General features: G+C 41.3%; 4 protein-coding genes across 9 annotated transcripts in view; 2 read left to right on the top strand and 2 right to left on the bottom strand.

The window, feature by feature from the left end:
* The window catches only part of si:dkeyp-97a10.2, a 6,560-nt gene extending 5,491 nt beyond the window's left edge, over positions 1-1,069 (bottom strand). The window contains exons 1-2 of one of the 3 annotated variants that reach the window (XM_046045278.1): positions 771-1,069; positions 226-279 (exon numbers count right to left, since the gene is read on the bottom strand). In XM_046045278.1, the coding sequence (XP_045901234.1) occupies positions 226-274 (49 nt within the window). In that variant the 5' untranslated portion in view covers positions 275-279; positions 771-1,069. Of the gene's footprint in view, positions 1-225; positions 283-770 lie in introns of all 3 variants that reach the window. The other 2 variants (XM_046045277.1, XM_046045279.1) reach the window with 2 other exon arrangements.
* A 1,859-nt stretch (positions 1,070-2,928) lies between these two features.
* Positions 2,929-14,950, top strand: si:dkeyp-97a10.3. Of its 3 annotated transcripts, none has more exons than XM_046045346.1 (9): positions 2,929-3,007; positions 3,232-3,289; positions 6,515-6,862; positions 8,036-8,302; positions 9,859-10,146; positions 10,496-10,609; positions 10,778-10,839; positions 11,000-12,733; positions 13,143-14,950. In XM_046045346.1, the coding sequence occupies exons 2-9, from the start codon at positions 3,250-3,252 to the stop codon at positions 13,164-13,166; spliced, it is 2,877 nt and encodes a 958-aa protein (XP_045901302.1). In that variant the 5' UTR covers positions 2,929-3,007; positions 3,232-3,249; the 3' UTR covers positions 13,167-14,950. The 3 variants fall into 3 exon arrangements, with proteins under 3 accessions (XP_045901302.1, XP_045901301.1, XP_045901300.1); XM_046045345.1 differs by having other exon boundaries at positions 13,137-14,950; XM_046045344.1 differs by lacking the exon at positions 10,496-10,609 and having other exon boundaries at positions 13,137-14,950.
* Positions 14,951-28,103: 13,153 nt separating this feature from the next.
* On the top strand, positions 28,104-29,218 carry LOC123968724 (free fatty acid receptor 2-like). Its single transcript, XM_046045645.1, has one exon. The coding sequence runs from the start codon at positions 28,104-28,106 to the stop codon at positions 29,124-29,126; it is 1,023 nt and encodes a 340-aa protein (XP_045901601.1). The 3' UTR covers positions 29,127-29,218.
* A 12,757-nt stretch (positions 29,219-41,975) lies between these two features.
* iglon5 (IgLON family member 5) lies at positions 41,976-142,192 on the bottom strand. 2 transcript variants are annotated; one of them, XM_046046005.1, is made up of 8 exons: positions 142,068-142,192; positions 58,126-58,204; positions 55,104-55,336; positions 53,292-53,411; positions 47,485-47,616; positions 47,105-47,225; positions 45,816-45,967; positions 41,976-44,581 (listed from the first exon to the last, which is right to left on the bottom strand). In XM_046046005.1, exons 1-8 carry the CDS (start codon positions 142,126-142,128, stop codon positions 44,478-44,480), a joined length of 1,002 nt encoding a protein of 333 aa, XP_045901961.1. In that variant the 5' UTR covers positions 142,129-142,192; the 3' UTR covers positions 41,976-44,477. The 2 variants fall into 2 exon arrangements, with proteins under 2 accessions (XP_045901961.1, XP_045901962.1); XM_046046006.1 differs by lacking the exon at positions 142,068-142,192 and adding an exon at positions 67,038-67,165.
* Between the last annotated feature and the right edge of the window lie 1,987 nt (positions 142,193-144,179).

Below are 144,179 nucleotides of genomic sequence, written 5' to 3'. Positions count from 1 at the left end.
CAAATGTAGGTATTAATGCAAAAGGCAGTTTACAAGAGTTCTTTTGCATTTGAGTCAACACTGCTGTGATCTTTCTTTGTGTTCTCAGAGAATGCTGCTGTCTTGTCTTGCACACAGGAAAACATTAAAAATGAGGGAGCATAGTAGAAAATGCTTTGTTTTTCCTCCTGCAGTTTCAACCAAGTTTTTAAACAGAAAGATGGCGATGACAACAAAAAGTCTTACTCAAGAGAAGGAGGGCAACTCTCCAGCACAGGCAACACTGCAGATCCATAATGCCTGCTGATGTGGAGAGAGAACAGAGAGAGGAATTTGTCTGTGACCTCAGCAACAGCACACCATTTCCTCTGTACCTATGCAGCAGGGGTGCCACTACAGCAAGAATAATAACAAGGCCTCCAGAGAAAATGTGAAATTAAAATGAGAGCAAAAAACAATTAAAGAAGCATGTTCCTCTACTCAAAAATGTAGTCCAACTGTTTAGGGTATTCTTTTTTCTTAATTTGTTTGTGAAGTATCCAAAGAACAACAGTATTGGCACTGCAGACTAAATCAGAACTTGGAACAAAATAGGGACGGCTCCACTGCCAAAACTAAAATGAACCCCCTCAAGCACAGCTGCTACAACAAAAACATACACAGAGAGGAAACACTGATAGCAGCGCAGGAACACAGCCCAACCTGCATGAATTAAATATAACCTGGAATTCCCTTTGCTTTTTACCTTGAAGTTATCCATATCAAAAAGCCCTAGAGTGGGATTCACCTACCTCTCCAAAGTTGAGACAAACAAAACACTCGAGCCGGAGCTCTTCCACTCTTCTGTTCACGTTCTCAGAGGTGAAGGTGCAGCGCAATTCACTGGAGTAGATTTAAATCCCCAAATAAGACAATATCTTCAAAGCACTTGCCATTGCATTGCGAGAAATAATCTGGATAAAGATGACAATTCCTAGAGCTACAGCTGTTACTGCGAACAGTATTAAACGGGAGTAAAGCTAAATGTTTCAGGACTTTTTTCTCGTCTGCCTGGCCCTTTTCTCTGCTTGTCAGGTCCACTCAGTGAGTCACGTAGGCGTCAAGCAGTCTCACCACCCGGACCCCCGCCTCTTTCCTGTACAGTAAACGCATCTTTCTGCTTTGTGTTTTGAATAAAATAACTTTCCATTGTAACCCCCTCCCTACGCCCATATTTCCCACCTTCCCCCTCCTTTGACCCGGGTCCAAGCACATGCTCGGACAACAATACAACATGTTCGATTTGGATTTTCACACCACTGTTGTTGCACTGTTTTGTAAACAGAAATTCTATGCAATGGTATTATATTGAAACCAGTTACAATGTCGAGTCTTATGAAATAGTCTTTGTACTCCAGGCTTCTTATGCAGCACGAACACGATTTGCCCCGCAGACATAATACATTGTCTTGGCTTTACTCTGTTCTTATTCCCCCTTGTCTGTCACATGCAACTGAGAACCACCTTCAAGCACGTAAAGGGGAATGAAGACGATTTTTTGTCATTCCCAGTGGGAAAGTTCAGTAGTCTCTGTGAAATTGGAATAAAAGCCCTTAATTAAATCTAAATCTGCTTCACAGACAATAATGGACTGCTGGTTTAGTGGAATCACATTCAAAGTAAAGTTCATATTCTGGCCTTTTTCTAACACATAGTGTACCTATATAAGTCAGAATATAATCGAAAGCTCCAGGACAGCTACTAAATAGACCTTGAGATGATTGTTTTGTCTGCTACACACGTGTTTTACACCACAAGAGCAGCGAAACATGACATCACTTATTCAGGCGTCAGCGCTGCAGCTTCTCACTTCATGAAACGCATCCTAGGGCACCGATGTAACAAGTGATTTTAAACTGATTATAAATCCATTTGTATTTGCAGAGGGTTTAAAAATAATCATGGGAATCACAGCTGTGGCTCCCACTGAGTTCTTTGTCTACAGAGGAATGCTGTTAGCTGGAATTAACCAGTGGGTGGCACTAATACATCAGCTGAAAACATTTTTTCCCTGCTTTTTTCTTCAGTAGACGTCCTCGTATGCTTCTGGTCCTGTGTGCAGAATGATTTATGTCTGGTGTTTTTTTTTCACATGCATCCGTATCATTCCACAAGTCAGCAATTAAGCCAAGTATTGAATGCAAATATATGTGATTACCTCATATAAAACATCAAACGCTTAATCAGATCATAGCTGCCATGTATTACTGTAACCAGGACAATAAAAATGACCCTCAATCACAGAAAAACAACAACATGTGATATGGTCTCTGCACAACTGCTCCATTTATTGATGAAAATACCAACACTAGCCTATGTAAAAGTATTCAGTTAAGTATTCATAGCCTCTATTTATGAAAAAAAAAGAAACTCCATTACAAGTAAAGGTCCTGCATTCAAAACCCTTATCAAGTCCAGAAGTAGGCTATTATCAGCAAAATGTGCTTAAAGTATCAAAATACAATAAAATACTCGTGCAAAAAGAATACCCCCGTAACATATTAATAATATAATATATAGGTTATTACATTAATATTATCATATGTTACATTCAGATGACTGGTAGGCTATATCAATGCATTAACAGCATTTGACTGTTGCATGCAATTAGGTAGTTTAATCTTCATCAATGCACTGTATTTTGTAAAGTTAATAGCTTATGTTTTTTTTTTTATGTTTTATGAAGTAGCTTAGTAGCTAACTAACAGCTGTCAAATAAATGTGGTGGAATAAAACGTAAAATAGTTCCCCCTGAAATGTTACTCAAAATTGTAGTTTGGTACAACACGCTACGTGAGCAAAACCAGATCCTTTCCACCACTGACTAGGCCTGGTCGGTTGCAGGTGGCTGCGGGCTCTTTAACAGAACAGGTGTGTCCTTGACAGGTAATCGTGGAGAGAAACAGGAAGTGGATATTAGTCATTAGTTAGAAAACACAAACCAATACGGAGCCTTATTTCAGCATGAGGGCAGGAGACAAATACTTTGGTAAGTTCACAGCTAATTCCTCTTATCACTACTCTGCAGAGAATGTTTGTTTTTGTCAGGTATAATCTGAAATGAATCCCATCTAATTTAGCACTATAATAATAGCTAGGCTTCTGTACCTACAGCCTTATTAGAGAAAGTCTATTTTAAAAAACTGCTAAAAACGGTTCACAATTATGATACAAATGTAATTTTGTATATTAAAGAGTTTAATCTCCCTGCAGACTGGCCTGACTGACGACATGAGACAACCTTTGCTCCTTATCAGTGTGCCACTGGCAGGTAAAACAATTTGCACTGACAGTTTTCTCTCCTCCAGTTCCAACACTAACGTTTAAATGGTTCAAACCGCTCCCAAAATACTCTAAAGAAAAGTATCGGTAGAGTCTGTACTGTGGGAGAAAAAAAACAGGTCAGGGAAGAGAAGCTGGGATTCTAAGCACGTTTATAAAACAATTGCATTTCAAGCGAAAATCTCGTCTTAACCGCTCTTAAACCTGTACTGCTGCATTCCCGTCTGTGTACTGACTACTGAGTGATGTGATGCCTTTACGGCCTCCTCCCTGAATCCTACGTCTGACCTCTCATGCTGGTCAGAATGGCTGGAATGTTATTGTTTCTATACTTGCACGCCATTTGTTATTTTCTTGATCAGGAAGGGCAGTAGGAGTTGTTTTTATTTTTTAAAATAAAAATATGAAGATCAGATTATAATTTATAGTCCAGGTCAGCCTGCTTCTAAGGACAAATGTCAGTGCATAACAATTGCATAACAACTTGTATATAAAATACATAAATATACAGAGAAGATAATAACAAGAACTTTTAAACTTTCAAAAGATTGTTTAATCTGCATAACAGGTGACACGAAAATGAAAATGGCTGGCTCATTTGCACAACATACACAAAGATATTGAAGCTGGTTATATTCTATATTTTTATTATTATCAACAAATCCCATGAAAAGACCAGAACCAACAATGATTTAATCTTATTAACAAGTATTGTCTGTTTATCTATATCCTGATATAGCTTGTTCCTCTGTGCCACAGACATCCATTGTTGTCCAACAACAATTAAAAACAAGAGTGAGTCACACCTTGTAGTTTCTGAACTCCTACATTTACTGCCCTCCTGCAGTAAATACCCACAAAGGCACCTAATGTGTATTACTGCGCAGATGAAAATAGTCCCAAACAAATGCACTATTTATTCCTGTTTGAGTAACGTTTGCTAAAAACTACAGTGCCCAGCTGTTGAAAAGACTGTTTATGAGCAGCATAGATTTACAACTTACAAGTTAAAAAGTATTGCGAGATAAACTATCTCATTGCTTGCTTTTGGTCTTTTCATGGGATTTGTTGACAATAAAAAACTTATTGAACAATGCCAGCCTTACCCTTTAAGTGCACTGCATTGTATATGTTTTCAATTTCTAGCAAAATGTTTACCAAATGAGTAGTGCATCTATTACTGTGGTATCAATTTCCCCAACCAGAATTATAGATTGTTACTCCCTACAGTGTTGGATGCTGCAGCAAGATGAGCACAGAAAATTAGCACCAGGAATGTAAATGATATTTTAATTTGTTCTTTAACTAAGGGTAGTTGTTCATGCATGAAAGATAATAATTAAAGTAATAATCAGCAATATTTTCATACAATTAAATATTCATTTTGCTTCTATCTATCGGCAGTTTATATTACAAAACTGATTCAAACGACACAGGTTTTTGCTTTTTCAATTCGAAATGCCTCCGGTTTGGTGAATCTGTCTCCGACAAATGTCATTTGGTACACAAGAAGTGATTTATTTTACATTTCAAGACACAGCGGTTAGTTCGGAATAAATGGAAGACAATGATTGTTAGAATGAATTATTATACCCATTAGACTTACCTACAGAAACCTAAAATTCAGCAACTGACACCATGACATCTGGTCCCTCTGACATTGTTTATTCAAGGTGCATACCAGCAACTAAATCTCATTTTATAATTACACAGTTAATAGTTACATGTATTAATGAATATGACTTACTATACAATCATATGTACAACTAAAGCACATTAAGTCACAGGAACTGTGCTGTGAGTCACGTATGGGTGTTTCTCACTTCTAACCCATGACTCTATCTTTCTGTCTCTATTGAAAAAGCAACAAGACCACTGATATTTTTAATCGAGCGCTGAAACACTTGTGTTTAACTCAGTGTGGGAACCTGAATGCAATCCATCTCAGTGTTGGCTCTTGTCATTTTATTTTCTGCTCCCCAGTGAAAATCGTGTAAAGGCAGTCCAGCGAGACTGATCAGTACCATATTGATTTGATTCACTATAATTCATTGGCCAGAGCGTTCTTGTGTGGTAGCTTTATATGCCAGTAAAAGGGCATTGGAAATTCAGCATGCATTTCCTTGCCTGAATCTGTAATACCAACACAAACAAGAGGGAGGAGTGGCAGCCAAATACAAAACACATTTTTTCCCCCATCTTCACCCACAAACAGACTACAAATGGGACAAACAGCACAACAGTTAAATGCATGAAAGTGTAAATTCAATGGTTCTTTACAAGATTACACTTCACAATGGTTTTGGAAAAATTGCCTATGCGCCACTGATTCTTGAGAATAGAGAAAGCAGGTATGATTTCGATATGGCTTACGTTAAGTCAGGCTAACAAAAACACAAAATAGATGTTTAGCTTAGGATCACTTCCAAGCCAACAAACATGGTATGAAATATACGAGGGAGGCATGAATGTGTACCTTTTCTAATGGGTTTTACCCCCAGAGCCCAGTCTGTGTATCTATAGATCTTGTTCTCTGCATTGTTGAAAGGAGTATTCAGGTTGTTTGCTTAAGTAAAAGTACCAATCCATTAATTTAAAGATAGTCTATTACAAGTAAACATCCCGCTTTGAAAATCCCACACAAGGTCAAGTACAGCATTATCAGCAAAATGTACTTTTATTTACCCATTCGGCAGAACATTTTGAACCATTTCGCTGATGTGGCTGACCAGGGTGGAGCTTGTTTTAGCTACTTATATCCATTCAGGTAATTTAGTCCAGTGAATTCCCAACCTAGGTGTGGGACCCTCATATCTTTGCCTTTTGTAAAATAATTGGATATATTTACAGTTGTTTAAATGAAACCATGTGATAAGTTTAAAGGGGTCACAAGCCAAAAAGGTTGGGAACAACTGGTTTTATCATAAGTAATTCATTCTATTTCATAAGCTTATCACATGTTTAAGACATGCTAGCTATATGGCTTTAGGGATAGCAATGTCGATCTGTCGGTCAGTTGGTCCGTCCATCAGATTGGTCCAGACTTCAGATTTCTCTCTGAAAGGTGGTGGAGTGGAAGTATAAAGGAAGATAAAATGTAAACACTCAATAAAGTACAAGTAGCTCAAAATTGTACTGTATAAGATTGTAAGTATAGGACTTGAGTAAATATAATTTCCACCTCTGGTTCTCTTTCCCTTTTTATTCTCTTTAGTTCTTCTCTCTGCCAATGTGCTGGCTCAGCAGCAGGTACCGATCCAGTTCCAAACAGACCCAGTGCTGGTTCAAACTGGTACTAATATAGTGTTCACAGTGCTGACAACACCCCAGGTCTTATCCATGACATGGCAGTACAAAGGAGTTACTCTGGGTCTGTGGGCAGGAGGACAGTCAACACTTAACAGTGTGCTCCAGTTCCAGGGCAGGGTCACCATCACTGCCAACCAGCTGCAAATCGGAAACGCCCAGCTCGGAGATGCGGGGAACTACACGGTGCAGGTGATCCCTCTTGCTGCAACAGGCCTGGCCCTTAACTCTGGATCGGTACAGCTGAGTGTGTTTGGTAAGACATAAAGAAGTGCGCCTGTGAGTTCACTGAAGAGAGAAGGAGGAGGGAAGGGAAGGTGGGGGGGGGGGGGGGGTAAATTGTGCGGGAGAGGGAGGTTTTGAGGGAAGTAATAATGTTAAGGAGGAACAGAAGGGAGTAAAGAGAGAAGAGGGAGGATTTGGGGAGTAAGAGAATTAGTCTGGGAGGTATAATGAAATTAGTGACCCATCGTAGGCGAGGTAAAATTAATGAAAAGGAGGAGGGTATGAAGCTTACTTGTGGCTCTGGGCTTTATGCAAATTAAAACTCATTGGTTATGCAGCGCTCATGCTCCTAGATGTTTGATATTGTAGCTGTCTTAATGTAGCGTTTCATTTACATATCGTACATACAGTTTTTGCATTCATTTATATTCAGTACTGTAATGGATCTTGAACAGCTGAGTGTCTCTCTTTATTTTCAGTCATCAGCCCACGCTGGAGGGATGACGTACAGTCTTTCTCATCCCTCTCACCACCATCACTAATGGGGTGGCAGGGTGACCAAACTGTTAGAAGCACTAGTCTATTATTGCTGAAAGGTCACATCCTCCAAACTCACGAGAGCTAGTTCATGTCATGGACCATCCGCATTGTTGAGCACGACTCTCAACCTCCTACTTACTCACTCATAACTTACTCAGGAAATGAAAGCCAGCTAAAATCCTAAAATACAAAATGCTCTTGCTGAATCCCAGGCAAGCAGAAAGTGTGCAAAAAACGCGGGTGATTAGAGCTATTGGATAGTTGCTCGAATGTTTTTGTTTGTTTGCTGTCACTGCTATGGTTCTTTCTTAGTCACAGCCTCCTCTGTCCACACGCCCCCCTCTTCTCCCAATCCAATTATTTAACTTAGGCTGCCCGCCAAGAGGCATCTCGGCTACCACTCATACCGTCTGCCCCCTTATTCACCATCTGTGCCTCTATCTGAATCCTGTCCCTCCTCAGCTCTCACTTGCTTTGATTACAGCAAATTATCCTCAACAGATACATAAAACTGCCCTCTATTGTTCTGTCACTCCAGCCTTTGAAGTGAGCTCCGTCATACTCTCATGCTCTATACCTACAGTAATAGCGACTTTAGAAACCTTTTTCTGGGTAATTCTGCTTTTGCAGCTCTTTGGTAAAAAATGTTTTATTCTCTCTGTAGATGCAGTGGCCGGGGTGAGACTGTTAGTTCCCTCAGTGCCGGTGGAGGGAAGAAATGTGTCTCTGCAGTGTGCCTGGACTGCTGGGACAGCGATTACAGTCCAGTGGGGCAAAGGAGGCGTAGCTGTTACTGCCAGCTCCAGAATCACCTTCTCAGGCGGCTTTCTGATCCTCAATCCTGCCATCCGGGGTGATTCTGGACAGTACACATGTACCGCCAGCAACCCTGTCAGCGCCCAAACTGCCACACAGACCCTCACCGTCTACTGTGAGTTTGCACTTATCAAGACAAGTGTCAGCTAATCTGCTGTTGCCACTGTAAATAGCTTATCTGTAATCCACATTGCACTGCATGCAGTGTTCTACATTGCACTAAGATTGCACGTGACATCGTTCCTTAAGCTTATTCTACTGCTTCTAGCTTTGTCTTGATCACATCCTTATTTCTGATGTGACAGTCTCACAGTAATATCCCAATACACCCAGTCACCGCAACAGCATGCTAAAATGGCTCCACATCATTGTCCTCTAACATTAAACAGAGGTTTCTTTACCCAGATGAAAAACACATTAGATTGAAGTGTGTTGTTGCTAGGGCTATGCATGCCAAAGGTGTATGTATTTATAGAAATGTAAGTCACTTTAATTTTGAGTCACCATTTATGGTCACAGAAGCGTTCATTCTAGACAATAGACTTACAGTGTGATATCACAATCACAGGGGCTGTTGCAGTCTTGCTTTCTAAATATTTCCACTATTGATTCATCTCTTGATATGTTTTTTATTAATTGCTCAGTCTGTAAATTATCAGAAAATTGTGAAAAATGCCCATCACACTTTCCCAGAAGATAATGTGACATCTTGAAATGGCATGTTTTGTCTGACCAACAGTCTAAAACCCAAAGACATTTGATTTACAATAATATGAAACATAAAAAAACATAAAATCCTCACATCTGAGAAGCTATAATTGGCAGAGAAATAGATGGATAAATAGAGAAGATAGATTCCATTTATATTTGCCCTTTAAATATGAAGCTGGAACCGCACTTGCCTTAGTTTAGCATAAAGACTGGAAGTAGGAGGAAACTGTCTTTGTCCAAAGGTAACTAGGTACTTCTAGCCAGCAACTCTAAACCTTTCTGTTTACTACATAATTTCTTGTTTGTTTAATCCATACAAAAACCAAAGTGTAAAACGTTTTGGTGTTACAGGTGATTATGTGAGGGACTATTTATTTGCTGATGTAGAAACCGTTAGGTTGCCACGCAACCAGCGGAGACTCCAGGTCCCAAGTCAACGAATAGCTATAGTTCCCAAAATGGCAAACTATTCCCTTTTAATTAAACAGTTTTATTGCTTCATATCCCTTTAAATATAAGTCATGGTACAAAAAGGACTCACTAACACCAAACTGTGTTGAACTGCTGGCTGCAGTAACTTATCTGGGAAGTGTTTCTTTATTATGCAGAAGTTGCACAATGCCCCTTGCCTGCCAATCAAATTCTACTGTGTTGAGACAAATGTTGATTCAAGTGGTGGCAGCCATTGTGGTTTTAGATTTAACATCCAACCAGAAAGTGCACATCTCCTTCATTAGCTGAGTAATATGCCGACGAGGTCGAAGAGGGCTCATCAAGATGCTTTAGCCAGACGAGGTGACTTTAAACCAAAATTGACAAAATGATAAGCCTTTTAGCAGAATATATGATCAGTACTTTAGTCTGCTTTTTCAGACATTACATATTTTCCTTGTTGTTCTTGTGAACCAAATATTTTGATGCTGATATATATGACATGTCCTCTGATCATCACCAAACCAGATGGCCCTGACACCCCAGTGCTGACCAAGGACACCTCGAGCCAGTGTGTCGGAGGAGGGGATGCGGTGGTGGGACAGACGGTGCGTCTCACCTGCATGTCTGACTCGCTGCCCCCTGCCCTTTTCTCATGGCAACATAATGGACAGTCGGTCACCGCCACCCAGGCGGGCAGCGGGGTAATAACCATTCAGACTTTCTCAACCAATGATAGCGGCAGTTACGTCTGCACGGCCAGTAACATGATCACAGGCGGCACGTCACAGCTGGGGACAGTTTTGACCATCATAGGTGAGTTATGGTAGAATATGACCTCTCTGTGACTGATAATGATGATGGTTGGTTTTGGACCCCGTCCCTGTATCTGTCTTCACGACAGTAGAGGGACAGAAAGTATCCAGGGAGATTGATCTGGTGAGAATGTGGTCAAAGTCATTCAGTGACTTTCACACATACTTCCTCCTCTCTTTATTTTCATTTCTTTCTCTCGCTGTCTCTCTCTCTCTGCTATTACTTTATCATCCTTTTTTAGAATCTTCCCCTCCTCTACCTTTTATCTTTTCCTCCTCTTGTCTGTCTGAGCTCCAGACCCATTATCTTTATTAATTCTCCCCCTTTGACATCATTCTTTCTATTTCAGACATATGTCTTAATGTGGGGCAAGTGGTGGGGATTGTGATAGGCTGTTTGCTGCTGATTCTAATCATCGTGCTTCTCATCGTGCTCATTGTCTTGCTCATGCGACGGAGGAGGGGTAAGTCTATGGTGTGGATGGACATATTGTTTGTCCACTTTTAATTTTATTCTATACTATGTTGAGTCACATTTTGTAAAATACTTGATATGATGATCTCTGAGTCCTTTTACAATTTTTTAGGCATGTTTTCTTGCACTAAAGTGATATATTTTCCTATTATTACAGCACAACAGAGACAAGAAGATACTGTGCCCGTGCAGAAGACCAACCCAAATCCCAGGCCTACAGTAAGCCACAGTAAAGTTTACATATGATTCACTCCTGAGTTTGTGTTTATCTTGTCCATGTGATGGTGCTACAGGGCTGCTCACAAATTAACCCCCTTATGCGTCTTTCTTTTTCTGTCTCTTCTCTCCCTCCCCTCATTTTTCATCTGCTCCCATTAAGCCTCCAGATCCACATCCTAATCGTGCAAGGGATTTGGGCCAAGGTCCCCACCCCCCCCTCTATTACACACGCGACCGTGACCACATATACACAGACCCGCGAGAAAACCACACGACACAACACAATGATCGTACCCACACAAATAGACTCCTACACACTTCTATACAGAACACTAATTCACACCCACACAATGGCAATGACAACTCTGCTTTCACACACAGTGACGCTCAGAATGCAAACACATTCCCAAACACACAGCAGCAAAATCCTAACATTCTCATACAGACTGGCAATGCCCAGGGCGGTGCCCAGCTGCCCGCGGTCCACGTCAGTCTTAACCCGCTGCCACAAACTGCCCAGCAAAACAACAATGCACAAATGCCTACCATTCATGTCAATCTTAACTCATTCCCAACCAATGGCCAACAGACTCAACAAGACAGCTCATATCCTGTAACCAACACAGCTGATAATAATGCTTCACAAACCCAGCAAAACTTGATACGTACAGGGCAATCAAATCCCACAATGCAAATTAGGCAGTCCAATCAAAGTGACCCCCAACTGAATGGTCACACAGAAACAGGTCACCAAGACCAGCCTGGGCTTATCCCAACTGGATACACACACTATAACAGTAATAACACTTCTCAGCGAAACGCCAACACACAGACGTACCAGCAGGAGCTAGAGGCTAATAGCCGAAACTCAAGAAGCCATGATACCACTGCCAGCTCCTCCCGTCAACAGATGCCATGGGATCGCCTCAGAGGGACACCAGCTTATCCCAGTGGCACCCTTCAAAGAGGACAGACATCACCTGAGTACAACTCTGACACTACAGACTACACTACCCATCCTCCCATGCGAGAGGCAAGAATGCCAAACAGATCTCAGCCTCAATCTCAGAGCCAAAACACTTCCCGGAGTAGAGCTCAACCCAGACAAGATGCACCATCAGTAGACAGACAGACACAGAGCCGTTCAGCTGATCTTCGAGGCCCAAACACTCACAGTGTAACACAGCTTGAGGCTGCACACCACACACAGAGAAGGCCCCACACACAAAGGGACAGTGCTCAGCGAGACATCAGAGCTTCGCCTGGTAGCCAGACCGCCCCCAGGCAGGAAGCCACACACAGCAATAACCCCCGGGCACTGCCTCTCATGAGCCAGCAGGCCTCTGGAGGCCACTCTGCTTTGTCACAAGGACCCAGGACACAACAGGGACTGACTGCACCACAGGGTGCAGATACAAGAGCTTTGGCTGATCCTAATCACCTTCCACAGGCACACATGGCCCAACAACACATAGCAGCACCAATCCAAACACCACCACAAGGCCTGGGCACACAGACACAGCCTGTCATACGTGGTGCCAGTCAACCTCGCCAAGGAGGCACTGCTCCAGTCCCATTCTCTTCTGCCCAGCCTAATCTCAGTAACCTAACCCAGGCTGCACTTAGAGCCCACACTGAGAGGGCTGAAATATTTCAGAATCGGAAACAACAGACCCAGGCTTCCCTCCTTCACCCTGGACCACAGGCTGCTGGGGCTCAGGATCCACCAATTCCTCCTCCTGCTATCCCTCTCACAGTGTTTCAGGCCCTCCCCAAGAAGCGTGCCCCTGACAAATCCCCAACTAGGACTGGAAACGGCCACATGCATGTCAGTGCACACAGGCACGGACACCCGGCCCACAGGCACCCGTCTCACTTCACCCAGCCATGGCAGGTGAGTGAGACACAACATGAAATTTTGAAACTGGAGCCAACAGATTCCACATGTTTATTGATATTACAGATTTCCAGCACGTCAGATGTGCACTTACGGCTGTCATATCAAGTCATACATCCTCTGTACTTGCATGTGTGCAACGTTATAGGCATGCTTTTACCTGCACTGTGTCCTCAATAGTTTGTGCTTTTGTCTGTAGTGTGCATTTCTTGAATGTGGGTGCTTGACAGCACTTAGATGTTGCATTTTCACGATTGACAGTCTTCTCTGCCATAAAAATGTATTTAGTCTAGAGTGTTTGTGACACTATGGCAGTTTTTAAAAGTAGCATTGTGTGAGATGTTCTGCCTCTTCCTCTGCATGACATGTTAGCCATGAAGGGCTTGTTGTGTCTTTCCAGCAACAGGCTCACAGACGGAGACCAAGATGATGACAGATGTCAGCAGACTACACATTGTCCCGCATCCACTGACACAAACAGCTGACAGACGTAAGCCAATATACCACCAAGCAAGACTGACTGCACAAGGTTCTGCACTCAAAAAAGCTGTCATACCCTGGGATCTCAGTCCTGAAGTCAGTTTTTTATACAATCAAAATGAACATGGGGATGATAAAATGCTGAAAGAAACTCTGGAAAACAGCCCTGCTTCCTAGAAATAAATGAAAAACTAACTCAAAGAAAGAGGCTTGATCTGCCCACACACGCATGCGCTCATGCACGCACGCACGCGTACAATGCACACATACATTGTACTATTTTGATTTCTGAGGTGCTGGTCATGCATCAAACTTAGCCAAGAGCGTGTGCAGAAAAGACAAGCTCAGTGATCCATAGCTCTTGACCAAGCTCACTTTACCTCATCCATTCATCATCAAAACTAAACAACACTACCTTGACAAAATGCTTTGAGTTGCTTGCATGACTGTGTGTATCTCACACTTAAGAAGACAGGCTGTAAATGAGAGGGGACTCTAAGGGACCGACTTGGCCCCTGGGAACGGTGACAATTATGAAAGGAGAAATTAGCTGTTGGGATGGTCTTAATGTAAATAGAACTATTTATTGTGTGCCTTCTGTTTCCAGATGCCTCTTATGACACTTATCAATTAAGGGGATTTGTCTCAGCGGTGCTCAGACGTAATGCTCAGCTAACTATGAAGGGGATCCCACCAATTGATGGGTGTTTATTAATTAAATGCTTTTATGTGACTTACATTACTTGGAAAATAATCACACCGTGCATGAATGAGGTCAGCACAAAGACCTAAACTGGTATGCTTTCTGCTGAAAAAGCACAGTGTAACAATTTACTGTCTGCACTGTGTCATTGACAGCACATTAAAAATGGTGGGATGTCATTATTACTTTTACAGATTATGTATTTATTATAATGTTTGTGGGGTTTTTTAAACTCGGAGTACAATAATACAGTAAAATGTAATATTTAGGTTATACTAATTAATATCAATGTTGTTATTTATGAAAAAGTGTGACCAAATTCATGTGAAATTTCAATGATAAGGCTGGTGATATTCTATTTCCCTTATTGTCAACAACTCCAATAACAAACCAACAATGAACTGATCCCACTAACAAGTGTTGTCTGTGTAACCAAAATGTGATTTATCTCATTCTTCTGTGCCATAGAGCTCTATTGTTCAAAAACTAATGAATATACATCAGTGAGCCACACAGTTGCTCTGGGTGACCATAAACATGGGCACTGTAGTTTATTAGAGTTGGTTTCATATACGCTATCCTGCTGCTGTAAATTCTCACTAGAGCAACAGATGCTCCCAACAAATGCACTGTCCAGCTGTTGCAGGAAATTACTTAAACTTATTTAAAACAAAATCATATATTTGCTACCTGTTTTTAAGTAGAAACAGATGTGCTTGGGCCTGTAATCAACAAATCAACAAAATACATAAACTCAACATCTAAATTTGAAAACCAACATGAACAAATACACAGCATGTCTTCCAGATCCAACCAAACATTTGGAGCATGAGATTTACTTTAATGCCATGAAAAATTAATACTTGTAAATAGTTTACTGTATACAGATGTTCACTATGTGAGATGCTACAAACAAAGAATGTATCTTCCTCAGGAAGGATTTGAACATTGTTGCTTTATGAATTATTCCAAGATCTAATTTTGCCAATAATAATGATGATAATAATAAAGAAATTTTATGTTTATGTTAATTTTATGTGTGTTTGCATATGGGTGAAGTCTACTGTTAAACAAAACCAAAATAACTTTCAAAATAGAAAAAATTGTCTTATTTCCATCACAGTGGAAGTCACTTGTCTAGACTATTCACAACAGAATCTACAATCATGACTTTTATTTTTACTTTCAAAATGAAGACATTCTTCAAAACACGAGGAATATTTTGGTTTTCAGTACAAACTAGCTCCTCATACCTGTTGACAGTAAGTCAGACCACAAAAGCACCTATTTATTTTGGTGTTCCTTGCAGAGCTGTTTGTAGTCTGAGCATATTTCTGCTCACTGTGTCTATAGTGCTAATTATGCATGGCGCCTGTGTACACCAAGCGCTGTTGTTGATTCTCCTCAGATGAATCTGTTCCTTTGGCTTGTTGTGGAGGTGCAGAGCGTGTGTTTGGATCACAGCTTCATCAGTCTCCCAATCCCCTGCTCCCACTTGTACGTCACCTCTGATGAACAGTCCTGCTGCTCACTATTGGAGACACTTCACGGTAGTCTAGCGCTGTAATGAGTGGAGATGGAGTGTATTTGAGTACCTGGTACTAGAAAAGGTTACCGCATTGCCTATCAGTTCCAGATGAAAGCTGTGATTTATGAAAAGTTTGAAGCAGTTTTACAAATGCAGTACTTTGGTATACCATACTGTTCCTGCTGTCTTTGGAGTGAAATGTGTTGTTTATGGCCTAAACAGTTAAAATTACGAGACACTCTGTAGTCTTGAAACACACAACACAGTAAACCTGAAACGCCGATGCGGCCACCTTCCCTGGGCCAATTTGCATACAAATCTGCTTGTGTTGTTTTAGTATACTGATTTAGGTTGATTTACTGTGACTGCTGCAAGTAATTGTAATTGTTTACGCATCCCTTTGGAGGCATAAATTAAAGGCAAACATAACTCAAATGTAGGGTGTGCAAATAGGGCATTTTTTGTATTGATGAATGTTCGTTTTGGTAAGTGTCAAACTGCAGCACAGAGCTTTCCTGACTTAAGTGTGTAGAGAGCCAGTGTTGATTTTACTCAAGAGACTGCAGTAGATTTGCACAGGAAAATCTAATACCACAAGATGGCTAATATAATCCAAATCCAATTTAAATTCAGTCTAGCTCATCAGGTACAAATATTTTTACAGATTTGATGGCATTTTATAGTTTGAAATAACATAGAAGGTGCCATAAGGCCCAGACAGAACTAAGTCCAATTATCTAACATCTCCAAGTGAAAAAAACCCCCATGAGGCTGCCTTTCTTTTGTTCACTGCAGTGGTGGTGATTTTTCTCCACCACCAGGGAAAGAAAATCGGGCAGGCATGATTGTCGTCATTGGTCCATATCATCATTGAAATGAACTGGTATGTCCTTTGAGATCCATGTGTCCATCCCTGTCAAAGTGCCCTTGACCCCCTTTAGCAAAATGTCACATGAATATGAGTGAGGAATATGAAATGAAACAAAGTTATGATTAAACTTTGCACACCAGGGCATCTGCAAAAAAACTCAACATTTTAGAGTGTGACAGCATGACTCTGAATTTATAGCTTATGTCTGTGCCACAGCCATCTATCCAGTCAAAATGTCCTTGAGCAGGACAGCGAATCCCCAACAGTTCACTAACTGTAAATCGCTTTACATGGGAGTGTCCAAAATGTAAATGAAACTGCACTGTGGCAGCCAGGGACTCCATGCCTCGTCATCCCACAAGGGGGAGCCATGTAAGAGGATTTTTGAGGTTATCTACTGATCACTTTCCACCATTTTTTTCTCCTCAAGGCCTCCACCATCTGTGCAACTTTGATGGTGAGTGCTGAAATTAAAAAACAAGCCATAGGCAAAGTTATTCTTGTCAGTAGTCCAGCAAACAAAAAGCAAAGGGAAAAAATATAGTCGTGTGCAGCAACAGGGAAATCCTTAGTTATCACAAGCCTGTTTATAGATGCTTAAAGGTGAACTGCTGCCTTCAGGGATACATATCAAACACAATGACTTCAAAGAGTTTTGTGTTTTATCATAATCTTTTGTTGATTCATTTGAGCGTATCATGTTGTTTCATATCATCACCATGCTTTCTCTTTCAAATAAAGACAAGTTCCTTTAATGATATTTCTTAGTAGAACAAATCATTAACAAACCTGAGGAATTGTTAGGGAAAATCTGCATTTTAAATCATTTTCAATAGATTTAAAAAAAACTCAAATTTGTCATAGATACTGTAGTGTAGGCACACAGTGGACTGCAGTGAAATAAGGACTGAAAATGGAACGGCACAATACAATAGACATCATCATCATCTTTAACGGAACCAAACTTCAAACCCGCCAAGTAGTTTAAAGGAAACAGAAGTTCATAGTTTGCAGACGGAAACCACATGCGAGAAGCACCTAGAAGAAGTTGATAAAAAGAGCAGTTTTCTCGAACTGCAGCGCAGATAGTTCTCATAATTACGCCATGTGTTGCAGCAAAACTCCAAAGTCAGCAGAAAAAAAGAAAGATGATTGTACAAAACCGAGCAGATGCATGAGTCATTAAAAATACATGTGAGCCAAGAACAGAAATAAAAAGTATCACAATTAGAAGAGGGATACTTAACAAAATGGAGTTCATGGCTTTTGTTGTACATGCGCTCTGTTTATATTGAAATTAATTTTCCATTCTATCTACTTACGTTCTTGATGACATAAGCAAATGAGTTTTATGACTCTTACAAAGGCTTAACATAGATATTATTATTTGCAGAAATTAGGGTTGTCACATGTTCCTGTTCACAGCAAGTTGATGGATGTTACACATCTGTTAGAGCTTCATTTAAAGTGAGACTATGGAACTTACGCTGAATAGCAGCAAGTGTGACCATAAGTGACATTTACAGTGTAAAGGTAAATGCTGAAATGTAGTGTAACATTAGTACATACAATAGGTCTGTGTGCAGTTCATGCACAACACACTTTTAGAGAAGAGATTCAAATATCCCAACAGACCACCCAGAGGTGACCAAGATTATCAGTGGATGTATGCAGATGAGTTTTGAACTGAGTGCTGTGCGCTATAAGTTGTGCAGATAATTATCGGTAGGGGATGAGCCAAAATAGTTTTCTTTATCTATCTGTTCAGCCCCACTTCTTTGAGAGTGTCAGGGTGAGGCATGGTGCTATACAGTGTGTGGCAGTAGGTGGCTGATTAAACTGCTTTCTGTCCTACAGGCCGCGCCTGAAGCGAAGACCCACGTACCTTTTATCATAAGGCTGTCAGTGGTACTAAATACACTGCTGGCTATACTCTGCTATTAGCTTGACTTACATTTGCATGGCCGCTGGAAAGGTTTCATTAACTTTCACATTCACTACTTTCTTGTGACTGTAAAACAGAGCACACACAAACAAATATTCTTCTTAACTGTAATCCAGATGCCAGATTAACTATACATTTTGACCAGTACAGAAACAGCAGGGCTCCCTCAGATTTGCTTATCAAAGAGTCATGACACAGATACAGTGCATGTACTGAAGGCTGGGTGTTTTACAGCTGGGACTACTGTATAACTGCAGCAATATCTGCACAGCTGCAGTGGCTCCCAGCTCTCATTCTGCATAGTAATATAAACTATGGTGTCTGCTAAACAGTAATGATGCCACTGTTTCTAAATTAACTCTTGCTCTTCCTGCACAGTGTAATGTTTGGTTTTTAAGCTGCCATCCATGCCAATACATGTATCAGTAACCTGTTATCAGCTGATAGTAGTGGGTCAGGCTCTTGTGTACATCCCTGCATCTTCTCATTAAATACAGTATGTGGCCCTGTGTGTGAATGTCTGCTATTTGATATGGAAGTGTTGCCCTACTTATTGGGGCTCAGCAGCACAGCTTGAGTACTTTTAAATTCTAAATATATCTCTTATACCCACAGGAGAATGGATTTGATTGACAGATTTGTCAACTGTAATGAATTTATCTCTGGTTTAGCAACTCATTTATAAACAGTTTTAAACCCACCAGTGAATGATTTTATGATGATGTTAATAAATTGTACATTGTAATGATTTGTTCATGTATACCCCTACATTACAGTGTATTATAAATAATTTATAAATATTAAATATAATTTAAATTATTAGTTAATTGACTGAAAGCTGAAAAGCTTTGAAGAGAATTCATTGTTTTAGTTATACACGTTTTTTATTCATTTATTGTTATTATTTGTTTGGCATGACACAAACAAATCTAAACTAAACTAAACTAAAGTATATGTTAAAACAACCAAGCCTTTGTGGGTTTTCATTTTCATTTGTATAATCATCAATTAGTTTATATCCACAAAGTCAACATTTGTAAGCTCTGCTAACCAGTTTAATTATTTCTGGCATTTTAATACCAAATGATTAATCAGAAAAAAAAGAACTGATAATGTAACAAACATTGGTTGCAGAGCTTTTTGGGTACCAACATGTTCCTGCTTATTTTTGACTTAATGTTGCAACGTGTGGCCCAGTGAGCCTTGGAATATATCTGCCCTTCAAAATACCACTGCTGTGCCATGTGACCTCATATTAAGCATACCTTTGGGGAGTTAACGTGACATTTACACAATTTTTTGGCAGGATTTTACTTATTTAAAATTGCTCACTATCATATATTTTAACAGATTTTGATAAGGACAATGTTTTCTAAGGGATGTTGAAGGTCTTTAGGAAATGACATATTTGCTGACCTAAAAATGTGCTCTTTGTCCTATCAGCAGGGATGTAGGACTTGGGGGTGGGGTGGGGTGGGGGACTGAGTATACAGGGCCGTAGCCTGGGGAGGGGCCCATAGCGAATACCAAGGGTCCAGAATTTTGTGCTATGCCCTTGCCTGTTAGACTTCACAGAATAAGCTGAGTAAGCAAAGCACTCCAACGCTTGTAAACACTGTAATATAAATTATTTTTTAATCATCTTTATATTATGCAGTGGCAAACATGTAAAAGCTTATTTAAACATAGCCCTAAAGCCCTGACTCTGCACTATAAACATACCATTTCAATAAGATGAAATTATTCATGTATTTGGCATTGTCATTGCCATGTGACTACTTAGATTTGGGAGTGATCAGTACTATTACATATAGCTGCTTTATATTTAAGGCCCTGAAAACATATTGGGGTCCTATAAGAACACACAATTTTCACTTTTGGTTATTTCACATTAGAGATTTCTGTATTGTGCTCTATTTTGGGGTGTGTGGACCTCAGTTCAGAAGAGGTGCTTTTAGAAACATTAGAATGAAAATGTAATTGCGTGGTTGCCAGCTTTGTCAATCAAATCTGATCAAACCACACCCACAGTCCTAATGAAGCAGTGATGTTCAGTTATAAACCCTCAATAAATATTAACCGAAGGTGTGTTATCTCAAACTTGAGATTTGAAAGTAGGCTTTAATAATCCTTTTTCATAAAACCCATGTTTTTTTCTAAAATCAATGGTCTGCATTTTTCAGCAATAGCCAGAGTATTTGAATTCTGTGATTATAGCTGTTTTCATTGTTAGTGGCAGAGGCCACCATTCTTATGCCTGATTCAAATGGTTCTTCACACACACGAGATTCATAGGACACAACGTATGCTTGTAATTTCTTTTTATTGATATCAGCCTAGATGTTTATTGCAGGTTTATAGAGGAATAAACAACTTACAGTGGAGGTAACTCCTAAAATCCTGAACAAAGTTTCGTAAGAGAAAGAATGCTTGTACAGCTTAACTAGAACAACAAACTTAATATACTTCCTTCACTAGCAAGGACCACACAATCAACTGATCAAATGATTTATTGATGATCGAAACAGAAGATGTACGAGGCTTGCAGTTGCTGAATAGACATTGGAAGCGACATTGCGGAAGGCATTCCTCGATTATATACTTCTTTACTTCGATCATAAAATTAATTTCTATTATTTGTCTTTTGTCCAGTACATTCACCTTTTTCTATTTCTGGTAAGAAATTATTATTATTACAATTATTGGTATTAGAGGCACTTATTTTACAGCCGAGTATTGGTTTGAGGTCATCAGCGGCTGACTTCTCATCTAAATGCTTCCAAATGTTAGCAAATGTTCCCCATGGCGATCATTAAAATTTCATCTCACCTGAACATGGAAGCACAGTTGCTTCCCCGCTCTCTTTCCACTGCTAAGATATTAAAGAGAGAATTCTGTACATCTATTGAGCAATTTAACACTCTAATCAGAGGAGTAGTGACTTTCAACTTTTCCTCGACCTCCAAGAATGAGTGTGATGATTTCGTCTCTGGCTCCAGTCCAATCTGAGACTCCTTTTATCTCACCAGTCACCCACTGTTTGACAAAACCATTGATTCAACTCTGTTTTGGCTCGATAATGAGATGCATTTAAAGAGCTATGCTTTTTGATCTTTCAAGACATTTTTATCTCCATGATCCAAACTCCTGGTCTGAGGATCAGCATCTTTTCAACATCTAGGCCTTCCATCAGTTCAGTTCAGTATATTTATCTCTCTGTTGTACAATTTAAACTAAACTCTCTTTATTGGCTCTGAGCTGACTAAAAGCGTATTGTGTATTCAAGACCTTGAATCATAGCTGATTAACTGAGACAGGTTTTGTGTGAAAGACAGAACTAAAAATATTGGTAATCAAGGATCTCATTGTACTGTAAATAAAAAGCAGACAAATAATGGGGGCCAGTTTTCAAATAAAAGCAACATAATAGATGGGCAGAGCACAGTTCAACAAGCCCTGTAAACAATCAACAAGCTGTTTCCTGTTATGCATATCCATCATTTTCAAGCTCATAATCAAGGGCAAATGACGCAAGAGCATTATTGTTTAGGAACGTCAAACAATAACGCTGTATGCGACTGTGATCTCTAAACACATCCATACATCCAGCAGCCTCGATATCAGCTTTGCTTTTACAACCACTTTCTGAGTTCCCAGCAACACCCGATAACCGAATAAACACCTATGACCGGACTTCATTGTACAGGTGTGTGACTTGGCCTCGTTCCCAGTAGCAGAAGAAGTTTGAAAACTCTGCACATTGAGCATGAGCTTTAGCAAAGTTACGCTGTTACAATTAATCTTGGTTTGAGTGTTTACAAGACTTATACAAAGCAGGGATCACCACATGTTGTTGGCTGAAATGTTAATTGCGCATGTTGGCAATGAGAGTAAAACTGTGCAGCATTTGGAATGGGACGACAGGAGGGTTTCCTTTTGGTATTTCTCTATAAAAGGAATTGATGTGGTCATTATAAAACTGATTAGTTGGTATGGGAAGGGATCCAGGGGAGGAAAATCTATTTTGCGTTCAAGGCTTTCATACAGTTGTCTATTTTTCTCACTGATTTTGCGTTCTCCAACACTTGTTCTTTGGACTCAGGTCACACTTGATAAGGCTGCCAACCAAATGTACAAGATTATCTTTTCTACATAGCGAGCTTTATTTTATGAATATCTCAATGGCAATAAAATGAGTGCAGCTATGTTGGAAGCAAAGCCACTCTTCAAATAGCAATATGGTGGCTTAGCAGCCACTGAACTCTTCTGTCGGGATGGAAGAATTATGTTGTTATTTTTTTACTCCGTCACAAATGTAAGGAAGCTTATAGGTTCATGCTCTGGGTATTAACAGAGGGATTAGCGAGGAGGCCTCTGGGACGCTGAAGTCCATGAAGCACAGAGCCACAATCTCTTCATTGTTGAGAAATCTACTTGGTGTAACACAATTAACTGTTCATTTCAAATGCACAGAAGTCTTATAGAGGCAATATGGAAGCAGATTTCAGTGGCAATCATTCTTTTTATGTTGCATCTAACCTGTTGTGGCTGTGCAGAGTCCCGTGTGAGTCAATGCTTCTCTTCTCTTCTGATCTGGACCAAAACAAATTTGCTGATAAGAGGCAGCTGAGTCTGCCACTGCAAGATGCTGGTCAGATAAACTGTGAAATTGGACAAATTAGCTGTATAAGCAGACAAGCCTTGCTGTTTCTACTGTGTCCCACTATGAAAATAGGGTTATGTAGCTTACAGTAAACGGTCAACACCATAATGTAATTGATGCAGCCTCAGATCAATGGAAATTGACAAGTTGAAAATTCTGTTTAACAAGTACATATACTCAAGTACTGTACATAAGTACAACTTTGCTGAACTTTTTCTACTATTTCTATTTAATATTACTATATACTTTTACTCCACTACAATTCAATGTTACTGTTTTCAGATTTATGAAATTGTCTGCTGTTGTGGAAGACAGTTCACAAGCTTCCCGCAGTCTCTCAAAAGCCAGTCTGTTTTGGTACATAAAAAACAGATTATAATCACAATGCATTGTTAAAGATTTAACCAGTGGTTTACAACCCTTTTGATTTAGACCTCTTACAAAAACGCAGGGTCAAGTTGGGCCCCTTTCCATGTTTCAGATGTCTTTAATTTAATTATTCAAATTAATCTATTCAAAGGTTTCAACAGTTTAACTGTTCAAGGCCCAAAGACATAAAAATCTCCAATGTTCAAATAAAAAAGCAAAGATTAGAGAAAACTGTGAATATAAATTTGTTTAGCAGAATTTTTGTTTTGTTTTTCCTCTTCCATTAACCCTTTGGAAGGACCCGACCCGTATGTAGGGAACCACTGGACTACTTAACAACAGTAAAATACTGCTTACACATTGATGATCAGTATTAACAATCTAATAATATTCAGTTATGGGGCCTATTTTCTGCTGAATGAATACTTTTAAAAGTATACTTTAAGCATATTTGACTGATACTAGTATGTTTACATTGTGATATTGTTACTTTTACGTAAATGATCTGAGTACTTCTTCCCCTACTGATGGATCATATTTCTTTAGTACAGCATCAGCACTGAGTTGCAGATGATGGAAATTTTAAGGTTTGAAAAAAGAGATGGACATGGTGTTGTCACTTACTGCAACAGAAACCTGGGTATTTTTGTTACTTCCTCTTTCTCATAAGACATAAGAGCTCAGGAAGCTGAGAGTTTATATGCATTTACACCATTTACAATAAATCAACAAGGAAAAGCAGACAGTCATGTCCACTTATTCTACCACTCAATCATCTCTAACCTCCTCTTTCTCCTCATTCCTGCTCTTCAAAAGGCGCTTGACAACATTCAGAGCAGCTCTTGTCCATGCTGCCCATGTTTGTGCTCTCTAACAACACAAGCACTCTGACACTTTGTTCCTAACAGCCATGTCAATTGAACTTTAAAGTGGCCTTTCCCAGTGAGCACAAAGCAGTGGGACACCGTAATGGCCAGTCTATTTTCTGGGTAATATCATGCTGCAGTATGATGGCTCATATCAGTCTATTAGTTTGTTATTAATTAACACAAGAACAATTTGCTGTTTCCATAAAATTTTGTTCTTGATGATTATAATATATATAATATTCCACAGACTCCACAGAACACTGAAATGGAAATGCTCCTTTAAAATACTCACTAATGCAATTTGCATATCTATTTTGGTAAGATAAAATACTAATTTACAAAACAATGTAAAATTGAAAAAGGAAAAAATCATCAATGCTTTTATAGATTGTTTCGATGTGGAGAGAGGAACCTGCATCATTTTGTTTGTGATATTTGGGGCCTGATACATTGGCACACCAATAAATGTCCACGCTTGTAAAATGTTTCTATTCCTGCAGCTTCAGTAACCACACAGACTGCTGCTCTGCAGGCTTTTCTCTGTACTGCATCCGAGCCATTTCCTTTTTACTGTTTTGTGTGTCCTTTCACAAATATCCTCCTGTTGCATCAGCTTTGTCTGACTTAATTTTTCCCAAATTCTGCAGAGCACCTCAGGGTTGCTGCTGTGTTGCTGCCATTCTCGACTTGTTTTCACACCACTCAACCTGTCCAATGGTGCTGGGAAAATCCCTTTCCCTTTTACACACATACCTGCAACACCTGCCTGGAACCTCCATCTTTGTTTGTGCTACTGCAGCTGCTATACTGCAAATTCTGTCTCTGCTAACAATATGTGCAAACATGTGACAGCGCTTTAGGTAAGGTTTTGCTGGGTTGCAAAAACAACTTGGTTACGTTTAAGGAAAGATCATGACTTGGGTTAAAATTACTATTTTGTTTAGGTTAGATGACTATCATCGTCATGGCTACAATAATGACTTGGTGAAAGGTTGGGAGATGATTGGGTTCAACCAATGTTGACTGTCAGTTGGAAATGGAAAAAGAGCAGCAGTTTCCTGTGTTGATGTCTGATGCTGTGAACTTTAATTCTTTAATAACATCACATTTCCTCTTCTCCCATCATAATTTTACAGCTGCTAGACTGCCTTGTTACTATGTCAACACATGTTGTTTTGGTGTAAAGGCTGATTCCACTATTTTTAGATGTGACACAATTATATTTGACTACGTTTACGTAGGAATAAAATAAGTAAAGCAGTCAATATTTCCCCACCTGAATATTCTTTACTGGTAGCGAGGATATCAAACTGCATTTAGATATTTATGTTGGGAAATAAAATGTACAGAAAATATAGCTGAACATATTTTCGCTGAACAGTAAGTCAACAATCCAAATTTGGTCTGATTTTGATATTGGGGATCCTTTAGTATTTCTAAAATCCTGGCTACGGGCCCTGCTCCACCTCTTCCTTCCTTCTTTACACAGCATTCCTTCTTGCAGTTAAAGCTATTAACTAAATGGAGAAATGTTGCATGCGTTATATTACACATTTATGCCCATGTACAAGATCGTCCTTTGGCAGTGGAGACAACTTTAATAATATTTTACCTTTCATATTATTTTAGAGGATAAGAGATGAGTAAAATATGGAATGTGAAAGAGTAAAATGGTACCCCATCTGCATTTCTCTTTTGATTTGCCTTTGCCTCTTGCTAATTACTGAAGCAGGTTGTCATCCAGTGATGAAATATCACCAAGTGTTAGACCAAAGATTGTGCCCAAACAGCATCTTAGAAAATCCCTATTGTCATTCTGTAAAACCAGCTGTCACAGTGGAACACACCATCTTGCATAATACAATATGATTGTCCACATTTACGTGTGGAATACAAATGTGATCATTTCAGACAAGAGCACAGTACCTGAAACATTTTCTCTTTGGGCGTTTGTCTGTGGTGCAGTGGAATGCAAAGGCTGATAAAGAAGACCAAAAACAGGGGTAAAAGTGACTGACATGGTAAAGGGGACAAACATCTAATAAGGAGCTATGTCAAATGGTAACAAAATACCCAAGACTCACACCTGAGAATCAAGTGTTTAAGGATTAAACTCAAGTTCCTCAGAGTGATTTACATACATTAAGCAACATCAAAAGGAGTCTTTTTACACCTCTGAGTCATTTTTACTTTAAAAGCTTGTTTGCTACCTGCTTTCACCTGTTCAAGAGAAACTTGACCCTGCTGTTGAGATATTCGATGGTAAACACAAAAAGGGTGCTGGGGTCTCTCTGTTTTTTTTTTTTTGCTGTGGTGGGCTACAGAAATATAGAATGATCTCACAACAGGAAGCCTCATTAGTTTGCTGTGAATAAACCACAAGTCATGTTTTTTATTTTATTTTGCACAGATCAGGCTATCCAAACAACAGGCCTCTGTTTGCCCTCACCACATGTTGTGAAGGAAGTGACTGCTATGACAACAGGTCATCTCCTTTGTGTCAAATGCCTTTTCTCTCCTTCTCATAATAAAGAGGGATCCATGTGGAAGCAGTGGGCATGGATAACTAAATATGATTTAATAACCTATGATCAGACAGGCTTGCAGAGACAGTCCGCACCACTCATATTGCAAAAAGGCCAGTTGTTACCACGGAAACCATGTTTGGCAAGCGTGGGAGATAAATTGCAGCAGTATCTCCCTAATAATAATTTCTATTATCTGCGCTGGATGTTTAGATTATCATGTAAATTGGGGGCCGTGCAAGGCGGAGGTAGGAAGGCTGGTGAATAGAGGAGATCAAATAAAACAGTTGAGCAATCACCACATGTGGGTGTGCCAAGAAACACGCAGTAGAATAAGGTAAGCCACATTTACTCTTTTTTTAGGTAGTTTCGTTTCAAGAAGCATGTGTACTGAAAAACCACCACTGCAGACAAGAGGAAGTCTTCGAGTTGCTTAAATGGTGGTCATATTCCAAGTTAGTAAAAAAAACTTCCCCCTGCTTTGTCACTGGACTATAAAAGTCGAGCTGCTGTAATACACCTTCAGGCTGCTCATTACATAAAAGGTAAGGAAGTAGCTTTTCTTAATATGATAAGTTCCTTAAAAAATTATTTGTGTATTATGTTCTTTTAGATTCTAACAGCTTCCTTCTGTCTTTATTTTATGTTTCCTTTTATAATGAGATGCAGGAATTAGATATAGCCATTGTTTTGATGACAAAAGCGTGTTGTGAAGCTGTGCCAGCTAAAGCTTTGAGACACTCATTTCCCTGGTGTAGTTAAGTCATTATGTTTATGAGGGTCATCATTTTCACAACATGTCCAATATTTGTGCATATATTGAGAACAGGGGCTGGGAGTTAATGATAAAAGCATCATTGTACTGTATTTACGACACGGAGGAAGCAATAACACAGTATTACAATTTGTACACAAACCCATGTGCCAAACCATAACAATGGCTCCTCATTAAGAGATAATTCAGCTCAAGCTGAAGTAGGGATATAGAAAGAAATTAAGAGGGAATATTGAAGAAAAAAGGAATTAGTTTATCTCTGGCTTCTTCCTGTGGTCTTTAAGCTTGTAGGCTAAAATGTTATGTATTGAAAGCATAGCAGTGCACTCTTAAACCAGGTGTCAAATGGACAGTCAGTCGAAATACTGTGCTGAGCAGTGTGGTAATCTCTATCCATTCTTTCTTATCAGCAGAGCTCAAAGCCCTCGAGGAAACGATGAGCATTGGTTTATCTGTGGGGACAGCAAAACCACGCTGTCTCACCGGGTTTGTTCCAGGCTGTTGACCCAGTAAGAAGCCTTTGTCTCCTGCGGTTTTGACTACAGATCAAACTTCCCTGTGCTGTAGTGTATTCATTCCCACAAGAACATAATGTGACACATCTTGATCCCTCACTGACTGACTTACACGGAGGACAACATGCAGGAGTGCCACACTGGGCTGTGTCTGTCTGTCTACATCATTACCTTTTTGCTGGGCTTCCCCGCCAATGTCCTCGCCTTCTACACATTCTGCAAGAAAGTGAGGCAGAAACCCACACCGATTGATATCCTCCTCCTCAACCTGACCATCTCTGACCTCCTTTTTCTCCTCTTCCTGCCCTTCAAGATGCAGGAAGTGATGAACAACATGCTCTGGGACATGCCCTACCCTCTCTGTCCGCTGTCTGGCTTCATCTTCTACATGACCATCTACAACAGCACCTTCTTCCTGACTGCGGTCAGCGTAGAGCGCTACCTGGGCGTGGCTTTCCCCATCCAACACACCCTGAAAAGGCGACCTATGTATGCTGTCGCCGCAAGCATCTTCTTCTGGATGTTCACCTTCGTCCACCTGAGCATTGTGTTCATCGTGCCCTTTATTGGCTCTGAAAACTCTCTAAATACCACCTCAGGCCACAATGCCTCAGATAGCTCTGCCACTGGTGACAAAAAGAAAAAGGTGTGTTACGAGAATTTCACGCAGGCTCAGCTAAATGTCCTCCTGCCTGTGCGTCTGGAGCTGTGTGTGGTGCTTTTCTTTATCCCATTCCTAATTTGCAGTTTTTGCTACATCAACTTCATCAGGATTCTGTTCAGGCTGCAGCACATTGACCGGCGTCGTCGCCTGCGGGCCATTGGCATGGCTTTAGGAACACTGCTGGTGTTTGCTTTATGTTTTGGCCCCTATAACGTCTCACACATTGTCGGTTTTATTGCATGGAAAAGTCCTGACTGGAGAGACAAGGCACTGCTCTGCAGCACTTTTAATGCTTGTCTAGACCCTCTTATTTTCTACCTCTCCTCCTCTGCTGTGAGAGGGACTGTGGGTAGTGTGATGGAAGTGGTTAAGGGTCGCCTAAACAGGTGCATGTCTTGCCACATGCCCTGGGCCTTGTTGGGGGGGATTAACAACACTGCAAAAGATAAGGAACACAAACAAGAAGAGATCAATGCTATCTAATGGACTGAAAGGAAGCTTTGAGTAGCTGTCTGATGAACTTCCTATTTGGAAACGAGACTGAGCCAGCCACAGAAGATATTATGCAGTCTAAAGCCATGGTGACAGGCTACGTTGAACTGTCACATTCAAAGGAAAAACATTTCTAACATAATTCAGAAGATCTCCATTTATGCAGTTGCAGGTGTTGGGGAGTGCTGCGCTAGAGACAGCAACAAAACGAATATCTAAGCAACAGCTTCAGACGTTATCTCTAAGCAATAAGAGATAAAGCTTTCCTACCAGCTTGAACCATGATCAGGATATGTCGTCTGTTTGTAAAAAGATGCTCATTATGTGTGATATGTTGTGGTGAAAAACTGTGAAGTGTGAGATCTGAAAGAGTCAAAGAGTCAAGTATGTTGAAAATGACAGGGCTTGCATGTAGAGTATGCAGCTAATTTACAGTGTGTTCTTTATGTGAACATAGTATATCTGTGTATTTGCCTTATATGGCAATACAATTTTATATTTAAACTATGATTTGATTAGAAGCATTTAGTTACACATATATGGCATATGGAATACATGGCCATTTTTAAACCATGTCGTGTACTTAATGTATGTTAGAAAGCTGTATGACAGAGGTTGTAATTTATTTTCTTTTGTAAAGGTAACAGGCAGGTAATAGATGATTCTGATTGTGTGTGTGACAGAGAGTGTGTACATAAGAGAGGAATAAAATAAAGTGAAGACATAAAGACAAACTACAGATGATTTTTATAAACAACTAATATATAATACATTTATACAATTTATGACTACAAGATTGTTTTGTTTTTGTATGGGCATCAGTCCAGTACAAGGTTACTGTGCTTGTGTGCGTGTGTTTGTATGTATATGTGTGTGTCTGTTTGAAAGAGGATTGATAAGGACTCATTTGTATGTGAAAGAGAGTGTGACAAACGTTAATACAATGTGAGTTCTTGCTTTTAGATACAACCACCAGATCTTCAGTCCTGTTGTATAATATTTATGCCTTTTCTATGTAAAATGACATTCATAAAAGTAGTTCAAAATAAAAATAAGGATTAAGTGTGAGCAATAGCATGTTTATTGAGCAGAAAAAAGCTTGTTTTTGTCATCACTAATCTGGTTATACTACAGATTCATCATTTTGCTCTAAATTTAATGGTCATTATTACTGGCAACATTAGCTGCTCTTGGCAGTGTGAGCAGGCCTAAATTTAAATTAAAACTTCCTACAACCCGTAAATCAAGATCTCACCCCACACACTGCACACATAAAGAATGCTATCACACAAGCAAGCGCTGGCATCAACTGTAATCCTGTTTTGTGAGAATTAGGCCTGTGCGGAGGTTGAGCTGATCACTGTATCTGTTTGACAGGTGGATCAGGCATGAAGCATTCATTTTGACACACAGACCCGAGTAAATGACTAAGATGTGCAGACTACCAAGCACTGACACAATGAGCAAATCCAAAAACACGCTAGTCAGCACGCAACAGCGCAAGAGTTATAAAGATTAACGGCTTTGATGTGCAGGGAGAAATCGGCATTACATCAATGTTTAGAGGATATACAGTACAGTGTGTGAAAGCCAAGCATAATATAAAACAGAAGGGTTAAAATGGTTGAAACTTTCAAATATGAGAGAGAATAGGAGTTATACACAACATTTACTCATATCGCAGAATTAACTGTGTCAGAATGAATTCTCATTTTTCCTTCATTGTCTCTCAACTTGATTTGTGTGATGTTGTTTGTCAAGGTCGGTCTGCTGAGAAGAGTCACACTGAACACCCGGCAGTCCTTTTGTGTTTTTTTCTCCCATTTCATTTTGTGTTTCCTGGAAGACAATAATTGGTTGTTGCGTCAGTGTTTACTTTCTACTAACAATGTGTGATAGGTTACAAGGATAAGGCAATAAGAAAAACAGTCCTGTGTGCGCGTGTATGCGTGTGTGTTTGTAGTACATGTTGTGTTTGCCAAAGGCAGTGGAGAATATTGTACTCACATTGCTGACATCATTTTTCCTGCACGAAGAAATATTTGCCTGCTGTGGAAAGCAAGATCACATAAATTAAATATGTTTTTCTTTTTAACAACTTCCAATAATTCTTGCTAAGAGGTTTACTTACTCACCTTCCACTAAAAACACAACTGTCACTGCAGAGAGGAAACACATCTTGAAAATATTCAGATGTGCAATCAGCTCATTAGGGGAGGCATCTGCAAAGTAGATCCAAAAAAAAGGCAAACACTGATTATCAATAACTTATCATGTTATTGAGCATGACAGAACTAAATCAGGAAGGCTGGACTGGCTTTGTTTAATGGACAATTGTCTCCTCCCTGGGAGGAGATGTGTTTAAACATTGATTGGGAAAATCATTAATTTGTTCAAGTATGCAGTATTGCAGGCAATCTGTTTCCTTGGAATGATCAATGTCTGACCCACATTAATAGTCAAGTAGGCCACTGATCAAGCGACTTGGTGGTGTGAGACCCTGTCGAAGCTGAACTCTGTGTCAGAACAGACTGTGTTATTTGGAAGGAATTTGTCTATAGACTAGCAAAGTGGAAATAAGTGGGCTGTTTATTATGAAAAGGTTTGGTGAAGAGCACTTCCAAGGTTTGGATAGTTGAGCAAATCTCCTGGTTGAACTGAAACTGAAACTGCACAGAAAACCGTGATACTACCAACTGTTTAGTGGAGAGCGGGGTGAGTTGAGATAGTTTTTACTTGCGGTGTCTTTAAAGTGCGGACATGACATTAACGTCTCCAACTAAAATATGTACATATATTTTAGGATGTGGTGCATCCCTGGGAATAATCAATTTGGATCTAAAATATACTGTTTTCAAAACATGGCGTTCCAAAAAACAGTGTACTCTTGGCTCAACTTGCCCCATATGGGCCAAGGGAGAGGATACGTTGAGCCACATGGGGTCAGATAAATCCCTCATGAGTTGGTGGAGACCTTAGCAGAGCTAAAAGAAGAGAATTGGATGTACATTTGTCATTTGTCGTACATAGTGGCCAAAAACACATCTCCAAATGAATGTTATTATTGCTCCATTACTGCTGGATGTATAAATTAGCAACTGTTGCTATCAACTTTAAATGCTGATGATATGTCAGTATTTACAGCTAGCCCAAAGTAGCCATACAAATCTGTTATTGCAAGTTTAGGGAGAAAGTCAACTTCCACTGAGTATTGTAGCAGGCTAATTGCAGGCTGAAGCTAAAGGCTACATTTTGTAGAAACCTGATAATGCATTCAGCAGTTTAGATTTCAGATTATGCATCAATGTAAGGTGAATTTAGCAACTAGGTGCAATGTTATTTTCCCCAAATTGCAATGACAAGTGCTCTACATTTATTCCAACAGTGATTCATACCTCCAACAGGCTTCTTCTCCAAAGCAAACAGTTGGTATCATAATATTTAGAGCCATCTGTCATGCCAAACTGACAGAAGAAAAAACACGATTTCTCAGAAGCTAAATAAATTAAGTCCCATTTTTCAAGTTGAGGAACATTTAGAATATCACTAAAATAAAAGTTACTAATGGGAATTTAAACTGGTACATAACTAGTGGCTCTAGTCCCTCCAAGACAGATTTATAATTCATAAAATATGATATTTGGAAAATAAATAGATTTTTTATTTACCCCAAGTGAAAGAGGCAGTCAGAGCCATGCTCATTGCAGGGTGGTCCTGCACCCCACATGTGAAGGTGATTCCTGTGTCCAAAGACTGTTTCAGTGGAAGTAAAAACACACTGAAGAGGTACACTTCTCGGCTGTGGTTGTCCATCATCTGGACACACTTTGGCTGTCTCAGAGGCATGGAGTTCACAAACCAATCTGAGAACAGCAGGGCTCCATCAGCCCAGTATTCAGACAGGTTACCATGAGAGCTGATTGCAGGAAGGGTACAATTGGTGACTGACAGATGATCGATATCGGATTCTGCGCCCTGGTAGGTCAAGGTGAGGGTGAGCTCACTGGGGTGGAATCCTCCAGTGAGACAGAGGAGAGCCCACTGACCAGTCTGTGGGTCTGAGGGAATCTGGAGGTAAATTTTGGGTACAGATGGTGGTGCTAGCAGTGGAAAAGGGATATAAAACAAAGTAAACTAATCAGAGAGATAATTCAGACTGTGAAATTGGGTAATTGCAGCAGAAACTGATAATTACAGCAAGAAAAAATAGGACAGTAATACAATCAAATGTAGCCGTACTAAAAATGTACGTCACTGTATTGTATTTGTTGTATAAATGTATTTAGAAATGAATTAAGAATAAATATATTGATGAAGTATAAGAATACACAAATGAAAGTATGTACATATGGTGCACATAATGCACATTGGTAAATGGTAATTGGTAAAACCTTCTGAGATATCAAGGAATATGTCGTACATACATATAAAAATGAAAACGTGCTTTATGATAAATTAAAACCCTGCATAAATGAAACCTATTCTTCTAAATTGCAACTCTGAATGATTTATTATCACCACTTCTATTTCTCCTAATAACTCTTCTATTACCTAGTAATATCTATACCATTTGCACTCCTTCATTTCAGACTAACGTTACAAAATGTTTTACCTACAACAAATAAAAAATCAATTACTATAAAATTAATTGAAAAAAGAAAGAAAGAAAACTGAATAAAATAGAGTGAATCTTAATAAAAACTATACAAATAAAACAATTAAACAAGGAGTAAAATTGGTAAGTAATACAAAATACAAATTTTATATATATAATTTTATAAACATATTTATTAATATTTGGTGAAGGCAACTTTGCATCCAGAGAAAATCAAAAGAAAGCTTTTCTTCCCATAAAGGATTTCCACATAATAATTTGGCCATCCCTCTCTGCCTTGTTTTTTGGTGAGTTTCAATTCCCTGGGCAAGATCGATACAAGGCACTGCGCATGCTGCCGGGTGATTATTTCTAGATCTGTCATGAAACTGTTCAGGCAAAAAGATGAACTCTAAAGGGAATTTCACATGACTTGAATTTTTATAGATTGAGCATGGCTCTTCCTTTTATGGCGATGCATGGTCCACACGGCGCTTATACTGCCTTACACTAAACTCTGCCTTACACAAAACGCTGTGGCTCTGGTGTACAAAAGCCAACAAATGAGACATAATTACCAGCATGGCAACATCACCCAAGCACAGCAACCCTAATGAATTTCTGAAACAAGCAATTTGTTTCTCACCCAAGACGACAAGCTCGGTGCCATTGCCCCACTCTGGCTCTTTCTGCAGGACGTTCACCTCGCAGTAATACCACCCAGAATCCTCCAGTGCTACCTCAGTAATCACCAGAGTGGAGGTTTGATTCTTCTCCACAACAATCTGCCTGGATGACTTTGGGATGAGCTGCTTTTCTGCCTTCATTTTGAACCACTGAACCCCGTACTTGAGGGATTCGACTTTGAAATGACAGGACAGGGTTGCCGTTTCACCCCGCATCACATTGACCGAGGGAGGGTTCTGTCTGACCCTCAGTCCCTCTCGGGTCGCTGTCAGGGCTAAAGACAGAGCCATTAATACAATATGTCATACAATGAACTTTTAAAAAGTGCAGAGCAGACCTGTGGGTCAACTACAAATACTTTAAATGTGTGTTAAATATGCCTGGGTGACAGCTTGCCAGACAAAGATGATCAGAAGCAACAACTAGAAGAACAAAACTGTAGGTTTTACAATGCACCAAATCTTTATTGAATGGCTCCCAATATGATAAACTTAACCCAACAACAAATGCTGTTTTTTAAAACCTCGTTTTTTCAGCAAAGACTTATGCAGACACACTTGAGTACAAAAGATTTCAAAAGCTTTGGAATAGCTGTTTGATTGTAGTGACTGCTTGTCTAGCTAAGTGTGATGAAGTGATTATTAAGTGTGATGATGAAAAACTGCAGATAAGATAAGCAAAACACTCAGTCGCACACAACTGGAGTGTAGATGACAAAGACGACCAGTGAACACAAAAATGATGGCCCAAAAAACAGGTTGCATCCCTATATCTTCTGCTTTAATTCACTAAAGGAAGGGCAGAAGCAAGATTTTTGCACTAATTCAATCATTTTTTCATCCATGGAAGGTGTAGCGCAAGTTACTTAATATCGTGTCTTCTTGCATCAACTTTGATTATTGTCACAGATGGTAAATTAGTTACAATAGAGTATATAATATTTAAGAAATTCATTCTAAAATAACAGATTAAATGTTATGCAAAACCAATGCACTTTATAACATGACTGACTTGAATTCAGACTGACCTGGTACTTGGCCTGCCAACAAAAGAAGCAAAAACAGGTGAGTCAGTTTTGCCATGCTGCTGTTGTTCCCCACTCCAAGCTTGAGTGGTAAAATGATTTCTCAGGCACTGAAGTCTGAAGCTCGCTGTGCTTAAAAATGTGATGGTGTCAGCTTGTTTTTTTGTTCTCTATGGTTAGAGTTGATGGTTCATTAATAGGTCATTCTTCAACAGAAACCTGAATCTCAGAGGCTTGTTGGGGTGAAGAAACTACATATGTCAGTGTCTTGGCAAACAAATAGGCTCTCTGTCTGCACGCTGACAAAAACCACCGTGCAACAGTAAGCAAGCGGCGCTGCCATTACTCTGCAGGCTTTTCTACAGGTTTCTGTTTGCCTCTACAGCATTGCCAAGGCCCTTCAAATCATAAAAGATTTGTAAGAATTTATTTTCAATTTAAATAATTACATATTACCAAAGGAAATAATGTAATGTTTTTGCAAAAAGCCATAGGTCACTGACAGTTTACATTTACAGTCAGTTATCTGAGAAACAAGTGCTTATTTAATGAAGTATTCTTTTAAAACATGCCCTAAAATACAAGTTTATTTATATATGTGTTCAACTTGAGGACTAAAGTCTGCCTAAAATTTGCCACTGTAAATTGAAAACTACAGAGTTGATACTCTTGATACTCTGTAAAATCATTTTATTTGCAATTACTGAAAGGGGTATTCCATCCATCCTTCCATCATCAACCGCTTATCCTGTGTACAGGGTAGCGACATTGGGTGAAAGGCGGGGTACACCCTGGACAGGTCGCCAGTCCATCGCGGGGCCACACATAGACAGACAACCACTCACACTCACACCTAAGGGCAATTTAGAGACACCAATTAACCTAGCCTGCATGTCTTTGGACGGTGGGAGGAAGCCGGAGCACTCGGAGAGAACCCACGCGGACACGGGGAGAACATGCAAACTCTGCAAACGACCTTCTTGCTGTGAGGTGACAGTGCTAACCACTGCACCACCGCGCCGCATAATTTACTTTTTGTAAGTCAAGGAACTTAAAAACAGTGACAGATGTGACCCAACTTTAACAGTAAAGTCACATAATTTTCAAATAAGAGCATTACACACAAAGTGAATTCAAAAGCCAAAAATGTCAGCTTTGTGAAGTAATCATCACATTACTTGTATTACTCAATGACCTTTTACTTTTCAGATTCACATTGTCCTTTAAAATGGCAATTCTTCTTCATTTTTGTCATAGTTAGCAAAAGTCAGTATCACCTTTTCAAAACCTTCCTATCCTTGAATATCCCTTCTATTGTATACCAGCCTTATTAAGTATCAAATAACACATTTAAAGAACCTGCCTGGGCTAATATATAGTGTTATATTTAATATATATCTATTGTTATTTGTGTTGTTTCACACACACTGGAATATAATACAGCTTGATTGTGTTGTGTTGACTTCCTATCAAGGCTAAATAGATTCATACTCCCTAGACAGATTTAAATAAAGAGAATTTTGGTTACATTTTTTTAATTACAATTAGAGCTGATTAGCTCCCAAAATCCATCATCACATTGTTTGACAATAAACGACTAAACTTGTGGAGTTGTGTTGAAGTTGAGGATGAGGAGACACAGATGTTTGTCATTGACAGGAGATGGACAAGTGTGTGAGGTCTCTAATTTCTGCAACCCACCCAGAAATGAACACAAATCACACGGCAACAGCCAGTTTTAATCAAAATGGACTCATTTTCATATTAATGATTGGTGGATAATTTCTGTTAGGAAGTTATCACCCACTAATAACATTAAAACATTTGTTCGCATGTGATTTATCCTGACAGTGTCTCATCAAACTGAACATTTAGACGTTCTAATTAAAAACCTTGGCGACAAACCTGCAAACACAACAAAAGCAGAGGCTCTTAGGTCAGCAGGAAGCAAAAAGCAAGCTGAACTCGCCTGGCCTCACCTCGTTTCCAACCACAGGGGCAACAGAGAGAGCCCCGCTTCCAGCAACAAATCACACACAGTGAGTTCTGTTAAAAACAAAACTGATATTTATTTTTTTTTGTCTCCCTCAACACTTGATATGATTTTTAACTCCACTTGATGGATTTTGAAAAAAAAAAAGACACACCCACGAAATAAAAGTAAAAGAAGACAAGTTCAACAGCTAAACAAATAAAAAAGAAGTACAATCATCGCTTCACAGCACTGGACATCTGTCGGGTGTAAGAAAAATGTTGTCGTTGTTTTTACAGTGATGAGATTTTGAGAAATGTAACAAATGCCCGTCTGTGTTATAATGGACCAAACATGCCTGCCCTGTGCAGCTCAGAGAATACACACACACACACACACACACACACACACACACACACACACACACACACACACACACACACACACACACACACACAAACACACACACACACAAACATAGATGTACCTGTTAGATGCTAGATGCTAAGCCCTCCTGAGTACAGAGGGTGGGAGGGCAGAACTTTTTATGGGTTGTCTTCACACAAAAAGAAAAGGAGGACAGGAAGAACAAAGGAAACTATATGTGTGTGTGTGTGTGTTGAGAGAAAGAGAGAGAGAGAGAGAGAGAGAGAGAGAGAGATGGGTTTCACATTCGACACTTACGTAAGCCAGCTCATTCCCTCACTTATATACGGTGGGTTTTCTTCAGTTAAAAGTTGTTCTTAGTTTCCAAATTAGACATTTTCCATTACTCTGCAGTGAGGGTTCCTGCAGTCTGTTCACTGTTATTGCCATCTTGAGGCACACAGCACACGACCAGCCTCTATCATACATCTTGTCATGTATCCCAGCCTCAAGCGCACCGTACACAGCATTAAGACACTCAAAGCCTACATCAGTGACTTCACCGCAGCACAGTATCCCTACACATTTCATAACTGCAATATAAATCAGCACAACAACACCAGTCTGCACTGTCACTTGAGAAAGAAATCTAAGTTTCCACTGTCAGTTCTCAGCACCACAACCAATATTTACCCCTTGGCTGATTGACAAGGAAAATGCCAGGCGTAGGCTGGTGAATCAGAGAGGCCAAGTAATGGGACTCTTTCTATGTTGGAGATGTGAGGTGGGCGACTTAATGACTAGGGGAGATGTGGTGGGCGAGATGCCTCCATTGTGTTGCTTGGTCCGTGCGAATGTTGCTCAACTGGTGGAGTAGAGCATGCTGTTAATTAGCCAGACGCTCCTGCTCTTAGAGAGGTGAGTGATTGACAAGACGCCATCTGTGGTTGCAGTGAGGAAGAGGGCGAGGCTGGCAGCTCTGTGGCCCAACATCATTGCTGCAAGCTGAGGTTTTAAATATAAGACCTAAATGAATGATATGGATAAGGTGCATAAGGATTCTATTTAACTACTCTCAACTAATTACTAACACTAAACACTTTTTCTATCTATCTATCTATCTATCTACCTATCTATCTATCTATCTATCGTTCGTAAGCAGAACACTAATCCTAATCTAAAATTACATCTGTCTGGTGACTTGAACAATAACTTATACCATTTCATACGCCTTAAGTGTGCTTGTGCTGTCTGTTATGGAGACTTTCCTTGTCATCCTCCCATCTAGCATTTTGTATACTAATGCACTCATTAGCTGTGGTAATGGAAAAGTACTGGGCCTTAATAGACTTGCCACATTGACTTTGCCCATGAGATCTGAATGAGCCTGTAGATAGTTGGTAAACAATGGATAATTAGGATAATATATAGGAATTAGGCGTGCTTTGCTGTAAAGTATATTAGCAGTGGATTTAGAACAATAATAATCATTCATATATAATTGTCACTCTGCGTTGCATATCCTATTGGTATACTCTGGACCTGCAACGTCTGCATTTCTCATATTTTCACGTTATTAAGTTATAATCTGTTGCAAATAATTTCTTACTATTGTATCAAACACTCACACCTTATGTCTGTGTATTTTACATCCAGACATTAGTTATGGCTCTTTGAAGGGAGCCTGATCGTATGGTTGATGAGCCATTAAAAAGAACGGCTCATCGTTCTCTTTTTTTTAGGGAGCGGGGGTTACTAGGTTTATCTGAGAAATAATCACTAGGATAATGACAAGGTAAGGATTTGGATCTGCATTGTAAACATTACACAAAGTGATGCCATATCCCTCTCCTTTGTCAGTTGTTGTAAATAAAGTTGCCTTGCTTTGAATGCAATTCATGCAACACTTAATATTGGAAAACTTTTTAATTTCACCCAGCTGATGTAGCACCAGAGTATGCTGGGATAGTAATCAAGTGGACCCACTATCGCCCCGTGAGTCGCAGACAGTTTGTGACTACAGTGGTAGTTGCTACTGGTACACTGTTCATGGGGAGTAGATTTAGGGCAGGCACAATGATAAAAATAACTGCTATCACCAAGTAGGACTCGGTTCCAAAGAGCCGTTGAAAAGAATTGTATCGTTCTCGAACATAACATCACTACCAGACATCTGCCTCTATATACACAGTACTAATAAAATATAATGTAACACTGCAGCACCTACCAAATTGTACATTCAGTGTAAATGCCCAGGGAGCATGTATGGTTAATACTATATTATATAGAAAAACAAACAACAAATACCAGCCGTGACTGACTTGAGAAAAAACAACAACTAATTATTAATTCTTCATTCCCTGGATCTGAACTGGAGCTCTGAACACATAGTTTACTGAGCTGACATTACAGCTTGCCCAAATAGTTTCAGAGAAGGGCTTAAAATCGATGCACAATTAGGGGTGTCTTGTATCAGGCATGATGAATTATGCTCTCTGTTCTGAGGCTGGTCTATAGACACTTGATCAATTCAGCTTCTGGGGACCTGGTAAGGCAGGCCGGGGATAAATTGCTCTATTCCAAAGCCATTCAGTCAAATGTATTGATTAACCATTGCATTCTGAATTGATAGTCTGTACAGGATCTGTTCTATGTAGGGTGGGTGTTGTAAGAAAGGCTCCAACCTGAGTCTACCGCATATAGAACAAGGAAGCAGTACATTCTAACCTTACACAGGCTTTCACTTCTTTTACTATTCTATAGTCTTGGCTTTAAAGCCTCGTAATTATTTGAATATATCACTGCATTAGTTCAGAAACGATGTACCATATCTGAAGAGCACTAAAGAGCTTCATTACCTGACTCTTCTCAGGAAAGGCACTGTCCTCCGAAACGGTTTAATGTATTTCAAAGTATTTTACAAACTCTATTCCTAAAATCCATGTCATAACAACGCACTGACAAAAAAGTGCTTTTCATTTACAACTGTACAACTTAAACTCCTTTTCCAGCCACAACATGTGCACTGATTAAATCTTAGCATCAACAAAAAACAAACAAAAGTACATGTGCCATACAAAGTACAAGTGCAATACAATGCTATGTAGTCTGAACTACTACTATGCCTTGTTTTGTGAGCTCTAAAAAACAACTTCATGGCAACTTATTAACAACGGTTCTGTAAACAGATCATCATAACCTTCAGCTGCAGGAGCCAATCAACACTTTCTCATCAGGGTGCGCCAAATGTAATTAGGGGCCGAGCAAACGTCTTGTTTATATCACTGTAAACTCATTGAACCCCAGTCGGGGTGTTATTTATACACTTGAAGTAGGCCAGGCTGTGTTTGTGATCAAGGCTATGTTAATGCTATTCATATTACATAGCACAACCATAAATAGTGTGTGGTACACCTTCCCATGGGAAAGACCACAGCACCCGAGCTTGGAAATGCAATATGAGCGCCTGTCTGTCTTCTTCCCCTAAATGGAGAGTTCACTGTCTGGTTAGTGTCATCCCATCTCCCTCTGGCTCTCAGCTTTTGGGTTTGCTTTGTCAGGGTATCCTCCCACAGACCCGTCGAGCTGGGTGCTCTCTGAAAAGTATCCTCATCTACCCTCCAATTGTGCACCCAGGGGATCTGCTGCCTCCTTGCCCACACCCTCTCCAGTCCTCCTCTCTCGCACCAGAAGTGTGACTCATTTACATACATCATGACTCATGAAAACATGTTCTTTTGCTGTTTGTTGGTACAAAAGCTCACATTTTGTTTATGACCACTCCATGGTTTCAAGTCATATTGCCCGAATAACCCTCCATCTGGACCCTTTACCCATAAACCTGAACACAACATACAATGTTAGCTTGTTTTTTTTCAAAATCCACCCATACACGAACATTGACGTGCTTTTTTCAAACCCACATTGACAAACATGACAATATGTTATTTTTTGTCCATGTTATTTTTTTTGTTGATGTTTTCTGCAGTTTTTTGTTCTTTTTCTTCATCAAGGACAGTTTATGTACATACAGATGTTTCATGCCACTGACAAATCCAGTGGGACGCTGACATGGAACAGTACGTGAGAAAAAAAATAAGAAGAAAGAAAGAAAAACAACATGAAAGACTGAGAGAGTGAGGGGACGAAAACGTGAATGAGACAGAAAAAACGAAGCACTGACCAAATGACATGCTCTTGTGCTTGAAATGTAATCAGTTATTATTTTTGGAGCAACAAGATGCATGCACAAACAGTGTGTGTTCTGTCAGACATACAACCCGACTACACAGCAGAGAGACTTTTTGAGTACAACATGTAGTGTTTTAGATTAAGGGCCATTTAAACAGAGCTTCACAATCATTTCAGAGTACTGTACACAGTAAAAGTACAACAACAGACCTATTTGATATACCTTGTTAATGGAAACTTTTCAGATATTACACCTCAGCTTTAACCATATCTGACACCTCTTGCACAGTAGAGTTAGGGGTTATTGCTGGTTTGAAACAAAATCAAACATAACACATTCAGACAATTGATTCAATACTGGGTAATTCCCCTTTAAGGTCGCTGTAGTCAGGGTTCAGCCGGGGCAAACTCATCTCTCCGTGCAGGCTTGTTATGGCAAATTTGCATATAGTCGCTGCATGTGAATGGACAGTGTTTCAGCGGAGAAACTAGTGCCACCGTATTGAAATATGGGCTTACCTCCCACTGTTTGTGCTGTGCGGGGGAACTGGATGGATAATTGTGCCATGGGGGTTTTGTAGTGCCCATGCCTGCATGTCGCAGGTACACATTGGAGGGAGGACTGGCGCACCAAAGCGGGGTTGTCCTTGAAGAGGATTCCTGTCAGTGGCAGGATTGAGCTTGATTTATGGGGGCCATCACTGGCTGGCAGGAGGGACAGGTGGAGCCCAGGCTCCTTCACTTAGCCAGCCACAGGTAATGGCTAATTACATCTTTATCTCCCTGCGGTCTGGATGAACAAGAACCGACTTATAGCCACAACTGACATGGATCCAAATCATTTATCTAGCTGGTCGGAGAGAGACACACTATGATAAGTGAACAAATATGCTGTAAATGTGTGCGTGATGCAGTTAACAGCATGACGAAAAGAGTCCAATACATAAACTGTTACAAATTATAAATTACATCATCATTCACTGCTTCTGAAATAATCCCTCAGACTGTTTCAAATGCGTTTTTAAAAAGCTTGTCATGGCAAAATAGAGCACATCACTTCGAAAACTTTACATGTTTTTTTTGTTTGTTTTTCATTGTAGTCGTTCAATGTGTGTGACTTCTCAGAGTAAAGTACAAAAATTATTTTCCCACGCACGGCTCATTACCATCAGCTTTTGTTTTTTTTCTCACATGGAATTACTATTCATTGTTATTCAAATACTTATTAACATCATCATCATCTGTACTATTATTAACACCAAAAAAGTAAAAGCAGGTAACCTTGCAGAGGAAAACAGACACAGTGCAGGGAGGGAGGGGAGGTAGGGTAGGGAGAATGGACTCACAACAGGAACATCTCTAACCGGTACATGCTATCAACAAGCGACAAAGAGGATGGAGCCACAGCTTTGAAACAGAAGATATTGTTGTCCCTGGACAGTCTCTTGCTGCTTCAGAAAACTGGAGCGTAGTCGAGGCTGATGTGAGATGTCGTTGGGCGCCAAGCAACTTGAGGTCGCCGACGTGGCCTCTGTACTGCATATATTTACACTGGGGAGGAAGACGGGGGTAGGGGGTGACACGGAGCAGAGAACACTATAGCGATGCGAAGGTCGACTAGACAGAGCACATTGAACAGAGGCGCAGGGTGGGGAGGCTAAAAAAGGTTTGGGTAGTGAGGGGGTCTACATGCGAAACCTTGGTATAAACCCCCCGAATTACATAAAGGGGTAGTTGAGACTGACGCCATCACCACCCACCCTTTTTTATACATTTTGACATCATTCATAGCAGCTTCACTGCTACACAGTTAAAATCAAAAAGCCATATGTGTATGTGTGTGTGTGTGTGTGTGTGTGTGCGTGTGTGTGTGTGTGATCAAAGAGTGACACTTCACACGGCCACCAATTGGACAATTTTCAAAAGGTCACATGACCGTCAATGCCACATTATAACTATAGTTTCCATAAATATCCACCATAATATTGTGATCTTATCTATCATTTTCATAAGGCAAACATTGTAGGTCAGTCATTAGTCTATGTAGTATATTACATAAATGATCATCCAGTTGTTAGATTATCTATTTTCTCATTGATCACTGACACAATAATCTTTAATGTACACTCTATCAATATTAGCCCAATGGTAATAATGAGGGGAAAACAAGGTGAAGAGGGAAGTACCAAGTCAGACTGCATCATCTGCAAGGTATTCTGGGAGACAGACTGTGTGTAAGAGAGGAAGGAAGAGTTGATGACAATGATTTGACCTCGAAATTGAATTGAGGGTGCTGGGGTTTTGGGGGGTGGGGTGTGATGTGGTTGTGGGTTTTATGCAATGATTCAATGGCTCCTGGATTAATGCATATTCTTTTTGTTCACAGTGATGGGTTTGTAATTAAAGAATTTAATTCCCTTCTTCCTTCCGTAAAGGGGAAGAGAGGGAGGGAGGGGCAGACAGGGCTTTCAGGGACGTCTAGGGACAATTCCAGGTGGAGCTCGGTCCTTACACCTTCATCAGAAGAACGGTAGAGAGGGAAACCCAAAAACACAGGCTGACACTCATTCCTGCATGTAAACCGGTCCCTCGCCCCTGTATGGCCCCCGGTCCTGGATGAAAATAGAATGGCCGAAAGAAGAGAGGAGGGAGGGGAAAAAGGACAAATGTGTACAGTTAAACAAAGAATGCCACTATACATACGGCAAATTAATTAACAAATGATTACTGTATACCATTAAAACATATCCACTGTTTTAAAATAGTAATATGGTGTTATTTCTAACTTAACCTTCTCTCTTCCTGTTTTGTGCCATTAGCCTGTCTATTAGATTTCCAAAATGTAACCTGGTTGCTTAAAATGTGACAGTGTAGAGTGGAAGCTAGTACAGGCTGCCAGTGGTCTCAGCAATGGGCTCATTGGTTGAGGGTAATTACAATAATGTGCCAATTTTGATGTGCTACTGGGTTGTTGATGTTAAAATGCTACATATAGCCCCTTTTAAAATGGTGAACAATGAGGTACAAAAGTAGGGAAACAAAATGAGGGAAAGCTTATGAATCCGATTATGGTCTGATTTTCCATGCCAGGTCCAGAAGTGAAAGGGGTTTGTTGTGTTCTAATGATGGCAGGAAGAGATTAAGGAAAGAGGAGGCAGAAGGACAGATGATGGAGAGATAGCCTGACAGAAGTGGCAGCGGTGGTGGAAAAAGAGAGCAGGAAGATGTATGGGTCTGACGGGGGAGTGAGTCATTGAAGGGAGACTGGCTGAGATAATGGGTAAAGGAATGAAAGAAGAAAGGGGATAGATGAAGGACTCACTTAAGATGGTAATGCCAAATGCACTAAAAAGGGGGAGGGAGGGTGACGGGAAATGGAAGGGTAGGAAATCGCTCATTGGGGACGGTTAATGTGAATTGGGCTTGGAGTGAAATGACAACTTCTTGCATAACGGGACAGAGCAGAGCGACAGTCTGCGTGTGTGCATGCAGGAATGTGTATGGACGAGAGATGGAGGGTGAGAGCGTGAACGAATGAGAGAGAGAGACGGTAATATAGGCAAGCAAAGCTTTAATGGGGCGGAGAATAACAAAAATGGGGAGAAGGAGGGAGAAGAGGGCTGAGAAAATGCTGTGCTGTGTGCAGAGCAAAAATGAGCAGAGGCAAAGAGGGAAAAACAGTGTGTCAATGCATATGTAGAGTTTGTGGTACAGTGTCACGTCTGTTCAAACTCTCGCACGTAAATGTGAGCTTACTTATATTTGTGAAAGTTTGGATTTTGCATTCATGTGTACACCGTGTCATTGTGTGCATGCACGTGCATGTAGTTCTGTGTGATAACTTACGAAACAGCAGCATGCTGGCGTTGGAAGCCCCCAGACGGTTTGAGGCAAAGCAGGTGTAGTTCCCAAAGTGTTTCTCTGTCACGTTGGTGAACAGCAACAGCGAGCGCGTCCTCTCGTTTTTGATCCTCAGGGTGTTGTCACTCTCTACTGGCCTGGGTGGTGGTGGTGGGGGAGCCAAAGCGAAGGAAGGAAACAGGAAGAAAAAGCGTGTGATAGAAAAAGAGAGATAACACAACATAACATCACACCTTGTGACTCAGCCCACATAAGAGGCTTTTTTCTCCATCTCTCTAGAGACAACCAAGCAACACAGTCCCCCTCCACACATCAGCTCTGTCTTACCTTATACTAATAGTGAAATCTAACAGTCCATAAATAACAGAGACCTCCTGCTGGGGCCTATTATACTCTATTAACAGCTCTTTCTGGACTGTAAAGGCTTATCTTGCTCTGCCTGTTGCCAAATCACCCTAACTCTTAAAACGCTCTCTGGGACCTTTTACAATCTTAGTTGGACAGCTTATGTATCCAATATATCTCCAGAGATGGCAAAAACATACACGGTGATCTCAGACCTATACTAATGTCAAATGTTAGGCGAACGTAAGGCAGCCAAGACAAAGTCCAAAGCAAGCTGGCTAAATCTGAAAATGCTGTTTATGTGAGAAAATGACCAGCACCCTGTCCTTTGATTCTTCTTAAACAACAAAATGTTTAAGAAGAGAGACAGATACAGCTCGTTTATAGTGCGTGGTTACATCTCTGTTCAGTTTCTTCCTTTTGGATAACCTATTGTATACTGTGTTTTAATATTGCCGAACTCACGATTTAACTGTTCTTATTACTTATTATATTCTGTTTCTGTTGTCAGACAACAATGTGGGTTAAAACAGTAATTAGTTTGAGGCACATAACAGCTACATGTTAAGCTGCTTGGCCAATCAATGTCAGTGTCACAAATTTAAAATATAGGTTAATGCTGACACCTATGTGATTGGCTCTACTGACATTTAAAATGATTGCTCACAAAATAGGTTAGTGGAAAAGTTGTCTTTTTAACTTCACTACTTCAGCCCCCAACTGTGACAATCATTGTTTCCAAACATCAGTTTTCAACACTGAAATGCAAGGCTGGCAAGCAAAAAGATTCATTTTGGGTGTGAGAAACATCTGCTTAGTGAGGCCCAAAGGCCATTGAGAGAGAAACATGCATTTTAAATTAAGCTGGCTTAGTGTAGTCATGGTAAAAAAACATAAAATAAAAGCACTGAACTCTTTAGTGGTCTCACCTGTGGTCATCTCTGTACCACTCAAAGGCAGCTGGTGGGACTGCCATGGCTTCACAGCGCAAGATGGCCGTCTTACCCAAATGGGCTGGCATGTTTTTCATGTCTGTGATCATGGGAGGGTCTGGCAGAGAAAACAGGGAAGGAAAGAATAGACAAAAGCAATGAGGGAATTCAGCAATTAGTACACATCTGCTTTTGCCGAGAATTTGAGTCAGGTCAGGCCAATTGCAAATAATAAAACCCCTGGAGAGAGCAAAATTAAGATGTATGAATTCATACATAATAGTGTATCTACAGCATTTACATATATCATTAATATGTCATTGGGCTATAACATGTGAGGTCCAGCTTGAGTTGAATTATCACAGTGAGATACTTACAGTTGACCGTGACCTTGACCTTGCGCTGATCGGGAGGAGCCACTCCGTTGTTGGTGATGCATTCGTAGTCCTCGGCCTGCTGCCTCTTGATCTCTGTGATGTCTAGGAATTCCCCTTCACTTACTAACCCATCTATTGACATAAGGCAGATGTCAAAAGTCACTATACAGTATAGCAAATGCAAGCTGACAGGCTACTTGAGATGCAGCTGCAGGCGGACCCAACTTACAGTTAAGATAATTTAAGAGCATATGGGAGGCAAATATGCATATTTACTTAGTATTCTGGAAAATGTATATGTATAATAATATGTATAATGTATAATATAACACATGTTAGTGATAATCTTTGTTTATGTTATGTGTGACCGAAAAGAAGAAGAAAATAAAAATAAAATTGACCGATATATGGGAATATTGGATTTTAAAATCCTCTAATATCAAAGTTGGTCCATCCATCCATGGTCAACTGCTTATCCTGCGTACAGGGTCGCGGGGGGCTGGAGCCAATCCCAGCTGACTTTGGGTGAAAGGCGGGGTACACCCTGGACAGGTCGCCAGTCCATCGCATTATCAAAGTTGGTATCTTTCTTAAAAATCAAAACTTATATTTGAATATTTGTCTCAGGATCCAAACTAAGAGCTTCAAGCTGGTTTATTCAGTAACATAATGGGTTAAATGGTGAATGTTTGTATACATACAAAGTAAGTAAACATGATTTGACAGCAGTGACACCATTGCTTTTATAGTGTCAGGGGAAATTGTAAGCTTTGCTTCCAAGTGGTGGACACACTGGGGCTGACGGCTTCTTTGCTACATTACTAGTGAGAAGAATATTTGGCTGTTATTTGATGTTGACAAACTCCCAGGTGCTCCCAAAACCAAATTAGTCAGTCTCGCACTTTCTGTCTTTTTCCTCGGGCGACAGAAAGCCATGTGAGCGAATAGATGTTGGGGGTGTTATTGGATCGACAGTAGCAGAGCGAGAAAGAGAGCAGAGAGAGAAGAATGAGAGGGAGAGTGCACCCCCTCCTCCCTCTAAGTCTTAGCAGCCAGCTGTCTCACAACCTCCAAAACCATTAGGCCTTTTTTTCTCCCCTTTACCCCATTAAAGAAGTCAGACTGTGGAACACGACATAATATATAATCTCACCACTAACAAGGAAATCCAGCTCTTAAATTGCAGCTCACTTTTCCCTTTCAAAGTCCCTCTAAACATACACACAACCACTGTCAATCAGTGGACCTTTACTTTCCCTCACAAACACACAAACGGCTCCTAAGCACTTTTGTGAGCAACGCTAACGCAAACACACACACAAAAAAGACACTAAATGCCATGATTATTCCTGTCAGAGATTAGTGCGGCGGTTCTAATTGAAGATTATACTGGAGGATTATTAGTGCGGCTACTGAGCTGGAGACGATTATTTGCAGCTGCTGCACCAGAAGCTGAGCAGCGAGCGACAACCGCAGTGATGGCTGCTTGTGCCACCCGAGCGAATGCGGGTGGGTGCCGGGTGATGAGGTGGAGTGGGTGCAATGTTATTCACTCATTCTATTAGTTTAATAAATATAGCTCTCTTGTGACATCTCTGTCTGCTGGCAGAGCACCTAACTTTGCCAGAGGGGAGAAGCTGTGGCGGTATAGAGTGGGAAAGGGGAGAAAAAGATAGAAGATCAGACAACTAACACTGGAGAAATTACACACAAAGCTGTTACAGATGACTTCCAAGAAATAAAAAGGACTAAGAAAATAAAAAATGAGAGCAATCGAGCGCTAAACAGTGTATTAAAGACACAGAAGAAATTTGCAAGAGATACCGAGCAAGAGACTGAGAGATACACAGGTATAAATATACAGGAGAAAGAGAAAATAGCAACGTAAAGAGGGAAATGGAGAGATGTCAAGTTGGGTATTTGATGTGGTTGGTTCTTTCATGGACCTTTCATCCCCAGCACCTATGTGTGATGTAATATGACAGTGCAAAGCAACCCTTTCACACTCCCTTTCTTTCCCTCCCTCTCCATCCCCTGAGATCTCTGGACCGGCATCGCAAACCTCTCTCCACTTTGGTAGAAGATCATATCTGACTGGAGCCGGCCCCTGGAACTCCTACAATGGCCTGTAAAATACTGCTCCATCAACCACTTACGGCTTTTGAAGGAGCCTGACTCCTGACCACCAGAGATAGTTGGATTGCACCTGAGAAGAGAGGTGTATGAACAGTGTGTATGTGTGAGGGGGAGGGGGGTCAGGGGTTCTGGCCTGCCCTACAGTGAAACCGGGAGCACTTTGAGCCTGACTGGATCATCAGGGCACTTGATTTCTCGGCTCCTCTTATCCATTTCCATTACAAAAACTACCGTCAAGGCAGAGAGGTCTGATATCAGGTTAAAACAGAGAAAGACAGACAGGCTGACAGACTATAAAACCTGTCATTTGGAAGAGTAAAGGGCTGAAATGTACGTTAGTTGAGCTGAATCCATGGCCTTCTATCCACGTAGCTTATTCCACATTCCTCAGCTACATTTCCTTTGTTTCTATACGAGCCTGGCCAATACTGGGTTTTTGATGCTACCTATATATCAATATATTTTCTTATGGTCAAGAAATCCCATGAAAAGACCAAAACCAAAATTAAATCAATCTTATCATCTGTGGAACTAACTTCGGATATATTTTATTCCTCTGTGCACAGACCTCCATTGTTGTCCAAAAATATTAAAAACACATCAGTAAGCAAACTGTTGAAGTGGGTGACATATTCCTTCATTGCTGAAATGGCATGGCTGAAAATAGTTCCCAACAAATACATTAATTACTCATGTTTGAGTAACATTAGCTAAACGCTACAGTACCCATCTGTTATATTAAATTATTTGCCATTTGAACAGTATATTCAGGACCAGTTTTTCAAGCATACAGCATACATAGGCTTGGGGCTGAGAGCCCAAGGATAGAAAAGCTGAAGCGATGGACTAATGCATGGTTGGCTTTGTTCTTTTAATGGGATTTGTTCACAGTAACAAAAATATTAAATATTGCTAGCCTTAACCTTTAACTTAAGCACAAAACATTCCCCTTTCAGTTATTAAAGAATTCTGTACTGTGTACTGAGCAGGACATTTTACAGTTGCAAAATAACCTATATATAATAAGCACTCTCAGGCAACACTGTCTCTTCACCTGTTGACATGATGCCCTCAGAATTCCCTGCTATTCATTCTCTCATCGATCCACCTCATCAACCCCACACGCACACACTCGTGCTCACCCGTCTGCAAGATCATCCTTGCTGCTGTAGCTGTAGTGTTCAAGCCTCTGTTCCTACCTGTTCATAAGTCCTTTCCATTTGTGTTTTTTGCCTGTCTGTCTCCTTTTTGGATTTGTCTGCAGCCACTGACTACTTGCCTGTTGCCAACCTCTGTATTCTGTTTTGAATCCTAGCTGCTCTGTTGTTGAGGCGAGCTTTTAGATCCACACAGTAATCTCCAGTAATGTCACAACTCCCAAACCCCAATCAATCTAAAAAATCATGAACTCCCTGTCAAATGTATACACTCTATGCTTATCATATATCACTGAATTCTTAGTGAAAAGCACGTACCTCATCCTACCCTACACCACAAGCATCCATTCATTCATGCTAAGCCTGTGTGCCTGTGTATGTTTTAATGGATGGGGTGTCAAATGATAAGGCCCTGATGTGCTGGTGCATTTAACTGAATGAGACAGAACGCCATGTCTCTTAGTGGGTCAACTGATGGATGCCAGTGAGAGTGATGGGTGTTACAGATTGTATCTGTGCTTTGGTGAAGATGAAGGAGGTGCATGCACACAGTGCAAAGCAGCATCACTATCTGTTTGTGAGGAAGGACTCTTGAAATTGTGAACAAGTTGCAAAAGGGTCGAAGACTTTTTGCAGGTTTCTGTCTCACTTCTGAGATGCACCTCCTTCTATCCCACTACCTCCTGATGCACACATTTTCCATCCTCACCCCACCTCCGCAGTTTCTCTATGTAGTTTCTGAGTAATGGGGACAGATGGCTGGCAGCTTCTTGCTGTTTCTTTGGGCTCGTCCACTCCCCCTCTTCTCCACCGCCCCTGGTCTCCTGAAACTGATTACTTGGTTGCAGAGACTCTCATGGAATAGCAATGCAGCCCCTATCTCTTTCTCTGCAAGCTGAGGGGTTATAGGGGGAAAGAGGGGCGAAGCAGTGTGAGATGGTGGGGGCGGTTAGAGAGGGAGGATTACTGCTGACAGTGGAGAAATGCTGTAGGCTTGCAAGTGCACAACTGCACAGAGTTTGTGACGTAAGGTTGAGTTTGCAGCAGGTGTGCGTTCATGCATCCTTTCCTTTTCTCCTCTCCTCTCCTGTCCCTGCCTGAGGTACTGTACTATAAGGTTCACAAACACTAACTGTGCAGAGAAGGACATTGTATGCACAGCCAGCTAACCCAGGGACAAACAAAGGAGAGAGAAGGAAGAACAGACCTCTGAGCAAGCTCAAAGCTGTCTGTAAGTACAGCAGTACAGTATAGGTTGTGCATTTATGTGTTGATGTTGTAGTCAAGCTAAAACTCAGCCAATACTGTTGTATGGTAAAAATGCTTTAACCATGACTTTGGTGACACTGGAGCAATGCCAGCCTCACAAAGAGTCCATTATTTGACAACACTTTAAAGTAAAAAAAATAAAATCTTTCATCTGTTATATTGCCTATGAAACTCATCTGTCACATTTAAAAGTTCAATCTAAGATATTTTGGAACTTTACAATAAACAAATGTCACAGAGCTCCTGCAGTATACAAGCAATTTATCCCAATCCATAAAGAAAATGAAAAAGCAGATCGAAGTACAGTCCTATTATCCAACAAAGCACCATGTCGCACAATATAGATAATATGCTAACTTGTCTGTGACAACAAAACACCGTTTTGATATTTTGGTGCATTTTGGTTGCACACACAAAAAACAAAACAAAAACAAAATTACAGCCAACCTGACAGGAACAACAAACACTGCTTTAGAAAACTACATAACTACATACTTTTTTGCTTATATGCTAACAATTACTGTAGTAAAATGCACTTAGGAATATTGAGTCACAGCACAGTGGTATATTCAGAACACTGCAATTTTCTTTATGTGCCAAACAGATGACACAGCCCCACCATTATAATTCTAATAAAACCTAAAACCATACTATCTCTAGAGGCTACATAATGGTTATTTGCCTGACTTTGGACATTAGTGGTGACAATAATGGGACAGATAGGAAATATATGCTGCACTGATCAAATCAAATGGATTTGACTTCATATCAAGCCATGCAAACTGACCACCCTGAACTAGTTCTGATTCCACACACTGATGGATGCTAAAAATATGCTAATTTAATGCCAAAAGTGGATGTGGAAAGCGTCAGTTGACATCATGATGCCAGTTGACAGGGTGGATGAAGACAGATGCTGATAATTACAGTGGCACGGTGGGGATGATTATGTATAATGTGTGGTTATTTGAGACAAAACATTGGGACATACGGGAAAATACGGGAGTATGAATTTAAGATGGGTACAGACTATATAGCTTGGTTTAAGAATAATGACTTACTGAATGGGGGATAAAGACATGGACATGAGCTGAATGCTGATAAGCCTCTGGGATGGAGGAAAAAAAACCACTATAAAAGACAGAACATGGATATGGATGAATGTGAAGATGGGGAGATAAAGGTGAAGCTGTGAACAAGAGATCTCTGGATTTGGAGACAAGCAAACAAGAAGGGGTAGCTTACATTTCTGGTCTTTCCAGGTGACGGTGGGCTCAGGCCGACCCACTGCCAAACAGAAGAGGTTTACATTCTCTCCTTCGTTCACTGACACGTTTTTTGAGATGTTGACGATTCTGGCCGGCACTGAAAAAAAAAAGCTCATGCTATTAAAATATGACCTTAAAATCCCCTTTTAATTTCATAAATTATTGATAAGGTATGGCTTTACCGCCTATTAAGGTGTTTAGAGTATGATGCAAATCCCTGCACCTAAGACCGACAGGCAATCAGCTGATTAATGATCTGTGCCCGAAAGCTTACTGAAGTGTGCAACAATAGGCTTGACCATCTACTTAAAATGCAATGAATTCTAAACAGCTACAAATGGGCATTAAAATCTCCTTCTCCTGACTAATTTGATCTTTTAAAAAAGAAGTGGTAGCCTGAATTTTTACTTTTTAAGTGAATGACCACCCATAAATACCTTTTTGCCCCCAAACTCATAAGGTGTTGGAGCACTATGCATGTAGTTAGTTTGATAACAAGATGGCCCTTGAATTTAAATGGTCCATTATCATTGTTTTTAATGAGCTTGGCCCTGAGATTGCTTTTTTTGCAAGATATCTACAGAGGATCCTATTTTTCTCTATCTAGCTGGAGTTGAATACTTGCTGCGATAAAGCACAGATTGGAGTGGTGGTGAACCTGCTCCTGCTTGATGCATTGACTTGAGGGTGTAATTATTTTCTGTGTGCGATATCAAGCTGGGGCTGAAATTGCAGGTGACTTGGAATTAGGTATATATGGTCATCTGTGCCAAGCTTTGGACCCTACAGACAAGACTGTTTGTTTGGCTGCAGTGCGATGTGAAAACTCTGTTAGTAAGCGGCTGACATTGCCTTCGCCTCCTATGAGCTGTGAGCCGGGCCCTGTGTTCATCCCAGGTGAACGGACATAATATATCCTGTTAAAAGTTTTCAGTTTCATCCTGCTGGTGATCTACAACTGCAATCTGCACTACATACAGTACAAAGTATACATACAAATTGACACATGCAGGGGGGAAGAGGTCTGAGATCTCTTGGCAGTCCTGTGCCAATATATCGTGTCACTCAGGATCAGTCAGACTCTCACTCACTTAACTGCTGACTTGATGACTGAGCCCCAGTCGTGGTCCTGCACTGTCAGTTATTTAGTCAGGCAGTTGGACACCCCCCCTGCGTACCTCATCTCCTCCACACACATCCTCATCCATCTGATATGCCCAACACTGTTCATAAAGACAAGAAAACCGCCACATGGAACAAATGGGCTAGGAATCTAATTGGCCTTCTTATTGCTAATTACTTTCTGGTTATATGTCACCTGCACTAGACTTGCTTCACTGTAGCCAAACACATACACACACGCAGGCCAACGGAGCTTTCAAGACATAATCAAATAATTACATTCTGATATAACCATAAATATCAACCTTAAATGCTTAAACATCATAATAACATTAACTGCGAAGGTGTCTATCGTAAATCTAAGTATACATTTAAGCATTATTTAACAGAAAAGGAACACTGAAATGTAACCATAGAAAATCTTAATTGCTTCCCCTGATGTCAAACCTCACACCCAATAGACAGCACTATGCTTGGATGAATGATGAAATGCATAATTAAGCCATTTAGTGGATGTTTTCATTCAAGGCTGCTTACAGTAACATGGGTGCACACTTTTTTTTAGTCGCAGAGGCAATCAAATCTGCAGACTCTGGATATATTATTATATTATGAGCCAACATCTATACCACACTTCCTATTCTCATTCTGTATCATATCTGCTGACCTTGAACAATGAGGTAGACATGGGCGATGCGGGGCTTGTTATTGGCCTGGAAGGTGCAAGTGTAGGGCCCCTCGTCGGTTACTTGCACCTTGTCAATGTGGATGGAGAAGTCGCTGTTGTTACTATTGGCCAGCGTCACACGCTTGTCCAGTGACCACTTGTCTGTCCCCGTGAACAGGATGTTAGAGCGGTTCAGCCAGGCCTTGTGGGTCACCTCCTCATCGATCCGACATCTGTGAGAGGAGAGGACGTTATTAACACCTAAGAGGCTTTAAGAGAGTTTGACGTTATGGTTGATGGTAAATACTGCTGATAGGTGTTTTATCATTACATTTGCAATTGTTACAGATATATAAATGGAACAGTGTTGAACATCCATAAGCTACCAGAAGAGCATCAATGCACCTCGGAATAGATTTTAGTTTACAGATCTTTAACTCTCTTTTTGGTTTATTTACCAAAATTACTCCTTTTTGGTGTTACAACGATGGTGGGGAGCAGTGTTGAATTATGTCGCTCCAACATCTCCTGTAGGTGTTCAATTAGGTGAAAATACAGGTACTTGACAGGCCATTGCATAAGATTCCCATCATTTTCTACTAGTTAAACGCTCCAGGGGACTACACGTGCCCAGTACTGTGTGTAAGCGTTTGCATTTGTTATGAATCTCCAGTAACTTTTTTGTGTTTTACTTTATTTGTCATCTGTCTGTAACCTCTTGGCAACACAGGACAAATGATTATGCACTACTCTTGTTACACAGGTGGAGCAAAATGGGTGAAGTAATAAAAGAAATGTCTAACATCAGTCATAGAAAACAGCTCACAAGCAAAGCACTGCATCAGAAGTGGTCAATTACCATTATTCTCTTCACAACTGGGTTCCTTTATTTTGTCATAAGATAACATTGAAAATGAATGCAGAGGTATGTTGACTGGCCAGTCACCTAAAACTATCTGTAAACTCACGATTAAAGTTAATGGTAATAAACATAAAAATATGTGGAAATAAGAACAGATATGGGAAAGAAAAATATTATAAAGGTGTGGTGATTAAAACACAGTAAATCACTATTGTTCCAAAAAGATGTAGCATGCTTCAAAACAGGAACCTTTGCCCAATGGTATGACTTCAGTTCTTGGCTTGGCCACTAGATGTCCTTACCCAGCTTCAACTAGCTGTGAGGGCATTCCTTTGTAGTCCTCATGTTTAATTGATATGACCTGGATAAATATCACTGTTGAGGTAGATCTTAGACCACCTGCCAAGTCAATGGCAGTGACACTACAATGCATACCAAACACAGTGCAGGTAAGCTTGGAAGTCTTTAACAAATAGTCTACAAAGCACTGGGCTGATGTTCAGATTGACACATGACTTAAGGGCCAAACCACTCCTAACTTCACAGTCTAGAAAATAAAGGAAAAGAAGTAAAAAAAACATAGTTTTCATTAAGATTCGGTTTGCTGCTGGTGGGTTTAAATAAAGAGACAATATATTAAAACATCCCACCATAAAAATTCATTATCTGTGTACAAACACTCTATTAATCTATTTTTAAAAATTAATCACTTCTGCACTGATGATGTTGCTACAGGACTGCAAGCCCAGAGGAAATGAGCACCATAATAGCATCAAATGTGCCTTGTCTTAATGGCCCGCATCAAAGCCAACACAACAGCATTGTCTCAAGCATAACACAAGTATTTGTGCCACTTGGGCAAAAGTGATTTTACATGAAAATGGAGTTTATTTATAAAGCTCTTTAGTATTTTTGTTTGTCAGCTATTGCCCATCCAGTACGGACTAAACTTACCCACACATCTGATTACAAAATATGTCATTACATTTCTACTGATGAAGCAACACAAGCCTGAGGGGCTGTGAGATGGAGAGCAAAGCAGGAAAACATGTATCTGCAACGGGTATATTTTTTTAGACTTTGATCTAATCTTTGTGTCTTCTCTTTTTGTCCTTTTAAAAAGAATTCAAAAAACAAACTCATCAGATCAAAACCTGTATGTAGCTTGTGTAGAGGAGCCACAAGTCATAGCATGGTTTTTGTTTCAAAAGTCATAAACATTGGAAACTTCTGGTTTAAAGAACCGAAAAGGATCACCACTAACAAGAAAACAATTTTAGTGTTCTATGAACCAGTAATTCATGTGAGCTGGCGCTGCTGTTTATAGCCAGAAACAAGAAAGAGATGGTTGTAATGTAACCGTAATGCACAGCTTTCCCAACTGTAAGAGATTGATTTTACCACCCAGGTGCAATCAGTTTAGAATTTTAGGTGTGAAAATGGCCAAATAAACTCAATAGATTGGATTTCTCCACAGTGTCAACAGAACACCTTCAGGCTACACATATTGATGACATTATAGATCAGCATGCTGGTTCATTGATTTTTAACGTTGAGACTTGTTTGTGTTCACAAATACTGAAAGAATTGTGCTTGGCTTTGGAATCACATATTTGATTTTAATGGAAGGCCAACTCTTCTTTCAAGGGAAAAAAGGGACTAAAAGACAAATTTGTTCAGAGATCTGTGGAGGTGTAGGCTTAAAGGTGATGAAAGTAATGTTGACATGTTGACGTTGATTTTTTTTTGTGCTGCTGAGTGTACTGCCAAGCCAGGTCACATCCACGTGAGGGGAAAAAGCAAGTTGACTGTTTTTCTGCTTGGTTGGGAACCAGGCAAAGCTGTGATTTCTACAATATCACTCATAGTTAGACAGTTGTGTTTAGACACAGAGGAGGCCCACCCAACCAATTGACCTTTGTATCATTATTGTTACATCTAAGTAAAAGGAAAAGGTGCTCACGAATAGATGGGATGGCTCCAGCGACATCTGTATTATCATTCAATTAGGATAAACAGAGCTGGAAAATATGGCACAATGTGGGATGCCTAATTGAAGTTATGTGACAGACAATTGGCAATTAGAGCGGCATGACAGGTGGGGGGGGCAAACATGTTTTTCATGTAATTAGTAGGTGCAGGTGTAGGATCAAGAGTTACCTCAAAGTGACGCTTTCTCCTTCCAACACTGTAATGTTGTCCGGCAGGTGTCCGAATTCTGTTCCGCACACACTGGACCCTGCCAAGAAAAAGCGAGAGAAGAGACCAATGAGCATCCAATAATAGCACCAGACGCTCTGCTGGTGTTCATCAATCTTGGGTCAGGTGCTTGAGGATCGACTATCTCATCAAATCAGGTTGGGCGGGGGTGTGCTCAGTATTCTGCTTACTTATTTCTGAAGGGAATGTAATAAATATATAAAACAAAAGAGTCACAATGTCTGCACTGACCCTCATACTTGAATAATGATTTGGTTTTACCCTGCTTTCTGGTGGGACGCGCCTTCATTGAACAGCACTGATAATGAGCCAAGGGAAGAGGATTCACACGGAGCTGCCGGAGCGTGAAATGAAGGGACAGCAACGGTAACAGAAGGGACGCTCATCCTGCCTACCAACACACACACACACACACGCCCAGAGAATGGAGGCACATGCTTACAAAAGCATCAACACACAAGAACAGACACACATCCTGAGAGCTATTAGTTGAAGGGGAAATTTGAAATTGGCATCTGTGAGATGTGTTTGAGACACAGGTAAGAAAAAACTTTAAAACAATTTGAAATCATTTTTGTGAACTTGCTTGGAGTGCAAACAAAGATAACAAAATACTTCATAATGCTGGCAGATATTGCCTACTGAGGCAGGCCACTCCCCAGAAAGATACCTCGCTCTGCCCATCTAAACTCTGCCAAATCACAGCATGACACCAGATACCTCAGCTTGTGTCCTCCCTCCATCCCTGATAATCTCTTTCTTCCTCTGCTTGCAAGATGACCTCAATATCTCAGTAGGATTTTGCTGTGGTCTAGCCTTGAGGTTTAATAAATGGTGACTTTATGAAATGAAGCCGCAGAAGCGAGGAGCTAGGAAGCACCTCAAGGTTTGATAAATAGCCGCACAAAGTCAAAGACATGCTAAGCATGCTGAATGGGAATCCGCTAGATGAGACCAATAATGATGGCAATGCACCACTAAATGGACAGGAAGTGTGGGTTTTAAATTAAAGGAGGGTCTTTGTGGAATCATGGGTTGATTACAAAGAATAATGAGAGGCTTCAGAATTATAATGCACATCATGGATTGCTAATCAAAAGGTTTTCAAACTGCATAGCAGACTGTCCTAAGAAGTGCCAACTACACAAAATAATAATTTATCATCTTTTAAATAAAGATTTATTATGCCTGTTATATCTATATCTATGTATCATTTTCTGTGTGTTATGTAGGCTATTTTCATGCTTTTTGTATTATATATTCATGTGTGTATGATTGTGTGTGCACATGTGCTGCTCAGGGTTACGCATATAAGCAGTTACAGCAGCTGTCTGTTGCTCATGGGTGTGAATGTGTACATTTGTTTGCTGACATACCGGTGGAGAAAAGAACAAGAAATGAGGACAAACTAATGACGCCTCAAAAGAAAACTGGCCCCGAAAATCTCCCGCTAAAAGCTGTAATCGCATTAATGGTTGCTGCTGCTGCCACTGCTGCTGTGCTATCTGGGCCAGCCAAGGATCCCAGAACTGGCTTCATCTCTCACTCTCGCTGAAAGCCTTGGGGGAGGGGAGTAGCACATTAGCCATTGTGTCCAATGTTCAAAAACTGTCACAAGCTTTCGTTTATCTGTGGGTTTTGCTAGTAATGTTGCATAGCATCGTTGTGCTATTGCTTCCTGTCTTAGACTCAGACAGTCCTCAGCTCAAGCCCTCAGCTGTTCCCTTTCAAGTGCTCTGTACTCTACACACTAGACTTTATTTAGTTTAATTCAATTCAGTTCCAGGGCTTGGGGCTTGGAGATGGGTGTGACATGCTGTCATAAATGCACACTACCCCACACATGCAATTACAGACACACGCATAGAGAAAAGACCCTCCCTATCACATAATGTAACCACAGGGACACACACGCGACACACACATTTTGATTGAATGAATGATGAATGCATACGCTGAATGCCCCAAACAACATTGCGAAGGTTACAAACCAGCAGGGAGCTATTCCCATTTCCCTACTCAATTCCCATTTTCACAGCTCGATTGGCACCTTGCATTCTAAAACCTGTATCAACCTGCCTCCACTGCCAGGCGCCGCACAACATGTTAACCAGGTCAACACATTCGGCTCGCACTTCCTCTCACACACTAAATCAGAGGATCAATTAAAGACGCAGTTTACACAGGCATACGCAAACACACTCATCGATGAGCCAAACAAGCCGAGATAAAGGTTCATCTGAGTTCATTGTGAAGAACACAGCAAAGATTCATTTCACATTCTTCATGGAAAATACAAATGTGAATTAATTTAGACACACGGAGAAACATGCACACACAACTATGTATCCACTCCCTCTAATATATGCACCCACCCACTACTGTGTAACCTTTTTTGACCTCTGTGTACAGTGCACGTGTTGCTTTGACCTTGGTACAGGTTAAAGTGATCACCAAAAATGAAAATGTTTTGGAAATCAGCAGCTTGTGTAGAACAAACAAACAGGACCAGCATCTGTATGTAAGAGATGGGAGACCACCTCTGTCCTCAGGACAATGCTGGGGTTCATGCTTCCTTTTTTTCCTCCAACTTGCTAGCAAATCATTTAGTAAGACTTAATAATATATTCATATTTACTTGGCAGCTGGACTACTTTGTTTTGGCACCAAGATAATATCAGAAACCTCATACAGACCACGATGCATACAACCCAGGCCCTCTGGAAAGTCGACTGGCTCTATGCCTAGAACTACCTGTTGATTTATAGTTATATGCACCATGGATATCTGTACCAAAATTTCATGACAGTGAAATGACAATAGTTCCTGAGATATTTAGCCTGGACACAACTGGTGCACCACCTGCCATCCCTAGGGCCATGCTGCTAAATTGGTTAAAAACACATACTTTGTGGTAGATAACAGTGTACAATGTTATTGTTTGAAAGCATCATCTGATAATGACCATTTTTAAAAAAAGATTAAATGACAAACATGTCGTCATCACATTTTTTCAGTTTCCATGCTAGATGACATTTTAAGGCCCAAAATTAAATTTTTGGAAAGAGTACTGCACACTGAAATCCTATTGCCAAAGCATTAAAATAAAATACTGTTATAAATGGCAGAAAATGGTTATTGCTTCTACAGATAAATAATATAGTGTGCATCTGCATCTCATTAATGGGAGAGTGGGAGTGTGTAAAACAACAAAATGTAAACATCATCTGGCTGAATGACAGCATGTGTCTCCCACCCTTTGATGTGATCCACATTATTTATCCCTTTCAGGCAATTAATTCAAACGTTGTCAGCCAAACACAACGGACATGATCAAACAGAACAATAATGTGTCCAGAGTGCAACCAGCAGTGAGCTGCTGCACGGCCAAAACAGAATCTTCAGACTTCACTTCACAATTTCTGGGTTACTTTTGGCTTTATTGATCCCTATCTCAAATTCAGCTTTTTCTCTGCTCCCTCCTGGGGCTCAGCATGCAGACCAATGAACTGCACCCACCAGGAGGATTCAGGAGTCTTGCCCATTCACACTCTAGAAAGGAGACAGCTCGCCAACAGGGAAGCTTAAACCAACTGCAACCGTGCTGACTCCAAATGTGGAAACACACAAACAATGTGAATTCAAAAAGAAAGCTTTTTACTTTACTGCTTTATTGCACTACTTTACTAAAACAACAATGGATGTGTTTATCAGGAAGAAAGCCTATATAAAGCACTACTGGGCTGGAGTATGAATAGAGAAATGATAAATAACCACGTAGAGCAGTGTTGATGGTGAACAGTGCAGTGGCCCCTGGTGCTAGTGTGAACACCAGCATATTGAATTTCCCTGCTCACTGTTGACTATAACCGATACAGTCTCTCCTGGCTACTGGTATCTCTTGTCCTTGCTATGACCTGCTGTTTTGGCACAAAAATGGAACCCCCCATCGCCATACCATAAACGCACACACATATATACTTGTATGCTGTCCAAAGGACCCCCCTAAAGCCTTTGTCTGCACACAGTATTGAGACTCGGTTCTAGATTTGGCTGGCATTTATAAGAGAATAAAATGTTATGGACATGCCTGAGGGATTACACACGAGAACATTGGCCTAGCAGACCATTTATTCACCTATAGCACCTATATTCAGCTGTGATACACCCTGCAAAAACAGAAATCTGTTTTGCTCATCTGTGGATAACACTTTATCTATTGCTGGCCCATAGCTAGAGATTCATATAATTCCCTCCACTTGTGGTCCAGTGTTTTTGTCTCTGTGCTCTCGTGCATTGTGTCTTTTGTCTGTAAAAGCGTTGCAAGGCTGCTTGCTCAGTACCCACGAGACATCTATTATGTGATTTGTATTCTCTTGACTTTTACATGCGCCTGTTTGTAATTGCACTTGCTACTGGCAGACACTTATGAGTAGAGCTCTATTGAGCTGTACAACTTTAGCCTGCGTAGTCCTTGCAAGGCTGTCTTTGTACTGTTCATCCATTTTGCATTGCCCTTGACGATCAAATAAACACAGAGAGGAGGGAAAGCTACTTCTGAGAGCATGATTGGCGTCAGGACGGATAACAGCAGAGGCTATAATGAAACCCATAACAATAATCCGTTTTAACGGAGGCTGCCATGGTTTTGAAATTGAAAGGAGAAAGGCATATCACAAGGTTGGAAGGGAGGGGTGAAAATAGATAGCCAGGGTGAGGTAAGGTCCTGAAAAGAAACGTGATTGAGAATGAGGAAAGCTGTAGTGGAATCTAGAATTACAAGGTGTTGAATAGCAGCAGCAACAGAAGCAGTGGCAAGAGGTATACAGTTGTAGTAGCAGTAGGAGAAGGAGTGATAGAGTAGCATATGAAGATAAGAAAAAAGTGTGAGGACATAGTCAGTGACACTGGGGCAGAGAGCAAAGCAAAGGAAAGACACACCCGCATAATTAACATCGGCATGCTGCAGCCAATTAAATATTTACAGAGTCACTTCCCTCCGACACCTTGATGATGAAGAAAGGCAGCCCAAGGATTATCAGATGCTGGGAGCCTCAGGCAGGAGACAAGGGTTGGGTGCGGGGGATTAAACATTAACCAGCACAGATATCCCTTTCTCTTCCTCATCTGATCCCATTAACTCTGGACGGCCCAAATCCAACCTCATGTCCACCTCTCTGAAGCCCCATCTTCCTGCCCTCCTCCCCCTTTTCCTCTTCTCCTTCACTCCACTACTCATTCAGTCGCTCTGTTCCCTATCGAAGAAATCCCCCTCCTGGCTCCTTCCACCCTCATCGCCACCTGTCAGGGACAGAGCAACAGGAGAGGAGGGAGAGTGATGGGCAAGGAGTGAGAAAACACCTGGATACCTCGCTCAAACAGCACAGCAAGATGGATATGCAGGTCGCCTGCTTTTCACAATTGCTGCAGAAGCAAAATGGATGTCAGCAGGATTCCACTTGACAGGAAATCTAAGAAATGTCAGAGAAGTCACCGTGAATGAATTGTTTTGAATCTGTCTGGTAATGTCATTTTCCCCCCATCTCAGACCAAATATGTTTTTTCCTGTTAGAGGAATGTGGTGAAATTACTAAAATGAATGTTTACGTGACTGTGGCTTATTTCGACATTAACTGCACTGGTGAGCTCTTTCTGAGGCATCAAGAGGATTGATTGGACATTTAGCTGCTCGTCATTCAAGGGCATATACTTGGCTGGTCTTACAGGGCCCCCACATATTGTGACACACATATAACTGCTAACACAGCTTGATCTCAGAAGCATGCCAAATCCATCAACATTTACAGAAAAACAGGGCATCACCCTAGGGTGTCTAACTTGGCCTTACCAAAGATGTGACATCTGCCCCTTTTTATATTGTACACATGCTGCATCCACAATTCTGTCTCTGGTCGCTCTGCCCATCCCTCCCTCCCATCCAGTATCTCCTCCTCTCCCTCCCTCCCACCCACTAATCCCTCTTCACACATCAATCAATAGAGCACTGCAGAGTGCACAGAGCCATACAGTACTCAATGCAGCAGTTGTACAACTTCAATGGGCAGCCACAGACCTTTACCATTGAATCAAGCGTGTGAGAAAAGCAGAGTGTGCTAAAACCAGGAACGAGCCCCACTCCGCTTTCTTTTAGCCCCCATTTTCCTTGGACTGACGCCTAAACCCCTTAGTACTCTTGAAATCAATACAGTAGTTAAACTGTTACTTCCTTTCCCAGTGAGTACACACGCACATGCCCGCCTTACACAAAGCCCTGTAGACTACCCTAAATACACCCTGTGCACTGGTAATTTGACAGATTTGTGGGCAAGTGCTGTCACTGCTTTAAAAGAGAACTTTAAATACTGATTCACTCCAAGTAGCTTTACATCTAACATCCTCTGAAAATAACAAATTTTATAAGCAACTTGTAAAGTTAAAAATGTAACATTTATATTTTATTGTTATATTATAGTAAAAACAAAGCATGCAATAGATGAATAGGCTGAACAATTAGCCAAATACTAGCATCTCATTGTCATTGTATTCATGTCAATTTCACTGGACATTACAGTAAAAATCTGTATTATAATACAGTTTTTCTCAGTCGTTTGGTGCATTTCTCACATCACTATTCATATTTGCAGTAACAGGTAATACAGTTGTCAAAACAATTAGTACAAACTGCAAAACCTAGTTGATAACCTGCAAAAGCGTGTCACTTGCTTAAAATGGATAGCTCATTCCTCAAAAGCAAGTATTCATGTCAATGAAAGTGTCAGTGTCATCAAGATGAAAAGTCCTGACACCATTGTATGAACAAGATAGTCAAATGGCTTTGGCATGTTTTCATTATGACAGTTTACTCTGTAAATGTTTTCCAATGCAAAAAAGTCAGATCTTGGTGACACTACCTGAAAATGCTCAAGACAGCACTATATACTATTTGCACAGCCATTTGAAAACTACAGTAAAGTTACACATTACTTTAGTGAGGTAACTGAGTACAAGACACTGAATATGTATGTTTCACATTTTTACTGCATATGCTCTTTGCAATTCTAATTTGTTCACAGCATTGTACAAAAGAAAAAATACACCCTTATTTACAACAAACAAACTCCCTTTGGGTAGAGCTGTGCACAACTGTAAACAATATTGCAGTACATATTGGAACTGAACATACAACACACACAGTGCTATAAATCATTCATGCACATCTAGACGTTCCTCTCTGTCTGGCCACATAGTTTCATCTACATCACAGCGAATATCATCTCCTGGACCAAGACGGGGGATATGGGTGAGGACACCGTTTTCTGAGATGGCTGCACATACAGTAAGGCCCAATCCCCATGTCCCCCCTAACCCCTAAGCCCTGAACCCTCACAGACTTTACTGACGTCACTTGGAAAGTGATTAAGTTTAAGAGGCTGCAAGGGCTCAAAATGCTGTAAACAGGAATGAGACAGCCCTTTGCCACTTTATCACGTTACCTTGACGATGCTGAAACACATTGCACACTTTTTATTTTATGTTTTCGCCTTATTTTTAAGTCCTGCAGGTTCTCGCCCTACAGAGTGGAGGAGAGGTAGCCTAAATGTCAATACATATTTGTAATTAATCAATACACTATTGTTGGTCAAATAGCATCATTAAGCAAAAACTAAAATAAATTATTGAATAAACTAAGTGTGTAATAAGGTGATTGCATTCCTCCGACTTCATGTGTTCTATGCACCATCTTAAGTTAAAAAAACTTTCAACAATTTTAACATCAGCATTGGTGTCGATTCTTGTTTGTTTACTGTTTTGTTACTATTATAACGTGGATTTGCCGTGATACTTCTCTCGCTTCTGGGCTTCCCCTGATAACCCCCGTGTTTCACGTCAAACCGCTATGAATTGTAGGCAATTCCCTCAGCCAAAGCAAAGGGTCTATAAAGGGCTCAAAATGTCCGCGAGAGAGCCCTCGCGCACTTGACGATTTGACAATGGGACAGTCCTGAGTCCCCACGGACTTCTCAGGAACATGCCTTAAAGTCCGTGAAGGTGGACATTGGGATTGGGCCTAATATTCCCTCCTCGTTGGCCTGGGACATCAATGGTTGCTCATTGAAACCCGCCTCATCAAGGTATATGAATGTATGCAGTGGCTCCAGAAGAGGGAGCGAGAAAAAATATAACAACGTTTCCTGCTTGACATTATGCATTTTGGACAACATATTGTACAGTATGCACTGTGAATACAAATACGCAGAACTGTCATGTAAGTGTAGTGCATGACACTACACAAAGTAAATGGTTTACAGCACTGAACATTAGAATATGCATTGAACACATACATGTTTTACCTGTACATACTGGTGAAGGATCTCCTTCACTCTGTCGCTGTTCCGTGGCACATTGTACAATTGTTTCATGCGCATTTCATTCCTCCTGAGCACTCTGTCAATTGTAGCGACTGAAACAGATTCAATATTCCCAAAGATGTTGTCATCCTCTATAACAGCACTTTGTATCTCTCTCAACCTTATGGCATTGTTTGCAATCACCATTGCACAAATGGCTTCCTCTTGTTGCGGAGTAAAAAGGGGCCCTCTTCCACCTCTGCAAGGTTGTCTTGCAATCCTGCATGGTGCAGAGTTAAATTACAGTAAATATGGCAAATCTTTACTGTAACACTACTGTACACTACAATACACTAAATGTGTGATGCAGTAAAGCTGTATGTCTAAATGTTAAATGTACAAACAATGACAAGTTCTTGTCCCACTGCAAGCTTCATGTACGACACAATGACAGTAGTGCAGTGCAGATTGTTTAGTGCTGAATTACTGTCCATTTATACACACCTGTTCTCCCGACGAAATGTTTGAATAATTGAATTGACAGTGGTTCTCCCAACATTTGGCTGCACCCTTCGACCAGCCTCAGGCATTGTGAGGCCGTGATTGCCCTGATTTCATCAGGAATCCGCCTATGTACTTGGCCTCTTCTTCCTCTTGCCCTGTTTTGTCCCCTTCCCCTTCCTCCCCGCACCCTCATCCCTCTTGCACGAGGCTGACCTTCCATTTCGGTGTCACAGTATTGTAGAAATGGTACACACTATGTCCTGCTTGGTTCATATATGCTTGTAAAGTGGGGGTTTATGGGATTCAGCTCTGGGTGATTGTAGAGAAGTGGCTTGTCATTGGTTGCAACTAATGCTTCACACACCTCTTCTCATCAGTGAAAGCTGAAGTTCACCTGAGAGAAATTGTTCAATTAGGAGACATTTTTAGGAAAAGAAAGATTTTGATAACTAGTTCAACATTTTTGAATGTAATGACTCAAGCAATGAAATGAGGACTATTTGTTTTATATGGAATGACTATTCAGCAAGTATAGTTAATTTTGAATGACATGACATAAGCAAATGAAAATGTTATAAAACAGCAGAGAGTTGTATGAAAGCAATTGATGCATGTCCAAAAGCATTTGCAATTTGTTGGAAGGAATGAGAAACTGCTACTATGATGTGCACAAATGACTAAATGTTGTAGAGGTTGAACTAACTGTTGTGCAAATGTTAATAGTGATGTGAGAAATGCACCAAAGCGACTGAGAAAAACTGTAAAGCAGTATATTATATTTGTGTGAGTTTTCTTGAGAAAACTGTTTACATACAGAATTATGTTTACATGCAGTGTCTCCTCCCAAATGTATTGCATTTATCTTTGAGGTTTAACAAACGCAGAAATTTAATTTAATTTTGTATGCTTGGTATCAATCTTCTTCTCTGCCTTTTGCTGGTCTTCCCACATTTATTTATGCCATACATCATCCATCATCTACAGGAATGTGTACTGGGTCCTGTACTACAAAACCACAAGATACAAACACATTTCGGAACATTAATAGGGACATATTTTATCTATCTATCTATCTCTAGACAGACAGACAGACAGACAGATATTATGTTATGAGACAGACAGATAGATAGATAGATATATAAGCATTTGGCAATATACAAAATCCATCAAGTCCTCCAATTTAAACAAGAAATGAAGCTTTGGAATTGTCCTCCAGAACAAACACACATAAACAGTTTTCTGATCTGACACCTCTGTGGTTAAGCTTTGGTTAGATTTAAACAAACAAAACACTTTCTTTTAACCATGACCACAGACTGCGCTACTGCCCCAATGTATGTAATGTCATTTTGTTTTAAACGCTATTAATTTAGGGAGGTTACACTAAGAGGAAGCCTCTCTTTTGCAGGAACGCCCTGATCACATTCACACAGTTTTACACTTTCCTCCACCCAGATTTATCCTGCCGGTCTGGAGATTGAACTGACAACCTTCCAGTCACATGCACACATCATAAGTTGTTTAAAGCATTTGCTGAAATGACGGATGTTGTCATGGACAGTCTTGCTAAATCACATGGTGATAATGTTTAACACAATGTACTGTGTTCCACTGTTGAGCAGACAAGACTCAGTCTTGATTGTGATTTGCTTGGAATCACTGATTTAGACAAAGTATTTTTGTAACATGATAACACAATAATTTCACCAAGAAGTAATTCCAGTTGAACTATTTAAATCACAATAGTGAATTATTGTCCAGACTTGTACTATAATGTCAAAATAAATAAATACAATAATAATGCTTTGTGATAAAACTGTGAATATGTTCTGGTGTTCCATAGTTTTACTGTTTATAGAAGCTCTGTCAGATGCTGTGAGACTGAACGAATATTTCCAGCCATGCAGTTAAGCTTCCAGCACAGTGGCGAGGCTTACCCTATAGTTTACACTTGAGCCTCTAAGAGGCTACAATAAAAACAGCAATTACCGGGCGATAGTGACAGGAGACAAAGGAGTGTAATAGCATGGGAGCAGTTATTTTCGATAGGACCATTGGCTGTAAAGTGGAGTCAAAAAGAATGAGGCATCAAAAAGTCAGTTGAGTATTGGGCAGTATGTGTGTGAAATGGATGACCAGGCAATGCAAGCTGCCAATGGTCATTTTATGACACACTTGAAAAGTAGGACTAATGAGAAAAACTGAGTTTAATGAGAGCTTGAGAATTACTGCCACTGTTGTTATTCTCGACATTAACTTATACTGAAAGAGCTGAAATCACACAATTCCCATCAAACAAAAAATGATGTGCTGAAAATGCATTCAGTGAATTTCGAACAAAATCTTGAGTCAATGTGGAGCTGAATAAAAGATCTCATTTATCTTTTGTTTGGATTTTTATTTTTTTTTGCATGCATAAGCCTTTATGGCACTACCACTGACTTTGCTTATTAATTTTCCCATTTCATACTGATAATGACACATTTCTATGGAAATATGCAAAAAATGTAATATACTCAAACAGAGTAATAAGACCAGTTAATTGAGAGGACTGAATGGAGGGCAATTAGCCGCTGTCTGAAGCCGTCATGGTAATGAGCAATCTAAAATAAGTCATTCTTTGTCTGAGCCTTTTGCAAACAACAAAACAAGAGGGGAACGCATTTTGGCTACAGGGGAGCAGTAACATTTTCACATCAATACACTCAATCTCAATGAATGCACAAATAACTGTGTGTACTGCTAGAATGTTGTACTTTCAAGTACCTGGGTTTCAAGTAAGCACATGTGTACATCCATGAATTCATGCATGTATATTTTATGGCATGTGTGTTTGAGTGAACATTTTAAAGTGTGTGTAGGTCCATTGTGTGTGTGTGTGTGTGCGCGTGTGTGGGCTGATGTGTTAAGGACCACTGGGCTACTCGTCCAGAGGTCTTACTGCCTGTCCCACAGGGGGTGGTAAGAGAGTGAGGATGAAAGGAAGAGATTCAGGCAGGAAGGGAAAGATGGAGGCGTAAGGTGCATGGAAAGAGAAGAAAAAGAGTCAGGGGCGGGAGGGGGGAGAGGGTGAGGGCCAGAGCCCAGGAGTAAGGTGCTGTCAGGATAATTCACAGCAGCAGTACTTGCTGCGAAGAACAAAACAGAACTACCTGAGGGAACAGAAATCAGCTAACACCTGCTTAGGAGGGAGCACCTGAGGGATGGAATGGGAGAAGGAGAAAAAAAGAAGGGAGGCATGGTGCAGTGCACTAAGATGTTGGCAAGTACAGATGAAGTAAGCATCAGTGTGTGAGTGTGTGAGAGAGAATGTGCATATGTGTATTTGCTAAATTGTGTAAATCCGTTTGCTGCGTGCGTATTTATGAATCTGTGTGTGTGAGTGTTCCAGTGTTTTCATGCATGTGTTTGGATACTTCCGTATGTTTGTGTGCTGTTGGATTCGCCTGGCTGTGCCCACAGCCATGCTTACAGCTGTGGATGGGGTTCATTTGCATTCTGAATCGCAGCAGCTCTTGCCATTGTTGCTCCACTGCTGTGACTCGGCACCGCTAGCTCGTGCACACATAGCCACTGTGCCAGTTATGTTTGGCTACAGCTGTGCTGGAGAGCTTGTGGCAGACATTCAAACTGCCATCATGAGCTCAGGCCTAATCTGTAAGTTGGAGGGAGTTTGGTTGATGTAATTTTCCTTTGTGAGCTACCTGGTTTGCAAGGCTAGAGTGTACCCTCCTTCAACAAATCTTGGAGCTCCCTTCTCTTTCTCTGTGCATTACTGTCTCACACCAGATGGAAGCCGGATGACACCCCAGGTAGCATTTGGCACCACCGGCATGCTGCTGCTGCTCAGTTACAGAAAAGCCCCTACCTATATCCTTGACATGCATTATAGTCTTGCCCACGTGCTCCCTGGTTGCTCTCTTCATCTTGCTGAGCAAAGATGAAGTTAAAAATATACCCGACTTTGAACAGACACACACCTTTTCACCCTCCGATCTCTGCTTTCAGCCTGGGTGATGACATGCTTCTGGTATTTCTTTCGAGAGGCCGGAGCATTAGAAAAGAGCAATCAATAGAGAGCCAATTTAATCTTTGCAGCTGAGCAGAATTGAGAGGGCTCCTGTGTATGACATGCAGAAAAATACTGAGAATCAAGAAAAGAGAGATGAGAAGTGAGGCAAAGGTGAATTAATATGTCATAGTCTGTTTGAGTAGAAAACAAGCATGCAGCCAGTTACTTGGGGCTAAGCTAAGTTGTGCGTTTATGTCAGCCCTAGTGAACTGAGCCACTGATGAATCTGCTGGCTCATGTTACTGATGGAGCTGTTTTACCAAAGCCTGAGGCTTTCAAGGAATATGAGGAAATCAGGGGCATAACTAAAGCTGTGACAGAAGTAATGTATAATTAAATACAATGCCACTGGCTAATTTGCCTTTCATTTATCTCTACACATCAGTTTCTTGTATGTTTTTCTTATCGTATTTTTTCGCAGAAAGGATTGTATAACTCCTATTGTGGAGGTTATTAATCTTTCAGTGCACTGTTACAAACATAAACAAATTATTAAGTCACCATAAGTTATTAGAGAGCCGTCTCCTTGGAGCTGTTTGAAATGGATTAATGTTCCTTCATGTGGAGCACTGAAAATGATCGCTGTCTCCTCTCCCTCATGTGTGAATGAGCTACATAAACAATTGTACTACTGTACAACAAGCACACACAAACATGTGAAGACTGCCGATATTCCTTAGGTAAATGCATATGCCAGGGGCAGCTGGCCAATAGAGGGCGATAGGACGCCACTCTCTCATATCAAAAATTTATTAAATTATAAAAAATTTCAAGATAGTTTATCCTGCCTCTGAATATCATTAGCCGCAATGTCAAGTCATGTTCTGTGGAACCCCAACCCTTTTCGGTGATTTTAGTCTAGTTGAAAGTCCCCGAGATTGCTCTGATAGACTTTGTAGGCACTGCAATGCAGTCTCTGTGGGTTCCAGATGGGCTTGCACTAACGTATTTTCATCATACGTAACCTGGTGCATTCACATCAGTCCTTATAGTAACGCCTTTCGGGCAGTTATTTCAGACTAACAAGACCAGGCCCTATCTGAATGAATGGGGAGAGAGCCATAACTGCACTTTCACTGGTCACTGCATGTATAGAATCAGCAGTAAAATCTGATAAAAATTGCTGAAAAAGTTTGATGAGTATTCCCCTACCGCATGCGCGGTAGTAGTGACACATGCATAGCAGACCCTTAAGTCAGTGGAACCACACTGAGGAGGAGGAGGAGGTCGCTGGTGCGACTACGCCGAAGAGGACACCACACGCCGATACCGGGAATATTTCTCTCCAATGTGCGCTCATTGTGCAATAAATTGAATGAACTTCTTTTATTCATCTTCTGTTCTGTGCTTCACGGAGACGTGGCTGTGTGGATCAATACCAGGCTGGCTTCCTGGTCTACATAGCGGACCACGACACAGAACTCGGCAAAACAAAATGTGGTATTGTCTGTTTTTACATTAACAATGGCTGGTGTACCGATGTGACAGTGATTCAGCAGCACTGTTCTCATGACCTGGAATATTTACTGATACACTGTAAACCATTTTACTCTTCCCGCGAGTTTGCTACTTTTTGCTTTGTGTTTACATTCCACCGCAGGCAAACGTGCATGACGCACAGTGCACGCTGGCTGACCAGATATTGTGGGTAGAGTTTGGTAGAGGTAGACATTCCCAGACTCCTTAGTTATTGTTCTTGGTGACTTTAACAAAGGAAACCTCAGCCATGAACTCCCCAAAAACAGTTCATAAAGTGTCCAACCAGAGAAGAGAACATTGTGGATCACTGCTACACCACAGTAAGCAGGGCCTGTCATGTCGTCCCCCGTGCTCCACTGGGACACTGTTTCCTGCATACAGACAGAAACTAAAACTGTAAACTTTGTAAACCTGTAGTGAGGTAATCTAAGCAGTAGACCAGTGAAGCTGTAGAGGATCTCCAGACGTGTTTGGACTGCACTGACTGGGAAGTTTTCAGGACTGCTACCAAAAATCTGGACGAGTGTACAGGCTGTGACGTCCTACATGAGCTTCTGTGAGGACAGCTGTATACCAACACGCACTAGGGTGAGTTATAACAATGACAAACCCTGGTTCACAGGGACAGCTGAGGTTGGAAAAGGAAGAGGCGTTTGGAGTGGCAACCGGACCAGTTTAAGGAGTCAAAGTACAGGCATCTCATCCCGCACCTCTTCCCCCTCTCTTACCATCCTGGGGAGGGATGTCAACAGACTGTTCAGGAGGCAGAAAACCTCGCAAAGCAACTGGGCCAGACTCTGTCTCCCCATCCACCTTGAAGCACTGCGCCAATCAGCTGTCTCCGGTCTTCACGGACATTTTTAACACTTCACTGGAGACATGCTATGTGCCAGCCTGCGTCAAAGCCTCCACCATCATCTTTTTGTCCTTTGAGCGCCTTGTGTTGTTCCACCTAAAATCCATCACAGACCCCCTCCTGGACCCGTGCAGTTTGCCTACAGAGCTTCATACCATTCAGACTTGTACCAATCAGCATAAATTGCCAGTAAGATGACATAGTGTAAAGAGTTCATGAAGGGAGCAGCTTCAATGGATAAATGGGACACAGGACCTTCACCTGAGGGTCGGTTCCTTCGTTACCCTGAAAGTTAATGTTGGCTTTGTCACGGTTTTGGGGTTGCTGTTTGTGTTTCCTGTTTGCTGTGTTTCCTGATTTTCCTATTATAAATTAAAGTCAGTCTGCCTCTTCCACTTATCAATCAACTCTGTAAGCTACGACCAGCACTTTAGTTTCATTTTGGCTTTATCGTTGTTGGACCGTGCTTTGAAGCCAGAAAGCCCACAGACTGTTAACCTTCACCCAGCTAGTCTGTAAACTAATCCTGTACCAGCCAGTTTCCTGATGGATTTTGCCCTGAAGCCACTTTCAGTAAAGTCTTCCAGAAGGAGATGGGGCTCTCACCATTATCGTGCCTCTCTGCTGTTGAGCTCCACTGAGTCATTGCTGCCCAGCTATACAGAGACTTTGCTACCCGATTTCTTAGAGACTAAGCTAACCAGCTTCACAGATATTTTGCTGTCCAGTTTCGCAGGGACTCAGCTGATCAGCCCTGCTGTCTGGTTTCTCAGATACTAAGCTAGCCAGTTTCACAGATATTTTGCCTTCCAGTCCTGAGATTCAGCTGATCAGCCTTCCAGAGACTTTGTCACACTGCTTCACTGAATTTCGGCTGTCTAGCTCTCCAGAGACTTTGTTACCCAGTTCCCCAGATTTTTTGCTATCCAGCTCAGCTGGTTAGCATCCTACAAACACAGCTGATCTTCTCTCCAGAGACACACTTTGATCAGTACTCCAGTGACTTTGTTATCCAGGGATTCAACGAATTAGCACCCTAGAGACTATAATATTCAGTACCACAGGTATACCACCAAATGTTGTTGATTTTTTTCATCTGCGGTCTGGCCAACCCCTGCTACCAGCATTCAGTCGGCAGTCCAGCCGATTCCTACTCCTCGTGTTTTGTCTGCGGCCCAGCCAACTCCAACTCCAATACCTCAGTACATGTTGCTTGATCTACGGTTTAGCAGCCCCAGTGGCGGTCTGGCCATCTGGAGTACCGGGACAATTCCCGTTGGGCCAGCCAACCTCCGGGCCAGTAGGCCGCCTTCCTTAGCCTATACTTTTTTACTAATAATAAAAACGTTGGCAGGCTTGTTGGTCTATTCCATATGAACGTCTTTGAAGCCCTTAGGCCCGTCTGTCTCACTCACACACACCATAGTGACACTGACAGCTGGAAAACGAGCTACAACAGAAAATGGAAAAGCTGAGTTTAAATACGTTAAGGGTTGGGCTGAAAAGTTCAGAGACAAAACAGTCAAAGGTCTTTGCTGAAATGCAAGTAAATGTAAAAAAGTAACCGACTTGTTCTGTAGTAGTGGTAGGCTACTAGTACCAGGGAAGAGGAAGATACCACAGCCCTGTTCACGGGTGAAAGATTAGACAGAAAGGAAAGCAAAGCCAGAGATAGTGCAGCTGATCGCTAGATATGTGTCTAAATGTGTTAAAATACAACGTGTTATCAGAATCTATCAGTGAAATGCAAATGCTGTTTGTCAGCTACTGTTTTAAAAATGTACCAGAAAGAAAGAACTGAGATAAAGAGTACAGCAACTGTGTGTTCAAACAGGCTAGTGCAAAAATCTAAAATCTGATGCCTAATATTAGGAAAGCTCTGAATGTCTACATTTCCCTGTCCTGTGGGGATTTTGTGGGATATAAATCACTTCAGTATCAGTGATTTACTGTTGTGTAATTTTATTTTGCTAAAATAAGCATATTCATGTCATTCTACATGTAGGCCTATAAATGTTTTAGACATTTACAAATGCTAATTAGCTCATTTCATTTAATTAAGAACGTTTCTTCAACCACTGGTTTCAAATGGTAGCCTATACATATTATAAAACCAATCAATCCTTTCCCTCTCAAATTCATATTTTGTGTGGGAGAATGTGTCTTTAGTGATTTGCTAGATATGATGCGACGATTCCTACCACTTAGACAATACATTGAAACTCATCAACAGTCTGGCGTAAACAGCGAGTAAAGCCACACAGTATTATTTATTGTGTAGCCATTCATTCACTTGATATGAAATAGTGTCACTGCTGCTGTGTTTTTGTAGTTTTGTAGTAATTTTTATTATTTTATTTGTATCCATGTTGATGATAGGTGCTGCTCTCTTAGGTTACGTTCTATGTTTGGAGAGGTGTTCAACCAGTTTTTAGGGTAGGCTACTTAATTTTATGTAAAATGTAAAAATTAATGTAAAAATGTCACCAAAGTATGTAGGCCTGCTTGCTCTGGCCTTTGCTCACAAAAACGGAAAAGACGCCCAGCGCCTCACCGCGCTTCCATTGGAATGAATTGAAAAAAGATGCTGGCGTCAGAAAAAAACCCTTTGGTGGACACGGGCCCTTCAAGCCAACAAGCTGACCCTGAGCAGCAGTTGGACAGTTCTCTGTCTCAGAGAGGATTGTGGATATTTTAGTCTTTTTATCTCAAGGCTTCATGTGATGTAAGGTAGTTCAATCATGACAATTTCAGAGTGTGTTCTGCAGCGTTTTTAAAGTAGTACTGCCATAGTGGTCAATGGCTGTGATGCTGCTAGGTGGCTCGTCCTGTTTGTACGTGCGTGCATTAGCAGGGAGGCCATGGTGGCGTATACAGTGAACCATTCTGGTGGGCTAGTCTTGATCAAAGTCCAGGGCCATTTTTAACTCCCATTGCATCCCCCCACATATAAATTTAAAAGCATGTTATTCACACACACACACACACACACACACACACACACACACACACACACACACACACACACACACACACACACACACACACACACACACACACACACACATACATTCTTAGTTACTCAGTCACCAGTTTTAACAGTCAGTAACTACAGCGAAGATCCTGGAGAATAATTTACTTTTCTGTTGTACACTTCACAGATATAATTCACTACGGAACAAAGGGGCATCAAGACGTAGCCATCTTCCTGAGACATAAAATTAAATATTAATAATATTAAAAACAGCTGCACAGGATGTTTTGCGAATATCAAAGACTGAGTGAAATAGAAGTATCCTCCTTTTAAGCTGTGTGCTAATGCAGCAAAACTGTTTTTATATAGCTTAGTTTCACACTTAAGACTATCAGACAGCATTTAAAATGTCATTCATTAATTATCACTATTCAGCAAGTGAGCAAGTGCATGTGTTATAGCAAGATCACTTTTTAACACTATTTCTAACCTTTTTACAAGCTGTCCCATTATCTTTACTCACTCTGTGCTGCATCGGTACCAACTTCATCTGCAAATGACCCGATAAAACATTAGCCAGATGTTTATTCCCTACATTTGCACAGGAGCCTAGAGTAAAGGATTAAAATCAACCCCCTGAGACGTAAGTTAACCTCTAGCAAGACATGATTGTGCCTGACTCAGTACATTCAGAGACTGGTTGAATAAAACTTTTTGAACAAAGAGAAGATGATTGAGAAGATTGGGTGAATATTTTCAAGGGAAAATTTACCCTCAGATTATTTCACACTGTTATGTAACTTAGTATCAATCTGTGATATTTAATGTGTTCCAGGAGAAATTCTGTGGTGAAGTAATTTACTTTTTTTGGTGTACCCAAGCTATTGTAATTTAATGTGGTTCCTAGAATTAGAGCAAGAGAGTGAGATGTCAGACTGAGAAAATATTACTTGTATCCTTGAAACATAACATTTTTTAAACCTGCTTTCCATTTAGTTCAACTGAGGCTGCCATCAGCTGAGAATAATTGGTATCTTAGTCTAGTCTAGAATTCCTCTAGGTAAAGTTGTTGGACGGAAGCCAAAACTGTTGATTTTGTACAGTACAGAGCTAAAAAGTACCCTGCTAACCAAGTTGCGAGATGTCACATCATCTACATTTGACTGGCTATGAGTTAGTGAAAAAAACATCAAACCAAAAAATGTGCAGAGTGTGTTTTAACAGCATTAAAAATGTATTTAACAGGATTATGAAGAAATAAAAATGGAAAACAGTCAAAGCAGCAGCTCCTGTTTTTAAAATACCTTTTCTGAACCCCCACCTCTAATCTAATGTTTTACCTCCTGCAGTAGCTGTCAGCTGTACCTTTATCAGGGGGACTTTTCCTGCACTGAGGTGGACCAATTATCAGAATCTAAATTCATTTTGATGTCTTTCTCACAGTAATTTCTCCTTATTGCTCTCTTTGAAGCTCTATATAGTTATTTGCGTAGTTCTTTAAGGCTGTCTGTCTGTGGCTGACAGTCTCTATGTTGTTTGCCACAGGGACGTTTATGTTTGTATACAATGTTGTGAATGTGCAAAAGCCACATATACTTATGGTGATACACATATATGAATACCTACAAATCTGAGGACTAACAATGGTCCGTTCACTAATCCTTTTCCCAAACAGCTATTGTCCAATCACAGACTAAGAATTGTATTTCTCCACAAGTTTACGCAGTGCGCATAGGGCTGTAGTAAGAGCAATACTTGTATTTAAAAACTTCGGAAGGTGGCATATTTTTTGTCTTTCCACAACCAAAAACACAACAACATAAGTGTAAAGAATGCATAAAATAGTATGTTTGTCTGCTGTAATTTAAGGTTCAGCATTAAAAAAAATTTTGCTGTTTCTGGATGTTATCAAACTATAGCCTAATGTTAGTTGCTCTGTCTTGAATTTCCCAGTATTACCCAAGATACTGTTACGTTTTCCAAACACAGTGGTTAGTCCTCATCTTAAAAGCCTTTTCTCGTTACATTAAGAGCAAAAATATGAATATAAACAACTATGTAAGCTTAACAGCCAAACAAGCTTTTGTTAGAACAAAGTAATAGTCTGATACTAAATTTGTAATTATCACACTTATATTACTAAGACTAAGTATCTCTACACTGCAATCCAATAATTATGCTGTTTCATTATGTCCATGTCCTCTCTGTGGATCCTTAACTGCAGAGGATGCTGACTTTTTGCATGTAGCTTAGACTCAGGTTTTATTTTAGCTCAATATCATGTATGTGTAGGGTGACCATATTTTGGTTTTCAAAAAAGAGGATAGTTGGGGCAACAGGCAGATGGACACTGCAAGTAAATGGTGGCACCATGGCAACGTGTAAGTGGGGGGCGGGCAACTAGGGTATTGTTTAGGGCCTACATGTGGGCTGCTAGCACCTTTATTTGACCCTGACACGTACATACCAGGTTTCCATAATCATAACCGTTCATGCAGGACGAGTTCAACATTTCGAAGAAAGTTCACTGTTTATGCACATGCTTGGAATAAAAAAGCACCCGATCTTCTCCCTTCTCCGTCTCTGCCGGTGGAGTGGGCAGACATGAGTACAGGCAGCGTGTGAGCAGTGCCAGTACACAAGAAAAAGTCCTGGTATGCCAAAGAGTAAAATGTAATAGTGCTGGTACTGGTCAATGCAGTGGAAAAACATACACAATGGATGCCAAAAACAAAAGGTGAATCTTGTCCATTTTAGGCAATTTAATGATCCCTGCCAGACGCATTTTTTAGGTCCCAAAAAGAGGACATGTCCGGGAAAAACAGGACGTATGGTCACTCTATGTTGCCATAAAGTGCACAGTTAAACCTGCAGTATGGAACTCTCTCCTTCTGGGAGTGAATGTAATGACAAAAACACTGCAGATCGATGCTCACAATGTGATCTCGCCCCAGGTTCTTGTTCAGACATAGTTACAAAAATACAGACAAATGTCCACAGTTCCAAGACATTATTTAATTATTTAGGTAGAGTAAATATAATAGACCAGGGGTGTCAAACTCATTTTCACCAAGGGCCACATAAGCATTATGGTTACCCTCAAGGGCCACTTGCAACTGTAAGACTGATATAAACGTAACTGCTCCATAACATATTTTTAAATAACTGTCTCTTTATTTGATTATGTATTCAAGTTAAGGACATTTATCAGATGTAAAAATATAGCCTTAGTAAGAAAATTTCTCTGTGTTATTATAACATAAATAAATGAATTTATCAGATTTAAAAACCCTCATTACTCCATCAATCAAAGATCAAACATTTCAAGTAAATAACAAAGACAAATATCATCAAACAGCTTTTACAGTAACTTTTCACTTTTTCACAGTCCAGAGGTGCAGAACCATGGTAAAACAAATAATTGTGAGCTGCTAATAACATGAGGGACAGATGTGGCATTTGATAAAACAAATAGTCCAGCTGCACACAGCCTTGCAGAGGGCATACATCCAACTAATGAGAGATAGTTTGATTACCTGGAAAAATGCAGACGTATAGGCTACCGTAGCCTAAGCCTAGTTCGCACTACATGATTTTTAGCCCGATTTGCAGTTCGGAGAGCTCGGCGACCGTCAGGCTGTGCCACACACATCCACACATCCAGCCAATGAGCCAATAAGAGCAGGCAGCGACTTTTTCACCGCAAAACACATTTTACTCACTCCAGCTCTCTCTGTAGCCCAGACGATCCCTGCTACCTGCGTGTGCTAATCCATTCTTTCACCCAGATTCTTTGTCTTTATAATTTCTATCTTTATAATAACAAAAAAACAGCTGTTTTGTTTGTAGGTTCACGTCATTTTCCGTTTCATATTTTACGTGTGTTTTCTTGACAAAATGTAGTTTGGAGACCTGCTTCGGGTGACACAGCTGCTGTCAGCTCGTGTAGTGTGTGACCACCTGTCACGATCAGTCACGTCGTGTGAACAGCACAACGATTTCAAGACTTCCGTCGCAAGACGGCAAGTTGTGTAGTGTGAACAGCACGGCCATCGGCCGATGCTGAAAATCATGTAGTCTGCATGAGCCTTAAAGAGGTGGTATTATGCTTTTTGGCTTTTCCCCTCTCCTTTATTGAGTTATATATCGTTTTTGTGCATGTAACAGGTTTGCAAAGTGAAAAAGCCCAAAGTCCAGCCCAAAGGGAGTTCCCATCTCACACAGAAAGCTCTGCTCTGAACCGCTTGAAAACAGCTCGTTTGTAGTCCAGCCCTTCACTTCCTTTACTTGTGACGTCACAATGAAAACGCGTCATAAAGCTTGCCAAGCGGCTAGCGGGTTCAGGCACGTCCTCAAAACAAGCTAGTCTGAGCGGAGGCCCTTTGGATCGACTCGGCTTTGTTCGGTTTTCTATTGTAGAAATTTTGTACCTGTACCTGATTCCAGGTACTTTTTTTCGTATCACCTCACCTCCGTCGAGGTTCCAAGCCAGCTGAGGGATACTAATATGTGACGTGAAAACACGACAGACTGCTGATTGGTCAGAGAGAATCACTATTCACTGCATCATCATTGCGTGCGTCAGACAGAGGCCAGCAACAGAAAGTTTTATATTTTACAGTTTTCGTATTGGAATTTCATCACTAAATCCACTTCTGAGAAGTTTTGAGGTGAGAAATCAACTGTGTAGATTTGAAATATTGACAGTTTTACGAGAAGCGACGGCGGAACAAAAATTTGCTTGAATATTGTCGGAGTTGTGGAGCTCCGCAAGTGGCTGCGGGGGAAGCCTGTGCCAACACGCGGGAGGAGCGTGTGAGGCCGGCCAGCCGCCCGCTCACAGAGCCCTCTGCTCCCGCCGTCACACAGACCGCTGCAGCAACAACGGCAGAGGAAAACACAGCTGGAAGGTTTTCATACCGCTTATTTGTCTTTACATTCTGAGGAATGTTGAAACGTTTTAACTTAAAAAAGAGAAAGCTGTGTGGATCCCTGGGGTGTGTGTCGCATTGAACATCGCTATGACGACAAGCTACGTACTATCTCTGGGTTCTATTTGCAATGGAAAACGGAGCAGGGCCGAGTAGAGTCGTGTTTTCGGCAAGGCAGCATAGATCGTCAACTCCGACTCTGTTTGGGCCTGGAAAGTCACAATCACAACCTGTAAGTATGCTTTATTGGTTGTGAATTATATTTAAAATAAACACGGCAATGTAACTTCACAGACTGTTCAAGTGCGGAGTTGTTGTAAACGTTGGCTAACACAGCTAAAGTTATAACTATAATGCTAATGTTACACCTGATGTGAAAGCTACTGAGCAAACGTTCAAATTGTTTAAATATGATGATTTTTGTAGTGGTTTATGGTAAGATGTGGAAAAATGATGTTGTGTGGTTGTGGACTTGAGAGTAACTTATACCATCTGCTAGGTTACGGTCACAGTCTGAAGCGGCTTTGATTTGGATCACACTACCTTGTTTCTTACGACCCGCCCTTCTCTGCTTCTGATTGGCTAGTAGTCCTTACCTGGGAACTGCGCATGTGCAACTCCCAACACAGATTTTGTACAAGTAAGATGCATCACTCTGTAGCTCAAGAGCGGAGCGTACAGCACATGGTGAAAAGAGGAGCTGCAGCAATGTGCAGTATGAGAAAAATATGGTGTTTTTTGAAAATTAAACCATGTAAACCTGTTCTGGTACAGCCCCTAAATAAGATTTTGAACCTGAAAATGAGCATAATACCACCTCTTTAACTAACATTGATCCTTCATCACTGATACTGCCTCATAACACAAAAGATATAGGCCTAGCCTACCGCTTTTCCTCCTTGTAGCACAAACATATATTCACTTTCCCACCATTCATGAAATTGCCTTCCTTCTGCATCAATTTTTCTCGTCTTGGACATTTAGGGATTGTTTGTATACATTTCTCATCTCCACTAGTGGTGGGATGCTGTCACTTCTCGGGTCACAAAATCGTCATGCATTGTGGGAGATGTAGTTTATGGCAGCATAGACTTTTATTTTAGGACAATCATGAATCTTTAAAGCTTTCGCAGGCCACATAAAATGATGTGGCGGGACGGATTCGGCCCGTGGGCCTTGAGTTTGACACGTGTAAAAGACAGTTGCTCCAGAGCTATGTGGAGAAAGACTTTTGTTATTTCTGTTCAGTTTCAATTCAAGCGGCTTTATTGGCATGATTGCCAAAGCACAATAACGCAAACTATAATGAAAACAATAAACAATTCTTATTGATAAATATTCTCTCCAATGGACCTTTTTTTTTTTTTTTTTACAGCAATGGCAGCTTGTGGAGCTTTCCACATGCCTTTGGGTTGCTCCGCCCTCAGCTCTGATAAACCAATCATTACTGGTTGACGTAAAAAAAAATGCATCATTAGTGTGCCACTAAATCTGCCATCATTATCTGAAAACTTGACAGGCGTAGCCATCGTAACTATCCTCATATCAGGTCATTTCTCCTTCCAAAAACTTTGCTCATCCTCTCTTCACCCTTCCTAACCTAACCCGTCTCATCTTTTCTCTCGCATTTCTTCCCCTCTTCTATACACCTCCGTACTTTCTTATCTTCTCACCTCCTTGCTCATCTCCTTCCCCCTGCAATGCCACAGCTGATCTTCTCCATCCTCTAATTCAGCAGCTTATCTGAGCACACAAGTTCCACAAAGCTCTATGATCCCTGTCACCCTGCAGGCCTTGTGGGAATCATGAGTCAGTGCTGCAGATAGATGACGGTGTAAGAGCTGGTTGGGGGGTTGAAGGAAGGTGGGAGGTGGAAGAGGTGACAGAAAGAGAAGTGGGGGTGGAGGAAGCACAGTAGAATGTTGAGGAAGTGAGAGAAGAGTGGAAAGGAAAATGCAATGAAGTGCCAAAAAGAGGGCAAAGACAATTAAAATTGGAGGGGTTGCAAATAAAATAATGGCTGTAAGAGTGAGAGACATTAGCATCCTGTAAGATGGGCAGGGTAGATTTATCTACCCGTTGAGTTTTCGGCTCAGGACCTTTGCTGCATTCCTGCCACCTATCACTGAATGTCAAATAAAGCAATATGTAATTTTAAACAAGCAACAGAGAAAAACAAAGCAGGAGCGAGTACCGGATACATATTTTTTTTTTAAAATGGAGCGACAGAGAGTGAGAGACACCACTCCCCAGACAGCGACAGACAGATTGTCATTAGATGTTTTGTACAGATGTGTCACAAAAATCCTGTTCTTTAGTCAGACTCTGACAGGCCCAAAGAATGTCTTGCTGCCACACAGAGAACCCCCCCATTAGTCTCCCTCCTCTTCCTCATCATCTCTCCTGTTCTCAATCTTCTCTCTCTGTTGTCACTCCTCTCTGCCTTGTTTTTCCCATTTGCTTCACCCCATTCCTCCCATTCTTCTCTTCTGCTCTGCATCATCTCTCCCTTCCCTCGTTTTCTCAGTGCACCTCATCTTTCGTGACTCAGTTTTCACCCTCTTAGTCCGTCTCTTTCCTTCTACTCTTTCTCTCCCATTACTTCTCTTCCACATTCTTTTGTTTCATTAAAAAGCTTCAAAAGTCAGTGCCTGCTGTCCTGTTTGCTTATGCCCTTTCGGTCTCCTCTCTTCTCTCCGTTCTTTTTTCTCCCTGTGTGTCACTCTCCTGGTGGAGTTTTGCTCCTGGTCTCCCTTGCCTCTCTCCACTAATGAATTTTGGGCACTTTACAGCCACAGATGGTGCAGCAGGCAGGCACTGGCGGCAGGGTCCTGGCTAAACAAAGAGGGAAAGAGAGAGAAAAATAAAGACAGAGTGCTGCAGTGATGGACTGTCTGCCATCACCTCTTTTAAAAAGAGGATAGAAACCAATACATCACTAAATTTTCCCTCATGTAAACCTCACTTCCTCCCATGTTGCATGGAAATACTGAAATACTGTATACACTCCAGCCAGACAGCCAGTATGAACACACATATTACCTACTCTATTCTATTCACATACTCTACTGTATTTTCTCTCTATTTGCTCTTTTCTCCACCACTCTCTCTCTCTCTCTCTCTCTCTCTCTCACTGCCCATCCTTTTTTTTGTCTCAGTGGCTCTCTGGTTAATTGCAAAGCCTTGTTTCTTTCCGGCAGGCTTAAAACCTCTTTCACTGCAAGAGAGCCCAAAGTTATGTTTCTCTCCCCGGCTTTTCAACCAGCACCACACCCTTATCAATAATTTTCTTTTTTTTTATTCAACTCACACATCTTGCAGAATTCAATGCTTAATTCATTGTCTCTGAGAGCCTTATAACGCATCAAAGAGTGGGTGAAGGCACCAGTAATGGAAGTGTGCATAAGGGGACATAAGAAGCAATGTTTGGAACAATTATTTGTTGAGTAAAAAAACATATTGTTTATTACAGCTTGGACCGCATTTATGTGGTTTTGTCCATAATTGATATCAATAAATAGGTTGGGAGCCACTATTCTGAACAACATTACTTGGAGGTGAAAGTGAGCGTAGCCAAATTTATATTTTAGGTATTCGTAGGTATATTTTAAGTACTCAGCTTGGTGAGCACAAAGAGGGCAAAATTACCAAACTTCGTCCCAATAAACCTTTAAAGGTTTGTTCCCTGCAGCCTGCTGCTGTGCGGACCTTAGGTGTAATCGGCAAGTGAGCGTGTTTGGTTACCAACCCACAGTTCTAACGCTATACTCTAAATACAGAGAATTCCAAAATACAGGGACATCAGAGAGATGACTGTGTACTCAGTGTATTTTGTGTGGGCGTCCCTATACGGTCAGCACATCCTGAGGTAAGACTGAATGATTTATGAATTCTTGGAGATTTTACAAGCTTGAATGGTAATGCTCTACACTATTCTATGGTAACCTCTACAGAGAGCTATGTATAGTACAAATGGGCATACAGGTTAATTGTGCTAACTTAAGGGCATCCCAGCTGTGGTGCCCTTGAGAGTTATACCATTATACATTTTAAGGCCAAGCAATCCTTTCCCCCAAAGCTTTCCTCTCCCCTTTTCTCCCATTCTCTCTTTCTCTTACCCTCCCTTTTCTCATGTCTCTCTCCCCTCCGCAAACAAACTGCCTCGTCATCATCATCATCTCCCCTGACAATGCTGGTTGCTTTTGGTGCCCCAGGTGAAAGCTGTTCTCCCACGTAGAGGTCAGAAGTTCAAGTCCTCTACTCCTAAACTTTTTGGGAAAGTAGACAACATCACCTTGGTGTGCTTTTGTACGCTTGACATTTTAGACAAAGTACTTGTGATAAAAGAGAGAGAGCAAGAGAGAGAAAAAAAACTCCGGGGTTTTCTGGATGTTCAAAGTATTGATGTAGACTTTCAGTTGTATCTGTTCTCCCTGGTGTTACATGATTTTCTGTGTGGCTGCTGCACTCCATTTAAAGCCTCACACCATATCTGGAGGTGTAATGGACGAGGTTATATGCTGAAAAATTCACAAACATATTATATAATAACATTTAATTTATTTTTTACTCTCTTAGAAAAACTCTTTTAGAAAGACAGAGCGATTGTTTTGCGGCTCCGTTTAATAACATTTCCAAACAAACTGAGCGACTCGGATACAATCTTCTATCACATTATATGTCATTTTATATCATCATAGTGATACATAATGTAATATACTACATTATCTGGAAATTCAATTGAGAAACTGTTTAAGTTTCAAATAATAAATAAGCAAACAAAATGCATTTATATTGCTCTTTTCAAAACAGAGGTTATAAATGCTTTACAGGGAGAAGAAAATGAGTCAGAAGACAATAAATAAGAACAAGGAGAGTGTATGCATGCAAAGTAAAAATTTGAAAATTGAGATAAAGTGAAAGTGGTTTTAAAAGAAAGGCTCTGAGACTTAATAACAAATGGGAATGCCAATTTTTTGGCTAGAGAATTAAATGACAAAGAAAACGTGTAACAATCTAATTCAACGGATTATTTTCATTATTGATTAATCTGTCCTTTACTCAGTCAATCAATAAATAAATTAGTCTATAAAATGTCAACACAATTTCCCACAACAAAACGTCTTCAAATTGCTAGTTATGTCCACCAACAGCACAAAAAGCCAAGAACATTCCCTTTACAGTAAAATGACGAAAATCAGTATTTAAAAATCTGAAGCCAGAGATTTGTTTTCCTGATAAATTAGCTAAACAGTTTATCAGATACCAAAGTTGTAATTGCAGAAAAAGCAGTGATGCTCACTGAATTTAAATATTGATATTAAAGAAATTGCTACCTTGGTAAAAGGATTTAACAATATCTCTAACCAGCTGACAAATCTCCGATAATCTATCTTCATCTCTCCCAACTGAACTAAACTCTACTTCTTCCAGTCATGAAAGCAGATGATGACTGTACTTCATCTAAATGCTCGTAATAACACATCACACTCTTCACCTGTTCATGCAGTCCTTGTCCCTCATTCTATCGATCTCCCAGAGGAATAAACAAAATCCAAAACAAGTTTCCCCTAACTTTTTTTCCAGTTCCCCTCTCATCATTGCTCTTTCCTTTTCTGTTTCTCCCTCTGTCATTCCCTCATTCTCCATCATTCCCTGAGGTAGGAGGCAGTGCGGGGGAAACTGACAGCCATCATTGCATCGTTTGTCGGCTCGGCTGCTAATCTGCATGGCGTTAATAATTGATTGAAGCCTGCAACCACAGATCTATGATGGACTCTCTCCACCTCCATTTCTCTCTCTCATTCGTTCCATCTTTTCTCCTCTGTCTCTAAATGTACTCCCACTTCTCTTCCCCCATGCTATCAAAAAGCATTTTTCTAGCATTTTTCTTCATTCTCTCTCTCTCTCTCTCTCTCGTGATGAATCTACTGAACCATCCTAATTCTTTTCTCACACTCTCAGTCTCTCTCATACATACACAATCACACTCTCTGCCCCCCCTCTACTGTGAAACCTTTACATGTCTGTTTCAGCTTTTTATAAACCAGTTTTTCAGATGAGACTTTTCAAGTTGCTCAGCTGACTCTGCCAATTGTGAGGTGGCTTTATGTATCCCTTCTCCAACAAACAACAACTGAACAATGCCTCGCCACCTGTCCTCCTGTAGACAGCACCACATTTGACACATACAGGGACATACATACACACACACACACACACACACACACACACACACACACACACACACACACATTACTTGACAACATAATCCTGCCATGCTGCTGTCTGTGATTTATGAGACCCAGTTAAAAGGATGTGAGGGTTCTCTCTTCCCTTCACCTCTCTCTCTCTCTTTTTTATATCTCCAAGGTGTGTGTGTGTGTGTTGTGAAGAAGAGGGTGCATCTATATGAAGCGCAGGGCGAATCTAGCCACTCAGGTCCCCCATGTGATTTCTATCCACAAGCTCTTGCACCAAAGCACTGCAGTGCTCATCACTCACTTGTCCAGTATGTGTGTGTCCTCACATACACACAAGCACAAATGCATGTACTCTGAAAAATACATACTCACGCACCTCCAAACAGAAATATTTAATGATGCGCGCATACACACACACACACACACACACGCACGCACGCACGCACGCACGCACGCACCACTTGCCGTCACTCAGGTCGTTTCTTGTATACAGAGGTTGCTACTTATGGATTTGAGTCTGGATTACTAACCAGGCAAACAGGCATCCCAGACCTTTAGTGGCCCCAAGGGCATCGGGTTTACTATGTGGCAATTAGTTTGTGGATAAACTGCATATAAACTTGATTGTAAATATGCATAACTGAAGTATAATATCAAGAAAAATGACAAGGCCTTAATGGAGCTCCTGCATTTTATTCTTGAGGCACTGTAAAGGGGGAATGTTTTAGACTCTCATTTCTTATTTATAAGGCTGGGTATTGGACATAAGTACTTTTTTGGTACCAACTGTCATTTGTACGGTGTAGTAGCAAAAGCTGGCATCAAATGTCTAATCAGTTTTGACGTTGATATTTTCATTGATCAAATAGTTCCTGATTCAAATAAGATTTAGTATGTTGTACCCAATTTTGAGGTACAGTATAGTATTCTACCATAGGATAGTGCTGGTTTGTTTCTGGGATTCTAGGTTAAATATAATTCAGCATCTCTTGTCTGTCATGTGCACTGTATCTGATGGATAATGAATGGCAACAAGATGCATACTTACTAGGAAGACATGATGATGGCAAATTTCCTGCCCCAGGTCCCCCTATCAGGTTAATACAGCCCTGGTTTAGAGTTTTCCTAAGCCACACACATACATGTTCTTTCCTGCTGTTGAATTTAGCTGCATATTCCATCTCATCATTCTTTCTATATGCACTCACCACATACATGTTTGCCGCACTCACACACATCTGTACCCTGCAGCCACATAAATTCATAATAACGTTTTAAGGCGGCCATCCATTACAACGTAAACGCATTAGAGGAATTTAAGCAGCAGGATACAACATGATGTGTGTTTGTATGTATGTGTGTGTGTGGTTAGCATGGGGGCTTGGCTGGGGCCAGGGCTTTGGCAGCAGTGTATCTACCCAGGCTGTTAGTCATGACGCTGTGACACCCTCTGCTCCCAGGCATTGCATGGGTCATTAAGGAGCACCAGCACAGCCAGAGGATGACCCCACACACACACACGCACACATGAGCACACATAAAAACTCAAAGACACACTGACACAGAAGCGCAAAATATTGTGTTTGTGTGGTAGTTAGAGAGGACTGAAATAGAGAGATACAGCACACACAACACATACATGGAGACACACACGTTATTTCCATTACCTTCCACAGAGGGAGCCAATGTGGCATGAGCCAGCTAAATGGGAATAATTTATTCAATTACTTAATTAAATCCCCCAAGGGCCCAGGAAAGTCAGGAGAAGGCTAATTGAGAGGGTGGGATTCTTGCCGAGACCTCAGGGTTGCTCTGCATCTTGACCCTTGCCACTGCATGTTACTGAGGCCAAGCAGGACAGCATGGAGACAGGGCCAAAGTTATGATCTCCAGGCAAGACAGAGCTGGATGAATCGATGAGATAAGTGGATTAGAGTTGATTTCTGCTTTCATGGACTTAACTTTAAACCTGAGGTGGGGTAGCAACAGGATAGATAATTGTGAATAGTTGGTGTGGCAGTAGATCCCAATTTAGACCCACAGAGAGTGGGTGTTTACCATTGCAAGGGGAAAGGGGCATTTTTATGACCCCCTTTTTTGGACTTTAATTGTGTTGATATATAGGTATAATAAAAGAAGCTGAGAAATAATCAGCGTCCCAAGGAGTGTTGAGTGGTTTCTCGGCCACCAAAGTGAGATGCTCCCCACTCGGAGGGGAAAGTTGTTTCTGTTAAGGGCAATGAAGGAGGAGGGAAAAAAGGTAAATGGCTTTTAATTAAATTTTAATCAAGAGATAATTTTCCCTTTCCCAAACCAGTTAAGAGGAAGAGATGGATAGAGCTGAGTAGAGGGTGAAAGAAGGAGCACCATGGCCATGATGGATTGGATGTTTAAACTCTGCAGAGAGCTCATCACTAGTGTCTTGTTAAAATTTAATCGATCAGTTGATTCTCAATGAAGCTGCCAGATCTTAAAAAAGATGAAGCTGCAACAAAGGTGAAATTCTTCAATTCAGCATGCCCTTACTCATCTGAAGATTGACTATGAGAGAAGATAGTCTGTTGTCAATGCTGTTGCTTTAACATCAGGTCAAAGTGAGACAAATCTTTGTAAATATATTTGTACTCTGCGGATGAATACAATTAGTGTTGTATTCCTTTCCTGGAACTCAGACATTATTGTTGATAATGCCACCACCTTCTGTACAGCCAACACCTTCACTTGGCCACCAAAACTGACCCGACCTTTAAGAAAAGCCTTGTGCTCAATACGACTTTATTACTTTATTGACTTGAGTGGCTTAGCAGTGCCGGTGCTGCACAGTATTCATCCTGAATGTCAGGCTGCTGATGTCATAGTTTCCCGGGAAGCTGGAACTATCTTCATGAAACCATAGAGCCATGTAATCATCTAGACCCCTCAACTCCCCCTCTCTTAGCTCCACTCTCTGCTCTTTATGAGATGCTTGGTGGGACGGGCAGGCTGAATTCTGGTCTGAAGCCTGACCACAACATTCCATTCTCCTCACTGATGTGCTGCAATATAAGAAAACACCACCAGTAATCACATTATTATATTCACGCAGCATCTGTGTGACTTATGGAGGAGCAGTGACTAGCTGCGAGCTGCATGTTGCATTGGATTACATTTCAGCTGAGTGTTTCCTGCCGTTACAGCTGGCTATTACTATTATCACTTTCCTTGCTAGGCAGGATAGGAGCACAGCGGCACATAAAGTGAAAATGTCATGGGGGTTTTAGTGGGTAGGAAGAGGTTTTGAGGGGGAATGTGGTAAGAGGCTCTGGTGCACAGGGCAGAGTGTGTTTCTGACATGGTGTGTGACGACGGGCATTGCGCCGACCCCTGCTCATGAATAAGACATGGGCTGAGAGGGCCGCCGGGGCGCCCGCTGTCCATTTGCCATTTGCACGCTTGGCCAAAGCCATGGAGGATGACTGGTGAGGGAGTGCTGTATGGAGTCGCTCTAGGAATACAGCATGGAGATACAGAGTACACAGAGGAGATTGCTGCATACAGCTGTGCCATTTGTGGATTGAGGTTTTGAGGTCTACTACACTACCATAATTAATGACTGACTGCCTGATTACATGGGCATGAACAACATGTCAATTTGATTGTATTTTAAGGGAAAGCATCTGGGATTCTGATTTGTATGGGTCTGTGTCTCGACATCACTCTCCTCCTGTGTTGGCATTATATAGGAAAACAATGCAAAATGCTCTCCTCCTGTTATATTCCTGTTCAATGTGTGTCAAGCATGTGACACTAGTCTCAGAGACACCATAAAAGTAGAGTACTAGCTGAAGGGGAAGATTTGGAAACGCAATTCAGCACATCTTCAGCCCTTACTTTGGATACAGATATTTGCTTTTATCATTTCCGAAGTTTGCTATGAACTCACAAATTGATGTCCCTTAACAATTTCCAGTAACAACCACCATCTCATGGTCACAGCATTTGCAAGTTCACTATGAAGGGAGACTGCTGAAAATTGCATGTAAATCTGAATGTTGAGACAGGTTTTGGAATTAAATAAAAAACAAATTATTATCTGTATTTTGTTTCTTCAGCTCAGGCTGGAAAACCAGAAATGGTTAATGATTTTCATCCAAAACGCATCTGACCTATCCTCCCGTGGGAGGTCAAGCTGACATTGATCCACCACTCTCCACCCCGTCTTTCTTCTTTTTCTCTTTTTCTTCTGCTTTCCACCCGACCAAGGCAGATGGGAATCAATAGAAAATCAAGGAAACGGCTAGAAAATAAGTTGGTCGTGAAATTTTCCAGACTGAACTTCTACTTCAAAAGGAACTTCTGAAAGAGGGAGAAAGACAGACAAACCAGTTACAAAAACTTTGAAGCCCGGGCCTTGTGGATGTGAAGCAGCAAATTGAGGTGAAGAGTCAGAGGGAGGATGCTGGCTGCTCAGATAGGGGATATGAGGTCAAAAACACTACAGATGAATGGGACAAATAAGTGTTCTGCTGTTGACACAACCTGACACCTGTACTGAGAGGCTAAGCCTTGTTCAACATGGCTGTTTTTGACTATTCTCTGGACAAACACTTGTCAAAAGGGTCTGTGGGTTTTCAGCTGGCTGTTCGGACAGGAGTATAATGACTGGACACACAGCACTAATTAAGCCTCCTCTGTTCTGATTCGAGTCTATGCAATCCTTCCGTACAACGGTGTGAAACTTGCCTGCTCTCCTCAAGGCTTGCTCAAATGTAAACAACTCTAACTGGCTGACACAGCCTTTAACCTCCAATCCCCTGGGTTTCTTCAAGCTTTTAATACACCTTTCTATTGAAAAATGTGTATTTCAGGAGGCACCAGGATAGTTCACAGGAGATGTTAACCACTGACCTTGTGGCTCGCAGTGCCTGTTAGCAGAGTGGCATGTCTAACTCAACTACACTAGGCCAAACAAATTAGGCAATAAACAAGGCATAAGATCGGAGGCACCCAGCTGAAAGCTCCAGCCACAACAGCTTCGGTTGGGCATTCAATTTTCCATGGCTACCACGCCCACACCCCAGTGGAGAAGCTAGAAAAACAGCTGAGGCCCGATGTTGAAATATCTCTTATATAATGAAGCACTGAATTGGAAGAGAACACTATTTGTGGGAAAGCCCAGGATTGATTGGGTCTGTCTAGACAAACCTGCAGAAAAACAAACTCCACAGTCCACAGAAGTACCATAGTCTGCAAATCAAACAGCCAACAGTTCACCAAACCATCCAGCTTTTTAACCCATACATACAAAAAAGAAAAACAAATTCAGCTCATGTGCAAACAGTTGGCAAAAAAAATGCAACTTAAATCTTTTTGCTGATCCGGGAAGTATTGCTCCAGTGTAGTACAACAAATGAAGACGTAAGACTAAATGACAGAGATTCCCATTAGCAAGCAGTATTCATTATGTAACAGATACGTATTTAATGAGATCACTACATGGCTGCTACATGCTCGAGGAAGAGCAGTAGAAAATGGGTGTTCATATCAGAGAGCCTTTAATTAGAGCTGAGTGGAAAACATCTAGAGGACGAGAAAGCTTGCTCAGCGGGGACTTGGGTTGGACAGGCTTGGGAGTGGAGGGAAGAAATGACAAATATCAAGAAACAATTAGGTGGAGAAAAAAAGAAAAAAACTCAGGCGATAATTGCTACCAAGTTGGAGAAGGGTAAACCGTTGGAGGATTGATGGAGTTAGTGGAGGTGTAAGACAATCAGGGGTCCTAGCCCTGTAGGAGGGATAACTTTGGCACAGTGGGTAATTAAAGGTGATAAAAGCTAACTGTTCTAAGTGTTGAACGTAATCGGAGAAGGAAGTGGACATGAATAGACTGAGGCACGGAGGCACACAGGTTGTGTGATGGAGACAGGTGGTAGGCAGGAAACTAGGTTGAGCTGATTTCTGCGCTCTGTGGCAGTTTGGGTGTGTGTGTCATTTTGGTGCAAAAGAGAGACAGAATTGATCATCAGATTTGTTCATTCCCGTGGAAAGGCTGGAGGCAGGACAGGGTACCAAGGGTCAGAGGAATTGGGCTTGTCTAAGTCCGATCAAGGGAGACCGAAGGTAAATAAGGGAGACATGAAGCAGGAGAGAGAAAACAGTGGTAGAGGGAGTGTGGATTTTAAATACTGGGGGGGAATAAGCCAAAGGAACATAGAGGGAAAGAGAAACAGTGACTCATGGGAGGATTAGGAGCCGAAAGCAGTGGAGGAAAAATAAGAAAAACTCATTTAAAGAAGCCAGTCAGAGGCATCTTCAGAGTTCTGGAGTCGATCACAGAATTTCAAGTTAGCCAGTCTTACTGCAGCTAACTCACTCTGAATACTGGTCCACTGAGAGCAAGACATCTCTTTTAATTCTGGTGGCTCAGACAGTGTTCAGAGGTGTATTATGTAGTTGCAAAAACTGTATGTCCAAGTCCAATCCACTCCAATCTTTCCTGTTTGAATTAATAATCTAAATAGTGCAGTACTGCTTTAACCTTTTTAACAGGACAAGCAGGAAAGCTGTCGAGATTTTTTTACTTTCTCCCAGAAGGGCAGAGGAATTGGAGTGCTGTAGCAGAGCTTACTGTGTGATGTAGATTGAACTCCATGATGAAAAAAGCTTTTTCTCCCTCTTAACCCTGGCCGCATGTCTCAGCAGTCCTTGCTCAATCTGCAATGCTTAAATAAACTGTCAGTGAGCAGCACTATCAAGTATCCCAAATGTATCTTTGTTGCAAGTACAATGTTTGAGTTCAACATTCAGAAATATTATCAGTTCACACCTACACAATCTACGCTTTTCCTCGTGAGCCAGTCGATAAGTGTGCAAACCTGTAAATCCATCGGAATTAAGTGGAAGAGAAACGCAATGACTGAATTAATGTCTTTAAACTTGTGTGTATGTATTCCTTTAATGTAAACATTTTTTAAAGTCATGTTTGCTATGGGATTGCGCTTGGAAATGTCAATCACAGTCATTTTGAAGTGAAGGTTGAAAGAGAGCTGGAGAAAGAAATACACCACAATAGAAGGAAGGGTAAGGACAATGAGCGGAAAAAGGAACAAAAAACCAAGGAGGAGAAAGAAAGCGACACTGCGAGTAAAAGCCGAAGCAACCAAGAGCAATGAAATGCTATAAAAGGAAAAACTTAGATGTTTTTCGCAGTCACATTGCAAATCTCTCCAGAGAGGAGGTGAGGTGAAGGGAGAGAAGAAGATGCCGATGAAGAGAGACATTAATATTGCACTAAGTCAAGCAAGACTTAGGTGTGAAAATGGCCTCCAGTTTGTTCGCCAGTACTGCTGGCAAGCTATCAGCCTGCCCCTTCAGGCAAATTCTCCACAACACAAACAGACACTCATATTCAGGGAAAGAAAAAAAACTTTTCTTGCGGCAGATAATCAAGCTGCAGTTGCATGGTGCTGCATTTGTTATGTGTTTTTCCATGCTTAGAGTTATAATTCAGGACTGAAGGATTCTCATGCACTTACATAGCCTTGGACACTCCGCTGTCAAGATTATAGGTGAGACATTGATAAATCTTCCATGAAACCAGCTCAAAAGTGAGCAGAATAATTTTATAAGCCCAGAGGGGGGAGGGAAAAGGACTTGTTATGGAATTTCAATGGGAGAGAAAGACAGAAAACAGACACAAGGAAGAGAGCAACAAGCTGTCTGTCTCTAAGTACCCTTGACCTACATGTCAGGCCTTGAGGCTGAGCCTCAAAGCCCCTGAACACCCACCCACCGACCCATTTGCATGGCAATACATTTTGGCAGCAGATGCTTTGATGCCAATCGGGCATCCTTGATGAATTCAAACAAACTGGTTTAGCTGAATGATTAGCGCAAGCCAGGGAGTCTGGTAAATAGATAGTAAAGGAGAGATGGAATTTAAGGCTTGAATGAAAGGAAGACAGAATAATTGGTCAGGACTGAGACTGTACACTGAACTAGTGGGCATCTCCAGTCCCGAAACCTGTCCCCACCTGCTGCCACCCTCTTGAACCCCAACTCTTTAACAACCCCACCAACTCCCCTGGCCACCAACCAAGTCCTCCAACCGTCCCCCTGTCCGCCCCCTGGAGGCCGCTCATACTTCCTGTAAGTTTCCACTTTTCAGTGCCAAAAACTAGAGCTTGTTGCCATAGAAACAGCCTTGTATAGGAGGGGAGGGGGGAAAAATCTCTGCCGCATTGCTCGACTTGGATGAGTGTTTTGTACGTGTGTGTGTGTGTGTGTGTGCGTGTGTGCGTGTATGTGTTTGTCAGATAGGGACATTATGAATGAGTGTGTAATCAGGCACTTGTGGAGACGGGATGCTGTGTGTTTTTGTATGTGTGTTTGAGAGAGAGAAAGACAGACAGAGAAAGAGAAACTGTGTGCTAATTAATTATGTTTCAATGTACACTCTAAAGTAAAGTCAAACCTCAACTGTCCATCAACCTGCTCTGTATGCTCTGTACGTTGTGTGCATTCATGGACATGTGAATGTGTGTTACTGATCCAATTTCCTGCCCATTGATGAATATCATTAATGTAAATGAGACAGGATGTTTGATTGGTGACATCACTTACATTTGCTGCATTCATGGCAGGCTCATTAAGCACCACGGACCGTTTAAAGCCTCTCAGCCAATCCCAGGATTGCTGTGGTGGAATTGAATCTGTTCAATTTGCTTCTGGATTCCAAAGACCTTAATAGCCTTTACTGTTGGCAGACCCCTTCTTCCCACTTCTCTGGCTCAGCCCCTCTGGTGACTGAGGTGACATATTGTATTAGACCATCAGAGGAAGGTTAGGGAGCCTTGGTCTGCGCCCCCCCCCATTCTCATTCAGGACCATCCTCTGCCTCCCTTGCCTTTTCAGCCGCTCAGCAGCCTGGCAGCCCCCATCCTCTATTGATCCCACAATCTCATCAAGCACGTTTCCTTGAAGATGCAATTTCCACCACATCAACACACAGGGCCAGAGCACTTTGTTCTAGCCGCGCCCGCCGTGTCATTGATCTAGTTCGCCGCTCGCTCCCTGGTTCCCCATCCTCTCCTCCCTGTTCCGCCATCATTGCACTACTGCTGCCAGCGTCACCTCTAGCTGCTAGCTGCCACCCTACACAAAAACAGACACTCCCCACCCTCTGTTACCCTGTGAAACACACCTCTCCACCCTCCCTCCACCTCAAGGACCGTCCATCTGCTGTTCACTTTCCATTGCTCTCTGCGCTTTTGACTGAATGGGGTTCAGAAGAGCGGTCAACCATAGTGTACCACAGGCATGCACACACAATACTTATAAACACACACAAAATGCACATGCAAACACACACCACACACAGAGACACACACACAAGGGCAGGCATATGCCCCCCATCAAAGCTGTGGCAGCAAAGGCCATGAGGGATTCAATGGGGAGGTTGATGGGTATCCTCGTTCTGAAAAAAAAAAAAACTCTACTAAAAACTCAGTCAAACCCTCACACGTACACACAAACAGTGGAACAGTAGAAACCACCAACATAAAACATTCTCTGTACATTTGCTTTATATCTCACCCTTATAGCCTCTTATCTCTCTTTGTTTCACTCACATACACATATTCTTTAGTAAACTCACACAAATCTGTGCACAAAAATGTCCCCACATATACGGAAATACACACGTACACCTCATCTGTTGGGTTTCAGCAGGGAGGTCATAGCACTCTAAATCCACACATTGGGGCCTCCAAGACCTCATCCAATTCCTGCCTCCTCCTCCTATTTCTCCCATTTCTACTCCTCCATCCCCCCTTGCCCCTCTGTAATCCGCTTCTATTTTTCTTTATGTAATCTTGTCGCAAACTCGTTTGAGATATGACTAACACATCCTCCCGTCCATTCCCCTTTCCCTTTCTTCCACTCATTTCTCGCCTTCTTTCTTTAATTACCGAGGCAATCATATTTACCAATTCTCCCCACTTGTTTATCCCTCCCCGCAACTGTTTGAATATAGAAAATGCAATATTTATTTGTCTTCTCTACTCTATATTCTTGAAGAAAAGGGAAAATGTAAGACGGAATCGTGGGGGATTTAATTGAGTGGGTCAGTGGCTTTGGGATGAATTATTAAATAAGCAACAAACATCGCTGACATGCAGGCACTGGCACTGGCAAAATTGTGATTAAAAACACCACATGCTTGTTCTGCCTCCTCACTCTGCTCCTCTCAATCCCTCCCTCCCACTTCTTCTCACCTCATCCCCCATATTGGATCTTTAAAAACTGTCTGTCACAGTTCTTTTTAGCAGGCAGACAAGACACAGACTTTGCTGCAAGTGGCCTTTGAGGCACAAATGTCAGTGTTTATTTTCCGGTGCCCACAATTATGCTACTTGACATTTGATGACAGTGTCACCTTGAGTGATTCCATGAAAACAGGGTGGGACAAACATGAAAGCAGGTGAGAACTCAAACAAATGCTGAATATTTTTAGGTACTCACAAGACATTTGGGTGCATTGCATGTCTCCCTGATTTACTTGCTGCTGTTGGATGCCTCTTAACTGATGGCGTAAAAGTCCCAACTAGACAACAGTGATCTAGCTTTTCTCACAGGGTTTTTCCTGCAGAATAAAATACGGTGTGACCAATTTTTACATCACAGTTCATATACAGGAGGAATGGCAGTACAGTGAAAAAATACCAGCTATGGTTTGAAAGAGTACAGCAGTGACTGCATAGACTGAAAGACGGTGTACTTAAAGGGTAAATAAGACGACTGTTGCTTTGATGAACTGAAGTCATGGAGAACCAAGCTGCGTCTACTCTCTAAATTGAGAATCATCAGCCATGACGCACGCTTTACCGGACTGTCATCAAAGACTGTCACTGTTGACACATTTGGCAATCAGCACAGAACCCCTCTGGTGGCAGGCCTGATTACCCCGTAGGGGGTAATGACATTTCTGAGTGTAATTAATAATGTGTTGAGCGCCACTATCCTTTTCGGATGAGAATCATGTGAGACATACATACTTAGTCTATTTAAAAAACGACACCTAGTTACTGCTTTTTCACAGCTTGTGTTCCATTTACATTCAATTACCTGGTGGCGGGAGTGACACACACAAGTGGGCTTTGTTTTAGAGAATGCATTGACCTTGTTTCTCCTTGCTTATGAAACACAAATTAGAAAGCCTCCACTGTCTGACCAATCCCACCAAGTGTCTTGTTGCTGTGCTCCTCTTGGTTTTAATCAGTAAAAGTATGGGACTTGTTGGCCTGTCTGAGGTAATCAACATCAGGGGCCATAAAGCGATGCTAATTGAATGGTCTCCTCATTGTCATGCACGGGGGTATCTCTCCTCACTCCGTTTCTCTTCCAATCCTTCTCTTTCCAATCCCATCCCTTTTTCTCTTGTATGCTTCTCATACCCCTCCCTTGGAGACCCTCCATTGCTGGCGCTGGCGTTTCCCACCGACAGCTCTAAGAAAACAGCCCTTATTTGAAGTGGCTGGTGATGGGAGAGTTTAGCCCCTGTTTGTATCCACTTTTAAGGGGGGGATTGAGGAGAGGTGATGCATTGCAGATAATAGTATTAACATGTGAGCTCAACAGAGCAAGGGAGGTAAACATGCGCATGATTAAGTGTCACTCAGCATGTGTCAGACATACAGTATGTGTGTGTAAAGTTTTCCTTGAGGTGGGTAAAAAAATACACTGCAAGAGTTTGTATTGAATGTCGCTTTTATTTCAAAGATTTATGAATGTGTCGATTGGAAAAGTTGGTCATGTGAGGAATTCCACTTTGGCTCTGCTGAGATTGTTAAAACTATTGACTGTTTTAAGTGTTCTTCCTTTTCAACAGCCCCCCACTCAGACCCACACTGTGAATACCCATACAGACAAGCCACGACCGTGACCAAGCACATTGGCTAGAACAAAAGGCCACTGATTTTATATCCAGCTTTGCAGATGAAAGGAATTAGGGTTACATCACGTACCAGGGTATGATGGCACATCAGTGACTCACATTGAAGCAAATATTGTGGGAGGATATGTTTTTTGTTCTAGAGATCGTTAGACAAATTCATGTGGTTGCATAACAAGTCCGCTTAACCTGAACAAATGCCGTTGCTCACACTTAGATCACTGCCTCTTCCACATATGGAGGCGATCCCCCATTGAGACTCTTTCCTCCAGGCTACCATGGCAGAGGGATGTCATATGGGAAGGCATGCACGGCACTTCCAGAACTAGAGGCGGTGTTCTCCAGCGACAACTCCACAAAGCCGAACCATCGACACAGCACCTCCGGCGACAGAGCGGAAACCGCACAGCAGAGAAGCTGCCTATGTGTGTGTCTCACAGCGGCTCAGCAGGCAGACCATAGCATGCTGCCGACAATTGATTTTCTTTTGTGTGTGCCCATTTTCACCTGGAAAAGCAACAAAACTGTAATCATCCCCATCTCCTCGCCCCCCTCCTACCCCGTGATCACCACCCACCCTCCCACCCCCCAGGCAGCTGCTGTTCAGGCTGCCATCTGGAGAGAGGCTGACCACCGCTTATCAGCCCCTGGCTCATCACACAGCTGGCACAGTGGCGCGGAGAGGGAGAGAGAGAGTGGGGAGAGAGACAGAGACGAATGAGAGGAGGCGCTAATGAAAGAGGGAAGGATGGCGAAAGAGATGCGAGGAGCTGTGAAGAGATAAAGGAGGGGCAGAGGAAGATGATGAGCGACAGATGAAGAGGGACGACAAAAAAACTACAGTAGAAGATGGAGGAGTAGTTAGACAATGTGACTGCCAAATCAGGTGGTAAGCAAAGAGGGCATAAACCAAATGACAATGAGGGGAAATCAGAGGCAAAAGTGTGTGAAAGGGTGTAAAAATAGAATAAAGAGAATCAGACAGAGGAATCTCAGGGGCTGAGGATGGGCAGTTGGAGCTGAACCAATGTGTCTGTACTTTATGCTTCATAAATTGTCTTTCAGGGCATCATTGTAGGGGCTATTGATCTGAAAAAGACAAACACACCCCCTCAGATCTGGAGAGACTGCTGCTTGTTGCCTCCATTGAGGTTGCTGTTCACTCAGTCTTTCATTACAATCCATTTGCATCTCGACCAGAGAAGAGCAATCTTTACACGCAACCTCCTCTGTTTGCCCCTTAACATCCTGGGCTACGCCTCCAGAAGTGCGGTAAGGGTGGGAGCCTCATGGGTCTCCTCTGTTCCCCTACCTGTAATGAGACTTGCTGTTGCTGTGAGTCACTATGTCAGTCAGCTCACCCAGTCTCAGCAGTGTGTCTGTCAGACAGCCAGTGTGAATCAGGAAGTGTGTCATGTGGGTTAAATGGTACAAAGTCCACTGTATATCTCCCCATCAGCTGTCACAAAGTGCCTGACATTGACGAAGATTAAATCAAAGCCCCCTGCTTTCCTTCTTTCAGCCTAAATACCCCAGCCTTGTTTATGAATCTGAGGGCCTCTCTCGAATGGTGGACGCTGTTTGGAGCTGTAGTTTTCCCCGGAGGCTGGAAAACCTGCCTCCTGTTTGGCTCTGTTGTGTTCCTCCTCCTTGTTACACAACACTTATTTACATCAATGCGCTGTTGGAGTGCTTGCATAGCACATCGAGACCCAGTTTCCCTCCTGCAGGATTTCATGATGAGATCAGTGAGTAGGACTGGCGTGAAATTATGTGTTTCATATTCTCAGCCAGTCTTATTTCCATCATTCAATCGTCCAACTTGGCTCTAAATTGGTCCTCTAGTGACGTGATATCCTGCTGGGCATGCAGCTGTGGGAGCATGTTGAGGCTCCCTGGGCTAGAGCATTTCATAGGAGAAGGTTAGCCAGCACCAGGTGCGATCCGACTGCCTCCTGAGAGTCTAACTGGTTTGCTTATTCCACTCCACTCCTGGCCTTAATTACCAAATTCAACTGGTTACTTGGATAATAATTCACACTGGCTGTTTCATTCAGTTTTTAAGTCTTGAAGACATGTCCTAATGAGCTGATAATTAAACAGTACCTGAACTTGCATGCCCTCCAGAGGAGTGACATTATCTCTTTTCTTGGTTACACTAGATCAGTAGGATGCTGGTTGTTGCTGCTGGAGCTCCCTCCTGTCTTGAAGGCAGGGATAAAACCCACTTGGTGAGAGACAGCCATAGCAACCTGATTAAATCAGCAGATTTATTTTTCTGTGTTGGTCCCTGTTGTCTCTTTGTTCCAGTTTGCTTCCTTTCCAGAATGCTTCTGATGGAGAAGAGGGGAAACAAAAGGAGCAGCAGCAGTAGCTTTCTTCTTCCTCCCTCTAAAGAGATTATAAGTGCTTGTGAAATGACTTCAAGGAACAGCACATGGAATCTTTTTTCACTTCATATCAGCCTGCAACCATGAGCTTGAGACAGCTTCCACGGAGAAATGAAAAGCCAAAATGGCTTCATACATCTTGCCACACGCAGAGTTGCAGACAATGGACCAGCCTTGTTTTAAGCCTGTTTCCTCAGCCACCGTAACCATCTGGATGGCCTAATAGCTTGTTAGCCTGAATTCAGTGGAGCAGTCAGAATGCTAGTATTCTGGTGTAGTGAGTAGAGTTGGCTGGCAAAGGCTAAAGGTCATAGAGTTGGACGGGACTCATCCAGCTAGGCATCCACAGAGATGATTTACAGTGATCCCTTTAATTAGTCCGTTCAAGCGTGCTACTACCCCTGCCATGCAGAGCAGAGCTGATTTATTACCCATGCACTGGACAGGCAACACCAATGATCTGCAGGCTTGGATTTACAAGATGTGTAAGGGTGCTGGTGAGCTTCATTATGATTCATTCTTTTAACACTTTTTGTTAACTCATTTAATCCTTGCAGCTGAATATGGTCGGGGACAGGCAATGCTGTGTTGCCAGGAGTTAGCATTAGCGTGGGTCTACAGCTCATCCATCAAAGCTGGTGTTTCGTGATGCTCCCTGCCTCTGATGCTACCTGTTTCCCAGCTGATCAGTCCGCTAAGCCTACACCACTATCCTATCGCTCCCCCTTGTGAATTGCTTCTCCAATCCAAAGTGACTGATCCAATTCCACATGTGATAAAAATTCTGGTTCTGTATCGATGTGTGGCCTCTACTTGCTCAAATCTTTGAAAGTCAATTGTATCGCTTACTCCCCGTTCCCTCTGTCCCGTTACACTCATTTCTGCTCGGTGGAGGTCCTAATGAGTTTTTGGCACAGCTTGGGCTGATGCAGGAGGCGCTGATATTGGAGGAGACTTTGATGCCAGGTGGTGAATTGCTCTGTGGGAAAAATACTTGGATATAGTTGTCCTCATAAGAATCCTATTCAGCTGTATCAAAAAATTAAATTTCATGACATACTGCCTATTTTAGAGTTTTAATAAATTGAAATATAACTGTGAAATTAACGGTCGTGTACTACAACCATATATTAAAGAATAATATTTGAGTGGTATCCAGGTATTTCTTTTATTCTAAATCCTGATGACAAGAAAAATTATTATATGCTTGGGACTCATGTCAAAATATTTTGATACCTGATATAAGCTAGATAGTATGTATTTGCATAGTAAAAAGTTTAAAAAAGAATGATCAACTCAAGCAAATAAGCAACAATGCTTTTTTTTTTCGAGGGCCATCTCATAAAAAAGCCTTTCATTGTTATATTATTTTGCAGTAAGCGCAAACTGTGTAGACATTGTGTTTTATGAAGAAAGTAATCCTGGTTCAAAGTTATTGATATTGTGATATTGGTAGCTATTACAGTGGATAATTACCACTTCTGTGTAATTATTAGCCAAACTGTAATAAAATGAATGGATGGAATGTTGCTCTGATAAACACAGCCATAGTTTTATGGATAATGGGGATTTTCCTACACTGCAAAGAAATACAATAGCTTGGACATAAATCTTTACACAACAATCCTTTTCGCGTGCAGATGAACTCTTGTCAGAATGAGGGAAAAGGGGATATTGCTAATTATAGTTATTAAATGCATGCCTGTCAGTATCAGCTTGCTAGGAGGCGAACATGATGGGCTTACTGACTTATATAGAGAAACCACTTGATTCGCTAATTATCTGAACAGCCAGGGCTACTTATACAGCTTCCTGAAAACATGAGTGCTGAAGTAAGAGGTTGCGTCCATCACTTTCAAAAGAGGTCCAAAGCTTGCTTTCAGGGCATCCACCCTGCCGGGTGAAGTCACACTTGTAAACTTTTAAATTCACTCAGATTGGAATATTAACGTTCATTTCCATTTGATGGCAGCACAAAAATGCATGGTGGCCTGCCGCTCAGTGTGATGACATGAAAAAAAAAAACCCCAAACTGTCAGCATGAACGACAGCCGGCAAGCCCAAGCCAACGCATGATTGCACTCCACAAACCACCTTCTGGGGAAAGGGTCAAAGAGACTGAAATCCTGACAGGATTCTTAAAGTCGGCGGGCTCATAACTCATAACAAAGTATAATTTAAGGAAGACAACAAGGGCTGCAGCTGAAAATAGCAGCTAATGAAACAGGCCCTGGAGTTGTGTTGTGGATGGAGTGACAAAATGATGTTAATGTGATGGGACATTTGATGGGATGAGAGTTAAAACCGAAAGCAAATATGAGGAAAATGCCACTCACATTCGGTCTCTCTCTCACCCTCTACCTCTTTCTTTATCTTACTGTCTTTCTCACACTCACACAAACACACTGGCACACACACAAGCACATATTGACCAAGTCAAGTAAAGCAGTCCTAGTTTTGCCCTGGGTACCGCCCTTCAGGGACAATTAAACTCAGTGATCTGTGGTCTCCTTGCCACTCCATGTCACTGGTTGCCTTTTCAGAGTTATACAGAGACTCTTGGATTCCCAGACATTCACTGGGGGCTACAGTCAAATCAAGGAAATCAAAATATCTGCAGTAACCCATACTCTGTGTTTTCTTTCTCTTGCTTTCTTAGTAATTGTCTCTTCACCTTTGATTCAGAGTTTTGCAAATTAATTTTAATGTCACGACTGTTCACCTCTTTTAGCGCAAGAGCATAATTTCAATTGCAACAGGATAAAAAAAGAGAACCGTGTTTTTATGCATGTACCTCTGTAATTAGAAGTCTGGGAAAAAAAAAAAAGCGTGAGAGCTGCTGAGCAGAGCAGTGAACACTCACCACAATGATCCTGGGTGACATTGAAGAAGAAATGATTAGTAGATCAACTTTTTTTTGTTATTCTTTTTCTGCTGTCCATCTTTCCCTCTGTCAACCAAAATGTAGCACCCTGACATGCATACGAATTTGCTAATTTGTTGCCGGTTCTCTCCCCCTCCAGACTCATTTGTGAGGCCTGGCGTCTGCCGAACACGAGCTGGATGCACACCAGCAGGTTCACAGTCAATTAAACAAAACACAATGCTACGGTGATGAATAGCAAGCAAATGGATTTGATGATAATTTGTGCCCTTGTAACACCATTTGTGAAACTTTGCTTCTGAAGAGATCTATGATGCTGTTATCACCACAGAGAGAAAAGAAGCAGAAACAGAAAGAAAACAACAGATCCCATGGAGCTGCTAGCATCAGCATTCAACTTGTATAACAGCCAGCTAGTTATGAAAAACCTGGGCGCGTGTGGGTGTTCTGCTTTTAGTCAAGTGCAAACATTTTAGCCTTAAGAGGGAGTCCACTGCCAATATGAATGCACCATCAACTCCCACGCCAGTTCCCAGTAACCCAACTACACACCTCATACATGTGAACAGTGCAAACACACACACACAAAACAAGCGCTCCACATACTTCTATGCTCTCATGTGCATTCCCACATGCCTCTACATTGTATCAACATGTGAACATGCAAATACACACATCAGGGTAATTACTGCATCACATCACACCCTGCATTGGGCTATGTTGTTTGAGAATCTAAAGGTGGATTAATGAAATTAAACTGGACTTTTGAATTATTTCCTTTTTCATATTTGACATATCCTCATTCTCACAACACAATTTGTTCATGTACATAAGAAAACCTTATAACCTTTCCAAAAAAAATGTTAATATGAGCATTTTGTGATGTGCCAGCTCTATTACTGAGCTGTGGTTAAGTATAGCTACTAAGGCTTCTTGGTTAAGAACACCTTCTTTTTCAAAAGAAACCTTTCCTCCACAAAATACTTTTTGTGTTGATATATAAAACGCTACGCTTCTTCCTTAACTGTGACCATAAACATATATTTCATACAACTGCAAGATATGGTTTGTCTGTAAAAAACACTTGTTGCCATTTAAATAAATGACCAGTGCAGCTGTTTTCCTTATGATAGTCTCAACATGCTTACAGGTCTGCTGAGCTGAACATGCCTGGTGGTCCTTGGGCCTTCATTATTTTTAGGTCAACTTCTTTGGATTATAATGAAAGAAATTAATGTAAGCCCTACATTAATCTGTGTAAGGTCTGTAATAAAACCTCTACGATTTTTGAATAAACTCTCCTGCTATGAGAGTCTTCTTGAGTCCCTCCAAGTCACCGCTCCAGGAGGCTCTGTCAATCAACACAAATCTCCTTCAATCAGAAATTTTTGCCGCTCTCTGCTGGGCCAGTTATATGAGAGAGGCAGCAAGTCTGCATCTGCATCCTGTACCTAGACTTGCAAAAATATATATATTTTTTTCAGGGTTACATTTATTGGAAAGTCAGAGATTTTTTGATGAGTCAATTTAAACGCAGAGGACGCGATGGATATGTTTCTTTCATGTGCCAAATCTTAGCTGACAATGACATAATGCACAGGTCACTTGCAATATGTATGACAACGAAGGAAATGTCTACCATATTGCTCGGTAATGAGGGTGATAGTGATTCTGGGCTGTCATGTGTGCACTGTGTGGGTCCCCATCTGTAACAGTGAAGGTCACCGCAACATGGCGACAGAAGCAGCAAAACCTCTCACCCCATCACAGTGATGAGCGGGCGGTGCTGCTGGTTCCCATTACAGATCACCTCCTCACTGATTAATTAGGCTCATTCTGCTAATTGAAAGTCACCCCTCACCCACTGTTTCACTGTGAGATTGAGGGCAGACTGAGAGATTGTGACCATCCCACTCTGGAATGGCGAGCCACTGAACTGCCACACTTTATTAAATCAACCAGCGACTGGCACATTTTTCTCATGGTGCTTCCTCATGTTCCCTCCCCTTTGAGTCTCTCATTGGTCCAGGCAACTCCCCCTTTTTTACTGTTTGTGGTGGCGTGGAGGCGATGAATGACAGCCAACCCACACCGGCATGCCCTGGGAGCAATGGGCATAATAAGCCAATTAACTAATTAAGACCTCGTTTGGAGGACTAACGAGGAACACGGACACTCATTTGTGTAAATAAATAGGGATTTTTTTACTGCATTTGGAGAGATCAGATGAGGGTGTTCTTCCACAGAGGTCAATAAATGAAAAATAAAAATGTGGGGTACTTAGTAGGCTTAATGCAGATAACAGTAGGTTGTAGGAGCTTGTAGGCCTATAAGTGGACTCCTTAGACATAGCTCTTTGCCTCTGTCTCTCTCTGTGTCAAGGTGATGACAGCTGGGCTGATAGAGAAACACTGTAGTTCAGGTTCAAGGCTAGCAGATAACGGTGTTTTCCCAAGAGTTGGCGGAGAGATAAATATTGCGAACCAAGAGGGATTCTTCAGATTTTGGATTTGGCTCTGCATTGCGTCCTCACTCTGTATGCTAATGCTATGATCTCCCCAGCCGAGCGTCATTAAACAGTGCTGTGTAACACATCCTGAGTTTCTGAGACATCCTTCAATGAGAATGACACCTGGTTCACATTCATTTCCACAACAAAAATAACAGACAGTGTGCACAGGTTTATGCCAATAGATGCCTCCTCCAGTATGCATGAAGCGAAGAAGCAGAGACAGTGCAATATGGCGATTAATTTATTCTAATGATACTGCTGACATCAGCCAAGCAAAGGCGCTGATCAGATCAGTCTTATCACAGTAGGAAGAAAGGAAGCTCTTAGCCTTCTGACTGTCAACTCATTGGCAGCCGCTGTATCGTAATATCATGCTGCATACCAAACTGTAAACAGACGCGAGTTGAATTGTTACTGATTCTCCTGTCATCCTGTATCAATCTACATCAGGAGACATGACGGCCATTAATCTCGCAGCTTGCCACAAGCCTTGATGAAAATGCTCTATAAATTAGGACTGTATGATGGAAAACTGAATGTGTAATGTGCTCCCGCCTTGCATATTGGACAGTGAATATGCAATGCATCAAATCACAGGGCCCCAAAACAGGCAAGTGCTGCCATTTTCAGGGTCATTGAGAATCCTTTTACAACTCCAACAGAATTCTTGATTGGTGAGTGATTTGGTAAAATGGAGCATATTGACTCACCAATCAGGGAAATTAGTAAATCATTTCTATGTATGTATATATCCCACTTTTCTTCAAACAGAAAGACAAAATGTTACATATTCCACACAGTGTGCACAGCAGTGGGTTGGATCTTCTTGTATCTTTCATGAAAAATACATTTTGCACTTTCTCTTTGAAATCCTTGATTGGTTAATATTTGAAGAGTTTTATTGCAAAGTGCTATCCATTTTGAATGTTAAAATAATTATCTGAAACTTCTGAGTATTTCTCCAAAATACCAAGGGTATGTATGTGTTAATGTGTTCATCTTCAGAAAGGTTTGCTGTGAGGGTAAGCGTCTATTTCCCTAATTACAGTTCTCTTGCACACGGGGTGTACTGGCTATGTATGACAGTAATTTACGTTGATGTTCTATTTTGTTATATGTTTATTTTAGAATGTAAGATTTATGCAGTTTCATTTAAGATAATAAAAGATAACAATAACAATTTTTCTGGAGTGTTATTTACCTTAAAACATGGCACAAATTGTGATAAACAATTTAATTAATAATTTAATGCCTATCTTATTGCTTCAGTCTGCTCCTTGAAAATAACGTTGCTGCTGGTGGTCACTTGAGAATGCTGATACCCAAACACTATGTCAATAGTTTTTTAAAATGCGGAAGTCTGTGCCTCTAACATTTTCTTGTCTATCCTTTTTGTTGGCAATCTCACTGCTGCATGCTACTTTTGCAGAATGTTCTGCTGCAGAGACTTCTGCCAGCTGAGCCAGCTAACTTCTGGTTTAGTCCTATGCTAACTAGAATGTGGACAATATAATTCAGTCGTGCTCTTCTAGATGTTATCGGACCAACTGGATCAAATTCTGATAATGAAACGATCATTTTGCGGGTGTTGTGGTGCTCAGAACTATTTATCCACTGTTTTACATCTGCAACCGTAGCGACGGAGTAGGCTAAGGCGGAGCGTAAGCACAAGTTTAACTAACTTGGTTGTGAATGGCCAGTGAGCCCAGTCCTGGAACACTCTCATGGCCACTCCAAATGACAGGCACAGATCGGTAAAGAGACAGACAGGGCTGGATGTCTGGTACAAAATATGGATTTTGTCCCACCGAGATTTGTCCCAGTATGCCAGATAGCCAGTACACCACTGTTTGTACATACTGGCTTGAATAATGTGACACCTGGAGAGCACCAGGTATGGATGAAAGATGATGTTTAAAAACCTTTACAGTTTGAAATGTTCTACTGATGGGGCAGAAATGATGTTTCAGCCTTCCCCATAAAGCTGGAATACAGACATCCGCCTCAAGACCCCAACATGTGTGTTATTAAGTGTCTGGTGCAAATCTTCATGCCACAGATTCAACCTTGGCAACCGCAGAGACTCTGATCAAGTCTGTGGCTAATCCCCTATGACTGAGCCTTCAATATGGGCTACAAACAGCAGGGGGGAAGACAGAGAGAAATGTGTGTGTGTGTGAGTGTGTGTGTTTGATCATCTGTGTACACAGAGCAATAGATGTGCAGAAGGAAGCAGAAAGGAGCAGATGCATATATGAGAGGGTGAAAGATAGATGGGTGGGAGAAATATGAGAGATGGGGAGGGGAATTGGAAAATTGTGATGAAAAAAAATGCTGAACAGGGGAGCAAACACGATGGAAAGTCACACCCGATTTACCGGGAGTGTTGCCTGGAGAGAACAAGGGTGAGATGGTATGATCAAGACGAAGGAAGAGGGACCTAAGAGTGAAGGAATGACCTGTATTGTTGATGGTTGTGATAACGGAGGGGTGAGGAGGGATGAAAAGAGCTGAGGGTTGACTTTTTTTTGTCTCCCTTTATTTTCTGCCTGGAGTCAGCAGGTTTGGGTGTGGACTGCAGGCAAGCGGATCGATGTGAGTTTCTATAGCTAGAATGTGCTCCTCCATCTCTGACAACTGCCATGATGACGTGATAGACCAATGGGTTGGAGGAGAGCAATGGAGGTGGTAAAAACAAGGAATGAGAGAAAGGGGGGAAAGGGGGGAAAGTGAGCAAATGAGCGATGGAGTACAGCGCTTTTAAAGTCTTTGCAAACAGGATTAAGAAATAGACTATATTTTTGTATTTGTTCATGTTTAAAAGGGCAGATAACTTCTGTTTTTTGTTCCATACCCTGAGCCTCACTTGGGCTGCCTAATCCACACACAAAGTTCCATATGTAAAACTAGACTATTTTGTAAATAATGAATGTGAAGTGAAGTCTGGCCTTGGACTGCCACCACATAAGCAACAACAAGCTGTACTAAGTTTGAACATGATCATCAGGGCTGAACATGTTAACAAACAGACACACATAAACCTCACTATTTATTATCTCCGTTCTGCCGGGTACTGTATATGTGATGTTAATGTTAAAGCCACAACACTGTAATTTACTAGATAGCATTATGCTCTTGCTTAGGTGCGGCACTGAGAGATTTATGATTGTCTTTATTTCCAGTACCACCTCACTCTGGGCCTTTCCTCTCATGCAGTGTGATATACTGTCCAGTCAATAAAAGAAAAGAAAAAAAGACATGAAAACAAAAGGCTGTATTTTGGACTAGAACCAGGCCATTGGAGCCTGCAAATAGGTTTTGTGCTGCCTATTGAGGAGCCCCAGCATGAAGTAGCCCTCGCATCCACTCCACATGGGGGGGGGGGTAAAACAAAGTACATAAGACAGCAGATAAGTCACAAGATGAGGGAGTGTGTAACAGTGACAATGCCCTTCAGGAAGGTCCTTAACCTGGCCCACTCAGGCAGTACTAACTCGCTAATGTGCACTGTATGAAAAATGTAAGTGGCTTAAATTGCATTAGATTAAGGCAGCCATGAAGCGAATAAGTGACAGAATAAAACAATAAGTCTCAATGGGAGTAGCACCAGCGGGGGGAAAAAAAGCATGTGACATGTCGCTTTAGTACCAAGGCCTGCTGCTGCCGGCTCCGACAGCCAGTTGGACACGCGCCACAGCCAGGTGTAGGGGATTTTATGCTTGTTACCTTGTCCTCTATGTGAATATTGAGTTAAATTACAATCATATAACCTCAAATGTGGTCTAGTGACTTTGTTTTTTATTTATTTGCTGTACCTCTACGGCAATTTATATCACAGTAGCACCATGTGGACACGACACACCTGAAAATGAATCAAAATGCTGCATTGCATTTTTCTTCCCACTGCTTTTAGTTTTCTGCAGTGGCAAGTAGAACTGTGCTTGGTATGTATATAACACAGCAAATCATAGACAACTCAGTTTTCTTTGTCCCCAGCTGTGTCCCTTAATCCCAAACTGCTATGCACCAAGTCTTACAGCAAGAAACCTTGAGGGTAAGCGCAGGATTTGCTTCTCAACACATTTAAGCTTTTTTATACGGCCCCCATCGACCCTGTACTCCTCACCTCAGGGTTACAGCGGCAGCATGTAGTTTGATCAGATTAATGATTAGAAATAAAATCACTTTTTTATGCACTCTTTCAAAACAGAGCTGGATTTCAATCAGGAGAGACTTCATCTGAGTGAATGAAAAATGTATTGATGTGCTCAATGAATATATAAAATGTGAGTCTCTGGCTAATAGATCACATCATGACATCATGTATTCAAAGGGGGTGGTGAAGCTGTAAGTGGTACAGAATCCCCCCCGATAGTGTTTAGACACTGGTGGTGGAGGTGGTGAAGGGATGGCGAGAATGCTGAAAATCTTGATGTGATGAGGAGTGGATTTCTGATGAGCTCAACCAAGACCTGGAAATATTGAACTGGAGGAGAATGAGGTAGAGGAATGACAGCTGACAGCAGCAGAGAGAATAGGGGCGAGTTTATTCTCAAAACATTTTGCACCACGTTTTCTGATTGAATGACATGTTTCCTTGAAACGGTGTGCAATGTTGCGCAACAGGTTTCAAGGTCTGTTTTCTCACGTGTGGTGGGCGTGTCAGAGGTGTAACCCAATCAGCTGCGACAAGTTTGTAGACACAGCAGTGTTAAAAAGACAGTAAAAGACGTGCTTGAGTACACAACGGTGTGTTCATGGCACGACCGTTTCCATTGAAATAAATAAATATAAATAAATATATTGCAACATTTTGTTAGCGCTGGAGTCAGCCTAGATTTTAAGTTTGACAGGGGTAAAATCTGGTTGGTTTAACTAAAGAGTGAAAGCCCATTGTCATAGTGAATAAATGAAGCATAAAGATAGTCTTCCTGGTTGAAATTACGTAGAGCTTCATTTGTGACACTGTGTAAAGACACAAATGCTGTTTATGTATGTCAGTGATTTGTCTCTCCACCAGCTCTTTGTCTCTGCACATGTACATGACATAAACAGTATAAGGAGAAACTACAGGACAGACTCCACTATACATAAATATATGACATTACAGTTTCACCCGTAGATGCAGTACAGTGAGACTTCATCAGTGCAGTGTAGCATGAGATAGGTTCAGATAAGATCAAACAAATAAAATGTGCTAAGAGGATTTTAGAGCATTGATGTAAATCCTGAGGTTGTCTGTATCACCCTGTGATGTAATGTGTGCACACATTTTTGCTAATGAAAGACAACTCTGAGTATACTGTATATTTCACAACTTGGAATATACTATACTATTTAACTAATATCTAAAATTCTAACTGATCTCTAGAAGTCACTAAGGAGTTGTAAAAAAATAAACATGTTTCTGTCACAGCGTTTAGTGTCCTATAACTGGCAAAAATAATAATAATAATTCTCAAAATAAAGACTAGCAGGTTAGCTAATTAGAGCAGAGACCCAAAAGTATGATTTACTCAACAGATGACATATCAATAATTGCCATTTTTTAGTTTGGCTCAAGAGTGAGATTTTTTTCCTGCATTGCTTGAAATATGTTTTACAGCAGCTCACTTATTCATATGGCTATCTTGAGAAGCTGAAAATTAAAGCCATTTGCAAAATCTAAGATCTCAGCAACTGGTAAAGTAATATTTCAGTCTTTATTGTTGATCAACTACAAGACTAAACAGCTACACATTTTGTGCTGTTGGACACTAAAAAGTAATTGTTACCACATGTTAAAACACAAGAAACATTCAAATATATGAAGAATACATTAGAACAGATACTTATGGTATGATGTTAAGGGAAGAGAAATGTTGGCGAGAGCAGCAGAGAACGAGGAAAGTTCACCTAAGTAGGCCAAGTATGGATGCTGCTGCTCACCTTGGGGCTTTGTGTGTTTCGGTGGAAGCTTGTAAAACTGTGCAATGGAAGCCCCAGGCCTGCCAAAGATCCCATATCTTCAGAAACAGAAACATAGCTCTGCAGCCATAATAACGCTTAAGTAACATGTAAAAAGCAATGTAGCAGGATAATGAGTGATACCGTGCAAATATACAGTATATATGTTAGGCTGAAAAGCAGACAGTGATTCCTAATTCTGAATAAACTGTTGAATAATGTAACTAAAAATGAGCAATGCAATTACCATAATCATATTCCCATTGGAATGCTGCTGCAGTGGTTGTTGTTATTATCCTGTTTTATCTCAATATTTACTTTACTGATAACATTCTCTAAATATATTATTACAGAGTGAAAACTGAATCTAATGAGTCAATATTAAGAAAAAAGGTGTTTCATTAATAGATTTTGATTCACACATCCTCCCATTCAACAACAGTAAAGTTCAAAGTTCTGTCTACAACAACGCAATCAGCTAATTACACAGAATACAATGAAACAGAATTGAGTATTATCATTAATTTATTTCCAAGCGGAACGGCTTTAGCTTGGTTCATTGGCCAGTTCCCCTTGATAATCTGGTGGTCTGAAATGATCCTTTCCTAATGATCCCCTCATAATGATGTAAAAGGCAAAATTTGTCATATAATGTCTCCTCTGTAAAAAATGGCACAGGGTTTCTGTGTTAAGGATGCAACTAGCTGAACTTAAACATTCTTAAAATCTTTAGAATAACACGGACACTTCCCAGGAGTGGAAATTCATATACTCTATTGTGATGTCTGGACTTAACCACACTTGCAGACTTAACAGGCGCTTTCACAGGAAGTCTGTAAGTGCTGAGAGCTGTCCAAATCCACAATTCCTGGCCTCAAATGTCAAGCATCCTGCTTGGGATGCGGAGTTCACCTGACTTTGCACACAAAGGTACCCCAAATCCACCAATATATGGGTGTGACAATGGGAATAAAATACCTTGACCTTATTTTTGAAGGCATTTTATTTTTTCTATTTGTTACATTATGTGGTGAGTTTATTGATGAAGAGAGGTTTGATAATGCATACTAGGAAATATGCATAGGGCTCAGTCCACAAATCCGGACAGTGGACATTTGGAGCCTGTGTCTCTGTCCCTCCCTTCAGCCACAGACATCTCCTTTATTTTAATGGAATTTTTCAGTCCTTGCTTTTCTCCACCTGTCAACTAAATGCTATCAGACTTTCCCACTCACTTGACCTGCACACTGATCCACATTCCATCAACAAGCCACACCTGTCTCTTACCAATCCACTCTGTATGTATACCTGCCCACAAAAACTAGTCCTCTGCCAGATTGTCTTTTAAGCCACCATAGTGTTCCTGCCCTTGTTCCTTTCTTTTCTTTTCTGCCTGTCTGTTCATTTTGTTATATTTTTTATTTTGCATGTTTGTTGCATGTTGCCTGCAACCCCTTTTGGATTTGTTTCCACTGTTGCTGACCTGTTTTCTGACTATTGACCAAGTAAACCTCAGTGTAACCTTAACTGCTCTGCCTCAGAGGCCTGTCTTTGAGTCTACATTTTACCTACCTGAACTGTTTCACTCTACAAAAAGACATAATTGCTATTGTTTTGGGTGACTAGGGCTGGGTATCAAGGCTCTGAGTTCCGAATAAATGTGTCTGCACCTTTTAGAAAACTAACATGTATATGTAAAAGTTAGCTACCAGATTCTTGGTTTTATTTTCTTATTTCTTTAATCAAATGCTTCCTGATCAAGAAATCTGAAGATGTTACTGCTTTTGGAATATATTATTTAGGCAAAGCTCTTGGTTGCCTGTGTAAAGATGACATCAAACACTGATGCTTTGTAAAAGTTGGCATACATTTTTAGATCAACAAAAGGCCTCTGTAGTAAAACATCTCAGTTTAAGGCACTGAAAATATTATGTATTGTTCTAGTATTAGCACCAAAACTCAGATATTAGTGCTGAAAAAATTCAAATATTAGCCACCCCTCCCATAGCCCATTTTCCAAGTGTGAAAAATCACAAATTCAGTAAAATATTTCCTCTCAGTAAAATATTCCAATGAGATTAGAACAACTGTGTAGAATCAACTAAAGGTACGTTACCTATTAGAGTTGCCCTGTGTATTACAACCTTTTGAACTGTGGATAAAAACACTTCACTCTGTTTCACATCAGCACTGCCACAAGCTGAGCACATCTTTCAGCACTCATCTAATTACGGGGGTCAGTCAGCATTGCAGAAGGAAGAGGAAAACTTGACAGATTTGCATTCATGTCATGAGTGGAGTTCAGATCATTTGCAAAGCCATCAACTGGATGTCCTTTCATATCCTAAGTCTCTGCTGTCCTATCACTCCTACACGCTGGGGATCTTAATGATGGCTCTCTTATTTGCAGTTATTTCAGGAAATTCAATGACTTACTTGCCAGGGTCATGAGCAAAATGAACAAGACAAGCATCTTTGAAGATTATGATAATGGAAACGGAGGGCAAAATTGGAATTGTTTTAAAATTCACCCGCACGTTCCACATCTTATTATCCTTCCACTTGGCAGCCACCCATTTTCAAAGGCGTGATAAAAATACACATTAGATACATTCACTGCCACTGCTATGTAGCAGAGGATTTTATGGCCTGCAAAGTTTGGCATTTCAAGATGAGAAAAATAAACACTGTTCACAGCAAAAACTAAAAGACACAAAAAAGAGATCTACAGGGAAGACGGATGTTAGTCCATCCTCAAAATAATCATTAGGATTTACTCAGCACAGCAGATGAAATACAGCCCTACATCATATAATTTACTCTGGTTTTTGACGCTCAATGCTACAGACGCCCATAGTGAGAAGAAAATTGTAACCTTCCGTTCGTGGTGGGAGAATGACTATTCAGTGCTTTATACAGCACTGAACTAAGGACCAGATGGTGCAGACTAAAACATACTTCAAGAGGGAGGATGTTGTTTCATAAGGAAAAGTCATGCAAATCAGGTCCACAGTGAAGCTGTTGACTCATGCAATTTCACAGTGTTTACCAAAAACAAATTGGAATGGAACATTAATAGTGCTTTCTGAGCAAAACTCCAGATAAGGCTAAATGTTCAGAGAAATGCGTTATTACAGCTGACCTCAGAACCGAAGTGCTACATTAGCAAATTATGGAAGGTTTAGTAGGTGCCCCGCATAAAATGACTGGTGAGGAACGGACGCACTGACCTCAGGAAATACACACACATTAAGAAAATGTCGGTTATGGCATTTGATCTTTGGGAGCTAAACAAGTAGCGACTAAAACATATGCAATTACATCAGCAGGGCAGCCTCTGAGACCACATGTTCAATAGTGTCACATGCAGTTTGACTCACCACAAAATTATTCATCTCATTCTGAACCTGCTGCTTGTGTGGTTCATTCTTCCAGCCACAAATTATAATTACACAGAATGCAGAGTTCACATGCTTCTGACATTGTTTTTGGTAGCAAACAGATATCTTCTTCAGGTATCGTCTAACTGGAAATAATTTTAACAACAAGACAGAAGGGTCTGGTACTTTAGTGTTGAATCAAAACTAGTCTTTATGAACAGACTACATTTACATATTTTTTAATAATCACCCTGCTCCTCCATCGTTTACCTTGGTGGATATCTGGAGTGCAGCAAAGGCTAAAGGAGTTTGGATGGACACGGCAGACTGCAGGGAAAGACAGGTAAGTGTACGATATGCAAGGGCGTGAGGTAACCAAGTGCTATGAAGTGTGAGGCTCTGCACTCCCAGCTGATGATCAAAGACAGGCATAACGGCCACTGATGACCATGGCTGCTGGCCAGACCAAACGCACAATGTTACAGTGTCAGCAGAGATGAGCCGTATCAAGGCAACGCCAGCAAGAAACATACGATTATTGCTGGCACAACAACAACACAGCGGATACAAAAACTAAACAATTGCTCATCATTTATCTATGCAATCCTTTGTCTGCTTTTACTAACCTTGAGTTCTCTCATTTAGTTGGTAATGGCCACTCTTTGGTTTCCTATTTTAAAGAGGGGTTCACAGGGATTACTCAGGACGTTGTGGTGGAATTAGAGAGAGAATATGTCCCTCAAGCCAGTCAGCCAAGATAATGTTAATTATGTCTTGTGGGATCCTCCACTAGAAGAACTCTTGATCTAGATCCAGGGGGATCCACTGCGACTTCTGGCACCACTCTGGAGCTCACGATAACTCCTACTATTAATTCCCTTTAATGGAATTAAACTCTTGATAAAAAACCTTTCCATAGGACGATTATCTATCATGTCAGGTTATGTGAGCATAGATCTTCTTGGGTATGCAAAGTGTGAACTTTTCCCAGTTGGCGGTCATTGAGAGAGATTTTACAGAAGATAAAAAAAATTAAATAAACTGAATGGGAGACAATTGTCATGGTGTCACTGGGCTATGTTATGAAAAAGAAAAGACCATTCACTGAATCATTGGCCTGGGAATGGTCTGTCCTCCTAAATGCCTTCACATGAAGGAATATATATCCCATCAGGCCACAACACATTAACCAGAACTTGACCTAAGGCAAAGTGTCAAGTGTATTTCAAATGTAATTCTAACTGCATTACATTAATGAAAACAAGGAGGATTAAGAAATACAACATAAGGCATATAAAATACAAATCAAAAAGATGAAAACAAATAAAGAGGATGGATAACAGTCTGTGTAAGAGTCAAGAGCAGAGAAAAACCTTTTCTGTTTAAACCTTGTTTTAAAGGTATCATATAGTGAAGCCAGTCAAAGGATGTATTTTACTTTACTTTACTTTACTTTACTTTACTGTGTATTTTACACAGACATGTATAGAAATGTGGTAGTATCTGTAAGACCATGTCCTCTTAGAATTCTGAGATTTACTGTGATGCACTCAATAAGTTAAAAGTACTGTACACTATCGTGGACCATACAATTCCATTAGTTAAGTCAGCATTTCATGGAGAATCTATTTGACGATGTACTTAAGAAGTATTGACAGCAATGCCATATATTCCGTATGCAGCATCCACTTTGTGCTTCTAATGGACCATGTCTTATAGTCATGCCTGGGTATATTCCTTTGTCATGGATTACACTCCCTATAGTAAAAGCACTAAGAGATCAATGCACACAGGGGCACCACCTGTGCTGCCTGGAGCCCCACTAAATGCCTCTGCAGTCTTGTCTGAAGAAGGAGCAGGCATCCCCGGGGACTCACCTTACAGCAGAAAGAGGGAACCCCTCCCCCACATCATAGCTTTGGAAAGCTCCATCGTCATCCACTGCTGGGAAATCAACGCAACTCCTAGAAGCTACCCTGTCTTTTTTTCATTTGTGTGGTTTGACCAGGCCTAATTAACTTTCTATAACAAAGGGCTCTACCGCTGCTTCACAGCTTTATTTGGTGAGCTAGCGGCATGATAGTACGAGCTGAATGTCACGCTCTCCTTGTGCCGATCAATCCAGGCGATCAGATATCAGACACCTGAGGGATGGCTCTAGCCACAGATCGCTCGCGCGCAGATTCACACAGGCACGCACGCAAACACAATTGAACACATTGTAGGGCACATTGCAGGTACTCACACAATCACGAAAAATCAACAGAAACATGCACTAAACCATGGCTGGGGCCAAGGACAAGAGCTCGTCCGCAGACAGACGTGGTGAGACGAGAGCTTTTCTTCTCAAACATTTTGTCTCTCTCCTATTTCAGCCATATTATTATCTGCATGTCAGCTTGATGAGATGACTCCCATATTGATAAGAGTCTCTGTTCAACGCAATCGCTCACATGCTCACTGACTGAAAATTGCATACCTTGCTCAAGGTCACAGACAGTGGTTTTCCCCCGGGGGGGAGAGGGAGCCAAACGTGCGACTCCCTCTGTTCGCATGTCTATGTCTTTGCTCGATTCCTAATTGCCTCTGTGAGAAGTTGTGGCCTGTGGGGGGAAAGTGGTACAGACAACAACCATTTTGTATTTGCCTGTATTAGTCATTCAAAAAACAATCAGCGGTGGTAAACATACAGTTTGCCCTCCCCGGGAGTGTTGATGACAATCATTCTGTTAGGAGATCATCTGCCTCTAACCTAAAGGGATAACAACGGCTGCCTTATGTAAACCTATGAAAGGATGTCATTTACAAAGTTAGGATGAACTATATAAACTGCTCTGAATGCTCACTGGGCTCTAGGATGTTGTTCACTGTGGAGACTGAACGCTCCATTCGTCTGAATAATACTATTGTCATCCTCCCAACCATCAGTACTTGGTTTCAAGACAGTCAGTAGTTCTCTTTTTTCTGCCTTCCTAGCTCAATCAATATGATCAGGAATAATACATGAGTCGAGCTTGCCTCTGTATCTGTATCGCACCTTTTCCTCATCTCCCTCCATGATTCTCTCTCACACTCAACATACAATGTGTGGCTGTCTTTTCAACCCAGACCACCTCATTACCCCCCTCTGCCAATCCTCTTCCCGCTCCCTCTCATTGGCACCACTCCCCACAAAGGCTAACAATGCTCTTCAGTGTTTCCATCATCAGCAAAGTGTTTTCCCTTGACACTGCTGTGACTTCTTGTCTCCATTACAACAAATACTCCTATTATTCTCCCTCTGTCTTTCTTTCTCCCCATTCTCCACTCTCTTTATTATTCCTCTTCCTTCCACTCAGTTTTGTCCCTAATAAAAGGTAAGGGGTTTGACGGGACCACAGCCATTCTCTGTGGCGTGTCCACGACCCCTCTTAGCAGCAAAGGAAGGCTACGATGGACAGGCTTTGGTCTCCCACTGAGCTGCTGCGCTAATCTGCCTGGAGAATCACATCAAATAGAATTGCCCTTTATGTGTCACTTGTATGAAGAAAAAAAAAACAGAAGCCTGAATAATAGTCCTTGCAGATGTACTTTCTGTAGGAGATTGGTGTAGCCGACTGCAACTACAATTTCTCTAAGAATTCCACAACAGCTCACCACCGCATTTGTTGGAGTGTGCTGCACAAACACACTCAGGCGAGCTCTTAAGACAGACATTAGAGTTAATGTGCTTGGGTTTTCAGGATAATTTGGCGGCCAGGGAAACACTGGCAAGTAACAAGCGCTCCAGTGACGCGGGCTGCCAAATCAATCCCAATCTGAGCATGTCCACTTACTCTCCTCTCACTGCACAGCCAACATATTGAGCAGGCATCTTCCTGGATACTGGAGTAATCCAATCAAAATGCATCAAGGGATACCATTATGTGCTCATTTGTACAGCTGCAAAGCATTCCCTTCGAGGAAATATGCAGAAATCAATAACTCAAAACCATGCCCTCTCTCAGATCGTCCTTTTTAAAAAGTTCAAATTAGGTTTGCGGAGGAAATCAAATGAAAGTTTTGTTTTTACTCTCACAGCTGAAAAAGAGGCTCCTGCTTATCTTAAGTACAACAACAGAGTGAATAATCATTCAATCTGAGCTTGGGATTTTGTTACACATTTAAAGTGGGAAGAGAATGAAACAGCAAAAGATAGTCTTGGAGCGCCTGGGAAATGCATAATTTTTGCTTTGCCTTTTTCCCTTTCTGAAGGGAAATGGGCTTAGGAATTCAATCAGCTTTGGAGAGCCAAAGCTGTATGTGATCCAGCTCCGCCTTGGTGTCTGTGTCCTGCGTACACGAGTGAAAAGAAAACAAACAAACAAACAAAAAGATCAAACAGAGAGAAAAAAAAGAAGACATTCAACCAAACAGCAGTGGAGAGTAAACATAATGCAGCGCTGTTTCAAAAAAGCCTAAAAAGTCCTGGATGTGTGCACCTAAATTACTCTTTCAGGAAATTTAAACGAAATTAAACCTACTAAACTATTTTACAAGACCTTGTCTTCTTGCCATCTGGCTCAAGCGCTTCAATCCCTGTTACACCTTTATGCTGTTGGCTGAACACAAGGAGTGCTGTGGTATTGATCCAGTCGTACACCCCTTTTATTATCTCTTCTCCCATCCAAAGGCAGCTTTCCGCTTTGATAGCACCGCTGTCGTAGAAAAGCATAAATTCTCAAGCCCATTTGCAGTGAGGGGGCGGATAAATGGATGTGAAATCAAACCATGAAAAGCCAACATGGCATGGTGGGGAATTTTATCCTGAGCTCATTAGGAAAAGCATGTTTCCTTATTCGTGCACCGTAATGGTGCACAATATGCTGATAGAATATTTTCTCTCTCTAGCACCCACATTTTCATGAATGCTTTTTAATTGTGAGTGTTTGTTTGGACTTTTGTTCTGCAGATATTCTTTGGTACGCTAGCCGTGGGAGAAATCAAGCCTGGTTTCAGCTTGTCAAACTAACAGTGGGCCATAGAGGAGGTGAGGAAGAGGGTCCTGAGGCCTCTCCATGCTTTGTGACAATAAGGCAGCTGTGTGTCAGTGAGACCATAGTAAATAGGTTTGTGTGGAGTCACAAAGCTGCCCTGATCAAAGGTGTCAATCTCAGTTTGCTGTCACAGTTTCAAGCGTCCTCTCTGTTGCTTCTCTGCCCAGCCTGGCTGGCTGACTGGCAGAGTGCTGAATTAATATGAATGGAGAGTGGCCCCAAAAGAAAACTCTGAAGACACTGCCTGCAACACATTATTATATGTAATCAGTTTGTGTGAGTTTGGAGCTGCAGCAAATTCACAATCCCCACTACCCTTTGTTGCCTTTTAAATCCACTGTTGTCTTTTAAGTTGAGAGAAAAAGCTGCACAGGTAAGAGACGGTCCAGCGGGGGAACAGCACCTGTTGTTCTCTTTCGATATATCTCCACACATGCTCACCCACCTCTATCTCCTCCCTCCTCTATGTCTAGGAAAACTGCACACCTGAAAAAAGGCCCTGAGGTGGATTGCTCCAACAGGTATGCTAATAAGATTCACTAGAAGGAGGAATTTCTCTCTTAGCTTTCTTTCCTCATGGATGTGCCACACCTCAGGGGACTGCTATGCATATATTACATTATTGCTCATGGATTAGCATGAGTTTGTGGAAGGATATGTATGGGTATGTGCTTTTGCATACATATATTTGTGCAGAAGCTCCATGGTGCATACCCTCGGAGAAACACATACACGCATAGGATGCTCTGAAGTCTTGATCGTCTACCTGCCCGTGTTTTATCCTCTTCTTCTTCTCCATATATATTTTACCAGAGCTGCAGGCCATCTCCAATTAGAAGAGCTACATTGCTTCCCCACTGCAGCTTGGGCCCAACGTTCATATCTTAGCCTCATTCCCACATGGTGGGATCACAGTTAGGTGATGCGTGACTGTTCATGATTGAGCCCTCTTTAGCTAACAGGTGCTATCATCTCTACAAACCTTAGCCGGCGCCTCACACTCATGGTCCCCATAAAAGGTATAAAAGAAGAACAAATGTATGAATTATCTGATCACAAAGAGAGGCACAGCATGAAATCCCAGACTGAATGATAATTGAAAGTGGGCTTTTGGACTTCAGGATAAGAGCATTTCATAAGAGAATTTCAGAGGCGGAGGTGGTTTCCTGGATTTGTGTAGGCAAACCATGGTGATTTCCAGCTCTGTTGGCCCATTCTGAATAAGTCTGAAGGCATCAAATCGACAGTGCATTTTGATGAATGAAGTAGTCCAGCTTTAAAAATCTCTGTCCTTGAATTAGGGAATGTTTGCTCCCCACAGGCTCCTTAAAAAGCCCAGATATAACCCAGAAAACTCTTCTTTATCACGTCTCTACAGCGTTTTAATTTTGAGAGAGGGGCGCCCTCGATACATTTTACATGATTGCTGGTCAGAGCACAGCTCTGTTACCTGGACAAGGTTTAAGACTCTCTCTCTCTCCATGTCTTCCTCCTTATCGCTCTCCACTTGGCTACAACATTCTCCTCCAGGTTTTGCTTCCGTCCCTCCAAATCACAGTCTTTGCACCTGTAACCCCTGGGTGAGAGATGATTACACCTTCTGATGCAGAAATTGAACTGAGACCTTGGCCCTGACCTCAAGTTCACACCTCCACCGCAAAACAACCACCCCACAGCAAAACAACCACCATTAAGGGGAGGTGTATCCCTGCAGAATTAAAAACAACAGTCAATAGGATTAACATTTGCTGCATCATGGCGGTACATATTCACAGACATTCACCTGCCCTTGGTTCATTGATAAGCACATGCAACACACCTCCTCCCTTCAGGCCCCCAACCCCCTCCACTCAAAGCTCATTGGTGCTAGCAGGACAATAGACCAAAGGCTACAATTTCTAATTCACTAAGCCCCGAGGCTAAATGACAGGTAGTCAATGTCCTGTTTCTCTGCATGCTGTATCTCCCACAGCCGGTAACAAACTAATTTTCCCCACTAGAAAGAATCACAAAGACTTTGTTGGCGAACAGAGTGAGCAGAGACTGTGAAAGAGAGAAATAGGTATAAACAGCAAGGGGATATTGAGGTTGAGGGAAAAAAGGAAAAAAATGGGGGAAAGATGTGATGGATTGAAAAGAAGTGGATGGCAGTTTGAAGTGAGATGAGATAGCGTCAAGGTGGGGGGAGAAAAGGGGAGACAGAAGGGTGGAGGGAGGGAGGGATGGAAGGAGGTGAGACACTGAGAAAGCGACACACTTTCTGGGCTTATTTACACGTAGCTGCCAGTATGACAGGTAATTTGGGCAAATTCTCCACAGAGCCTGCAGCAGACGGCGGGGGGATAAAGACGAAAGGAGAGAGCAATAAGAGAAAAAAAGGGAAGGGAGGAACGAGGGTAGAAGCACTGAGGGGGACGTGCGCAGACTACCTGACATGGCCTGAGTTGGGTCTGAGAGCAAGACAGCAAATGGGTTTCTAGATTCCAATCAGAGGAGAGGGGTGGGATTGGAGGTGGGGGCAAAGAGATGGAAGGAGGAGGGTGAAACAGGGGCGAGAGTCATCCTGTTGACAGTTTGATCATTTTATTTATCTGCAGCAAGGAAGAGATATCAAAAGCACTTTTTAATTCAATTTCTCTTTTCCTGTTGAGGCTGAAAGATCAAGCAGAAGGCAAGAACGGATGAGGCAAAAGAAAAGCGGGGGAAAAGATACATATCCAGATCTCCCGATTTATTCAGGCTCTGATTTATTCACTTGTTTGTCTAACTTGTGCTTCGCGCGTGTGTGTAAGTGTGTGCCTGTGTGAAGGCAGGTGTGCATTCCTTTCAGTACACTTCATGTAGGGTCGAAGCAAGCCTGTTAGACTGTATTTATAGAAAGTACTTGTTCTTGTTCAGCACATGGCTGTCTGTCAGTGCTCAGAGCCAATTAGAAAACACTTGTTAATGGAGCAAGCGCTCCCCTTCTCGCTACTATGTGTGGGTGTGATGACTTCATTTTCCCTCGCAGTGACAGCAATGGAGGTGCAGATGACAGTAACAGAGAGAACGATGAAGGAGATAACGAGGTGTTTGTCCCTGTGGGTGGAGGTCCCCTCAGGGTGTGGGGGGTGCACATTGCACTGGACCTCCGCTGACTTCCACTTCCTGTGGTGACTCATGCTTTATAGGAGGAGGAGCGCTTACCCTGTGATCACCTTTGAACCCTGCCTCCTGCTGTACTCAAAGCCTTGGGCATTACAGAAGTGACGTGTCCTTCTCTTGTCACACACATGCACATGCTGATGCAGCCATGAGCGCATGCTGCACACACACATACTCCAGTGCTCATGTGCAGTGCACAACCACAGCCCTCCTGATATCAGTCCTTCTTCCAGGAGTCTTGCTTCACTTAGATTAACACTGAAAATAGGCCTTTTTAACAAATGTACATAACGGCTACATACATGCGTACAAATGCATACAAACACATGCATACACAAACATACTCTACCCTTCCAATTCAAGCGCCAGTACCCCTTTTACACACCCCACACAGCTCCATGAAGAGCCATACGCCCGGTGCTACACAGCAATCTCACAGTTTATGACATAGTGACAAACTGAAGCAACAGAGGTCTAGCACATAAGAATAAAGAGATGGGGCAAACAGAATGAAAATAAATGAGAAACAGATGTGTTGAGAGAGGAATACCCAAAGGCACAGAAAAAGACTTTACAAGATAAACTAAGAGAGAGAAACAAGGACACAGGTTTTAAAAAATACATTCACTGACTGATGAGGTCGCAACAAATGTCCACGTGGAGGTGACTGTAGATCCTGAGGGTGGGGGTGGGGTGTATAATGAAAGACAGTGAGAGAAAGGATTACCTCCTTTGCTTCAGTGGAGTATGTAATTGTGGTAAAAAAAAAAACAACCAACAACCCAAAACTAAACATAAAAAGAACACTGTGACTCGCTGTGACAACAAAACACAATTGTGCCGCAGAGACCTGAGTGTGATGCTGGGAATTAGCAGCAGTGATAAAGATGGAGATAACAGTGAGATGATGGGGAGGAAAGATTCAACTGATTATCAGTGTTGATAACTGTGTTGGTGGTTATCATAATGAAGGTGGTGAGTATCAAACGTGGCATAATGTCTTGATGATATGACAAAAAAAAGATTACTTGATTAAAATTGCTACTGATGCCAGTGATGATAGTGGTATTTTGTTGGCACAATTTTAATCACAGAGATTCCATATTTTACATATTCTGCCTTAATTCAGTATAGCTGGAAGACTGTCTTGCATCACATAATTCCCTTTGTTTTTTTTTGTTTTTTTTGCATGAATATTCATTCACCAATACTGCCCTGGGGTATCAACACTAGTGACACTCACTTGCTATTATTTAAAATCTGGTATGACTGCTAACCCTAGAAATTAAATTAGGACCACGTGGCTATTTTACACCTGAAGCAAATAATTTTTAACTGAATAAACTTTTCCACCGTCTCCACAGTCAGTGAAGGTCCCACCCCAGCTCTTGTAACCCATACTGATGAGCTGTCCACTTTCTTGCCTGAGGCTGAGGTAATCAGTATCCGTAAATGCCAGCACCAGTGTGGAAGAAAAGGAAAATGGAAATCCGAAACATAGATAAATAATTTCACACGTTGATTAGCAAGTTCTGCATATGTTTATCCTAAGTGCCAAAAAAAAGTGGTTGAATGTTTAAGCTAATGCCATCCAGTGGTCAGATCCAGAACAACTGCAGTGGCAGAGTGTATTAGAGGGTGATTTGAGGATGGATCCTTCCTTGGGTACCTTGGTATTACACGAAGGTTATTACATTGTGATGTCTGAATTGAGGATATCAAGTGTTGTGAGTTGGGAGGAACTTCTGTCTGTTGACATTTTCACAATATGAGGCTTTTCAAAAGTCAACATAAGAAATAATTAATAATTAATTTTGAAATAGCATATGGAGGTAATCACATGACAGCTCAGTGTGCAACACAAAACAGACAAAATAATAGGACCAAAAAAAATTTGATATTGGGAAAGACAACCAGTGACTTACAGTATAAGTTTCACCTACTGTACACAAAGGCTCTACCTGCTCCATCTGGCTGCTTCATTTCCCAAAAAATGACACGGTAGCAACTGAAAACACAATGAACTTCAGAAGTTATAAACCATCAGATAGTGACATGGACACTTGATCCACAACTAACTGTTGTTACTTTACCTTGCCCGTAGTATTAATTGTCATTAATTGTTAATATTCAATTTTAAATATATTTTATTAATCTTTATCTTTTCTGCTTTCTTTATAACATGTCTACTTTTGCATGTCTTAATGATCTTTTTGTAAATCACATTGTACTGCGTCCGGCTTGAAACAAATGTGCTCAGATCAGAAACCGGACTGATGAGGTATGAAAATTCTTGAGTATTATTTCAATGTCAAAATTTGCATATTGTAGGTTTCGCATACATATGTACCAATCTCATAGTTTTGTCTTGCTACCTCTAACTGGAAGCTCTGCGTGGCGAGTACCTTACTTGAATAAACAAAGCTTTGATTAACTGGTCATTACTCTGACCCCAATCAAAGAAAAGTCCAGATATGCCCTAACTCCACATTGCTTTACACAGGTATGTATGGCAAGGTCATCCGTCAACCCTGTGTAATTAACTGGGTGGCCTGAAAATGCGCCTTTAGGATACCATTAACCCGTGCTTGCCTAACAAGGCTGTGTAAACACAGACTTAATCCACCAGCAAACACACATCTGTGGCTAGAGTGAGTAGGAGAGCAGAGAGGAAAATCCATTTCATGAATATTGGATTTCATTATGAGGGTGAAAAACAGCTTTGCTGTGGATCATTCTTTAATGACCCAAAGTCCACATGCATGAATCTTTTAGTAGTGGCTGTCTGTTTGATATGAGGAATAAGAGAAAAAAGACAGAGGAGAGCTGCTTCCCCAGTGGGTTTTCAGGGACCATGAGACGAGACTAGTTTTGAGCACCTGGATCATGGACTCAGGCAATCTTTTGGACAGGTAGGTCATCCTGATGCAGACACAGAACAAGGCCAAGTGGGGATTCAGTTCCCAGACACACTTGTTGCAATTTCTCTTATTTATGGAAACCTGCATAGGAGAAACAACAGATTTGGGGTCCAGTTTTAATGCCTTTTTCAAATCTTACGACGTGACTTATGTTTTGGTTGCTTGAGGCTAGGCTTAATTCTTTTTTCAGGGTTTGTTCAGAAGCTTGCAGCTGAGCGCCACTTCTCCCCTCCAAACTGATCCTCACTGATTGGCCAAGAGGTCAGACTCCTCACTTTATTTCGCTCCTCTCTTGAGCCACTAGACTCACCCTTCAGTTTGGTTTGTCATTACCAATTTACAAACAACTCACCTTTCTGGCCAGGGCTGAAATTGTCCAGGCCCAATTTTCTGAGCATGTGACACGTGTGGGAGTCTCAACTGTATGCAACTCAAATCCAACACCCAGATATTTCTTTGTGTCTTATTTTGGAAATGGAGTGCTGTCATATTCAATATATTTAGTCCTAATATATTTTTTCTTTTCACTCTAACAAATTCTCCTTCAATCAATCACTGATTCAGGGGTGATTGACATTATGATGAGTAACTGCAAGGAACACTGGTGAGAAATGGCAATAAAGCTAACATGGCAGGGAACATAATGTAAGTCAGTATTAGTCAGAGCAGCACTGATGTGTGTTTGTCACCTTGAGATATGTTGTGACTGCTGCTCAAATCAAGATTTTGTGGTTACATCAAAGCACATCTGCATTCAACAATAGAACCCTGAATATTTGAAAAGGGAATATATGAGACAAGATCAAATGCTTGAAGCTAATACAGAAAAATGAAACATGTTAATCACTTGAAATTACAATAAACACCAAATTGGTCCTAACTTATTATTTTTTTCCCCCCTGCAGTTTGAGGGAAAGCGAGTGTTCCCCATTTATGGAGCTACTTAATATCAGCAGCTTCACACGGAGAAGCAGGTGGAGTAACACAGGCATGAAATGAATGTGGCAACCAACCTGGCAGAGCTAATAAATAAGACAACCAACCACAGCCAGACACAGCCATCCATATGGTGTGCTTCTGTCTCAACCAACTCTATCTGGCTCATCCATCCTTTGTGCAAAGCCCAGTCCATCCCAGGAGCGGCCTTACCCTTTCCAGCACAGCCAATTAATACAGCACGCTCACTTTTCACCTTCTAGTTCCTTATATGTGGGGGGGAGTGCTGTAAGGCTGCGCAATAATTCAGCGATATTTTATTTCAACTTTTGACACTTTGTTCATATTGTGTTATCTTTTTACAAAATAAGAGAGCTGTAATTAAAAACTAACAAATTAAAATGTTTGTTTAGGTGAACGTCAAGGTACATTTAATTGTCATTCAACAACACAAGATTGCACAATGAAATTATAGTTGTAGCCCCCTTCACATTAGAATATATATACAAATATTTAAAATTAGAATAAAAAAATAAAAAAAATAAAATAAAAACAATATATACAGTTACTTTTAATATTAATAATATTGTATTAATACAAAGGTGGTGGGTATGGTATAGAAGTGGAATACAATTTATTAGTTTATAGAAAATATATATAGGAAAAATATTTGTATAATTGCTGTGTTTAATAGTAGCCAGATTGGCCTGCTGGTCAGCCTGTCATCATGCTGACCAGCATCTCCTGTGATATACCATTTTGGAATAATGGAATGTATAAACGAGTATGGCAGGAATTAAGTTATTAATATCCGCACACGTTCTCATTAAACTTGCCGCAAAGGGGTGGCTGTGGCTCAGGAGGTAGAGCGGGTTAGCCGTTAATTGGAAGGTCGGCGGTTCAATCCCTGGCTCCCCCTGGTTGCCTGTCGAAGTGTCCTTGGGCAAGATGCTGAACCCCGATTTGCCCCTGGCAGCTGTTCCGCCAGTGTATGAATGTGTGTGAATGTTAGTTTCCGTTTGAGCACTTAGGCTCAGTGTATGAATGTGTATGACTGGTGAATGCAGATGTACTGTAAAAGCGCTTTGAGTGGTCGAAAAGACGAGAAAGGCGCTATACAAGTACGGAGCATTTACAAAGGGAGTACAGCTTTAAGATTAAGATTAGTCAATTTACACGAGGCAATTAAAATGTATCTTTTCACATATGCATTTCATGAAAGAGTGCAGTGCAACGATTTTTGGGGTTCAGTGCCTTGTTCAGGAGCACTTAGGCACCGTGCCAGTCACTCTTCGGTCCCCAGCTGGAATACCTCCCCCTGTAAGTGCTGGGGATCAGTGACCTTTCAGTTACTGGCCAGCCTCTCTTACTTTTATTACAAGTTGTGAAGATATGGTGTTCCCGGGTAATCAGGGCAGACACAGACAGTTGATAACTCTGATGGTACTTTTTATCACATATGTCCATTTCCCTGTAGGCGCCAAGTTGCCCCAGAAAAAGCTAACAGATGGCCTTAGGTTGTGCGCTTGTGTCTTTAAGTGTGAGCTAAGAGCAGGAAGTAGCAACGGGTGAGTGGGCACAGTCGGAAGGACAGCGGGTCCCCGGGGCAGAGCAGTAAAGCATAGCTTATAGAACACAAACTGGTTGGGTTTTACATTATAAAAAATGTGGCGCTATAATGCAATTCTATCCACTTCCATGTTTGACTGTGTAATTGCGGTACTTGAATTGAAATGTTGCAGTTTCAAAGACAGTATTTCAAAGCGATTCAGTCTATATGGCTTCACAACTTGTGTTGTGTCATCTTTGCCTTCAGCTTGCACAGCACACTTGTATAAAAGAGAATCTCTGCTCATTTAGAAGCCCCTGCTTTAAGAAAGAAATCACTGTGCTACATCAAACTGCACTGTCAAAATGCTGACAACGGACATCTATATACTTGAGAATAAAAACCTCGCTGTGATGAAGGGAGCAGAAATGAGGCATTAAATGTGACAGGCTTTGGCTATAGTGTTTCTTATTCAGTTCATGATATCAAACATATTTACTTAAGTGCGTCATATTCAGCACTTCATACCAATTTTTTGGAAAAAAACATGTTTTAATTAGGTGCAATCCATTACACATATGATGTCATTGCTTTAACTGTCATGAAATAATTGAACCTTAAGGCGAGTCTTCTCCTGCCATCAAAACTTCACATTAATTCTCCACACAAAACCAGTCTGGTAAAAAATCTAATTAAAGGAAAATCAATAGCAGCAGCAGAATTCCTTCCAACATTTTGGATTAAATGCTCTCTAGGGCTAAATTGAAATGCATTTTTTTGGCTGAAACTGTTTGCACTGTAGTCGATCAGCTGCTATCTTTCTTTTCTCTCATCCATCCAAAAAATTCTCAATAGAAGCTCAATGTCAATAAGGCGCGATGATGATGGATTCAAGAGAGGATCAATCACGTCGGCCTGATTGAGAAAACAACTGCACTGTCTGCCCCACATTTGTCATGTCTGATTTAGCTACCTCCCTGCATCAATTCTGATTACAGCTGTCAAACCCGAAATAACAAACAAAGGTAACTGCAGGTTAGATATTTAAGATAAATATCAACATGAAGCTCAAATCTGCGGTAGACAACTTTGAAGAAACTAGCAAGATACAGCTAGATTCTGAAAGTATCCAACCAAAAAAAAAAAGTCACACCGAAGGTCCTCCATCCAAAGCTACTCCCCCAAAACAAATTTTCATGCGTAATGATTGCACGGGCAGAGTGAGCGCAGGCATTTAGGTAGGCCAGCCAATCATTTCATACAGAACACCAGATGTGGAGAGACAACAGCCTCTGTTGTGAAGTTCGTGGACGACTACCATCATCATGACACTTCTTATTTGAAGGAAATCAACACTTGCAGAGTGGTGCACAAACCTACTGCTCAACGTCAGCAAAATCAAGGGGCTGATTGTTGATTTTCAGAAAAAGGAAGAAAAAACACACACTCCTGTCTACATCAGTGGAGCTAAGGTGGAGCAGGTGAACAGTTTTATCTTCCTGGGAATCAGCATCCCAGAGAACCCTTCATGGTCATCTCACATCTCCACCTTGTCAAAGAAAGCTCAGAAACGACTGTATTTCTTAAGAAAACTAAAAGGCAAACTTGGCACTCCCATGCCAAGTTCTTTTTAAAGTTTACAGAGGAGCAATAGAAAGCATCCTGACTGGAAATATGGCATAGACAGGACGGCTCTGCAGTGGGTTATTATAGGGAACTTATTATGTTGTTTCAGATTTTATCAAAGAGACAGGAGCATCTAAAGCTTGTTTCAGACAGAGGCTGAAATAAGGGCCTGCATGAGGTGCCAGTATAAGACACAAAATAATTTTTTTGAACTTTGAATCATGCAAAGCTGCCATAGAGGAGTCACAGAACTACAATATAGGGCTGGAAATGCAATATAATAGGTCTCCTTTAAAACCACTCAGAAGATCATTGGTACCCATCTTGAGCATCAATGATATAGGTGAGGTGAGGTGCCTGCAGAAAGCCCATATGATACTAAAAGACAGTACCCACCCAGCCACAGCCTGTTCACCCAGCAGTGGTCTGGCAAAAGTTACAGAAGTATCTGCAGTTGTACCACCAGAATTCAGAGCAGCTTCATTGCTCAGGATGTGAGAATCCTTAATTTATTAAGGCACTCCACCATGTACAATAGTTCTATTTCTATGACTTATTATTTACTCACCAATCTAATGTATATAATATTTGTATGTAACATTTGTTTTCTGATAAACATAAATGGAAGTACAACTTAACCTCTTCATACATCCCTGTGTTGTAAAATGATAAATAAATCATCGCCACCAGAGTCGGACTCATGGTTGGAGTCGCTGCAAATTTAACAGTTGAGTCAACTATTAGGGCTCAGCCCTAGTACCGTCTGTGATTTAAATATCATTGTATTTAAATCTTCATTACTCTGGGTCTTTGCACTTTCAGCCTGATATGGATTTTGTTTTGCAAAACTCAATTTTTTTTTATCCTGAACATTCTCATGTTTTATTTTAGATTTGTGGCATCTCATCACGTCATCACTCTGTCTATGACTAGATGTTTTATTTTATAGTGGGCTGCCTTTAAAAGGCATTTATCACTGACTTTCGCAGTCTTTCGCAGCAGAAATGCACAACAGTTTTGCTTTTAAAGGGGCAGTAACACAAGCTAAGTAGAACCAAAATCAACAAATTATTTTCTGTCAACTATTCCAACAACTCTTATTGTGTCTCAAAGTACAACAGTTGTGGTCAGATATAGATATTGACTTGTCAGCAAAAACATGTTGTATTAGAGTACTGTTGCTCAACATTAAGCAGCTAATTGCCCTTTTCTGACACCTTCATTATTTCTTAATTGAATTGAAGGTCTGCTGGCCAGATAAAGGTCACATCAATACAGTCAGTAACCCCTTGATGGGGAGAGAGTGTAATGTTTCGTTGCTGTGACAAAATGATTTCTAAAGGGAGATTTGCTAAAATGTTTGCTTTTGCTTTTATGTACTAAACCTATTTGGCAGTTCTAGCAATATATTTTACCAGTATATCAAACATAGCATTAACCCAAAACACTTTAGATGACAGGGAATATTAGATTCTGGCAATGATTTTTTATTGATACATTTACATGTGCTCTAATATTGTGATAACTGTTGCAACTAGGAGTAAACAGCAGCTCAACAAGGACAGAATGAAGAGGAATTTTAATTGGAAATTTGACTTGCATGTCTGGAATGATATGCATTTTAATGAGTACAATTTGGCCAAATTCCTTCATATTTAGTGCTGCTCTAACACAAGAGAAAAAGAAAAAGTAATTGACATGAGTTTTAAAAGTGAACCAAAGCCTTGAAATGTGCCAAAAAAATAAATGATTTTTTTATCAGAATTTGGAATCATACTGACACCTCAGGAATGATATAGTACAACAAATTAGAATGCCCTATTCACCCGCATACCTCAATGAATAAAGGAATGATATGTGATTGAAGCACAATTTAAAGGCACACCATATCCTGGAAATGTCTTAAATAATGTCTGAGTCGAATATTTTGCTCACAACCACCCACATGCAGGTCCAAGCACTAATGGAATTTCACTCACTGCATTACAAAACTGGGAAGAGCAGCACGGGCTTTTAGCGTTATCCAACCCCACATCTAATTAGTGAAATATCATAATTTGATAACATAGCAGCGTCTTCTCCCAAACCCAATTAATGGTCTATTGCAGCACAAATGTTTGATGAAATCTCACCTAACATTCCAATTACCACAATAGCACCACAATATCACAAATATGATATTTTATTCCAAAATGATTCCTGTGATCTTTTGCTTCAAAATGTGTGCAGCAATTTTTCACACCCAGAGGACATAGAGAAAGGAATCAAAATCTTTCAAGACACTGTGGAACATTTCCTGTAAGTCCATTTATGGGCTGTCACATCCAAATCCTTGGTGATATTCTCCTTAACTGAGTCTTACTGTCAGCATGTCGCGCTAATATGGACACTTTATTACAAGAAAATCCCACCACCACCTTCACTGCTGGAGCTAGAGCCACGTGCCAGCCTTAAATGGCAGGAGAATTGTGGCATATCTCTAAATCGCAGCATAAGCTCCGAGTGGAAGGCAACGGCTACGCCAAGCACTGACTACCACCGGCAACAGCATGGTTTGTTTTCCTAATTATGTAGCATTCCAAATAGCAATGGAAACACGTAATGTTAGTATTTGATTGGTGTGTATGCTGGCAATTTTAAAGAGTATCTAAATATAATATTTTATGTAACCTGTGGATTCTTGACAAGCTCCAAACCACTTATTATGATGTGGGCGCACTGCATGAGCATCTTATTAGAGGTGTGCTGCCTCGCTGCAATGACTCCCTAACTAGTGGCATATCACATTAGTACCAGCTCCTTAATGCCGCAATATCAAACAACAAGTGACCCTGAAACAATTTTACTACTCCCACTCACAGCAATATCACCCAAACACAGTTTTCATTGGCAGGATAAACCTGCCATGTTTTTTAAACCACCTAATCATCTGCCTGCAAAATCAATCCATCTCGATCACTGCCTGTTGTGGGTCTTTGAATCCCTCCTCCTCTTCTTCCCTCATACCATCTGTCTCTCTTCCCTTGCTTCCTCCCAGCAGCCCTCCTTCAATCATTTTTTCATAACTCCTCCATCTCTCCAGCCTGTCCACCCTCATAAGCTCCCACCACACTACATACACTGCATGTAATGTGTTTTTTGTTAGAACAATATCTGTTAATGATTGGAGCATGGTTGCATTGATGCTAGCCATGCTTGATTCCCAGCAACACGTTAGCCGTCTCAGCTGCTGACCGGCTCATTATCATTTAGAACTGCTCTCTGCACAAACTACACACCCACACGGTCTGTCGCTAACTCCTGACAGGAATTAGAATTATGTGAAAGTCGGGAAGAGAGAGATTCTTACAGTCGCTATTATGTAGTCCCAAGGTCCGGGGACACAGCCTCTCTTATGCCTTTTTTTGTTCCCATAGGAGACAATGTTGGTATGTGGTGCTCATTAGCACACCCTGTGTCGCTTCTCCACCCCTCACTCATGCCTTCTCTTTCTGTCTATTAAAGTCTGGGACACAATTATCCCCATTCTCTGTCTCTCTTTTTCACCCTCCATCTCTCTCGCTCACTGTGAATGAGAATCTGGAACACAATTACCCCTGTTCTCTCCCTCTCTTTCTTGCACTTTATCCATCCCTCCCTCTCTCTAGCTCTCTCTCCACCTCTTATGGCTTCAGGAGAAGTCTGTGATGGGAGCAGCTGCTGAAATATTTATTGATCTGTTTTCCTCAGTTTTATTTATTTCCCTCTCTTCCCTCTTGCCCTCCCTTCCCCTTTGCACAGACCCAGAAACACCTCCAGCACCATGAGATGTCAGAGGCGGCGGAGGGGCTGAAAATCCACAACATGAAACCATTATTTAGCATTTGTTGCACCCAGTAGTTTTACCTGTGTAAACAAAACAAGAGGCGCAAGTGTGGGATCAAGGCAACAACAACAGCATCAGGTACAGCAAGAACAGATGCGACACAGATTGAGCTGTGAGACAGGTGGATTGTTCGGCATATTTTGAAGCCGACATCCGCTGCAGGGGGTTGTTGACAGGAAACACCAAGGTGCTGCTCTTTTTTGTCCTTGTAAAGGAAGTTGTACACAACTACAGGCTATTGAAGTAGTAGTAGTCATGGCAACAATGCCCTGAGCAATTATAATTACAATTGTGTTGGTACTGGCCTAAATGGATTCACTGATGAATCTGAAGTTATCTCTTATCTTATGTAATTAAAGAGCTTCCGTGCTATCATATGTCCCTGTGGTAAATATCAGCGCAGTTTGCCGGAAGTTTTGAGGTTACTCCAACGGCGAGCAATTCGGCAGTCGTTTGAAACTAATGTTTTTCTCCAGCCTTCTGTTGTAGCACAAATGATTAAACTTACACATACACACACACACACACACACCCACACACAAGGGAAGGATCACACACATAAACACATGAACACACTGAGACACAAAAAATCACACACACAAAGCAAAGTCCCATCACCAGGCATGGCCTGCATTAGTGCCTAAGCCTTTTCCATTGATTTGCTGGCGAGCTCCTTGTCTTTTAGTAATGAGGACAGGGAGAGAAGCGGGACCCTCGTCCCTCCCGGCTCCCCTAGGACAAGCCGCCTGCACTAATCTGAATTGTGTTTCCAATGATGCTAACTCCCTGGCACAAAAAAGACTAGAAGGAAGAGGAATAAAGGGAAGAAAATCACACACACCCCTCTAACAGTATTCATTCCTCGTAAATGTGTAACATCTGCACATCACCAAACAAGAAAACATCTCTTTTTCCCCCTCTCTCTTTTTCCCTACAGACAGCTCAATCTGCAGTGTGGACTGAAGCCTTGGAAACCAAAGGGAAGAAATTTGCACTGTGTTGAGACTTATTCAATTTTCTTTATATGAACGCTGTTAAACAAAGATCAATGAGAGTTATTAATACATATATATATATATATATATATATATATATATATGTATGAAGAAGTCTCCAAGTCTCCCTTAGTGCTGGGCTCCATTAGTTTTCCATTGATTTACCACACAACTTTAGCAGGGGGAATTGTTGAAATTCATCTTCCCAGTGGCCCAAGTAAAGGAGCTATTCAACATTTATTTCTCTGAGAGTGTGTGTGTGTGTGTGTGTGCCTACGTGGGCGGTGGTTGATGTGAGCCACCACTTATTCCTGCTTCTACAGCCACTCTGCTCCCTCTTGAATGATCCTTCCCCTGCACTAAATAAAACATCACCCTTTTTCATTTGTTACAGTGAAAACCCACAGCTAATGTTCATATTCACACCCGGACTGACGCAGGTCTTTAAGCTGGGAGTGGGACATGGGGAGAATGAGGGGAGGTTGTAACAAAGCGAATTACTACAGTAATTAAACACAGTATAACTACCTGTCCCGAGCTGAAACCAGCCCTAGTTCCTTTCCATTACACTGAACTCCATATATTATAACTGTAATTATAATTGCAAACAAGCCTCGCTGTAATCATTATTTATGACACTGACACTATGTGTAATTGCCAAAACCCCAAACCAATATGTGAGGTGTGTGAAGTGTTTATCAAAACTGACAGAGGAAATCTCAAGGGCAGCTAACCGTCCTCAAAGAATTTGAACCTGTGACCTCTCAGTCGCCACTCTGGCCAGATAGCTGCTAACGCTAAGAGTTAGCAGCTATCTGGGACACTGAGAGTCAGACTTCTGCATTCTGCCTGGTAGGTCATGGGGTCACCAGCTCAGGGGTTAATCATCTCTGTCTGGCGTGTAATTGAAAATACTGCAAAACCCACATAGTGAGGGCATGATAATGAATACAACTCAACATTTCTCTTTGTTCTGGTCGATTTGGTATTGCCATTGATAGCTGCCACCCCTTAAAAAGAGTTTGAGCTGCTTACTTTAGGGCAGAGGTATAGACTCCCCACAGCAGGTGCAATAGATTTAAACATTTCTTTTTAGTATGTGCGATAAGATCACTTAATTTACAACCTTTCTAGCTACCAAAAAGACTTATTTTCCTATTACTTTTTTTTTTTTTTGTTTTTTTTACATATTCTTACTTGCTGGTCTTACCTGTTGTAATCTATTTTTACAATTGTAATTTTAGTTTTTGTTATTGTTTTGATGGTTTGATCGTTACTCTTCATCAAATCATATTTAATTTTTTTCATCTGTTTTACTGATGAATGTTTTGGTGTTTCTGTTTTTCGAAACGAAATCTCCAGAGTGGGACAATAAAGACTGAACTGGTTGTATTTTACAGTCCTTCATGTGGATCCTTAATACATGAAATTCAATAAAAATGCTGTCGGTGGTTGCTAGGTATGACATGATTCTATATTCAGAAGGCTAAAGGCATGGTACAATAGCTGTTTTACTTCTAAAGTAATACTTATAATGGTTCTGTTGCTTTATGTTGATTAGAAATCTCAAAATTGTTCTCCCTCTCTGAAGGATTTAGTAAAACAGAACTTCCTAACTTTGCTACACCCAACAACACTGGAATATATCAAAATCAGTTGAAATTACAACGCGTTGCAAAATTCCTCTACAGTACAACATGCTTTCTTTGCTTTTTAATCGCCAAATGTTCTGTCTTTATTAGGGTGGTGACATGTTTAAATATTGATACATCAATTCTCAACCATTAATTAAATTTAAGTTTCCATACAACAACTAGCTCACCTATTTGTTTTCCTATACAGCCCCTGTCTCTGCCAGTCCTAGGTCACAGTTAGATTTTCTTGAGATGCTATCTTGGCTCCACTATGTGTGAGGAATAGATTCATTGGAAGAAGCTGGATGCACAGCGCCATAGGCCACCACAGAGCAGCAAGAGAAACAGAAAAAGTGAAACCCAAGGGAAAAACCACAGACCACAAACCCACTCCAGGCTGGTTAAACATCCAACCCTTGTCCCCGAGGCTCTTGAGACCAAATCCAGGACCTCTCACTCAAACACTTGCAGATAAATAAAACCTGCCAAAATGGCAGAGCATTTCTAAGCCAAACATGGAGAACAACAGCACACAGAAACCATGGATTTCAAAGGGAGGGAGAAAAAGCAGAAGCCCCTCCAGAATAGGAGTGCAAGGCATCTGTTGATGCTGGCATCTCCATTCTCTTCATCTCCAAGCCAATACTAGTGATCCAGTTGAGTGTGTGTGTGTGTGTGTGTGTGTGTGTGTGTGTGTGTGTGTGTGAGGGGGCAGTGAAGAAGGAGGGTGGCTACGTGCTAACGTGCAATGTGCATTGACCTCACTTGGCCCCCATATGTTCTCGAAACAAGAAGGATGGCGGGCTACAAAGCAACCCCACCTGTTTTCACCTGTGTTCCTGGCCTGTACACTTCCTCTTACCAGAAACTCCATCACAGCAGTGCATGTTGATGAGAAGATCCATCTGTTGGACCATTTGAACATCAGCGACATATATGAACAGTTTACAGTAAAGTGTGAAAGTGGAATTTCCTGCAATTAATGGATATCTGTAAGGCAGAAATCTGTTCCTTTTAAACATCTAAATAGTATTAAAATGATATAATTTGATATATAACCTTAAACATTCTTTGCTATGACCTATGAAGCAGAATTTCTCTCTATTTCTCTTGTCATCTTCACTTTTCACTGAATAAATCTCGGCAATATTCTCATTATCTGATCTTGTCTGTGTCCAGATTTTAAATCTGCCCACTCCACAAGGTTGACTGATTCTTCTGGTCTGGCATCATGACATGAAACACTGGTTTCTGGGTTGAAAAAGCGAATATCCAATGAGTGCCACAGGGGGACTAACAATTAGCCAGTCTGTGCCAAAGGCAGTACTAACGCCGTCAAGTACTGTTAAGCTGTGTGGCATAACCAAGGAAGAGTAAGTGACCAACGGCGACCGCTATAGACTCACTAGACACTGCTATTGAGGCTGTTCTAAATCAATTAAACGTAAGTACTTTGTATTTACTTCACTTAGCACCACTTTAAAAACCCAGGCAGAACCAGTATGTTGGCATTGAAAATTACATTAGATTCAGGCAAATGTGTTGATGAAGTGGATACATTCAAAGCCTTAATGCTCCACCATCAGAAAAACAGCAAAGCCTCACAGTGTCTGGTCTTTTGATTAATTGCAGACAACATGTGTGCCAAAAATATGTAGATATTTTACTGTATGTATGAGTAGGTGCTTGGCCATCTACCTTTCTAGAGTTATGGTTCTCAAAGATTTTAAGTGGAAGAAAGGGGAGAATAACTGTGAAAGGGAAGGCATGATGGCATGCCAGGAGCTGGCCATCACACCCATGGACTGGTTTGTCCACGCCAAGCCAGAAGGAATAGCATTATTGTGTTTTGCAGCATAGAAAAAAAAAACTTTTGAAAAACAGCAAAGCCTCACAGTGTCAAAAAGATTTTAATATGTTTCTGAGGTTATGAAAAATAAAAATGGCTCTCTCTTAATATCTCTCTTGTCGTGCATAACGTGAAGTGGCTTAATGAGTTATAATCATTGTCAAGAGGAAGAAATATCTTTAGATGAACAAAATACTGTACAGTGATTCAGAGAAGTTTGTCTTATACATCATTAACCTGGCTATAATAACTCACAAACAATCTGCTAAACAATAGTGGAGAAGTATTTAGGCAACCACATGCCACACTGGCCCGACTCTTGGGAGCACAGATAAAAAGGATTATTCCACTGCTGCATGATTTATCAAGAAGGGGATGGTGCCCTTTTAACAGTCATGTTCTTCCTTTAAAATGCATGCTTTTTATCTTTAAAGACGGACATGTTGTGGACCTACAGCAACTCAGAGCAGCAGGCGGGATCCCTCCTTGAGATGAATCTGATTCAAATGTGCTGCAATGTGCACAGCTCACATCACTATCCAATAATTTCTCAACTGTGGCTTACACAATTGGTTATACCTTCACATCCCAAAAACTCACAGGTTACAAATTCAGAGGGCGAAAGGTGAAAGGTTTCAAAGGTGAAATGAGACTCAGTATGGCTGTAGGGTTGGTTTGTGTGGTGCCGAGCCCACTGTGTTTGTGAGCTGGGTAAGTCCTGCAGGGCTGTCCGTCTGCTCTCTGCCTGGTGTGGAGAAGGGGCTTGCTGTGGCAAGCCAACCATGACCAGCTGGGCTCCCCTGCCCACAAGGAGCTCAGGGGCGGGAGGCTATACTCTGTCTGCATCTGCAGGTTGTTAACCTCACATCTTATTGCACTGACACATCAATTATTATTATTAAGGGCCGGAGTAATTTATTTATATACTGATTTCCCACAGGATGAAGGAAGGACTAATTGAGCCAGGTTTGTGTATTTGTGTGTGTGTGTTCATGCTAGACGGGCAGGGGGAAATTAGAGTACATGGGGAGAAGCTGTGAACAACTAATATATAGTGGGACATCCCATAGCATGGTGAGAATATTAGAGGATGACATGATGAAAAATGCAAGAGGATTTTTAATATTCCCTGGTCAGTGTTCCCCGTGGACAGCAACAACAACATGACAACACTATCTGTTTGTGTTATTCATAATGAAGCAGTTTAAAATACCACCTGAATCTTCTTTTTGTGCAGGCTATCTTGGTACTGTAAAAGGTTTTTAACTGCAGGAATTTTAGAGCAGTTGAAAGAAGGCGTTTGTCTCTTTTGTTTAACTGTGGGGAAGATGTTTGACCCCCTTGGCCCCCCAACTGTCCATCCTTCACCATTTATTTCTCTGTCTCTCTCGACCTTGAACAAAATACTGTCGTTCTCTCCTGAGTCTCTCTGCATTGCTTCTACCCTTACTTATGTTATCCCCCCACCCCCACCCCTCTCTCTTTGCACTGGTGGTGCGTCGTGTGCGTGGGATACCAGGCCATTCATGTCACGTAAAGGAATGTTCACAGAAGACTGGGGATGAGAGGGAGTCTAATTTTTTTTCATAGTAAAGCTCTTAGCATGCATCACTCGTTGCTTACACTGAACCACGAGGTTGGCTTGGAGAGGAACCTGGCGCTGCGCTCACATGCACGCGCGCACAAACACAGACGCGTGCGCGCACATACGTACAGCATCTCTCTTCTTTTACATTTGTATGTGTCACTGCAAATGGAAAGCTGGAGCGCAGTGGCACAACAGACACGCATGATTCACAGCCAGGTAGAGCCCCCCTCATCATCATTAGTATTCATCTCCACAACCGTTTTCAGAAAATGAAAGACGAAGATACGTATGCGTGGAGGCGCAGCAGCACAGAACCGTCAACACATCGCTAAAGTAGCTCGAAAGAACTTACCTTTCGACAGTAGAACCACGATCAAACCAGCAAACGCGTTCCGCAAGAGGGGGCAGCCCATGATGGAGTTCTGATTGATTTTCTGCTTGTTTTGCAGCCAAATGCCTTGGTATTCCTCCTTTAATTGTACCGTTGCGGGGAAGCTGTGTATAATAAACGACCCAGTGGATGTCAACAGCAATAGTCCAGCGGTTCTACATGTGACTGGACGAAAGCATCAGTCTTGTCCACTTGACTTTTCCTCTTGATGACCCCAGTCGGAGAGAGAGACGGAGAGGGCGGTTTGTCTTCTCCTGTGTGGAATCTCTTAACCGGAAAGATATCAGAGCATAAAAAAACAAATATCCCAGACACTTAGTTTGGCTCTCAATGCCTTGAAGGAAAGATACAATATTTTTGAAAATGGGAAGAAAAGGTAAAATTTAAACTATCCAATGACTTGGCATACAGTAAATATATTTTTTGTCAGAGAACAGGATGGGGTCTGTGCGTCCTGACAAGTCGCAAGTCGCCACTTGAGCCGTAATTAGCCTGCTCCCGTACGTCTCTGTTGGTATGCAGCGCGTCTCGTCGCTCCGCACTCAGCGCGTTGCAGGGAGCAGCACTGAATGCGAGGCGCACAAGAAAGAACATGATTGACAGTTCAAGGAGAGCCCCTATCCCAATCACCGGTCCCAAGGAAGGAGGCGGGATTTACGATTGCACCGATGTTGAGCTCAGAGAGGCTGGCCAAGGAGCCGAAACGGCCAATCTGAGGCGCGCGGTGGGCGGGCAGAGCGCTAGGGAAGCACAGCGTGGTGATAATGCAATGTGATTTATGGCCGGTTCGGTGTTGCTGCAGTACTCAGAGAAAACAGTCCACAGGGGGACAGGCAGGCATAATAACTACAGGGACAGAGGTAGGGAGCCATATGGGCTCCGGCGTGCGGGTTTGGAAACGATGAATGGAAAGAGAGGTAGAATGGCAGGTTGTGCTGCTGATGAGCAGATGTTACTCAATTGCTGAAAATGAATATTGTCAGATAAGAGGAGAAGAAGCTTACAAAGGAAGTGAGAAAATTGCCCACGTCCGTACAAGGTGTGGGTAGACTGGGTAGTGTCAGAGCAGATTGTTACAGCACTGCAGAAAATACTGCATCTGACTTAATCATGTAAGAAGACACTTTATATTTATGCAGAAGTACTAATGAGCCATTTATAAACATGTTAGTCTCTGTGCCACATCTGGTACTAAAAAAGTGAGAAGCCCCTTTCTTTTAAAGGCCAGTCACATGGTGAGCTAATTATCTTGCATGAAGCCTGAGACAGACATGGCTACTACACAGGAAGCTATGAAAGTCCCAGAAAGCTTGATTGGCAAATTTATGCATTCTTCCCTAACATTTGGCAGTTCATTACAGTCATATTGCATCATATCAGCAGACCTCCTTGGTCAGAAATACACAACATACAGCTCATGAAGTGTTCATTGGGTCCATTTTGCAGTGTTTATGCTTTATTTCCATATTATCTGATGTATTATTCCATTGTTGGCTGATACACTTGTTTCCTGATTCCCCTGAATAACCAATAATTGCTTAATTACTGCTGAGTGCATAAGTTATAAAGCTCTGCTTGCTGATTTATAGTATCTGGACATAATTACAATAAATACAGTTGGCGATTAACTGACTGCATATCTGCCTCAGATGAAAGATGGAAAAAGATGAACAGGCTATCACTAAGAAAACCCAGGACTTAATGAGTCAGCTAATCAAAGCCCAGCATTAGTTACTTACTCTTTGTACATTGTTTGTAAGAACTTATTATTATTACTTAACTATTCACTATTAATTAGATTTGACACAGTGTAGTGAATCAGTATCCAGTCATGTTTATGATGTTTACCACTGGCTAATTAAGGTGTTATTTTTGAATGTTACTTTCAGATTTTATAACAGCATCCTGATATAAAATGCATAATTATGTTTTATGTATCCTGCTGATTGTATGAACTAGATAGATAGATAGATAGATAGATAGATAGATTATCAGCAGCAATGTTTTCATACACAAAGTCAGAACAACAATATGAAGCTAATACAAGTAACTGAGTAAAGAACATAGGTCTAG

The sequence above is a fragment of the Micropterus dolomieu genome, linkage group LG03 (genome assembly GCF_021292245.1).
Source record: "Micropterus dolomieu isolate WLL.071019.BEF.003 ecotype Adirondacks linkage group LG03, ASM2129224v1, whole genome shotgun sequence".
NCBI classification, from domain to species: domain Eukaryota; kingdom Metazoa; phylum Chordata; class Actinopteri; order Centrarchiformes; family Centrarchidae; genus Micropterus; species Micropterus dolomieu.
This window is presented reverse-complemented; position numbering and strand designations above follow the sequence as displayed.

Bases quoted from the DNA above. Each gene is read 5' to 3' on its own strand.
- iglon5 (XM_046046005.1), bottom strand. From the start codon at position 142,128: ATGGGCTGCCCCCTCTTGCGGAACGCGTTTGCTGGTTTGATCGTGGTT. The intron at 58,205-142,067 runs GTAAGTTCTTTC...TTTTCTTGGCAG, and splicing joins CGTGGTTCTACTGTCGAAAG to GGTCCAGTGTGTGCGGAACA. The intron at 47,617-53,291 runs GTAAGCTACCCC...TTATGTCAATAG, and splicing joins CACCTGGAAAGACCAGAAAT to ATGGGTTAGTAAGTGAAGGG.
- LOC123968724 (XM_046045645.1), top strand. From the start codon at position 28,104: ATGCAGGAGTGCCACACTGGGCTGTGTCTGTCTGTCTACATCATTACC.
- si:dkeyp-97a10.3 (XM_046045345.1), top strand. From the start codon at position 3,250: ATGAGACAACCTTTGCTCCTTATCAGTGTGCCACTGGCAG. The intron at 6,863-8,035 runs GTAAGACATAAA...TTCTCTCTGTAG, and splicing joins GGTACAGCTGAGTGTGTTTG to ATGCAGTGGCCGGGGTGAGA. The intron at 10,610-10,777 runs GTAAGTCTATGG...CTATTATTACAG, and splicing joins GCTCATGCGACGGAGGAGGG to CACAACAGAGACAAGAAGAT.